The 121,896-nt window shown below is 39.9% G+C and overlaps 2 protein-coding genes across 4 annotated transcripts; both read left to right on the forward strand.

Moving 5' to 3' along the window:
- The first annotated feature begins 19,339 nt into the window (after positions 1 to 19,339).
- On the forward strand, positions 19,340 to 24,856 carry HRH1 (histamine receptor H1). Its single transcript, XM_062620231.1, has 2 exons — positions 19,340 to 19,409; positions 21,751 to 24,856. The coding sequence occupies exon 2, from the start codon at positions 21,873 to 21,875 to the stop codon at positions 23,280 to 23,282; it is 1,410 nt and encodes a 469-aa protein (XP_062476215.1). The 5' UTR covers positions 19,340 to 19,409; positions 21,751 to 21,872; the 3' UTR covers positions 23,283 to 24,856.
- Positions 24,857 to 30,580: 5,724 nt separating this feature from the next.
- Positions 30,581 to 121,580, forward strand: ATG7 (autophagy related 7). Of its 3 annotated transcripts, none has more exons than XM_062620253.1 (19): positions 30,581 to 30,711; positions 33,270 to 33,480; positions 33,703 to 33,757; positions 34,927 to 35,044; positions 37,043 to 37,120; positions 37,683 to 37,799; positions 38,901 to 39,050; positions 39,309 to 39,397; positions 40,045 to 40,166; positions 41,235 to 41,325; positions 43,159 to 43,303; positions 43,871 to 44,029; positions 49,271 to 49,465; positions 52,377 to 52,580; positions 52,811 to 52,926; positions 53,647 to 53,722; positions 56,055 to 56,135; positions 67,795 to 67,917; positions 121,246 to 121,580. In XM_062620253.1, exons 2-19 carry the CDS (start codon positions 33,303 to 33,305, stop codon positions 121,276 to 121,278), a joined length of 2,130 nt encoding a protein of 709 aa, XP_062476237.1. In that variant the 5' UTR covers positions 30,581 to 30,711; positions 33,270 to 33,302; the 3' UTR covers positions 121,279 to 121,580. The 3 variants fall into 3 exon arrangements, 2 of the variants coding, with proteins under 2 accessions (XP_062476237.1, XP_062476229.1); XM_062620245.1 differs by lacking the exon at positions 30,581 to 30,711 and adding an exon at positions 31,378 to 31,557; XR_009965162.1 differs by lacking the exons at positions 30,581 to 30,711; positions 56,055 to 56,135; positions 67,795 to 67,917; positions 121,246 to 121,580 and adding an exon at positions 31,377 to 31,557 and having other exon boundaries at positions 52,377 to 52,603.
- Positions 121,581 to 121,896: the final 316 nt, after the last annotated feature.

Genomic DNA, 121,896 nt, shown 5'->3' on the forward strand with positions numbered 1-121,896 from the left:
TGACTTGTCAAGGTGACCACAGTAGATCACAGTGCCCTTCCTCAGTACCTAACCACTGGAAACAGGGGCTCTGAGAAATTGTGGAATCACCATTCCTGGAGTTATTCAGCACATAACTCCTCAAGACACTGAGCAACCTGATCCATGTTGGTCCTGCAGTGAGTGGGACTGTTCTTTAGTAAGAGGATCGCCAAAGGTTTCCTCCAGCCAAAGTTATCCTATGGTTCAAATCTGTAAGTGCTCGTGGGCAGGCATAAGAAGGCAACAAAAAGTATTGTACACATTCTACAAAGCCCAAACATGAAAAATGCAAACAAAATTTCCCTTGCAAATTGGTAACTGATAACTTACTGAAAGGATAAAAAGGTTACTTTGGTCGCAAGCTATGCTAAGGACTGGGTTTGCCTCTAAATTTTACTCAGTAGTGTACAGAAATAGCCTGCAAAAAAGAATTAGTAAAAAACCCCAACCCAACCCAAAACCAATCAATAGCTCACAATCTAGTAAAAGCTCTGATCTTCTGCTCTCACTGTGTGATTCTGCCACCAGGAACCACTTCCAACTTTAAGACTTGTTCCCCAGCCTACTACTGCCTAAAACCACTCCATAAATGATGTGGAACTCATACATCTGCAAAAGCACATGTTAAAACCACTATTCATTTTCACAGGTTTTCTGTATCTGTGTGAGAATGGGATAAAAGTGAAAATACAATTAGGAGTCAATAATCAAGAGCATGAAGAATAAGTGAGACAAGTCACTATAGGCAAATAATTAAATACATTGAGCAGAAATGTGAGCCATGTTTACTATTTGCAATCACAATTTCATATACATAAGAGTTGCTTATTATTCTGCATACTGAACTTAGGAAGAAATTGAAGCAAGATAAATAGGATACCATGGAGGGAAAAAACAGTGGAAGAATGACTACACCATTGATTAAAATGCATGCAGAAATAAAAGCATGATTACATTCCTCTGACATGCAGCACTGTGTGCAGTTCTGGTGTCCTCAACATAAGAAGGACATAGAGCTTTTGGAGCAAGTCCAGAGGAGGCCATGAGGATGATCGGGGGTGGAACATCTCCTGTATGGAGACAGGCTGAGAACATTGGGGCTGTTCAGCCTGGAGAAGAGAAGCTGTGTGGAGACCTCAGAGCAGTTTCCAGTGTCTGAAGGGGGCCACAAGGATGCTGGGGAGGGACTCTTTATTAGGGACTGTAGTGATAGGACAAGGGGTGACGGGTTCAGACTGAAACAGGGGAAGTTCAGGTTAGATATAAGGAAGAAGTTCTTTCCTGTGAGGGTGGCGAGGTGCTAGCACAGGTTGCCCAAAGAAGGTAAATGCTCCATCCCTGGCAGTGTTCAAGGCCAGGGTGGACAGAGCCTTGGGTGACATGGTCTAGTGTGAGGTGTCCCTGTTCTAGATGGCTACTTTCATGCACATGAAACCAGAGGCGGCATCCTTTTTGTATGCACCACATCATTGCCCTGAAGCAATATTGTACCTGTTAGGTGGCAATTTAAACATAGGCCCTCCTTGAATCCATAGGTAAGGAATGGATTCACACTCTCTAGCATAGACAGTGCAGGAAGTTAGCAAGCAAAGTCTACCTAATTTGTTGCCAGTGAGCTTTTTGCCTGAAAGAGTCAAGGGCACCACCATCATCTGATAGAGCTCTTCCCATAGCATCACCCCACTAGCCCCTTCACTTTTTATTCCACACACATCACAGCATGTGATTTTGTAACTTCCCCTCTGTTATTCTGTGATAGCAGAGACAGAATTTCATTACACCATCTATATTCAATCAGGAAAGCAGAGTAAAGTGCTTTAAATACGAGAGAGAAAGTGGTTCCTCAACACACACAAGCAAAACAGCTTAGGAATTTTATTTCCCTCAGAGTACTAGCTCCAGTATCCCATGAAGGAATGCTCTGAGGCTTTGGGGGATTATCCTGCAGGAAATACAACCAACCCCTGTCCCTCCCTACTGAAAACTGCTAGGAGAGTGTGCAGACATCATAAATAAGTGAGCTCTCCTATCAGGTCTATATAATTCACTACATATTCATTCCTGAAGATATAATTCAGAATTAATGTGTGTACATGTATATATAATCTCATACTGTTCTCACACACGTGTCCGTTACATGCTGAATTTCCTGAAGTAAGGGCTATCTTGCAGCATCCAAGATGACAAGCTTTGCAGAAACTTCTTCACAAAGAAAAGTGGGGAGGTGGAGGAAGCAACCACATGGTCCTTTCATCCCTAAAACTCTTATCTTCTTTGAGAAAACAATTCAGTTTCTCTTACTGAACTCAGTGAACAAAACTGGACTCAAGTTTCACCTCCTCCAAGTTCCTTCAGGAACTAAACTAATTTCCTTTCCTCTTAATACTGGCATCCTGCTAGTGAAAACAGTTGGATTTTCCTCTGCTGTGGTTTAACCCCAGCCGGAAACTAAAGTACCAGGCAGCTGCCTGCTCACCCCCAACACACCCCCTGGGATGGGGGAGATAATTGGGAAGCAGGTAAATCCTGTGGGCTGAGATAAGAACAATTTAATAACTGAATTGAGATAATCGTAATATAACTGTAATGAAAACAGGAACACCATTTTGTGGTCTGGAATACCCTCTGGCCAGTTCAGGTCACTTTGGCTCTGCTCCCTCCCAGCTCCTTGTGCCCCTCCTCACTAGCAGGGCAGTGACGAGTCCTTGGTTAGTCCATTGTTGCTGAGCAACAATGCAAACATCAGTGTGTTACCAGCATTATTCCCAAACTAAACCCAAACCACTGCACTGTACCAGCTACTAGCAGGAAAATTGACTCTATCCCAGTTGAAACCAGGACAATCGGCTAGCTCATATCCATCCACAGAGACAAGTGTGCCAGCAGCATGTGTTGGTAAAATTAATGGAGAGTTACCTACATTAAGAGTTACGGTGTACAGGGAATAAATAACTTTTCTGTGGCCAATTATGCTAACATAAAGCCAATGTTCAGTTGATACGCATCAGAAATAAAGAAATACAGGAGGAAACAGCATTCTGAAGCACAGCGTTTCTGGAAATGTGTTTCCAGCAGAGCCAAGTGTTAAAAGCTCCGAAGCGGAGATGCAGAGGACTTCCTGCCAGTCTGTTGGATCAGCTCTTCCCAGAAGCATTATTAAGAATAATCTGTTTTTATGGGTGGCCGAACATCAAGCAAACAACCCAGCAACCCACCCCTCCACTTGTTTACAGTCTTTACAAAAACTACAACAAGAAATATATTGGATCGTCACAGATGGAAAGAATAAAGTTTGGTGGAAGTTTAGCTTTCTCCTTTGGAAGCTTCCACAATGCGTCCACGGTTTGGAAACTGATTTTTCTTGCATCTTCTGACACAGCCTGAAAAAACCCTACCCTCATCCCTGTTGCTGAAAACAGAGCACATAACCTGTATGTGCATCTCTACCTACATGTATGGGAAAATGGAGATATTTTCACTAGGAAATGACTTGCCATCAATGAGATAGGGTCTTTTAGTTTCGGGTGATGTTCCTTCACAACAGAAAAGGGTCTGGAAGAAAGAGGCTCAGTCCCTCCACTTCCTATCCTCAAGTGTTCCACGTGGCAAAGTTCAGAATGACTTGAAAGATACCAAAGACACTAATGACAATGAAATTTTGTTCCAGCTTCCCGAACAGGCTTGTTCTGTGAGTCCAATCGCATGTCAGACACCATCATCATTTGTAAGTCAACAGCGTTTCCTGGCTCCCAGCTACCCCCAAACTATGCAGAGAGGTTTAAGACACTGCTTGAAACAGGGAGTCCATGAAAGTATGGTTCTGAGCACCATATTTTAATACTTAGCCACATAATAAGACAACCTCACACACAAATATTTTTAGCTTTCTGTTTCTCTCCGTTCAATTTGGATTTACTGAAACTGCTTTGTTTTCTGAACAGGACTTATTGCCTGCTCACCAGGAAAAAAAATTGGTGCTACTCAAGTTATCCTTTCACTTTAATAGCTTATTTGTTGTCATGGATTCCAGTATTTCTTTTCCCACCTAAGAAGCAGTGACCTTGAACAAGCATTTTACCAGAATTCTTTATTTATTGATTGATTTTCACCAAATATTCACCACTTCCCATTGAATGCATTCTACAACAGCTGATGTGTGGACTTCAGCTTATCATAGTCTTTCAAAGAAAATTTATGAGGTGCTTGTATTAAGGTTTTGACCTCAACATACAGAATGGGATCAGTTTCCAAATGTCATGATAATATTACAGTAGCTTTTGCTTAAAACTGAGAGTCCAACTTTTCTTACACAAACGTGATGAAGACAAACTATGATGGATCTGCAAAGGGCCTCTGAATTAATCTAACATTGTTTGAGTATGACTTTATTCCAATTGAAAAAATTAATCTTTTCATATTTAAATTTAATTGTATTATAACCCTTTTTAGCATCTTGCACCATAATCTCTTTTTGTTAAGTACCTGAACATTTGGTTTCTTCACAAAGCTCCCACTAGGAGAGATGTGCAACACCTGAGCAACCTGCCCAGAGAGGTGGAATCTCTGTCCCTGGAACAAGACTTCCAAGCCTTGGCTAAGCAAGGCCATGGCAGACCAGATCCAGGAATGGCATTAGTCCCACTGGGACAGGAGACTGGACTAGATGGCCTCTAGAGGGTCCTTCTAACCTACATTTCTATGAGTTTCCTTTGCCCCAGCTGTATAGGGCACAGAAAGCAAATACATTTCTGATTCTGGTACAGAGAGACTAGGGTGTGATAGCTCAGTTAAACTGACATCTACTACCCACTGGGAGGTGGATGACCAAGTACAGGGAATGGGTAGACTTTTCAGCCTCTCACAGGCTTGGAATGTCTGTGAGCCTTCTTGCTGAATGAATACAAAACCTCTGCCCTTCAGCAAAGTGCTTCCTCCCTTCTCTAGACCCCAAGGAGCTTTAAAATGTCCATACTCCCTTTCATCTTCTGGTTTTCCTCCCCTGGTTATGGCTGACACATATTCAACCCTCATAGCACGATACAGCCCTTTTGAGGACTAGAAGCCTGTTTCTTATCTAGATTGTTTTATCTTTACTGCTCAGTTTCTCTAACAGCTTTGCTTTATCCTGTTCCAGAATAAATCATCCACTCTAAGCATAAAGGAACACTGAGCATGTTTATAAAATAGAATTCATTTCCCTCTTTACCGTAAGTGCCTGTCACAATCTGCAAGACAAAAATCAGGCAGTTTCGTGGTCACAGCAGCCAGTTTCTCAAGTGTTTGGTGATGATGCCTATTTTGGGATTTCCAGGGAAATCTTCCCAAAGCACAGCCCTTTGAGACTGTAAGTGAAGTTTCTGACAGCATTCTTAGACATTTCAAGTTAAACTTCCTGATGCAAATGTGCTTGGCCTAAAGCTGAAAACCTGACCACCCAAAGGGACAGGGAGGATAATGGCTTACACTTCCAAAAAAGATACCCCGTATGTACCCAGCACGTTGAAACCATAATGGGAACTGTGTTTCTATCCCAGTGCTCTCTTTTGCAGAACCCAGCACTCTGAGACTGTCCAAAAATAGATAAATCTTAATTACAGCGTGATTAGCAAAGAGAATAGTCTCAGTTCTAGCTATATCTTTTATATTTTATTCCCCTGTTACTCAAGAGAATACTAGAGCCCCAACTGCACCATTCAGAAATCAAGCCATAGACGTAACAGTACATATTCCTTGGGCCACTCAGTGTTCTAAAACTAAGAGTGGTCCTTCACAGGCAAAGCTGGTTGTTACCCTTGCATAAGGGCAAACTACAGGATACATTACACCTATATTAACTGTCCACACAGGCAATAAGTGAAAAACTGCCCTGTATTAAACACTCCACATCTATATAACAATTTCATTTTTAGTTATTTCCTCCTTTGCATATGTGGAGAAAGATATGCACAGATCAGCTGGGTATTCTGTACACAGTGGTGATACATAGCACTGCTGAGAATGAAAAGCCACCTCATGGTCGTTCCACTTCATGTGACTGGAACACGGTGGATCTCCTCCACACTTCTTCAACTTACTTCACAACAGTCAAGTTAAAATCAGCATGTCTGGTGTTGAATTTCAGAAGGGGAAACTTCACATTGTCTAAACCAGAGGTGAAGAGGTACAACGGGTACCTCAACTACACAACAGGTCCTAAATTTTATTCCTTGCTCATGCAGTAGGTTTTTATTAAGACATTATTAGCTCGTTGAAAGCTACATGCATCAGTAACTACTAACATAATAGCAAGGAGTTAGTGACAAAGTGTAGACCACCTTTGCATAATATCCTTTTAACTATCAGAATGATAGTTGTCATTATCCAAACGAGAAGAAACCCTCACTATTACCACAGGTACTTCTGGTAGCAACTCAGAGTTATGAATAAAAAATGTTCTGATTTAATATCACTTAGAACATTTCTGAATTGTGACAAGATCATTTACACTGCATATGTGCACAAGGTATGCAAAATAAGATTACAATAAAATAAGTAGCAGCAAAAGCATGAGGGATAATAGAAAGCTTCTGACATTTTGCAGAAGGAAAGAGAGCTATTCCTGCAACACAGACAGCATTTAATGGGAAAACAAACCTTGACATATTACTGGATTTGCCAGAATGATATTCAAATCTGTGGTGGTACAGGGGATACTGTCATCTCTAAAGATACTCTGTGAGCACTACTGGGAAGCAACAGGTTTTAAGCAGAGAATAGGTTACTACTTTCAATATTACCTGCTAAACTGTTAATGTTCTTCTGAATGTATTTTGTTCTCTTAACAAAGATCAAATTCTCTGTAGCATCACTGTTCTCTTGTTAATGATAAAGTTCTAAAACCCAAGAAGAGGTGCGCAGGAGCTCAAAGCATGTGACAACCAGTGTTCCCAGTACATGACGCTGTTGGTGGAGGGTAAGGTTCTCCTGCAAGGTAAACTGAGTGAGATCAGAACTGGAGAGGGGGAATGGCTCTGATCACACACACCTGAGTCTTGAAAACGGCCCAGAGAACTGTTCTCTTAGAGTTTTATACTGCCATAGCTGTCCTGCACTTCTTATTCCACAGAGCTCACTATCCTTGTTCTCAGTTTAAGTACCTTGTTAGCTCAACCTTTATTTATGTGAAGTATAACCCTAGTAAAGACATTTTCCTACATGAGCAAATTGAGTTCATTCTTTCCAGGGAAGCATTGAGCCAAATTACCATGAAATATAATCATGAAATACAATAAAATACAATGAAATACAGTGACTGTGTTCCAGCCAAATTACCATGAAATGCAATCATGAGATAACTCCCCAGATATGAGGCCAGTGGAAAAATAAGAGAATCCTGAATTTCCCTGAGAAGCAGGTCAAAAGATAAAGTATCAAACCTGGAAGTAAGTCCATTCAGAGGCCAAGTATTTCCAGAATACTGGGGGGGGTGAGAGGGAGTCGTGCAAGGAGATGAATATTTGCTGTATTCTCTGCCAGTTTTATAGACAACAGGGTTACTAAGTGCCCAACAATGCTGTTTGTAAAAACATCATGGCATGAATACTTTATGACTCATGTAAGATACAACAAAATATTCTGTTTGAATCTGCAGAGTTTTGTGCAGCGTATTTCTAGACATTTAAAAAAAAGGGGGGGGAAGGGAAAGCACGACTTTAAATAAAGGAGTCAAAATTGGTAAGTTAGTTGCTTTCCTTTATAAAACCTCAACCCCTGATTGCATGTTAAACACAAAGTAGATGTACTGGACCTACAGAAGTTACAAATAAACAGTTTGGCTAAGATAGGCCAAGATGAGATTGCAATGATGATTCATTGTAGACCTCAAATCTACATGTGAGATTTGCCAGGTCTTCAACTAGTTTTGCAAGACGGCTCCACTACAAAAAACGGCCCCATACCAAGCTACTTCAGAGCACATGCTCGTTCGCAGAGCCAGAGTGATGCCCCTGCGGCTAAAGCAAGTGCTGGGGCGATCGCGGGCTGGGATTTGACTTCTGTTCTTCCGCAGCCTCCGGGTATTACCTCGGATAACACCGCTCCGGCGCTCAGGGCAGCGGCACCACTGCCGTCTCTGCTACCATAGGTAGTCACTGCGCCGGGTCAAGCGCCGAGCCGAGCAGCAGCAGAAGAGGAGCGGCTGCTGCCGCGACGTGCGGGGATGTGGTGGGTCGGAACGGGGCGGGACAGCCCCGCCCGGGACAGCCCCGGGACCCGATTGCCAACTGGAGGCATCCAGCTGAAGGCGTGAAGCTGAGGAGCCCTGAGGAGCCCTGAGGACCACGGCTGCCGCTGTCCCGAGCGGTCCCTACAGCGCTGCCCTCCCATCAGCCCGGGCTGCCCGAGCCCACCGGAGCCCCTGGAAGCCGGTCGCCGCCCTCCTCCTCGCTTTGCCGGTGAGTGAACGAGAGCCGCGGTGGCGGGCGGGGAACGGGGAGCGAGCGGCCGGTCCGACGGCTCCGCACCCGACTCGCCCCAGCTGCTGACAGCTGGAAACGCTGCCTGCTCCCGCGGCACCACCGCGCTGCACAGGGACCGGGGCTCCGCACCGAGCACAGCCCGGCCGCACAAAGCCCACTACGTTTTGCTCTAGCTCAGAGGTGCAGCAGCACCGTGCAGCCAGCCCCCGCCTGCAGCCGCGGCCGAGAGCTGAGGTGATGCTCGGATGCAACAGGAAGGGATACAGATGGATAAAGTCCAGATTCTGCATTATACTTAATGGTCACACTGACCACTTGACTAAAGGAGGTTAGGGTGAATTTCTGTCTACCAAATGGCAAAATGCTTCTGCACTTACTTTAAGCATCCTTCTTTTAACAATTTATAAGTAGCCATAAAAGAGTATGTGGCTGAGGAAAGGAGGGAGGCCAGGGTCATTCTTTGTTCGAAGGAAGAAACAGTGACTTCACTGAAGAAGAGGAAGATTTGTTTGAACATTAACCCTTATTCCTTTCTGAAGGCAGCTGTACTTTGCAGGTGGGGAGAAATCCCAGCTGCATTCACTCCCATACAGGAATTGGACTTTCATTTATTTAAGAAAAGCCACACCACATCCTGAGGGGGTCAATGGCAGTGGGGGCTACAGCAGCGACATAACATGCTCTAAACCCATACCATGGGCAATTCTTGAAGTAGCCTTCCCAGCCTTTCCCTCAGATAGTGAGCAGGGATGATGGAGAGGAACCAGGCTTCCTAGATAAACTGCTTCTAAACTGTTCACTTCAAGGCACCAGCCTTGAGCTGTAAGAGACCTTGTGCTGCCCCAGTTCGTCTTAACCTTCTGTTTAATTCAACGAGCAACATTAACACTGCCTGGAGAAAGATAGGAGGTTGCTTAAGTTGGAGATGGATAGATGGATGGATGGATAGATAGATAGATTAAAAGGGAAGACTTTGGACATCCAATGGGTTATTGCTAAAAGATGAAGGAGCTCATCATATTTCTACAGAAAGGCTGCCAGATGTTTGCAGAGACAGATAACTCAATCTGTATTCCAAATTAGAGACAAAAACCAATGGTCTGCACATTAACATATCTGGTTGCAGCAAGTGAGCTGCAACCAAACAGGGTTTACTTTTATTAAGTAGGCAGCAAGTCCTCACAAATCACAAGGATTTCTAAATCTGTGCATTTTTGTGGTGAAGTCTTTTGTATAGATTAAAAGCATGTTAAATTCAGTTGGGTTGAAATTCAAGTTCATTTTGGTAAATCCCTGAAGAAACTTTGTATTAATCAGCACTTCAGTAACTTTTGGGGGGTGGGAGGGAAGAAGATTCACAATATTAATCTGATTTTGTTTGACCCTAAAGGATTCAATCTGGTTTGTAAAATGTTTAAGACACTACTCTGTGGTCTTTTCTCTCTGATCCCCCCCCCCTTTTTTTTAATAGTTCCTAATACATATTACAAAGACATTTCCTATTATAAATTGCAATATTAGTATGATCATGAACTACTTTGTGCTTATCAGACCATGCTAATTCTGAGGTAAGGGGAGTCCTAGGATTTTTTCCCTTCTTTAGAAGAATAGCAATATTGGATTCTTCAACACATACACTAAGGGCTAAAGAAAGAGAACATCTTAAAGGATGTGAATCTGAGCTTGAGAAATCCATTTTTGATAAAGTTCAATGACCTCTGTTGTAAGGTCAGAAGTTTTCTGGAAGTTCTCTCCACATCTAGCATTGCCTCTGAATTCAAAGAAGTTATCCATAGGTGCGTTCATCAGGCTTCCCAAGTGGTTAACTTACTCTCTATCAGACAGCGAAGCTCCCTTTATCATAAAATCATAGAATCACAGAATGGTTTAGGTCAGAAAGGACATTAAGTTCACCCAGTTCCAACCCCCTGCCATGGGCAGGGGCACCTCACACTAAACCATGTCATCCAAGGCTGCGTCCAGCCTGGCCTTGAACACTCCCAGGGATGGAGCATTTACCACTTCCTTGGGCAACCTGTTCCAGTGCCTCACCACTCTCACAGTAAAGAACTTCTCCCTTATATCTAACCTGAACTTCCCCTGTTTCAGTTTGAACCCATCACCCCTTGTCCTATTGCTACAGTCCCTCTATTGGAAACTGTTAAACTGCATAGCAGATACAGCTTGGGGTTTGCAACCTCAACATTTAAAGGACTGAAAACTCTTGCTTATGAACATTATTCTGTGGTTAGTGATTCTCCAGTATGACTCACCAAGTCACTTGGGAAGAAACAGACTGATCTCCATATTCAAATGACGGGTTGAGTTATATTTTTAAATGCATTTCTGATGCACAAAGATTACAAGCAGCTAGTTTTAGAGTTCAACAAGTGTTGGACTAAGTAGTAACACAAAGTGGAATCCAAAAAACCCTAATGATGTTTTGCTATCCCTGTATGAAATATGTCCTTGTTTAGAGAGCTGAATTAATGGGTTCCAATAACAAAATAGATCCCCAGTGAAAAAGCACCACTGCAGCTACTCAGCTTTAAAGGCACCACAACACTGGAAAATTCCCCACATTTGTAACAGATTTTACACCTAGTGGCTTTGATTATTACATCGAAGTAAAAAGGTGTTTTCATCTATGAGAGCAGTTATTTAATGCCTATAGTGAAAGTCTCTCTTTACAAATAGTAATGGAGCAGAGAAGGTAAGACTTCTGCAGCACTGCACCATGCAGTGACAATAGCACTTAAGTACTGGTTTGTTAAGAGATCACACTGCTAATGAACTAGGTGATGCTGCTGATGTTTAGGATAGCAGGGAAAATTAATATCATCTCTGGGAGCCTTAGGATTTGAGTCCTGATGGGTTCCGCACCATCAAAATGGCCGGGGGGGGGGGGGGGAATAATCCAGATGGAAATACTACTACCACAGGAACAAGACTGAGGTTTTTGTCATGGAAAACCTGACATTCAGTACAACTTAGAGCAGAAAACTGAGCCGCTGGAAGAAGAGTTTAACAGAAGTCTGAGCTTACATTTTGAAGGCAAGAACAGTCTTTGGAACGTGTCCATCTTTTGTTAGCTCTTTTGGGTTTAATGCTCAAATACAGACCCAGTGTTTAAGACAGTTGTTCAAAAATGCCAGCCAGAGGTAAAAAAAAACAACCCAACCATATCTATGTCATGATAATGCTAAGACACAGGCTTAAAAAATAATGTATTTCTTCAGAAAAAAAAGTACATAATTGTCATAGTACAATCGTATTTAGAAAATGGTTTAAAATTGTTTAATAAGTACTTGATTATACTGCTGAACACATGTATACATCAACAACAACTTCAATTTAGGAAGGTTCAGTATTAGTATATAGAAATTGGCGATCAGAAGACAACGGCATCATACAGCTGCGGAGGTCGGACGGGACAGGACACCAGTATAAAATAGAAACACCCAGCAGACAATAGGTTTCCAAGTCTCATTTCACACATCCACCACTTGAAAGATACACTTTCAGGCACTCCTAGTTCAGGTGAAACAACTGGTAGTTCAAACTTGGTATTTCAGATCTCTGCCTACTAATACTGACTCTACTTAGGACACTGAATATAAAACCACTCTCTGGTCCAGGTCTGTATTCCTCAGCATTAGAGCTGTCAATGATGCACATTCAGTAAAACTTTAACTTAAAAAAATATGGAAAAAAACCCAAAACCATAAACTTTCAGGGACTGCACAGTTTTGCTGAGGATTCTTCAGGTAGGCTTCATTTTAAACTTTAATACACCAAAGAGAAAAGTTTACCTACTTGCTTCGGATTAGGAGATTCCAGTAGAAATCTAAGTGCATACAGCTACTTTCCCAAATTGTTTTCAGAGTTTTCCTAAAGAAACAAGAAACAGCAAGGAAGTTACTGCATCCACTAGTTCTGCTGACAGTGAGCCTGCAAGTGTATTCCCGTAAATTAAGGCTCTTGAGATTATGAATCATGTGCAGACATTCTTCTCTTCTTAAATAAGAAGTAGTGTTTCCCTAGCCAAGATTCTGTCTGCAGCTGAATGCCAGGGGATAATTAATAATTTTTCATAACTATTCCTGTATTTTCTATATTAATCATACAGGCCAGCTATTAAGCTTCCCTCCCCCCAGAAGAAAGGGCCAAGGAGGGATCAGGAAAGACCTGGTAAAGCTCAGGGAAGTTTCAGGGGCTGAAAAAACAGAACATCATGGCTTTGCCACAAAGCAGGACATATTGAAATGCACGGGAAAATACACCTTCTAATGGTATCCTTTGTTTTCCATGCCTGCTCTCAACTCTTGATTTATGTCTCAAGGAGTTACAAAACATGGTTGAATATGCATCAGTACTGCAACAATGGAAATTCAAATAAGCAGAATGTGATTTGGAGTATGCAAACTCCAGAGCAAAAATACCAAAGCCATAGACACTCTGTCCTTAGTTGTGCATGGAAAAAATGATGCTCTCAAAAGAGTCAATTCTCAGCCTAAAAAAAATAACATTAAGAATCCAGAACAATGTCACGGATTAGTAGATACTGTGTGAGCTTGCAGAACTTTGTCATTCACTTAGGCTTTCAACACTACCTGTGAGCTCTAAAGAGAAGAGCAGAAAAGAGATGACATGCAGTGAAATCAACACCATAAATACAGCAGGGAAAAGCAATTTCTAAGGGACTTTTGCATAAACAGCATGTAAAATCTGAGAGTATTAATGATAAGCTGTTTATAGGTAAAGACATACCTAGAGTAAGGCTGCATGGCACAAATGGTCATCATTTCTTAAGAAGAAAACAGTACTAAAAACATCTTTGCCCTTCACTACTACCCAGTAGCCTTTGAATACTTCTCTATGTTTTAGGAGAGTGGTCTGGCTCCTAACCCCTCTACACCAAATCAAGCTTCACAGGACTGTATTCGGTTTTCATAGAATCATAGAATAGTTAGGGTTGGAAAGGACCTTAAGATCATCCAGTTCCAACCCCCTGCTGTGGGCAGGGACACCTTACGCTAAATCATATCACCCAAGGCCTCGTCCAATCTGGTCTTGAACACTGCCAGGGATGGAGCATTCACAACCTCCCTGTGCAACCCATTCCAGTGCCTCACCATCCTAACAGGAAAGAATTTCCTCCTTATAGCCAATCTAAACTTCCCCTGTTTAAGTTTCAACCTGTTACCCCTTGTCCTATCACTACAGTCCCTAATGAAGAGTCCCTCCCCAGCATCCCTATAGGCCCCCTGGTGTTTAGCTTCCCAGCTTGGCATGGCCCCTTCATGTTTCAAATACTATTTGGCATGAAGCTGTTTCTCATCTCTGCAAATTAACTGGGACATGCATGCCTATACAAGTCAGTGCTACTACTGCCACTATGTTCTGTTCACACAAGGATTTCACTACACAGGAAAGCATTTTGAATGCACATTAAGATTCATTTCTTGAGTATATACCTTTTCTGAGCAGGTATTTGATATTTTGCTGTCTATTGCAAATTACTAGTAATGTGAACATGTCCTTAGACTAAAATATTGGTATTTTGGATTCAAATCTGGCTTTGACAGACTGGCACTGCTCCGATCATCATTTTCAGCAAAAGTGATGCTCTGATACCCCTTTGGATCAGCTCCTCCTTAGGTTTTGTAGGATTTTTTTGTATATTGTAAACAATACCTACTACATACCTCTGGGTTCATACATACTCAGCATCATATATGAACCATATAGTAAAAGCTGTATTTGTTGTCATCTGAGATGATCAGATAATCAGCTTTATAACAACAACAAAAAAGCAGAACACAGAGGAACATAAGGCAAACACCAAATCCAGAATGGAGTTCACAGGACAGACTGCCCTGTCTCAAGGAAAGGAGCTTTGACTGCACTCTGGTTACACTACTGAGAGCAAGAACCTCACAGGAGTATTTCTATGATCCATCTTTGCTTGAGAACCAGTCCTTACAGTGCGAGTCTAAGTTTTGAAACCGACCTCATGTTTGGCAGTGCCCAAGAACAGAAACGTAATAACAGGTGGACAGATGCAAAGTCACTATCAGCTTCAGCTCAATAACAGGGTTGGATTAGATTTGTTTCAGAATGTTTATTTTACAAGGCATTTCTCCATACAGACAAGTCATAAGCATCTTAATCAAGATTTGAGCTTAGACAGTGCAGTGAGACTCAGGTTCAAGCACTCAATTTCCTCACAAAGTTCAGTGCTTGTTATTAAAAGGTAAGGACTCAGGATAGATGGACGCAAATAAGGAGAGCATGAATGGATATAATGCTTTGTGTTATTCATACTCAAACTTTAGACCTCCACAGCCTTCTGAAATAAACCTTTTGCTGGCAGAGAGCTAAAACTGTAGATCTTTTCATCCCCACTAAAGCCAGGACCCCAGCCAAATAAAAGCACAAAGATCAGGAAAATCTGTGCTGACAGCAGCATGTAGCCTGCCAATGTGACTGATGCATGTGGCTGTAGAAGCCACTGCTGCAACTCTGTAAAAACTAAGCCCTGAAAATATCCAGCATAATCACATCAAGCACTATCTACAAGCCCCAAGCAGAACTTTCACTTACATCTGAAAATCTTTCAGCCTGTCCAAACATTTGTTTTATTTGAATTAAGCTTCATTTACAAAACCAGATCTAACATTTCCTCAGATAAATAAAACCAGAAGTATTTATCTGCAGTCCTGACAGCCTATGCACTAATATCCAACAACATAAATAAAAAATAGCAATAGCACAGTAGAATCGCTGACTGAAAATATCCTTAAATAAGCAAGCTTCAAATTCTGTATACCATATAGTTTTAATAATACTTTTTTTTCTCCTTGAAAGACTTCACAATGTTACTTAAAATCTTCAAGTTCCCTTCATAATAGGCTCTGCATTCTACCATAGAATCATAGAATAGTTAGGGTTGGAAAGGACCTCAACATCATCTAGTTCCAGCTCCCCTGCCATGGGCAGGGGCACCTCCCAAGGCTCTGTCCGACACCTTGAACACTGCCAGGGATGGAGCATTCACGACCTCCCTGGGCAACCCATTCCAGTGCCTCAGCACCCTTACAGGAAAGAATTTCCTCCTTATATCCAATCTAAACTTCCCCTGTTTAAGTTTTAACCCATTACCCCTTGTCCTGTCACTACAGTCCCTAATGAAGAGTCCCTCCCCAGCATCCTTGTAGGCCTCCTTCAGATACTGGAAGGCTGCTATGAGGTCTCCATGCAGCCTTCTCTTCTCCAGGCTGAACAGCCCCAACTTTCTCAGCCTATCTTCATACAGGAGGTGCTCCAGTCCCCTGATCATCCTCGTGGCCTCCTCTGGACTTGTTCCAACAGTTCCTAAGCATTAGAAGACCACTCACAGTGTCCTGTCCATTCAAAACAAGGATTTCTAGGGGCCTTCAGTTAAATTACTTTAAAATTAGTTACTGTTTGCATTCCCAGAGATAATTGAACAAATATGTCTTAGGAATGAGGATGTAACCACTTTAGTCCTTCCATTCTGCTTTGTTCTTGCTCTGAAACTATACAGCCTGTTCACCACACTGTTAGGATAAGTGACTGAACAGGAGGAGAAAAAGAAATGCAGTAATTGTAGGACTGGACCATACACTCTTTTTGGAAGTGAAAGTGTGGAGAAGGATTCAGAAACAAGCTGCCTGCTTTCACTCTCCCCAGAACAGTACCTTTGCCAATCACTACTGGCACACTGGAGACCTGAACTGTTTCCCAGGGCACCCAGCTCCTGCAATTAGTATGCAGATCACCACTCCAACAACTCAGACAGCAATTTTCTCTCTGCAGACTGGTCTGTGAAGTCGATTTCAGCACATCTGCAGTAGTGTCTATCTGCTACATTAGTTCTGACCTCATTTTTCCTCAAGACAGCGTTTACATCAAGAACCACTAAAAATTCTCTAACATCAAATGCATGCAATACAAGTTCATGCAAAACTAGACAGCCAGATGTCTAAATCTGCTGGTTAAGAGTTTCTTCTCACAAAGGAAAAATCATCATGGAAACAAGGAATAAAAGTATTTATAAGTCAGGATGTTCACTATGTTCACATAGTAAAAGGTTCATTTAGAACTCTCACTGCCCTTAAAATAGGTATGTGAGTGGAAGAGGGCAATTCAGTAGGATTGTCAAAATTTGATAGGCCAGACACAAAAACTTCAGATTATGTAATTTAATAGGTTTCTTAAGTGCAACGCAGTCAACAGAGGTCATCTGAAATCAAATCCTACCTTCTGTGTTGAACTTAGTCTGATGAACAAGAAGTCTGTTCTAGCTTTGCCTTTGCCTGTTGTAGCTGTGGTTTCTTTAAAACTTACCCATCAGAGATATACCAGCATCTGTTTCTAGAGACTTAACTCCCACTTAGTCAGGGCTTAATAGGTTGCACCTGCACTAATGGGTCAGGAAGGCATCCGCTTGGCATCTCTCAGGAGATTCTTGTTCCTGGGAGGAATTCTCACTGTGATACAATAACAAACAAGTCTTGATTGCTGATCTTCCTTGTAGAAAAAGCTCTTTACAGACAGTAAAAATTAAAGAAGACATTTTCTGGTGAGCTCAGGTTTTAGAAATTCCAAAGAGCTACCCAAGTTCTTAACACTGATTGTTTTCTTAAAAAGCTGCTCTGTATTAGCGAGCTTTGGTTCAATGAAATGAGAGTGAAATTGTCCAAATGTTACAACACATTTATTCAGTATTACTGCAGTTCCTCTGCTGGGAACTGGGTTTCAGATAAGGAGTTAAACCAGTAGCTTTTGAACTGGGGTACATATACCACAGCCTACAGCCACTACAAAATGGTGTGTGCCTCAACAAAGAGCAAGAAGCTGCTATTGCAAATGACAGTGCTCTCAGGATGACTAAATGCTGCTGATACTTTGTACCATCAACTACTAATGATGATGGTAGGAAGTTTAAGAAAAAAACCCTGTGGATTATAATCTTTCCTAAAGCACAGAAGAGGTGATCAGTGAATTCCATGATATGGAGCAAGGCTTATTATTTTCTAGTTATCTTCCTGTGGACAAAGTTGTGGCAAAATGTGCTAATTCTACCAAAGAGTGGCAGTGGTGTAACATTCAGCATAAGTTTAGTGGGCAAGACTGTGACAGAAGGGCCAAAGCTCCAAATACAGAGCAGTATTAGAGGGCACTGACCAATAATGTAACATTTCTGCAACTAAATCAAACTTCTCTGCATGCTCTTTTGTGTGCTGTCACTCTTACTTCTTAGGAGAAGCTTACTGTTTTCTCTTGTACCATGCTGCAGGCATGGAGACCCTTTTCACTTAAGAGTGGCTTCTTTTCTCATGAACATACTACAAAACATAAATTACTCAGAGCTTAACAAAACTGTATTTGGTGGGAGAATAATTATAAAGTCATCGTTGCAAAAGATCATATGTGAAAACCACAAAACTTTCAGCAGAGAAAATTTAGTGTTACTGTAAAGCTTCAGTATCCTAATCTGGTCTCAAGATCTACTCACTCTAGACAAGAACAAATGGCTCTTGCCAGCCCATTCCAGTGATTAATATTGTAGATCATAGAATCACAGAATGGTTGGGTTGGAAAGGACCTTAAGAGCATCCAGTTCCAACCCTGTGCCATGGGCAGGGACACCTCACAATAGACTATGTCACCCAAGGCTCTGTCCAGCCTGGCCTTGAACACTGCCAGGGATGGGGCATTCACAACTTCCTTGGGCAACCTGTGCACCACCTCACTGTCCTCACAGTAAAGAACTTCTGCCTTAATTCTAATCTGAACTTCCTCTGTTTCAGTCTAAACCATCACCCCTTGTCCTGTCGCTACAGCCCCTGATGAAGAGTCCCACTCTGGCATCTCTGTAGGCCCCCCCTCAGATATTGGAAAGCTGCTATGAGATCACTGTTTTCCTTAATTTCACTTTAAAATCTAATAGTACAGGTCCAGCTCTCTACAAAACAGAGAAGATAAAATTCATCAGGGCTATGAACTGCTCAAATGACACTGTGATGAAAATTACATTAAATGACAGAATTATTATAAATACGGTGTACCTGTTAGCATTACCTTTAAAACAGCAAATGCAATACCCTCAATTTTTTCTTGCTCTTAGCTTTCTCAAAAGATTTGCATCTGCTGACATCATTCTTGGATTGTTATAGCATGTACAAACTCTTCCAAACAGAAACATAACCAAGCTTTGTCATTTAATAAAGGACATTTTAATAAAAGTGGAGCATGAGTTGAAAAACTAGACCTTTGTGCCTCCTTTGGAGCAGAAGTACTTCAGATCAAGTTCTGCAGGCTGCCTCCTAAATCATACCCTATCTCACTGCAGCAGTGCTAAAAGAAAGTTTGGGAAGCAGTCAGCATCACTTATTTTATCCTATTCCATGTTTTATTCCATATACAGTTCACAGACAACCAAGAAGGGCTGTCTAATCTGCTGCCTTGCTTCACTGCTATTCTTCCTGTTGAAGACTCAGTTAAAGTTGCCTTCTCTCCCTTTATTTATAAATTTAAATGAAAATATGTGGGGGTGAAAATCAGTCATTTCTTTATGAGATCCCTGAAGTAATTAACATCAACTTCTTGCCTTGACTATATACTTAAGACCAGCAGAGAGGTTACAGCGTGTAGCTGTGGAAAGACAATGTCAGACTGGCTGACTCTCAGTCACCAGACGCGATACTTCTCATGATCAGACATGCTGGTTTAAGATCCATGGAGTAATTTCTGTTCTTGTTCTCAAAGGGGAGATGCTTGAGGCTCTCTGATCTTCTCACATCTGTGACTAGCTGTCAGTCACTGAAGAATTTCACGAGAGAACCCGAAGGCTGTACAGAACACAGCGTTACAGAATACAGCTCTGGAGTTCATACCCACAGTGTACGTATTCCCTCTGTCTATGGATGTTACTGCTACCAAGCACACTTCCTTCTTTCATAAGACCAGGCATTGTAATTAAGGTGTAAGGAAGGAGGAATTTGACCTCATGGAAGAAAGCACACAAATATTCTAGCTTTAACCTTGATTACTGTAATAAGAAAGAGATAAAGTTACCGTAAAATCTTGAATTATTTAATTTCAGTATGAAATATTGAAATTTGAATAATTTATTGCATTGAATAATTTTGATTATGTTTAGAATAACAAGCATGAGAAATTGCGTATCTCAGCTTTAGTTGTGTAAATACTCTGAGGTGCTATGTCTAAGGTCTCAGTTTCCTTTCTTATTGCTTTAACAGATTTACCAGAACATGAACTCAGACAAGCATCATAAGAGAAAATCAGCAGAAAATATGTGTCACCCTCACAGACATTTTTCTTATATACCCTGGAGATAGAATTGTCAACATATCAAAAGCTCCAAAATTTAAAATATTATTAATCCTTTTTTGGACTTTAGATCAGCTCATGAAGTTTGCAGTCGGGAAGCAGAAGACACCAAAGGCATAGGGAATTTCTAGAAATGGAATAGCATAACTACTCAACACTGAAAAGGGGCTTCCCTCACCTCTACATTCTCTCCCTTTTCCCTTTTATTGCAAATACTTGAGTTACTCTGCTTTTGTTAGAAAATGGAAAACATAACACGTTTTACTATTAAGGCCTATGATCTTGATACATAACCTCCATACATAAGTGAAGGATGCACCTACAGTTCATTGATACACATCAAGTCACCATAAAGCTACAAACCACTGTGCCTGTGCAAATGACATCTCCCACTGCTTGACAGCACCTGCAAAATAGGAGGGAGAGATGAATGCGACTAGAAAACACTGTAAAATAGGTTTTGTACATGTCATGGTGGGTGTTTAGTAGGTTAACCTTTTGCTTTTTTAGCTGCAGTGCATGTACTGAAATTTGGGCACTCTAATCATGGGGATACAGAAGATATTAAAGAATTCCATTCTTAAGGCTTTACATGTGGCTTATGCCAAAGTTCTAAGCAAATAAAGATAGCTCATCTATTAAGGATTAAGTATTAAAATAATTTCTTAGGCATAAAGGAAGGGTTTGCTGTGTTTAGTCCCAACTCCTCTTATTTCCAGTTTACTTCCCACTTTAATACAGCAAGCAGCAACAGCAGGCTTGTGGGAGTGACACAGCCTCTGACAGCTATGGGAGGACATTTCTTGCATATGTTTCTTGGGCAGCTGAACAACTAGCAGACTTCAGCCTAAAAGACCCTATATTTATATGCATTTGAGAGGTTGCAAGATGCATACTAATCCTGAAAAATCCTATTGTTTTCTCTGAACTTTTATTAGTTTGTATTTGAAATAAAATAGGGCTGCCATCTTTAAATGTTTGAAATGTGTGGGTAGGAAGAGATCACTCATTATATGTAATTTGAACAACTGCCTACCAGTGAAAACACAGTCACTGCCTGTGACCTTAGGAGTTGTTTGAGACTTTGTATCAGCTAAAGGTGTGTACTGGCTGGAGTCTTTATTGCTTGGAATGCATTGTCACTGGACGTATTTGATCCTACGATATGGTACCCTATTATGGGTGGATAATTAAACCCAACTGCTCTATGCTCAGCCTATTAGATGCAATCTGTAAATAATCACTGGTTTGTTGAAAACCATTTAATATAAAACATGTTAATTTGCTTTATATCAACATTTTAAATTGGTTTGCCAATATGTACTTTATGTTATGGTTCATGATAGCTATTTGATCACTGAATCACAGACTGGTTTGGAGGGACCTTAAAGCTCATCCAGTTACAACCCCTGCCACGGGCAGGGACCCCTTCCACTAGAGCAGCTTGCTCCAAGCCCCTGTGTCCAACCTGGCCTTGAACACTGCCAGGGATGGGGCAGCCACAGCTTCTCTGGGCACCCTGTGCCAGCGCCTCAGCACCCTCACAGGGAAGAGCTTCTGCCTAAGAGCGCATCTCAATCTCCCTTCTGGCAGGTTAAAGCCATTGCCACTTTAATGACATATAAAAAGGTAAAACACTGAGAACAGAAATTCCTTCTCCAGATTCTGTGGTAGAATTATATGAAGCCCCATGAAACACCTCTGCAAACCATTGTGGATTGGTTCATGGAGCCTGCTCCAGTGCTTTTCATAGAACACAAATTAAAATGTTGTAAAACCATGTTATCTGGGAGAGCCCTAAAAGGGGCAGTGCTGAGCATAAGCACAGATTAGTTTTATTATTTTATTTTAGTACTACAGTGATTGAGCACATTTCTTTTCTTTTTTACAGTTGTGGAAATAAAAATCACAAAGCAATCCAGCACTCATTTTCATCCAGAAGAGTAAACCAAGACTGAATTTCCAAGGCCTGGACGTCTTCTCTGATTTTCATTCTGTGTTCCTGTGCAAAAGATGTCAAAAAACACTGCAGACAACTCAACTATCAGTCAACCAGCTGTTCTAGGTGTGTTCCTGGGAAGCATTTCACTCATCACTGTTGTTATGAATATATTAGTACTATGTGCTGTGAAAACTGAAAAGAAGCTGCAAACCGTTGGCAATTTATACATTGTCAGCCTCTCTATTGCAGATCTGATTGTTGGTTCAGCTGTTATGCCCCTGAACATTGTTTATCTCCTCAATTCTCAGTGGATTCTAGGCTTACCAGCCTGTTTGTTCTGGCTGTCAATGGATTATGTGGCCAGTACTGCATCCATTTTCAATCTCTTCATATTGTGCATTGATCGTTATTGTTCAGTTCAGCAACCATTGAAATATCTCAGGTATAGAACAAAAAGGAGAGCCTCGGTAATGATTTTGGGGGTTTGGTTGCTCTCTTTCATGTGGGTCATTCCAATCCTAGGATGGCATGTTTTTGCTAATGATGGGAAAAGGAAAGTAACCAAAACCAAGTGTGAAACTGAATTCTCTGAAGTCACCTGGTTTAAAGTGTTGACAGCCATTGTGAACTTCTACATACCCTCTATCATGATGTTGTGGTTCTACTATAAAATATTCAGAGCTGTTAGAAAACACTGTCAACACCGAGAGCTCATCAATGGATCACATCAGTCTGTTTCAGAAAAAAACTCCAAACATCAACGTAAGATGAAGGACAAGCAAAACATCTGCCTCCAAAATCAAGTCTTAGATGAGAACAGCCCTCCTAAACACAAACAAAGTTCCCCTCAGCCTGAAAATATGGAGGCAGAGCTTCAGTTCAGTAATCCTGACAAGTCTTCAAAGGCATTCGTTGGCAAGAGTAATAGGAAAGTCCTTAAATGGGGCTGTTTCCCTCTTACCACTGCCCAGTCTGAGCCAGGCCAGGACAAAGCAGGAAAGAAGCATGTGTGTGTAACAGAAGAGAACGAAACTGAAGACAGTGACTTAAGTGATGCATCGGACAGCCAGACTTTCAGTGACGAGGTACCTAATGGAGAAGGCTCCAATCCTAACCCTGAAAGAGCTGGCAGTCCTCAGGAAAAGCCGGAGAACAGGGATTTCAAAGGACTGTCTTACCTGAGGAAAACCTGGCAAAGTCTGTATGCCCATTCCAAAACACACACTCAAGGACTGCATGTGAACAGGGAGAGGAAAGCAGCTAAGCAGTTAGGGGTCATAATGGCAGCCTTTATGCTGTGCTGGATTCCCTATTTTGTATTGTTTATGGTAATAGCTTTCCATGGGCATGAAAGATTTTCACAGTTCCACATGTTCACTATATGGCTTGGCTATGTGAACTCCACCTTGAATCCATTCTTGTATCCTCTTTGTAACCAGAATTTCAAGAAGACATTCAAAAAGATCTTTCACATTCACTGATATTGGTCTGATTTTTGTCAGCTTAAAAGCAGCTCAAGATTTCAACCAACCAAAATGTTCCAGTTTCAAAGACAAACACAATGGGGAACGTACACGACTTTGGAAAACCGTAATTGATAAACAAGTGTTAGTAAAAGTGCGAAGCGTGCATTTAACAGCTTTACACATTTGAAGAGGAACTAATTCACATCAGGAATATGAAAAACTCAGGGGCAATCTCAGAACTGATACACTGCTTACAACTTGATATTACCTCTTCCGTCATGTAGAACAAAAACGAGATACAAATAGAGATCTTCAGTGACTATAAATTATTCAGCTACAGCAAAAGAAGAGATAATGTTTCTGCAATTGGCCAAATATCGTTTCTCTTTAAACTTACTTAAACACGGGAACATCGCTTGTGAAGTGAAATCTGCATGTAGAGGTACTTTGCATAGTCACAGAAAGAAGCTTCAGCTGTTTAAAAAATCTATTTATTTACAGCTTCGATCAAATCATAAACTTTTTTGAAATGTCGTCATCCTGTAACCTACAGCACCTCTGATACTGTGCTTGCTTCATTTAGACCTGTACATGTTAACTTCACTGAAAACAAAAACAAACGGGGTTTATGTCCTAGAAATTTCGCTAAGGCTTTCCAACTCAACCCCGTCTCACTGTTTATTCAGGAAGGGTATGCTGCTGTTTCTAGACTCACAGAATATAGCTGATTATAGACAACATGTATTTTCTTCTTCCTACAAGCTGGCAATTAACCTAAGTGTGCAATGGCACTACTAATCCATATACCCTTATCTTGTAGTAGGATATCTCTTCTTATTATAATGAGGCAAACTCATGAGCAACAACTCAAGCTTGCAAAACCGAAAATAAAACACACGAACTGTGTTTACCTTTTCTATCCTTTATATTTAATTGCATTTTATGAATCATGCTATAAATGCTGCAACATTTCAGGAGAAACTCACAAAACCAGAATACGTTGGAAGTGATCTCAGGAAGACATGTAAGTACAACCTACAGCTCAAAGCTGGGTGGGCTTTGACATTATGTCGTGTTGCTCAGGTCCACAACTTGAACAACAAGCATCTGTAAAACCAGCTTCATCTGGAAAAGCTGAGCTCAATGTAGAAACAATGTCCTCACGCTCATTTTGTTGTTCTGATGAATTCACCACTATTTTGCTTCTGAAATTGCTCAGTTAGCTTAACAACAAAGTCCTGATGTAACTGGGACTCCTTCAACTGAGTACTGTCAAGATTTCGGTGGGGTGGGTTGAAGGGATGTTCTATGTAGTATCTTCATTCTCACAAATTTTGGCTATAACACACTAAGTAAATGCAAAGTATTATCCTCTATCAATTTTGTCTGAAATTAAACACCCGAATGTTGATAGTTGTATTTAAAGTATTAAATGTTAAATGGAGCCCTAATATGTTTGCATTTCCATAATTGGAAACGTGCTAAAGGAAGAAACTGCAGTCCTTTTTAACGTATCATACAAGGTTCCGAGATTAGCTGACTTTGGTTTCAAGTACCATGTAGGAAAAACTGCAATTAGGGAACTCAAATCTAGGAGGTAAAAATACATAGACAGAATATAGAGGCAGCAAAATTCATTCCAGAATTCAGACAACTTTGCTACTACAAAAGCTGCATCTGCTCAAATAGTAAAATACCCCTTCTTTTGGACTACAAAGCAGCATCTTTTGAAACGTATGCTCTAATCCAATGGCCTTTCACAAGCAATTGCTCAGATTCACAGCCATTACCATCTTTTTTTTTCTACTGTGATAGCAACAGCAACTCCAGCCACAATGCATGGTAATTTAGGTGATCCCAGAGGAAATAAGTCAGCTCCAGTTATTAGTGTAGACTGACAAAACAATCTCACCCATGGGCTACCAAGGTTATCAAGAAGTCTTATCTTTTCTGACTTTAACATGTATTAATACATGAAACAGCAACTTAAACAACATCAGTGAAAACTGGTCTAAAAATTATGATGATTATAACAAAGACTACCTCTGGTACAGCTGAAACACAGAACAGCTAAATATGGGCAAATAAAGCTGCCTGATTATTTTGTAATTTCCCTTCACTTTTATCCATAATCATAATCTGTGTTAATACTAAAGACAGAGTAAGTTGTGATCATGGACTTCTCTGATGTGATATTTATAATAATAAAATAGGAAAATGGGATACTGCCTATTTTAAATTTTCAATTGAACAACATTAAGGTACATAACAGGGTTTATCAGTTTATTTTACTGAATAGGCAATTCAAATGGCTCTGGATGTAAGAGAAGCAGAGGAAAGCAAATTAGGGTAAAGTATGGAGAACACTACTACCATGTGAGGCCAAGCCTCCTGACAATACTCCAGGCGTGGTTTCCTGTAAAATATTTCCAGTGTTTGCCAGTGAACAAACAAGGTCACAGGACACACACATTTAAGAGAACATAATAAATTCCTTGAAATTTCTTGGACTGGAGTTCCACTTTGAATAAGGTGTGGTGAGAACAACCAACTGTTCTGGAGTTCAAGGATTCCGGGTTGAGAGAAACGCAACACAATAAAGAATAACTAGTTTATTAATACAGGGAAAATATAGAGGTAACAAAAGATACAGCAAAGGATATCGCTGATGTTTGGCTATCTTACCAACCCCAAGGACCTTGTAATGATGATCAGGAAACCAGCTCCGAGAAACATCATCACAGTGCAAGGTGGCAGGCTCAACCTCAGTGGGCATTCCCATGGAGGCAATGTTGACCTAAGTGGCATGAGGTTTACCTCTCCACAACTCATGAGGCTCAGGCTTTTATGCTAACAAAAATGCACATTCATTCTGACACAGGGGGCCAGCCTACATCGGAAGAAGTGGCTAGCAATATCTAGAAAGGTCTCCAAGGGTTGGGACTTTTCCGTGAAGTTCTAAAGCAGAACTTTCCGGGGAGGAACCAAAGCTGGATTTTCCGGGGAGCAGCCAAAGCAGGACTCTCCAAAGGAGGAGCCAAAGCAGACAAACAGTACTTTTCTGTCGTTGTGTGTTTCACCACGGACCATTATCTAGTGTCCCTGACACACCAACCTAGCATTTGAGAGGCAGAACACATTCTCACTTAATTTTTTGTGTCAGTGGTGACATCTAGTGGGTAATGACAAGAATTCTGAGCTTCTGCATCAAATACCATGTATTACGGAGGTCTATTAAATGAGCAGTGCAATTAGCAAATACATTCCACTATCTAATCCATGTTTCTTTTCCCACATCATTTTCAGGAAATGCAGCACTCGATAAAGGAAACATTAGTGTAGGTGCACATTTTGGCTTCATTTCATCATCTAAACTCCATTACATTCTCTGTGAGACCACTCTGTGATGCACTTTGTGATAGCACAATAAATGAAAATGGCTGAAAGATTCACTTTAAAAATGTATTTCTAATCTTAAAATATTAATATAGAAGCACCACAAACACGAGTGAAAAGTTCTAGAGAAGGTCCTACATTCTGCAGATTGCTGTTATCTTCCCACTGCTTATCAGGCATGCTGGAGTATGAGCCTTCTAACTTAGCTGGGGTGGCTTAAGTTCCCAAAAATAAGGAGTAAGAATATACCTGAAAGTTTCAGTACATGCGTTCCACCAGAATGAGAATTACTTCATTTGGAAATGCCACGTTAATACTACGCATACATATTCATTTCTTATTTATTCATGAAGTAAAATGACAAAATGATTTATTTTCATCAAATTATTTGTATATTGAAGATTAGAAGATAAAAAGAACTATTAATGTTAACACTTTGTGAGAAATAGCTCATAAGAACAGTTTACATGCCTGATACCAAGTTCCCAATTAGCTTTAAAAATCATACGTACCTGACACCGAAATAAGGCGTCTCTACATGGTCATTTTACAATCTGAAATAGGAAAAAAAAGAGTCAAATGTGAGATGTACACCCTACACATGCGCAGACACACGAGCACACACACCAGGCTGCTACAAAACTGTGATCTGAGATCTCCAGCAGTTAAAAAGTGTAAGGAGTTCCCACTGAAACACATGTATGGTTGTGTATGCTCATGGCTTAAAACCACATTGATACATGGTTAAGTCTAACCATGTTTCCATTTTTAACAATATCTATATCCATTATGATTTTATGCTGTCTACCTAAATATCTTGGCTTTAAACTTGGGTATGTTTCAACTAAACTATTCCTTACAAGAAACACACAGTACCCACTGCTGCACATGTCATTAAAATGAATGCCTCCTGTGTAATTAAATTGAATGCCTTGAGTAAAGTCAAATGCCTTTTGTTGTGATCTGGCATAACTCATTTTTCCAAACCAACACAGACCTAGGACCTGACCTCAGGTCTCCTGCCTGGCAACCTAATTTCCTCCTCACCACACATGCATTTTACTTCAACTCTGTTCTTCGAAGGGTAATAACTGTTTCTCTGTATCATATCAAAGTGCTCAAAGGAGAGGCACTGTGCCAGAGAAATCAGTGATAACAGAACAGTTCTGCCAGGTTCTGCTTGTATCCTGTAGTCTTGTTCTCTGAGAACGGTGTGTAAAATTCACTTAAATCCTCAAAAGGAAAGCAATCTATAACCTAAATATTATTTTTATCAAACTTTTAATAGAAGCTAAATGAAATAGTTGAGAATTTATCTTCTCCAAAACATGTTCAGTCCATATTCCCTAAGAATGATTGAGTTTGAATCTGCTTCTATTTTATTCTAATCTTCAATTCCAGGATTATTATCCCTCTCTGTAAAATGTTGCTGTGGAATTATGTGCCAAAAACGCCCAACAGTATGTTTCTTGTTTTTAGAGAGCCTGCCTTCTAGTTGATTGCTATTCTCATGTTTATTACAGACACTTTTATTTGATTAAAGGAAGACGTCACAAGGTAAACCATACCTACAACAATCAAACAGTTCCAGCATAAATCTCAGTGCCCACTGGGCTTTGGTGGGCTTTGCTGGTGCCCATCAGGGCCCCTCCTTAGCTTTGTTACAGCCACTTTCCAGAGGATCTCAGGCACAGAGAGATCTTTGACTGGAACCGCCTCTTTCTCTGGTATCTTAAGACTTCACTGCAGTGTGCTCATATGTATACATCAGCAGTTTCATGTGTTAATCTCAAGGTCATTTCCCAGGTCAGCTAGTCTGTGTAAAAATGATAGTCCAGGACTGCAAGCCTATCAGATGTACCTCCCATACTCCCAAAGCTACAACTGTTGTGCAGAAATCTAGGTCTGATTTCAGGTATGACGTGTCTAGTTGAGATACTACACAGATGTGGGATCATAGAAGAGGGTCCCTCTGCCCTGTATTGGTATTTTTTCTCATAACCAATGATATGACTATGAATCTAAGCTAGGGTATAGTCCAGTGGAGACTGGGGTAACAACATTACAGCTATTTCGATGGGATTCCATCAGTGTTCCCTTTATATTTAATGTAAAAAGATACTAAAAGACTCTAAAAAGTGACATCATAAAATATTACCCAGCCTTGGGGAAATAAACTGCAGAACTGAGTTATGAAGTGTCTGAGAGCAAAGGTACTACCCATACTCATTAAGTGGCATGCAGCATGAGGAACTGCAGAATTTGAGTACACAATTCAGTTAGATTCAAGGCATAGCATCTGTAGAAAACTTCCCAAGTTTATTCCAGTTTATTTGTGAAATTCCTGGAAAGTCTATTTGGCTCATTCTCCACAGGAAGTCCTCTACCCAAACATCAGGTATAAATCCGTGTATTTAGTAGCATTGAGTATTTCCTCCAGTGCTGCCAGAACAGTTATATTTATATGACCTTACCCGTGCTCATCTGGCTGCTCATGGTGGCTCTTCCTCTGAGGCTTACTCCCAATTTTGCTGGCCCTCTCTGAAATCTGGGTGTTACTGCAGCCTTCTGTACTCCAAAACAAAGGCTGCTCTGGCAAATTTTTTTCCCCTGATTGGTAACTGGCATGAACCGCCTGAAGAGGCAATGCTTATTCTGTAGAAAATACACTTTGTATTCCGGATCTGTGAAAATGGATATGGACTCATCAAGACTTTCGGTTGGAAGGGGCCTCTGGATGCCATCTAGTCCAACCTCCAGCTCAGAGCACAGATAGCCTCAAAGCTGGATCATGTTGTTCAGAGGCTTGTGCGGTCAAGTCCCCAAGGATGGGTATTATGAAGTCTCTCTGGAAACTGATCCCTGTGCTTAAGCAGGCACATTAGGCAGATTGTTCTCCACATGCTCATTTGGAACTTTTCTAGTTTTGATATCCACCCTTTTCCTTCCTGTTTTTTGCTGTGCATCTCTGAGAACAATCTGCCTCTGTCTTCTCCACTTCAAGTTACTCAAGACTTCCATGAAACCCCCTTCACCCTTGATTTCTCCACACGACCCCAGCCTGGCTCTCCCAGCCCCTCATGCCGTACACTACAACCCCCAGACCGCCTTAGTGACCCTTGACTGGCCTCCACGAGTCTGTGCTCCTCTCTTTTACCAAGGAGGCTGAGGGAAGACACGGAACCGGGCACCTCGCTCCAGGAGCAGCTGCATGGCTGCTGAGGACGGGACACGGCCACAGCTGACCGGCCACCGGGTTCCCGCTCACAGCTCATCCTCACAGGGGATCCCTGAGCCCTCTCTCACTAGGACAGCCGTGCGGTACGCAGTGCACAGCTCCCCGCGCAGGGAAAGGCAGGTTTTAGTGCACACCACACCCCGCCCGCGTCCCTCACGGAGCGGCCCTCGCCCACTTGTCACACGCGGCTGCAGCCTGTGGAGACGGGCAGGGACGGGCTGAGGTAACGCTGAGGTAACATTGAGGTAACGCTGAGGTAACACTGAGGTAACGCTGAGGTAACGCTGAGGTAACGCTGAGGTAACATTGAGGTAATGCTGAGGTAACATTGAGGTAACGCTGAGGTAACACTGAGGTAACATTGAGGTAACGCTGAGGTAACATTGAAGTAACGCTGGCGAGTGTCGATGTGCAGACCCCTCTCCCACAGGACTCGGTCTCTGTGCTAAGATGGGTGAGTGCCTGGCCTGGGGGAAGGGGAAGGGGAAGGGGAAGGGGAAGGGGAAGGGGAAGGGGAAGGGGAGTGCTTGCCCTCCTCCTCCATCACGTGGCCGAGGCGGGGTGACGTCACTTCGCCGCGCCGCCGAGCAATGCCGGAAGTGTGGAGCGGGCAGGCGGTGAGCGGACCGTGAGGGCGCTGTGCCCGGCCTGGGCCCGCCCGCCCGCCCTCGGGCTCCCGGTTCACCCCCGCGCCCCTCCAGGTCGCTGTGTCCCGGGGGGCTTCGGGTCCCTGGGACCGTCCCCTGCGGGCTCCCGGGTGGGAGCTGCGGCTTCAGTCAGGAGCAAACGGGCGGGCTGGGGGCCGCGGCGGTGTGAGGGGTGAGAGGCGGCGGGGCTGCGCTGAGGCGGGGGCTCGCGGGGCGGGTCATCCCCGGAGCCGCTGGCGGCCTCTTTCTGTCAGTGTGGTTGTGAGAAATGGGGGAGGCTGCCCCGAAAAGGGGCTTGGTGACGGGCAGCAGCCAGGGAGCAGCTCAGTGGAGATGCAGGGGTACGAAATAGCACTTTACTTTGTCACCGAGATACAGAGGAGATCTTCAGAATGGTGAACACGGGACCACAGAGTAGAAGGTTCCTATAGAAAAACTGTAGGTTCTAGGGAATTACGTGAATTTGGTGTAAAACCCGTAACTTCACGACAGTTTTAAACGCTGTTAAACTGCTAATCCTACTTTTCACCACAGGTTAATTATGTCTGTCAAGGGGAAGACAAATATTCAAAGTCCTGGCATGTTTTCCATTCAACATGTTTCTCCATTAGATCAGTTTTAAGTGCTTGCATGCTTCTGAACAAGTGTTAGAATTTGGACAAGGGGTAGTGCAGTTCCGCCCTGGGTTATCTGCGCTGATCACATGTCTTAAGTGTGCTCCCAGTCAGAGAACAGAAGTGTCTGAGGCGTTCTGGTCGATCTGGTCGCTTCAGGCACTCAAAGCTGGGTCCTTCTGAAACTCGAGGTTTGTTCCACATATGAAATGTTGGTGGTTTTGTTTTTTCTTTTAGTCTTTATTATTGTATCCTCCTAATGACCATTATTACTGCTTGAGGCTGAATGGGTTCCTTCGTGCAAGTTCTACAACATGTATACGTTTCATCTTCAGGATTCTAAATTTTACTGCACCAATTTACCTTAGCTTACTGATCTTGCATTAAGAAAGCATGTAAGTGAGTATTAACATTAGAGAATCTTCTCAAAAGTGCTAGCACATCAGAGGTGATTTTCTGTGCTTCTCTGCATGTGTATAGCATAGTGAGGCCCCCTGGTTTCATTTTCTCCAGTTTTACAATAACTCTTTAGGTGCACTATTAATGAAAATAACAGGGTGTTAAAATTCATTCCCAGTGGATGCTTTTAGGCATGTATTTTCGGTGTATGTTATGTAGGTGCTGTCAGCTGGCTGCTTGCTATGTAAAGTTTTTGACAATACACATAAGTATTGGGTATGTCATGTACTTATTTAGGGCCAGGGGAGAAGCAAAATGAAGGCTTTACCTACTTGAAAAGTTGAAAAAAAGACTTGAAGAAAATTTAAAATGAATAAGCTTTCAGTTTAGAGCTTGTCTTGGCAAGGAAACTAACAACTTTGTGTTCCTTTTTGTTACTAATTTTCTTAATAAGTCTTAAATAATACCTTCCCAAGCTTCTGATAAAAAGGGGAGAGGGATGTTAATGGATTAATGTTGAGTAGGCAGCTACTGAACCTTCCAATAGAAATTTCAGTGTGAAAGCCTTGGTATCAAGTACCGTGTAGTCTGTTACTGGTATGATCTGTATGACAAACAATTGCTTGCCTGGTTTATGCTAAGCTTTCTGTGGCGTTCAGTGGCAAACAAAATTTTGTAAGGCTTAAGACCCATGTTGTAGTGACAGTTAAATGTTTACTACTTCTGCTACATCTTACACACAGAAAAGAGTTTAAAGTTCACATTACCACCCATTCCAGCAGCTCTTAAAAATTAAGAAAATAAAAAATAATGTGGGGAGACAACAAAATGCTGTATTTGCAACATGCCAGTTAAGGCAAGGCGTCATGAAAAAAACAAACCATTCCGCTTCCATTATGAAAAATACAGAAAACTTCAAACCTATGTCCAAAACTTCATATTCCATAACTTACCAGCAAGTAAGGAAAGCATTTACAGTAGAAGGAGGAGATGAGCTGTATAAACTGAACATAAAAGGCGTAGCTGGATTAGACTGAAGGCTTTAAGGAAAGTATTACTTGAGGAAAAGCATAACTGTCTCTTTCAGAGAAGAGCTGGCGATTTGGCAGTTATTAAGAAGTTCAGTGCACCTCTTGTTCCCTTCCTCATGTTCCAAAAAGCATGAAATAAAAGCATGTAAGCCTTGGTTTTGTTGCACAAGTTATTTCACAGGACAATAAAATTGAACTGTTCAAGCTTCAGAACAGTAAAACCGTAGTGCAATATTTAGTTTGCTCTTTGCTGGCTGTAAGACTTCTCTTGGGCTCAGTTTCCCTTTGCTAGCTTTGCATGTTAATTTGTGGAGACTTTAAGAGTGTTCGGTTCTCACCACAGGCTGAGAGTGATGACCTAGCAAAATGAAATGTTAGTATCCTAAATGATAGGAGAACTCATGGAATGTCTGTCAGGAAATCAAATCCTTCTATGCAGCTTGGCCAAACGGAACATGTACTTGCCTTTCATAATTTTACACGCAAGAAGTTGGAAGGACTTTGCTTCATCCCTTGAAATGACCTCTGATCAATCATTTTAAAAATTTAAGTTAGACATTCAGAGGAGTAAGGCTTTCTACACTTTAACCCAACAAAATGTATTAAAATGAAGCTTTGAGTAGTTGTGAGTATATAGTCAATTGAGTAATACTTACCAGGTGTGTCTCCTCTTACAGCACTCCGTTTAACAGTAGTCGTTAACTAAAATCATGGCAGCTGCCAGTAGTGAGGTGCACCAGCCTGTAGATCCTGAAATCTCAAAGCTGCAGTTTGTTCCCTTCAGTAGTGCTTTGGATGCAGGATTCTGGCATGAGCTAACCCAGAAGAAACTCAATGAGTACCGACTGGATGAGACTCCCAAAGTTATCAAAGGATACTACTACAATGGTAGGTAGAAATAGAACATCCTGCTTAGTTTCTTCTGTTGTTCTTCTAAGTATTTGATACTTTGCTTCTAAGTATTAGAGACTTTGCTGAAAGGTTAGAAAATACAGCTGGGTGAGCTGTGAATTCTGATGTGTCTGTGGGTAATTTATGACTTACTTTAACAAAAAGAGGGAAATTTAGGTATTTCAGTTTAAAAGAAGCATGTTACTGCTTTTTGTCTAGGTGATCCTTTGGGTTTGCCAGCTCGCTTGACACTGGAGTTTAGTGCCTTTGATATGTAAGTACGTACCATGGTTTACCTTAATTTGTACATGAAGACACCACCGTAACTAAGATAGGAACAGATATCTCTAGTTTGTGTCGCATTTGGCTTATACTGATGGATTCTAAAGATGTAAATCACTGAAATGACTTTCTCTGCCTTGCTTGGCAAGGATGCTGGGAGCCTAGAGAGGCTTTGTGCATTTTGGCATAATTTCTCAGGAGATACTCCATTAATTGTTATGTAAAAGCTTTTAGGTACAATATTAAAAGTGTATGCAGCAAAGAGATTGGAAGAAAGCTGTGACATTGGATCAGGAATTTCAGGTTAGGAGAAAATGGACGGTACCATGGTATGCTCTCAGATGTTGTGATGAACATCGAATTATGAAAGGTCAATTTATGTCATGTTTAATTACCCCTCCTGTGGCAATTTTCTGTGCTTCTGTTTCTGTACTTTTGGCAGTCACTTTAGACAATCATGAAGAGTTCCCTTTCAGCTTTCTGAAGTTTGTAAACTACATCAGGAGTATTTATTATTTATCTTTAACATTTGCTGTACTTGAGTTTTAGCAATGGTCAGAAATATATAGGTTTAGGAAAATGGTGTTAAGGGAGTCAATGAAATCAAATCAGATCTATAAATTAAGGGAATATCGCAGGGTTTTTACCTAATTTATATTCAAAAAAGGAGGGAAAATACATACTGTGTTTCCAAACAGCTTCTTCAGGTGATGATGTTACAAACTATAAAAGCTACTCAATCTTTTTTCTGGTTTATGCTTCCTTTAGTACGTTTTTTAACCATAAAATTTTTACTGAACAGCTCTTTATATGAATAAAATACACCTAAAGTTAAGTCTTGATTTGTTTTTTCGTAGTGAAAAATCCCATTTGTCATGCAGAGTTTATATTTGGTGAGAATTTAAAAATCTTCAATCTGTTAATGCCACCTTGCTTAGAGAAAATACAGGTGCCTGGTCTATTTTTGAAGTCATAATGTAGATGCGTATTTGCATGGGTTATTATACCAAACCATGTTCAATAAAGCATATGGTCATTAAAATGTTTTCATTAGAACTGCTGTTTATTTTGCTACTGTGCCTCATTATTTGATAATTTCAGGGCAACTTTACACTGTGAAGTAGCTACTACCACTGATAGTGTTTTTTTTCTTTTATTCAGGAATGCTTCAACACCAGCACGTTGCTGTACTGCTTTAGGAACATTGTATAACACCAATACTTTTGAGACTTTCAAATCCTGTGATAAGAAGTTACTTCTGGAAAAAGAAGCAAATGAGGTAAGATTAAAACTCAAATAAACTGGTAAAAAGGACTTGGAAATAAGCAGTGAAGTGCTTTATAGTCTCTGCCCCAAATATTGGAGATACTGTCCATACTCACACATACAGTAGCCTCAGGATTTAATTTATTCTGGAGGGAATAGTTTAATGTTTGCTTTTCACTGATCTTTTACAAGAGAGTAGAAAGTATTTAATTATTCCTGTAGGCTTCATTCAGTGTTCTACTAGGCCACATTTTAAGCTAAACAGTGCCATTTGAATTCTGAAGAGCATGTTTTTAGCATTTGTTTTGACACCCAGAAACCAGCAAATGCTTAGTTTAAACTTTACTGCAGTACATCTGTGTAACAAAGTGATGGGGAAGCTCCAGAAAAGCAGGAAGACTGAGCTAAAGCAAGGAAAAGGTGGCTGTCAAAGGAAGGGACTAGCGTGCTTGCATTGTGACCAAATTAAATGTCATGGCTTGGTGAGACATGAAAGTCAAACTAAGGCAACATTTTTTCATTCTGAGACACTTTGCTTTGACCATCGTGGGATTGAGTGTGCCCTCAGCAAGTTTGCCGATGACACCAAGCTGTGTGGTTCGGTTGATACGCTGGAGGGAAGGAATGCCATCCAGAGGGACCTTGACATGCTTGTGAGGTGGGCTGATGCCAGCCTCATGGAGTTTAACCATGCCAAGGGCAAGGTCCTACACCTGGGTTGGAGCAATCCCAGGCACAGCTACAGGTTGGGCAGAGAAGAGATTCAGAGCAGCCCTGCAGAGAAGGACTTGGGGGTGTTGGTTGACGAGAAAATGAACATGAGCCGGCTTCAGTGTGCGCTTGCAGCCCAGAAAGCAACCATATTCTGGGCTGCATCAAAAGGAGCGTGACCAGCAGGTCGAAGGAGTTGATCCTGCCCCTCTACTCTGCTCCTGTGAGACCTCACCTGGAGCATTGTGTGCAGTTCTGGTGTGCTCAACATAAAAAGGACATGGAACTGTTGGAACAAGTCCAGAGGAGGCCATGAGGGTGATGAGGGGACTGGAGCACTCCCCATATGAAGACAGGCTGAGGAAGTTGGGGCTGTTCAGCCTGGAAAAGAGAAGGCTGCATGGAGACTTCATAGCAGCCTTGCAGTATCTGAAGGGGCCCTATAGGGATGCTGGGGAGGGACTCTTCATTAGGGACTGTAGGGACAGGACAAGGGGTAATGGGTTCAAACTTAAACAGGGGAAGTTTAGATTGGATATAAGAAGGAAATTCTTTCCTGTGAGGGTGGTGAGGCACTGGAATGGGTTGCCCAGGGAGGTTGTGAATGCTGAATCCCTGGCAGTGTTCAAGACCAGGTTGGACGAGCCCTTAGGTGGCATGGTTTAGTGTGAGGTGCCCCTGCCCATGTCAGGGGGGGTTGGAACTAGATGATCTTAAGGTCCTTTCCAACCCTAACTATTCTATGACCAGTCCTTGATTCCTTTGATTCGATTAGATAACTTCTTGTCTCTCCAAGGTAAAATGTACTGCCTTCCTCCAAGTCTTCATTTTTTGGTTGAGTTTCCTAGGACCTTATTCAAATTTCTAGTATCTATAGATCCCATGAATGAAAAAGATGAAAGCACCATAAAAGGCTATTTTAATGCCACAGTATATCCTCCAGGTGCTAGTGTTAGTATCTCATATCTGTGCGGGACTGTTCCTGATGAGGTTGGATTTGTTTTGTTGATGTTCCATGCTTGATACATGAACTAATGCGCCTTTTGTTCCCTAGCTGCCATATTTTTTTGTGTTGCAAAGTTCATGTTTGTGTCTTACTTTAGAATCCTTCTAGCATAGTTAACAGCATGGCCGAGATCCATTAGGGGAAGATCAGGGTGTGTTACAAGGAATGTCAATTCAGTGTTTTAAAGGCAGCTGGAAGAGTTAAAGATTTCAAGATTTCAGCAGCTGTTCTTATCCTACTTCTGTTTTGTTTCTCTGCCCTTTTTCTTCTGTCTTGTCCCTGCAATCACTACAGATATGGGAATCAATAAAATCTGGAGCTGCTCTGGAAAACCCTATGCTCTTGAACAGGTTCCTGCTGCTGACATTCGCAGTGAGTAAAGAGTGTTGTAGTGGAAATGATGAAGTAGGTTTTTCTGAAATGCTCTGTTAGTATTAGCATATTGATGTTATCAGGATCATTCTCAGACATCTTAAAATGTCTGAAAACATTTAAAAAACCCTAAAAAGCCATTCTTATCTACAGATACAAAATATTTTAGGATGAGTCCTTTAAAAAATGCTGGTGCTATCTCATTGTTTCCTACAAATGTATAAGATTATCTGATGACCTTGGAGTTGTTAGTAAAAATAGAACAGCTGTTTTATGTTTAACAACTTGAAAGTTTCAGTCAGTAATGCTCCAGGTGACAAAACTTCAGGTGGTTTATGCACATTATCTGTTTAAGTCTGAAATAAAAACATAGAGAAGGGGAAGTCTTCTAGTATTTTTTTTTTTTTATTGCTTTCTAAAGTCTTATGAAGTGTGGAGAACTGTGGTTAATATGGTTAGTGTCATCAACTATCAGTGTTATGATCAGTATTTGGAACCAGTATTTACTTTTATTGATGTCTTTATTGTCTAATTTTCCCATTTTTTTATTTTATTTTTCTAGGATTTAAAAAAGTACCACTTTTATTATTGGTTTTGCTACCCTGCTCTCTGCTTCCCTGATGGAATCCATATAGTTCAGAAACCAGTGTGTCTTGGTAACAGATTCCCATTAAATCAGGTAATCAAAATACTAGATGGTGTGAGTCTGTAACACTAAGCAGTTTTCTGGGCTGTAAAACTTAATATTTTTGTTAGCAAACTTGAGAATCTAATGTCTTTAAAAATCTTCACTTTCTTTAATTTCCATGTAGTATTTTTATTCACCTATTTTTACATTATTATATAAAATCTCTCAGTTTAAAATCCCTTCAGCTATTGATTTATGTCAAACAAATTCTTGAAGAGGTGGTTTTGTATATTCTCATTTTTATATGCAGCTTATTGAATAGATGGGGTTTGAAATCCATCTTTTTAAGAAACTTTATTAAAAGTGCATCCCCTGGCAGAGCTACATCATGAGCAATTACAAGCAATTATTGTTCATAAAACACATGGTTGCACAGGAAAAAGAAGTGGATAAGGAGTATTACTTTTTTCTAGGAGAAAAGTTAGCAAATTTTGCTATTTCTTTCATATTACAGTGCAAAAGGATGAAAAGAAAAAGGCAAATGTTTGCTCACATATGCCTTTTTGCTTTGCATAACCTGGAATGTCTTTTTAATGGCATAATAATCAGTAAGAAACAGTTTGGGATTTCTCAATGAAAAATACTTAGTTCCCTTCTCAGAAGACCCTCATTAATTCTGTAGTAATAAGTAGTGCAAAAATACCTGGCATGATCTAAAGAGAGTTTCAACTAAACACTGAAAATACATATAATAAATCGAGTGAGTCTCAGTCCCTGGGCTAATAATAGAGGGTGAGATTTACCCTCTTATAAAGCTACTGTGGTTATCAGAATAAGATTTTTACCTTAGTACAATTTGTATTGGTAGATCAGTTCGCAGCAGTGATAATGCTCTGGTTTAAATTTGCATTGACATACGCTCTTTTAGCAGCTGAATTTTTGAGCTCGGGTATTGTGGTCATAATGGGCTTTACGGCTTCTGTATCAGCTGTGTTCTAAGATTGAGTGAGCTACCAGATCACAGAATCCTTGGATGGTCAGGGTTGGAAGGGACCTTAAGGATCATCCGGTTCCTTCCACTGCTAAAACACTCTCTGTGGTTCTGTATAAGATGGTTAAAACTGTTGATTACAGTTGGCTTTTTGCTTTTAGATTCAAGCACTTCAGAAAGCCTATGATGAACTTTGCCAGAAAGAGGGGGTTACAGCCTTGCCTTATTTTTTAATCAAGTATCATGACAATTCTGTTGAGATATCTCTACTGAAAAACTGGAATGGTTTCTTCCAAGACCAAGGGGAAAAGGTAATGAGAATTTTGTGTCCTTTTATAACCTAAAAATGTGTAATTTACAAATGGTTTGAAAAATGTTTGAAAAAGCTGTGGCAAACACTTGGCTGAAATCTAGTGTCACAATGTATTAAACATTTGCAAATACATAAAAGATGTGTGTGGGCCCTCTCTGTCCAGCAGTTTGATATTAAAAAGGCCAGATAAGTTGTACTGTGAGCTGAATATCAGTATGGATAGATGAATTCTCATTTAGAGCATTTTTATTTGCAGGTGACAGTTGGAGTTTATGATCCATGTAACTTATCCCAATATCCAGGATGGCCACTGAGAAACTTCCTGATCCTGGCAGCCCACAAATGGTATCTATTTAATTTTTTTTACAAATGGTATCTATTTAATTTTTTTCCCACAAAGATTGTTTATGGTTGGCATCAAATTAGCATTGCTCCCCCACCCCCCCATGGTACTTTACTGGTATCACCCACCTGAGATTTAACTTTCAACATTTTAACTTACCTTTGCATATTAATTCTGTTTTTTACTTCTGACATTCACAAGTTCCTGTTATTCCTAATCCTGATGATCATGCATTTACCTGGAAATGTTTCAGACCCTGCAGTCCCTTATACCTGTTTCAAAAAATGGCACAATATCAAGAATGAGAAGGATCTTGCTTGTGTCGTGGCAGAGTACATCATGTCACTTGATGTGTGCTCTAGTGCTTCAATGCTTTTGATTCCCCTAAATGCTGTTTGTTTGGCAGTGTTGTATAAATGATAGAGGGCAGTCAGTGACATTTCTGTAGAGCTTTCACAACAAGCTAGTCATTTTCACATCCTAAGCAATTGTTTTCTCAATTCCTGATAAGAAAATCAGTGTTCCAGTGCTAACAGAAAATTCTTATTCAGAATCTGCACTGAGACTCTGTGAAATAGTGAAAAAGAAGTCCCTTTCCTATGAAAGAAGTTGCATGCATCTCTCTCTCTCTTTTCTTTTTTAATGGTAGGGGCAGCCTTCTCCAGTCATTTGAAGTGCTCTGCTTCAGAGATAGGACCATGCAAGGGGTGAGAGACATAACACACAGCATTATCTTTGAAATAAAACTTCCAGAGAGAGCCGTTGGCCCAGGTAAGCCATTTAAAAAATTCTTTCAATTGTTTTTTCTCTCTCCTCAATCACTGTGAAGATGGAAAAAATAAATGAATACTAAGTCATTGCTTATGCGGAGGTATTTCAAATGGATTTGAAATGGTTTGAATTTCTGTTAAGTATCTATAAAGGGAATAATTTATTCCTAAAAACACCCCCACCATATTGTAGTAATATTTCCTCCTTCAGTTGTGTTCCTAATTTACAAAAGAAGTAAAGACCTTCCGGTGTCAAATGAAACACAAACTCAGGCCATTAGCAAGTAGTTTCTTGTCAAATTGGTACATGTCCCTCAACTAGAGAAAGTGCATATGCTAGTGAATTTGTGTTGCAAACTTTCTGTACGTGTCTGAAATGGTAGAAGCCTGCTATAGCATGGAATTGTTAGTTCAATCCCGTAGTGATGTAGGCAGATGTATTTTAAAGCAATGAACTTGTAACATTAGAAAATGATCTCAAACTTTATTTATGGATACAGGGCAGCATCACAAAACTCCTCTGCCTCATCCAAGAAGTTGTGAATGCTTTACATTATTTAATTATTATAGAATTATTATACAATTAAATAATTATTATAGAATTAGGGTATATAATTCTATACTGAATTTACAGATGGGGCTTAGGGAACATGAAGATGATTGAACTTGACAAAATTCATGAGGTTCTGAATGCTGATCTTCCTTAGTTTTAAACATAGCAGTGTGTTTGACATTAAACATCCAGAGGCTTGATGAGGAATGATGCCATCTCTCTCCAAGGTTTGAATCAAGCTGGACAAGCAAAAGTAGCACATCAGGCACCTGAGCATAAAGCACTTACCCAAGAAGCAGTGCTCTCAACTGATACAAAGCAGCAAAATATATATTGTAACATATACTAGATGTTAAGATACGGATTATTTACTTACAGGTTCAGAATTTGTGGAATTTTTTTCCAACAGATTTAATCAAAGAACAAAATCTTTTTTTTTTTTCTATCCTGTGATATTAATGTTTCAATTTTTTCTTCTTTCCCCCTTTTTTTTTAAAAAAAAATATGTCAAATTAGATTGTCCAAAAGCTGTTGGATGGGAGAAAAACCAGAAGGGAGGGATGGGTCCAAGGATGGTGAATCTCAGTGAATGCATGGATCCAAAAAGGTTTGTTCATTATCTTTTATATTTCTGTAGTTTTCCTTACTTGGGTTTAAGCCATTAGCAAGTTTAAATGTGAAATGCAAGGACTATCTGTCTCTGTTAGATAATAATCTACAGGAGCACATAAACTGTCTATTATTTTGATAGTCCTATTGGGGAAAAAAGCTTTAATAGAGCAGTGTGCTCTGAATGCAGCAGAAATGTGTGCAGTTTTTGACTCTAGCTCAAAATTTCAAGTGCATTATATTTAAAATGGAGTGGATATAGGTCACAGTGTTACAGGACTGTGTGTTTCATTGAATTCTATAACCTGCAGATTATTAATCAAAATAAGCATGGAGAAAAGTTCAGCCTTTGTCAGAGTGTAACAGGAAAGAGCTTGGGAAACATGACAGTAATTTTTATCATCCTGCACATAACCTAGGGAAAATGGCTTGAAAAGTCTAAGCTATACAGCCTCTTGGCTCATCTGCTTTCACTGACTTTGAAAAACTGCAGGAGCATGGTGATCTAATGATTTAGGTTACCATAGTTCACCTATCAAGGTCAGCCATTTTTGTCTTGCAGTTGTGGCAATTCATAGTTTGTTCATAGACATTAGAGAAGGTTCATATGAGGGCTCTTAATTCTTTTAAGTAAATGTAATGTGACCTTTATTTCTGTGTATGCTCCCTTCTCTTAATTCCCATGGAGACATGTTGGTAATATGCCAAACTTGGCAATTGCAATCTTAAATCCTTGTTAAACAAACAATTTACTGCACACTGCAGATTTCCTTTATGATATATGAAGGAAAGAAACCATGAAGAATCTAAGAACTGTGATGACCTGACTTGAGAGTTCTAACACCCTGTGTTCTGATGAATATAAAAACCTGACACTAGGTTGAGCATGGATTTCCTACCTCCTTTTCCTTCTAAATTTTCCCCATGGAAGCTTGCCCACATTTTTTAGGGGTTAGTGTAGTATTTAACGTTAAGGACAGATGTAACTGAATACAGAAACCAGATAATTTAAAAAACAAACAGAAGTTTATGGACAAATGGTTTGTGTCACTCAGCTTGACAGGAATCTGGGCCAAGGTGCTATTTTATTTTCATGCTTCCATCAATTTTGTCACCAAAATTTGAGTTTTGGATTGTTACATTTTTGAGAAGCCCTTACAAACATGTTCGGATTCCTAAGGAAGTACATGGCTTTAGTAGACTTCTACACCAAGTCCAGGGTGGCCAGCTGGCACACTCCTATGTGCCCTAGCTTGTGAAAGAGAATGTTTTCTTAGCAGAATTTCCTGGTTAATAACCATCTTGTCAAATATCTACAGACTGGTTGGATGGTTTGTTTGCTTTTAAGCTTCTGCTGTCTTTCTACTCGTTTCAGTAGTGATTTACTCTTCTGTTTTAAAGCAGTATAGTCACAGCTTTTATAAGCAAAGTTCATTAGCAGTGTTCAGCCAACACCTTGTTTACAAGGCACCATTTGTGTATTTACATAGAATTGACTTCTGACATCTTCTCTTTGCATGTTTTTCCTGTTTAGCTGATAGCCAGAATGGTTAAACTTTTATGGGTAGGACCCTCATGAACGTACTGCATGTGTCACAAGAACAAGCAGTGTAAAAAGTGCCTTTTCCTCATCTCCTATACATATACCTTATTATTAAGTGGGAGTATGCTTCTGGGACTTTGCTTTTTCATATTACCTATATACTGAATTGTTGAATTCTTTCCTTAAAAAAAAGAAAGTATTGAACTTCTTGAGATGGAATAGAAGTAATTGCTTTGTTGCAGAAAGACAAGAACATTCAGAAGTGTGTTGCTCTTTTTCATGGTATAGGTTAGCAGAATCATCAGTGGATCTGAATTTGAAATTGATGTGCTGGAGGTTGGTGCCTACTCTAGATTTGGAGAAAATTGTGTCTGCCAAGTGTCTGCTGCTAGGAGCTGGTACACTAGGGTGTAGTGTTGCAAGGACCTTGATGGTAAGTCCTGAGTTAAAACTAATCTGCTGTTTCTCATAAATTCTGTATGATTTTGGGGTTTTTTTTGAGCAGCTGCCATGGAACGTAAGAGAAAAGTTGAATTCCTTTGTATTAAAATAGACAAAATTTGTATTAGTCGATACTACTAATTGCAGGGAAGAGGCAAGATCTGTAGCCAATAGAAATAAGTTCTGCTAATATTAGAATAGTAGATAGTAAGAGAACCTTAACAGAATAGTAATCTGTTTTAAATTTACATGAAAAAGATTGAACAAGAAATTCTGGAACAAATTAATGAGCAAATTCACAGTGAAGCACTTGTAAATAACAGCACAGTTACTACTTTTCTATAGGGTTTTGAAGGATTACTGTCAAATAACATATTCATACAGACCAAATTTTCTGTTCTGTTATTTCAGTGCAACAACAAGGTTGCTGCTGTGAGTAGATTCAAAAGCTTTTGTAGCTTGATCTTTCTAGGAAAATTGTCCAAAACTCTTCTCGAGTTCCTGGCATTACTCAAAAGCACATCATACTTATTGTCATTTAAATTACTTTCTTGTTTAGGGCTGGGGAGTCAGGAAGATTACATTTGTGGACAATGCAAAGATCTCTTATTCCAACCCAGTACGACAGCCACTGTATGAGTTCGAAGATTGTCTTAGTGGAGGGAAGGCCAAGGCACTTGCAGCAGCAGACAGACTACAGAAAATCTTCCCAGGAGTGGTAAGATTAGTACTTAAAATGTGTTAACATCTTTGGAAGAGAACCAGTGACTTTAAATGGCTACTCCAAGTTCTAGTAATTAAGCATTATTATGAGTGGAAAAATACCTGTTAGATGTTATTGAGACAATGTTGTAACAGTGGAATATAATCAAGGATCATCTGAGTAATCTTGTAGCTTGCAGATGGTGAAGTAAACTTTTCCCTGTCTGGTATGTCCTAAGGAACTTTCAGTAATGGCAGCTTTTAATGCCGTGCTCTCCCTTTCTGCTCTTAAATGTTGAGTTTAGACCCATTAGTTGTCTATTATGGGAGCAGAAGGTCTCAAGGGCAGTAATAATGGTTGAGATTTCCTTTTATCTTTTACACTCAATATTTGCATTCTTGTTGGAGTTTCTGTTCTGCATTAGAGGTAAATATCTTTAACTTTCAGAAAAGGGAAATGGTTTGTAGCAGCAAAGTACTCCTCTTTTGGGGAGTAATAACTTACTATCAAAATGAAGTAGCTGAAAGGGAACAAGACAAGGTGTTTTAGAATCCTTATGATGAAAGACCCATCAATGGCAGCCTTTGTCCTCCTTGACTCCAGGGTTGTGCATCATATGAACATTAGTCAGTGTGCATGTTCAAGCACACCTGGTTTTCAGTGCTGAAACAAAGTAGATTAAAAAAGCCCTACCTTGTAAATATTTGCAGTTCTCTACATTTCAGTCTTTGTTTGGGGAAAGAATTGATCTGGCCTGCAATTTCTCTATCATGAAGAAAATTTGTTATGTTCATTTGACATACATGTGACAGAAGTAATTCAGTGGTTTATAGCTTGAGGCTTGGAACTGGTAGCTATAGTTGCTCAGCTGGCAAACCGTATCTTAACCACTCAGTGTAGTAAGAATGAGTTATGTATACTTACAGTGCAACTTTGTAAGTAAGAGTTATGAACAGTGGAATATAGATTATGTTGTTGATGATGATCAGTGCTGTGAACAGCTTCACAGAATATCATTTCTAAACAATTTCGGGTTCATTTAGTTTGACCCAAGGATTGTTCTGTGCTTTTGTTCTGTTTTCTTCTGTTGATCTTATGATTGTCATTATTTATTGAAACAGTGTTAGTACTAAGTAGTAATTCAATGAATATTTGAGTATCAGTGATCCCTGGTACATAAAAATACTAAACATTTCACCTTCAGAACTGTATACAAAGAAATCAGAAGAGGCTCTCCAAAAGTTTCTTTAATTGTATTTACCCTTACTGCACTGTAGAGTTTCTGTCACTTGGAAATTATTAGCTATAGAAATACTAAATAGCAGAACAAGTACAGAAAAGAAAGCATCTGTGTGGTATCACCCAGAGCACTAATATGATGTGAACTAGGATTTATCACATGATTTCTTGCTTTTTGAGCCTGAGAAAATGCAAACAGGACTATTAAGAAAGAGTAGTTTTAATTGAAAGAAATAAAAGCTGTTCGTGAAATCCTGCAAGCTTAGTTTTGCATGTGTAAAGATCAGAAATTGGTCTCAGGAGTTCTCTTGTTAGAAACAATCAAGGCAGCAAAAGACCAGGCTGTGCTCTGGAATCTTGAGATTGGGATGAAGCTTAAAACAGTAGTTAGATATAACCTGCAGAAGAGTTTCCAGAGATAAGGGGAACCAGTAACAATGGTTTAGTGAGCCTGTATCAATTAGTGTTAGGGCATTTGGTATACCTAGGAAAAAAAAACAATGTTACTGTTCAATAATAGCATATACAACATGCAACCCCCACTGTGTATAAAGGATTTTTCCTCTACCATACACCTCAAATATTCTGCATCTACTACTGCTCTCTTAGCACAGTGTTATGCATTCTGTTACTTTCTCATGCCATGCATGGGTCACGTCTGATCAGCCTTCAGTGGTACTTAAACTTAGTTTCATAGCTTTGTGCACAAATGAGGAGAAAGCACAGACCCCGTGTACTCTTATGATAGAGTGTTTCTAAAGAATTTTCAGTGAAAGTCATTTCTGCAGTAATCCATGGAGAAGAGGTCTCATGTTTGACCATCAGTAAATATACAGAGAAAGAACATCTTGGCATTAACAACAATTAATGGGGCTTAACAGTAAAAACTGCTTCAGGCAGTTAATATTATGCTGACAGCATGCGAGAGGGGTGAGATTAAGGCAGCAGGCCAAGCGTAGGGACTGACAGTCTCTGATTAGCCTGGGTAAAGTCTTACTGCTTTGGGACCATTTGAACAGTGAAGCTGCTGTAACTGGAAATCCTTATAACCCAGCTGACTTTGCTAGACTTCTCAAACTGCAGCTATGTCTGCACTGCAGACTGCACTACTGCTCCTTACCAAACCCTGTACTCAGCAGTGGAAATGCCTTTGAATAAAATGATCAGTTGTCCTGCATTTTGAACCTGCTTCTTTCTCTTGTACTGAAGAAGTAGCCAAAGCTGTCTCTTGCTGTTTGGAAACCCACACAGTCCTTTAAGCCTCTGGGAATCCAAGCAGCAGTGCTGGTTCTGAAGGTGTTTCTGAGGGTTTGCATTTCTGTGCAATTCACTGGCAGTCTAATTTCCTTACTCTGATTTCAGTGTGAGTAGTATTTTGCACACAGAATGCAGTTTCTCCTAGTTGACTTTGAAATGCTTGGCTGCTTGATGTGAATTCTTCTTTATTGTTTTTAATTTTACATCCTTTCTAGTTGGAAGAGCAATCCTTTGGCAAGGAGCTCTGATTTGTTTCTTTCCACTTCTAAGACTATGATTAGCTGTAGCTTAGAGTTTTACAATAAAAAAGTAGGGAGGACTTGGAAATAGCAGAATTCATGGATTTGCAGCCTTTCACTGCAAGTAGGTAATGCACAGACTAATTTGAGTAGCTGCTGTGGAATTTAACTTTATTGTGTCACTTACATGATCATTTCTTGAAGTATTCAGACAGGGAACTCCAGTGTATTCAGCATTTTATCCTTTGTTCTGTACTGCATTATGGGCACTTTGTGTAGCTGTTTCCAGTGGAACAATTTACTGATGGCAGCATCTTCATTTTCTGTGCACCTACTGCCCATGGCACAAATGCGACCAGGTTCATATATTAAAGCCGTTGAGCAGAGGTACCCTCAAAGTGATGTGAGCCATGGTTTAACCAAAAATGCAGAAAGTGAATAGAAACGTGAATAAAAATGAGAGCGATGGCAGCACCATAAATTGCAGTATCTTGATGTCTGTTTGCTTTAAACAAAAACACTGGAGTTTGGAGCACAGCTTTGGTCAGCTGTCAGTCAAGTCAAAAGCTCATCATCTTTTATGAGTTTGCTCATGTCAACATACAGTCCCTTTTTTAATAGAAACATGATTCTAATACTTTATGGGGTGATAACTAAGTATTTTGGTTTGGGTAATTTAAAATCATTTATTAATATGAAGGTTCTGGTTGTAAAAGTGTACCTCAGCTCCTTTTGGTAGTGAGTGGTGTCTTTTTTTCATGAGACAGTTATTGGAATAAAATGGAAGCCATTAACGTTACTAGATGTGTGTATTCCTGCAGCTACAGACACTGGATAGTTTTGTTCTGAATTCTGGGAAGATGTTAGTATTTTACATACCTTGTTATCATATTTCCATGCAAACGGTGTTCAACTTACTTGTTTACTTGTTATTTTGTGGAACAAAAGTCCCCAACAGTGTCAGTTATACTGATCTGATCAGTCAGCACTTGTTTGCAGTACAGGAGCTTGATAAGTTTATCCATAAATACACTTCTCAAATACAGCATGGATTATGTTTCGTGTTTTTGCCACAGGTTTTTGGAGGAGATGATGACAATGAAGGTAAAACCTCCCCCAGCAATTACCCAGTGTCTGTGCTGCTGACACAGAGCTGTCCACAGTGGGAAACAGTGGAGCTGTCTTGTTAACAGCATACTAGATCACTGTGGGCTTCATGTTCTTCCCCTTGGAGGTGGGAGGAAGGAAAGGGGGGAAAAAAAGATGCATCCTTTGGTATGGTTAGTGCAGACCTTACTCAGATTTATTTCTCCAAGCTGCTCTATGTGTCTGTTTCTCTTTGTCATCAGGGATATTTATGATGTTCAGAATGTATACTTTACCCTTGTGGTTATTGGGCTCACCTGGATTTAGGAGTTGTGCATGTAATTGGTCAATTCAAAAGCACATTCCACCAATCCTCCTTTCCTCTCTTCCCATGTAATTTTATGTGTGGTTCACCTAGCTTTTAAATTTTGGCATTTAAATTCTTAGTTGCTCCCTGCACAGTGAGAAGCAGGGAGACTTTGGCAAGGCCTGTGCTTCTGTGACATACATGAAAGATCCATTATTCTCTTATAGCAGATGGCTGACAGATTGTGTTAACGTATTTCCAAATGAGCGAGTCGATTGGTTTGTATGTGCATTGTGTATGTGCTTATTTGGCTCTTCAGCCATTTTCTGCTCAGTGTGCCTTGACCGAATACAGAGTTAGGAGAAGCATATGTTTCTGCAACAGGAGCAAGCTCTTTCAGCATCTGCATAGTGCAGGCCTCCAGACATCCAAGCACTGGAGTAACAAGTCTCATAAGTGGTTTTCTCCTAAATCAAATTCACATATGGTGGGTCAAATTACATGAAGATAATTCCAGACTGTTGTTGTTCTCATAAACAATTTAAAACAAAGAGGAGAATGTGTGATACTTCTCATCTGTCTCACGGTAATTGAATGAATATGCAATATCAGAAATGTTAACAGGCTGTAGTTTATATTGTGTGTGAAGTGGCTACATAGATTAGTCCAGGACAAAGGTTTTAGGTAAGTTTAATAGCATGATCTTAATAATATGTAAGGTCCTTGCTTTTGTAATTGTAGTGGCGTTTGTGAGCTCTGGGGTTAGGAGCAGTCAGCTATCTCCTTGGGATTTGCCAGACCTAATAAGCCCTTCTGAGAGCCTGGGCTTGTTAATTCAGGCACCAAGCCACCCAAACATGGTTAATCTGCTCTCATGGCCCAGGTTAGTGTGTTTACATTGAGCTGCTCTGTTCTGGATAAATAGATCTGAGAGCGACGCTTCCGCAGAAACTTTAGCACTGTGCTTTAATGCACAGCACTGATCTGGAGGTGTGAAGAATAAATGTACCATTCTGCCAAACACCAGTTTAGTCTGTACTCCCCAGTTTTGTATGGAACATTACAATAATTCTGTTCAGTCCCAAGGTTATGTTTTTAATGTGATGTTTTCTGTCTGTCTCTGTCTAGATTTCAGAAGGCTACAACATGAGCATCCCTATGCCCGGCCACCCAGTGAATTTTTCTGAAGTAACAATGGCACAGGCTCGGAAGGATGTGGCTAAACTTGAAGAGCTTATTGATGCTCATGATGTTGTTTTCCTACTAATGGACACTAGAGAGAGTCGATGGCTTCCTGCTGTCATTGCAGCCAGCAAGAGGAAGGTATTGTACTATACCTTGCTAATATCCTTGTCAATGTGTTTTAACTCGTACATATCAACTGGCTGTGCCTACCTAAAAGAACTTAATGGGGTATTAAAATATTTGGTCAATCTTTTGTGATTGTGCTGAATGTTTTTCTTGTTTTCTGTAGCCTCAGAGACTCTGTAGATGACAAAAAGAGAGTGTTGGAAAAGAGAAAATAGAAACTTTTGTATTGCAGAATGATACGGGTTGCAAGAGACCTCTGGAGGAGATACGGTCCTATTCCCTGTTCAAAATAGGGCCAATTTACAGCATGTTGCCTAGGGTCTTGTCTAGTCAGTGTCTTTTGAGCATCTCTGAGGGTACATGTTTCACAGTAATATTAAGAGAAATATTTTCATAGTAAGAGAATCATACTAAGGAGGTCTAAAGACATTAATGGTTGACTGATAGGGGATGTAAGTTGTAGAAACTTATGTGAAACCATGTTTTCAAGTTAGATCCCAAAAATGTAAAATGGGAAAGCAAATTCTGAACTTTCAAAGTATGCTAACACCTTTCCTGGTTCAAAGTTAACTGTTGGTTTTTTCTCATTACTTTATTGGAAATCAGTGTTGTGCTGAGCCAATGCATCGAAACTCTGGCCATGACTCTTGCCCAGGTAGTGTTGAATGCTTCGTACTTCAGAAGTTGTATTCTCATGTTGCAAACAAAGAAAAATGGAGAGAGCTACAGCACATCAAATTGAGATTGTGAATTCTTATATTAAAAGAAGTGTGTAAAGCTTTATGGCTCATACCCTGTGTAGGAGATCGGTGAGACTGTATGCATAAATGCTTCTGTAGTCAAAATGTTTAAAAGACCTTTTGTGGTCATTACATAGACCTGGTCATATGAACCAGATTGAGAAATAAAGCTTAAGATGAACAAAACTTTTCCAGGAGAGTAACAAAAACATATGGGAGATTTTGGGGCTTTTTTCCCTTGTTCTGCAGATCTTACTGAGGATTAGATATGAATAACAGAGCCTTGACTTCTGTGTGAATGCTGTTCTTGAAGACAGCGTGGCGTCCAGACTTTTCCTGTGAAAAGAATGTTGTGAATCACACAGGATTCTGGAGGCATCATCTTTCTTCGAACGAATGCAGTGTTGACAATATTCTTATGCTGAAGTATCCAAATAAATTATCCTGATCACTTAATTCCCTTGCTACCAGGGTCTAGATCTTAGCAAAACGCCTCAAGTAATCCTGATATTTCTTAATTGGAGTTGTGCAGTTTCATGTTTGCTCAGTTAAAATAGCATAAAATCAGAAAATGCAAGTATTAAGCTTTTAACATGTTGACTTAACCACAGTGCACATCCTGTGTTTTGGGACAGAAATGTAATGGTGTCCATGGCAATTTATTAAGTTATGAACTTAATATGAGAGTAAAAGACAACCTACACGTGACAGCTGGTCAGTGTTGTTACTAGATCTTTGCATTTCCTGACTTCTCTGATATTTCAGCTATGGCAACTATCATTTCCTAATAGTTGTTAGCTGGTTGTGGTTTCTTTTGCTTGTGTTTATTTCCAAAACGGTCATACAGTGGAAAGGGGAGGGAATGCAGATTTGTGGTATTTGCAAACTAGTTTTGCCTTAAACATTCCCAGTATGCTCCCCTTTCTCATGAAGTTTATGTACAGATGAACTTAATTAAATTTCCTCTTACAGTCCTTTCAGACCCAAACTGTTCTATGATTCTACGGTTCTACTTTAGGGCAGAGGAAAGAATAGACTACAAGGTTGAAAATGACTATCCAGAAATTATTTGAGATGCCAAGAATGATGATGAAACTCACAGGCTTACTTGTCAACATGGCTAATTCTTGACAGCTTCCCTCAGATTCCCTCTTTTCAAGAACTCCTGGCTGTAAGAATGAAAAATGACAAACTTGCTGGGCTAGAATTTCCATTCAAAGTATCTGCATACGAAGCAGTATCATACCTTCCTTCATGTTGGAACATCACTAATATGTAATTGATTTTGTGTTTTCCTGTATTTAAAGCCTTGCCTGTATACATAATTTAAGTTTAAATCTTAGTTAAAATCTCTTAGTGTAAGTACTGGTTCATGATGTTATGGTCAGAAACTTCAGATTACTCTAAGCACTTGTCACAAACTGCAGAGAAAGGGAGAAATGACAGTGTAATTGTTCACTGCAGCTGCTTCTGCTGCCCATGTGACTAGACAGATGCCTGTGAAGACCGTAAGTAATCATTAATCGCTTTCCTCACTGAGCAGAGGTTTTCTGGGATAACAGACTTGGATTTCATTGCTTTGTCACGCAGGAGTGTTTAATCAGTTATAGTTCAGATTACAGTGAACTGAAAAGACTACATATAGAGTTGTTATTGATAGCCACTGTTGTACTTAAATGCCACCTAGAATATCTGAGCACTTAAGAGAATCATGTAAGTGATGATACAGAATATGCAGCACCTTGAAAATAAATTCTGACCTGGAATTGGAAGAGGTTTTTTCCAATAATGATATTAATCATTATATGAACATTTGGCCAAATTTGAATATATGGATGTTAGCAGCTTCAGTAGTTTCCCTGAGACACTGGGTGTGAGTTGATTTGAACCCCGCTTCAGATGTAAACCGTGCATAGGTTTGTGTAACAATTAGGAGAAGTTGTTGGTTTGTATCGTTTCCCTGACAGACACAGTCCTTCTAAATGCTTGACAGATGGAATTTTGCACCTCTTGGCCAATCTGTTGGTCATGGCTAGGGTGGTAGCTAGGCACCTAAGAGGTTGTTCAACCATCTACAGCACGTGGGTTTTTTTTTGATGTTTACAGTGAAGAAAATGTCGAGGCCTTTTTTCCCTCCCCATTTTAGCTCACTTAAAATCTGTTCTCTTTCTTTTCGTTTGCAGTTGGTCATCAATGCAGCATTGGGATTTGACACATTTGTTGTTATGAGACACGGACTAAAGAAACCAAAACAGTCAGAACCTGGTGATGCATGTTTCAACAACACCGCTGGTTCTTCCGATCTGTTGGGGTCATCACTCTTTTCAAATATCCCTGGCTATAAACTGGGCTGCTACTTCTGCAATGATGTTGTGGCACCAGGGGATGTGAGTAGAACCGTATGCAAATGGTGATTATATATCTCTCTTGTTGTGACTTGGGTTTTTTTTATCACCTTTAAAGGCTTTGGTGTATGTTGATGTACACAGGATTAAGAAATAGCTCATCTTTTATTTGGAAGATCAAAGGCACATAACTAAAGGTGTTTTGTGTAGCAGGGTGGCTGGTTACTTTTGAGTTACTTTTTTCTCTCCTTTAGAGCTGTCTGTCTTTGTAGTCCACCAGGGATCGGACATTGGACCAGCAGTGCACAGTCAGTCGGCCTGGGTTAGCCATGGTAGCTGGAGCGCTTGCAGTAGAATTAATGGTCTCTGTTTTGCAGCATCCAGAAGGGTGAGTCCTTTCCTATTGGTGTTCAAAAGGTGTTCTCTGAGAAATAACATCTATTTAATAAACCTCTTTTGGGAGAAGGAGGAAGTACATATGGAGTAGAACAATTCTGTAAGGTGTAATGTTGCCTGCAAGTCATTGTATCTGCTGTATTAGTGTAACTTAGCAGTGTTTGGGAGGACTGATTCATCAAATTTTAAGTTCTTATCTTGGAAATTGGTAGTTTTCTCTAAGTTTAAAAATAGGAAAGTTCTGTAACTGTTTCAAAAGAAGAAAGTATTCCTGTAGGTGGATCTTGGCATTCCTTTGCTCAAGAGAGTGTTTGAGTGTAATGAGGAGCTACCCAAACTCCGCATGTCACTCCGAAGGGCTTCAAGATAATCCTAATATTGTGAAATTTTATTTAAAATTAAGTGGGTGTGATACAGAAATTACTCTGAAATTGTGCAACCTGAAATTTAGGCTTGTTTTCTGTCTTTAAAAATCTGAAAAAGAAAGGTGAGTTAGGAATTGGTTATGAGTATGTTACAAGTGTCTGAGACTAAGTCTGAAAGGGGGTTTTATATTCCCGTGCTGAATCTTAGTTACTATGAAACAGACTTTCCAGATAGGTTCCTTTCCAGATTCTAAACTGTAAGCTGTAAAAAAATGTCTTGAAGCTTACTGGAAATTCTGGCTGAGTATGTTGTCTTGTTCTAATTTTCCTTCTTGGATTTCTGGCAGTGGTTATGCTGTGGCCAGCAGTAGTGATGATAGAATGAATGAGCCGCCTACTTCTCTTGGACTTGTTCCTCATCAGGTAAATAATCTGAGAGTAAATCCTTTTGTTTAAAAGCTGGGAACTGATATATAGCAAACATCACAGATTTTGCCTCCTTAACAGAAACATACTGTATGCTGCTTCCATTCCCCAAAGGACTGACTTTCCATATTCATTACAAAATATAGATACAAAAAAGAAATCAATCAATCAATCACACAGGGTAGTTGTGTTCCTGTTGTTGTCTCTCTTATCTGTGGGCACACAATTCCTGCTGCCTACTTAGCAGGAATTAGTTTGGAGCGGGCAGCATGTGAATAAAGCAGCCTCATGCTTGTCTGTTCCTCCTCAGAACTGACAATATATACATCTCCAGGTTACTTTTGCTCACTTTTTAAATCCCCTCTGACTGAAAAAAAACAAAAATGAACTCCAGCCAGGTCGCAATTATTACAGTTGTCCAAAATACTCACTATTTCTTTTGCTATACAGCAGCCTATATTCTTCTACTCAAGCCAAACTCTAGTTACAAATATGGTAAGGATACAGTTTTTCAAATTGCTGGATAGACTTGGGTTTATTTGTTACATTGGTACAGGCCTTCAAAAAACTGCCTGCTCATCTTATCCCTGTAATCCTGTCTCCTGTGATGCTATCGGTCAAAGTATTTTGTGCATCTTTCTTTGTGTGGCTGAGTGACTCTGCTTGGATGGTGCCATTGTATAAATAAGTAATTTGTTGGTTTCTCTGTGATATTTTTATATTCCATTGGTTTTGTAGTGTTGGGGTTGGTTTTATTTTTGCACTAAGAATAAATCCCGATTCAGAAAAAGATAAAGCTACCAGTATGTTTTCTTTGCAACATCCAGGTAATCACAGGCTCTGGTCTACATAAAATTAGTCTAATTGTGTTTATAATGTTATGTAGTAACTAGTGTTTACACAAAGCTCATCTGATGCAGTGGGGTCCCCCTGGGTTTTCTCGCTCTCCAGTAATTCTGGAGTGTCTCCAGTTCTTTCTTAGGTGTGTGTCTCGATCCCCTGCAAGTTTTTCTTCTTGTTACTGTGGGCATTGTCAGCTGCAGGATTGGCTGGGAATATCCAGTTCTTGAGTAGCTTGTTGAGATACCCTCAGTGTGAGGCTTTTGTCCTTGTTGGCACTCACAGTTTGCTCACCTGGAAGATTCTTGACTCTTCCCATCTTTGTTACTCATTGATAACTTTAGTAACGACTGACGGGTTACTTAGTTATAGTAAAAAGTGAACTCCCTTATCCTATAGGTTTATCTGTTATTTATTACTTATCTCTTTATTATTCGTTAAAATGCTAACGCTGCTGTGAGCCAGGCCCAACCTTTGCCAACTGCTGCAGCGTATCTGAGGGAGATTTTTTTGACCTTTCATAATAGGAAGAAAAAGCCAGCTCTAAATCTTGTTCATTTGCTTTGTTTCAAAATGGTGACTGTGCTCCAGACCTATGTAAAACAGATCTGTAATCTGAACTTTCTCTTAAAAAGTGATAGTGAAGAAGTTACTCCCCACCCCCCCCCCCCCCAAACTAGAAATATTACATTAGCTAGGAATATTTTTAGTTAAAAAAAAATCTCAGTAGAAACAACAACAAAAAAACCCCAATAACTTTAGAGTTTACTGTTTCTACTGAAAAAATAATGATCTCATCATCAGGACGTACCTGAACTCTGAGAATGTTAACTGTCCAGTCAGGCCTGTCTGGTTTGTTTTATACCCCCATAATATTCTACCTGCATTACTATTCTGGTTTGGGCTATGCTTTACAATATGATCCATATCAAATATGTATTTTAATCAGAAAACTTTTCATAGAAGAATGACTCCTGTCAAGCCTGTCTCCATTTTCACATATACATTTAGTGACTCTTATCAATATCTTCTCTTTTAGATATTCTTAAGACAAATATGGATGAAAATAGATATTTTTCTTTTTCAAATACTGTGAGACCTAATCCTTTTATAAAAGGGTTAGATGTCACAGTTTTGCTGGTTTCTCCTAGGAATCACTGCTGTGTTTAACTTTACACCATGGCTTTTGATTTTGATTGAACTTTGCAATCAGAAAAGTCAAACTCCAGGTGGTGCTGTGCCTCTATTAATGTTTAAATAACATCGCATTTAGCTAGTTGGGCCATTGTTTGTATCCAGAAAAACAGCAATATATGTTGAGTATAACTTGACTGCAGGAGTTACTTGAAGTCACTGTCAGAACAGCATTACCCCTGTTATAGATGTCCCTGTTGAAAGATGTCTGTTGAAAGTATGTCTCCAGTTCATGTCAAATTTTGGACATGTTTTTTATGGTGGTAAAAAGATTGTAATTTGTTTCATCTTCCAGATCCGTGGTTTTTTATCAAGGTTTGATAATGTTCTTCCTGTCAGCCTGGCCTTTGATAAGTGCACAGCCTGTTCAACAAAAGTAAGTCTGAGCTTGCACTTTATTTATACGTATACTGAATGGTGTTGCTCTAGGTCAGTCATAGGGTGCTGAGGACTACTTTGTATTTGACATTTTCTCCTCCTTAAGGCTTGGAATATGTGTTCTCACTTCAGCTGAAGTTCTTTTGCCCTCATACCCTTCTCTTTTAGCTGTCTTCTGAATTTCTTTGGTATCACCTATTAGCATGCTATATCCACATAATAATTAGTCAGCTGAAGAAAGCAAGCAGAGCTTAGGACCAGCACATTTTGAGAAGTGTATCACATAAATACAATCAATATCTTGTAGCTTTGTAGGAAGGAATGAAATCAGTATCATTTCTAGTTGGTTAAGAAAAGATGTCTGTTGTCCAGTGTATAAATATATCCTTTTTCGTACCATTACAAATATGTGAAGTTATATAAATTTCTGGTTTATGAGACAAGCACATAAAGAGCACTTCAGAAAAATAAATTACTTCCATAACATTTCTTTATTGAAAAGCCTGTTTCATTTTGACGCTAGTGTTGACAGTCCTGAGTCACCTAATAGCTTTACAGCTGTTGCCTGGATCTGAGCTGTCCTGCCAGAACACTGGGGACTTGGAGACCCATAGCCCACTAATGGGTCTGTGTGAGGCCTCTTCAGTCTTGGATTGTTTTCCTGTACTGTGGCTTTGAAAAGTTTTTTTTCTGGCAAATTTTCTCTGCAGTGAGAGTTCAAGAAGTTTTGACTGGGATCGCTCAGTGTGGAGATGCAGAGGATTTGACTCATGATTTGGACTGCTTGGGAGTGCCATTGGTTTAGTTCATTTTGATGTACCTTGAGACTTACTGCGAGATGTTCTTTCAGTTCCTTTCACTGCACTTGTCCTTTCAGAGAGCTACAAAAAGCTCTTGAGGCACTAGAATTAGTTCTTTTGAGGACTTGCACTGCTTCTTTTCCTGCAGAATTGCTTTGATTTCTCTGGGCCATCTGGGTACATTTGACAAGTTTTGAAGGGCTATTAACGTCCATTTTCTCCTCAAAAGTTGAAGCACTAGACTTAAAATTGCTGTTATTTTTAGAAACATGTATTTATCCTCTTGAATAGCTGGAAGCTCAGCAGTAGCTAAAACTTTCTGATGATGGAGCCTGAGAAGTTAAACTGCTAGAATAAGCTTTTTTTTATCATCTCTAATAAGGATGTACTGATATATAAAATCAGTAAAACCATACGTCTATGTAGACAAATTCAGTGCAGGTATCAATTCTTTGTGAGCAAATCATTTCCTCTTGGAGGTCATTTTCCAGAGAGCCCTGGTTTACATAAACAGACTTGATGATTTAATAAAAACTGCCTTGGATTTTAGCAGCTGTGTTATTCCCAGAGAGATCACTTTTCATGTGGTTTTGGTATTCAATTACTTCTGTGCTGAAAACGTTGCTTCATCAGTGCACATATTTCCTTACAGTAGAAACACGGCCTCTGTTTACTTTGCTAACTTTCTCTTTATTAGCATAAGAGTTTGTCACCCTGTATTATCTGCAAATCTGATGCTAATACTTTGAAATGACAAATCCAATTACAGTTTAATTGTAGTCTTTATGTTGGTTGTTTCGTTGCTGCTGTTGGTTTTATTTTGAATGCATTGATTTAACATAATTTCATCCTGATCTGTGTCAGATTTACTGTAGATCTAAACTTTTAGCATAGAATTGTCTTTTCTGACATGATTGAATTTGCTGGTACCTTATCTATTTTCCTCTTTCTTTTGTCAGCATTCTCCTTCTTGTCACTATAACTCTTGAAATAGGGAATTAGGAATTTAACAAGAATCCTGTACATCCTTACACCATCCAGTTGGTATAAGCTGGATGACTTGAGAGAAGCTGCTAATGATCTGCATGTTTAGAGAATAGATTCCATTTCATTTTGACTCACAGTCGTGACTTCATTTCTCTGTTTTTGAAGCTGAAGAGCCCAGACGTCCAAGCAGGCAGCTATTCCTTACCCAGAATTGTCCTAAACAGGCTGCATGCCAAAGAAGCTTCCTGCAGGCAGTTGTTCAGGAATTTTGGGATGGTCGCAGCAGTAGGAAACCAGTCTATTTTTGTTCTGGGCCTGATTTTCTTTGTATGATTTCCCCCTCTGTCTTATTCTGGTTCTGCACAAGCACATGCTAGAATGGAAAGTATCTCTTTTTAGAGCAAACAGCACTGCACTGCCCTGGCAGTTGAGTAGTGAGTTTTAGGAGCAGTGTAAGCTCTTCTGATGGGAGAGTCCAAGTTCTATAGTATAGATATTTATTTGTAGTAACTGTTTTCCTTACAAGAATCTGTTAATTAAGCTATCTGAGTGGTTCTGATCCTCTGCTACCTAATCCTTGCAGGCAACTGGCTAAAGCCCTAAAACATGAATATTAAAGTATGTATCTATCTTAATGCAAAACTGCCAGTGTTTAGATTTTAGTGAGGGTAATGGAAATTTTCCTATTATTGCTTCTCCATCCTCTTTGTGTGTCATGGCATGAACCAGGAGACCTCATAGGTTCAGAGTTTAATGTCTGAAAAAGATCACTGCTGCTAAGCACTTGGCTATGCAGCTGCCCATTCTGTTTCTGCATGTTGCTCACAGACTGTTTCCTCCAGAGGCCAGATTTATTGTCCATGTGCTAGAAGATAACTTGTTTGCCTCAAAGAGATTTCTCTCCTTCCCCTACTAAATTTGTTCTGATGTGTAATTATCTCCACTATCAAAACAATAAAGCAGGAGACACTATGATCAGGAATGGCATTCTAGGCACTATGTTACGGTTTCTGTTTTCAGTCAGGATATTTCCCTACCCTTGCAGATGTTTTCCCTTTTTAACATCCCAGGAATACATTAAACACTTTTGCTGTGACGTTTACTAAGTGCCTGTGTTGCGTAAGTTATTCATGACTATTTCAGTTTGGAAATCTATCGTCATGTAGACATAACAGTGCTTTTATTGTTCTCATCTGCTAACTGCTTTGCATGCATTTTTGCTTTAAATGGCTCCAATCAGTTCTGATAGTAGCCTGCACTGTTCAGTAACTTCTTTTAGTTGGGATAACTTTTATTCCAGCAAGACCCTTTGTCTTTGCCCTACCTGCATTGTGGAAGGACTTCATAAGTTACATTCTCCCAGTAACAGCATATTACACCATCTGTCAAGGAAATTCTTTAATCTTTTTACATTATACACTTCTCAGTTCAAGCATGTGTTGATGTTAGAGAGGTGTGAATCATGGGGGTGAGAGGAAAGCCTTAGTCTTTCCTGTGCTAAACCAAGTGAACTCTTGCACAGCTTGCAGAAAAGATGGAGGAAATGGGGTAAATGTTTGTCCTTCAGGAATGAACGCTGCAAAAATGTAAAAGAATGTTTAAAAAGAGTTATTTATGTAGCTGTGCTGTAACGTTCAGTCTGTGTAATTGAGTTGGCTTACAACTTCCCTTATTTCCTGAATTTGCATATGTTAAAATTAGACACCTCTATGTACAGTGCAGCCTCTGTATTAATATTGGATAGATTCATTCAGACTTAAAGAATGCATCATTAATATCCTGAGGCATATTTTCAGCATACTGAGCTAAATATAATGCTTTTCTTAGGGTGGCAGAGAAATTTGTTTTATAAGTGACTTACAGAATGTATCACTTTTGGTTTTCCTCTTTGAAGAAAAATGCCCTGTTAGGTGGGGTAGCAGAAGGGGGCAGTATCTCACCCATGACTTTGTCAATCTCAGGCAGACTTCTCTGGATATAAATTTTAATTCAGTGAGAGGAGTTAAATAACATTTTCAAAATGAGTTATGGTGAAGGTGGTTTTACTGCTGGCTGCCTGAAAGATAGAACCATAGAATCACAGAATGATTTCTGTTGGAAAGGACCTTAAGATCATCCAGTTCCAACCCCCTGCCATGGGCAGGGACACCTCACCCTAGACCATGTCGCCCAGGGCTCTGTCCAGCCTGGCACTGAACACTGTCCCCTCTCCTCCCCATGGCAGGGGATTGGAACAGAATGATCATAAGGTCCTTTCCAATGCAAACTGTTCTATGATTCTAAGTAAAAGGATGCTAAACGAAGGAAGCTGTGATATGTACTAAGAATGCCACATCACACCCTAAGAAATGGTGACCATGGTAATGTGACCATTGTGCTGGAATTTTGTTCCCTTAGAGGAGGGCAAATATCATCAAGGGCCCTAGGAATCTTAAAAGTATCATTAACTTTAAACATCACTCTGTTTTGTGAACAGAGGGAAGGCTGTGGGATCAGCAGTGTAGTCAGCTTGGTGTGTTGGAGAAGGTGTGGAGGTGTCTGTACAGAACCCCACTGATTAAATGCTTAAGAAGATTTCTTGAGAGAAGGAGGGAAGGAGAAAAAATAACAAAGGACATACAACACCCTGAAACTTGGTTTATTCCCACTTCCCTTTGCTCTAGAAAATCAGCAGTCCTGTTGTCACTACTTTTGGTTTTGGAACAGTAAAGCTGCTGAACTAAGAATCCCTTTCTAGCAGTAAGTAACACACTTCTGCCCTTCAGAGAAGAAAACAAATGATTTTGTTATTCTGTATTTCTGTCATGTGGTGAATTTAAGTGTTCCCTCATGTTTAAATGAAATTGCATGGTGGTGTGCACTGATGTGGCAGCGCACCATGTTAGATGGTAGAGCTAAGGCTATGTTGCAGAGAATCCAGAATTCAGTCCAAGAAGCAGCTGCTGTGGCTAACTGGTCCATGGTATTGACTAGTTTCCTTATCTCCAAGTTAAACATTATTAAAAGAGGTAAAAATGCGTTAACAGTGGTTGTTCAGTGATCTTAAATGTGTGCGAGATGCTATTCTAAGCAGTTGTAAGTGGAAGAAAGAATGGTTAACGAAGTCCATCCTGAATAGAACTATTGTCTGCACTAAAAGTGAAAAGACACATATAGTATAGTTTCTGTACCATCAGTAAAATGAATTTTCACATTTTTAAGTGTAAAATACTGGGTTTGAGGGGAAGATTAAACCTGCCATTGTTAAAAACGGTGACTGATGTTTCTGACGGGTTGTATTTCTGTACCATTTAAATTCTGTGGGTCTTGGAGGTTTTTTGGTTTTGTTTCCCAGTATTTCTTCTTCCTTCAATTTTAACTACAGTTAATTAATTTTAACTACAGTTTAGTAAATGACTATCAATCAGTAAGAGATGGCATCACCACAAGTTTCTGGTATTGACATGGTCAATATCTGACTTTGTCTAGAATACCATTTTTACTTCTTCTAATGGCAGCCTTATGCTACCTTGTCATCTCTCTGTGCAGCTGTTGCAGAATTCGTTCTGTGTCAGTAAAAACAAACCCAAACTAAAACACTCCGACTTAAAATTAACTGCTGGCAGACTCTCACATAAGACTTGCAAAGCCAAAGGTGGTGAATACTGAAGTGGATAAAAGTAGGAGCATTACAGTATGCGGTGATGGTGTGGTGATGATGTTCATCCTCCCACTGCTGAGTGTAGGACCAATTCAGATCTCATCCTGGAGGTTTCTTTCTGGAACTCCAAAGGCCAGTTGTTGAGATGAGTAGTTTGTAATTGTTCTTTTTACTCTCATAAGGTTTTTTGCATACTTGCAACCTGAGCCCTTCTATTCCCTTATTTATTGTTCAGCTATTCCAAGGATTCAGTGTATATTCCTCACAGAACACACGAACACAGTGTGCTTCATGTCTGCCTTGTATGCTTCGAGATTTTTATTTGGAAGCTGAGGAATCACTTTAAGTGTCCAGCTGGAACTTCTCCTATTCTTTAATATTAGTGACCAGGAAAAGAGTTGTTTAATATGTTGATGTATTTAGTGCAATAATTGAGAAAAAAGTGTTTGTTCTTATCACTTCCATGCAAAGAAGGTTAATGGTCTGAGTGTATGTAAGAAAAACTTGAACCAATGTGAAAAATCAAGTCTCAATCACATGAATACGAATTTTCAGGCCAGAATATGGTCCAAAACACTCATTTGTCAAAATCATCAGTGCAAATAAGTACTTCACATTGATACAGTGCAGCACTGTGTGCAGTTCGCAGTTTCAGCCACAATTCTATCTCTGCACGTTAAAAAGGAATGCCAACATGCAACAGTGAGAAATTAGAACTCCATCCATATTCTGCTCTTCGATGGCCAGGTCTTGTAAGAGTTATCTCATGGAACTGGGTGAGGATGTGGGAGTCTCATTATTCCGCCCCCTCCCCAAATAGATTTTGCTTTATTATAATCTCATATTTAAATCCTGCTAAAATGTTAAATTGTGGTATTTAGATGATATATAGTTTACTTGGGTTTGAATTACCCTTTTAATCTCATTACTCCCATCTCAGGGATGGCTACTACATATTTTCTCAGATATTTTTTTTAGTGCCTTCCTATTTTTAACTGTAGCAGTTTTTCTTTGGGTGCTCTTCTGCATTCTTCTCATTGCAGTCTTTGACAGCAGTCTGTCTATATGTATTCCTCTTTTATTTGATTAAACTTAACAAATTTTCAGCCTTACTTTATTGGGCAACTGTTCTTTGGTTTGCAAATGCCCATGTAGGCATTTTTGGAGAGTGTAAGTTTAACCTTTATTCAGTCTTTCCACATTTTTACAGTATTGCCTGTACCTGTGTCTTTGCAGAAGTACTTCTGGTTATGAAATTGGAAAAAAAAAATTGAAGGAAATGGAGTTAAAGATGGTAAAATGACTGAAACTGATGAAATCCATTAAATACGAGTGGTTTGGGGAAAATGCTGCTTTTCTTCCAGTGCTGTTTTGCATAGGTATTGTAGCATAATAAAAACCTCTCTTTCAAATAGTCTACAAAATCTGGATTTTTGAGCTAGAGATCTGGATTTAGGAGCTACTGAGCAGCTGCGATTTGTGTTGAAGGCAGTAATGGGTTTGGGTGCTTAGTGTCTGGCAGATCTTGCCTTATTGTTGAAGCACTGATGGCAGGGGACAGCTGATGGCAGGTTGGAATAAATGACTTCCTATGTATTACCCAGTCATTACTGGCTTTTTGCTTGCTGAAGTCAACACATCAGAGATGGCCCACTCCAGGCTTTGTAGATCAACCTGTGGAGACAGCCAAAATGGTACTGAGTGTGAGGCAGCTGCTTTTCTGTGAGAACTTCAGGGAGTGGGGAAGTGACCTTGCTTCACTCCCAGCACTGGGGGTTGTCTGCGGAAAAGGGTGCTGTTTCTGACTGCTACTTCAAGGCAAAACTGAGCGTTCAGCACATGGGGAACAAACATGATCCAGCCACAACTTGTCAGTAACCTTCAGTGTGACTGGGGACAAAGCATGGCTTTCTGCAATTGCTGTACAATAGAGAGTGACTAATGCCAGGATGAACTGGAGCCAAGAATGTTGTAACTGCCGATGAGCTAATCAGCATAAATTTTGGACAGGAAGCAGAATGGGGATAAATAAAGTTGTAAATATCTGTCCAGTGTAAAATGTGGAGCGAGCAAGGGATGGCTGTGAGGTGACTGAAGGATGTACCCATGTATGGAGAGGTCAGGACAGATGATCTAATGATGTTGTCTGCTTGAAACTCTCTTGTTCCTGCATTCCCAGTATCCACTCTCCCTCTCCCTTGCCTTAACTTGTGTTTACTAATGCTTTGAGGTGGGGAATGCTTTAAACTTGTACACCATCCAGTAGAAAGCTCTTATATTGACTGTAGTCTGAAGATGTTATTTTGTTTAAAATTAGTTGGGAGAAATATTTTAGAAAGGGAAGAGTGGCAAAAATGAAGCTCTCGGTTTTGTCTGTAGTGTTTGTCTATCACATCAGGAAAAATGGTTACTTGTGTGCACAGCACATCAAGGTTCTTGCAGGAGAGCACAGGATGCATGCCTGAGAAGACCATGCTTAAATTTACATCTCTTAAATTTCCAAGAGCTCTTCTTTCCTCCTTTTCATTAGTCAAAAAAAGAAACTGGAAAGACCTAAGCTAAAAAAATCTTGTCAAGTCCTTTCAGGGCCTCTTCTTCAGTAAGTTAATAATCCGTTTTCTGTCCATTGCAACTCAGAATCAGTGTAAGTAATGGCAACAAACAAAGCACATCTGTATCACTGCATTCCTGCTCTAAATTAAACCAGTAGTCTGTTTTGTTTCTTAAATGAATTTTCAGCTTTTTGCACTGGGATTACTGAGGGGTTTATACTGATTTGCTTTAATTTTAATGCTGATTACGGGAAGGCTTGGAGACAGTTGTGTCTGCAGAGGGTGTTTTAATTATTTGGATATGAGCCAAAAATTTGGACAAGGCCTTTCTTGGCTTGTGTTTTGTAACCTTGCAGCGTTTTCTGAATAGCCTTCTTCAGCATGCACCTGCAAGACAGCTTGCCTCACACCTTTGCTTTATGGTCTTGTTCTCTATCATGTCCGAATGCCCAATTCTGAATGGCCATTTGTAGACACGTTTTAGATAGTTGGAGTATTGTCAAAAGATGAAGTGTCTTAAAAGTCATCTTTGTGCTCATGTAGCATTGTCGGACTTCTCCGTGCCAGTGTCATGAACTGAGTCCCTGGGAAATCAGTGCTCTTCAGGAAAGTTCAGTTTTGTCGCATGCTTTTGCATAAGTGTATTACAGGATCACCTTATTAGGCTTTTCTTTACAACTTTTTAGGACCAAATGGTCATAAAAATCAAGAAATGAATGAAAAGACAAGAGTCTAGGAGCTGAGGGTCTTCTTAAGGAAACCAGAGTTACGAGTCTCATGACAAAATTGGGAACATGAGCAGTGCTGCCTGTGCAGCTGCCTACACCTAAGATCCCAATGGCTCATGTGCCTCATCATGTTCTCGCTTAGAAGGATTCTTCACAGTGTTGTAGTCTTTCACTAAACTTCCTGTTTTAATAGCAGATACATTGAGCTTTGAAGGTTGAACTGGCAAGACTTTTACATGTCTTCCTTTGTTTCCAAGCAGCTGTTGAAACTGAAATGGTTCTTTCCAACATGCTAACACCCACAGTAGTCTGTTCATTGTGCAATGCCTGTGATAACTGGATAGTTAGCAGTGTGCAGTAACATATCTAGGCATGTAAAATTCCTGACTAGAATATTGAATTTGGTGGAGTTTCTGACTCTCCAATGTTTAGTGAAGGTCTGTCCCCTTAGGGGGAAGCTAGGGTAGGGAAGGCAAGTGAGCTGTCCTTCTGGAGTGGAAAGAGCTTAAAGCCAGGAGGCATAAAACACAGCAGCCTCGTTGTTCTGGCGGCAGGCTATACCCGTATGTCTTCTTGAGTGTAATCAATAAATGTGGTAGCAGTAATTTCTTATTTTCCTGGAAAGTAAATGCCACTGTTTGGAGCTCTGCAGATGCTAACTGCTTAGAAAACAAAAAACACTAACTCAAATGGAAGTACTGGGAAAAGATTAAAAACTCTGTGACAGAAATGAGGCATAAAATGTGAGCCAGTTTCACATCAGTGCCCAGGTTCTCGGGATTTGGAGTTTGAGGTTTGTATATTGACTTAACCAGAAACTAACTTTTATGCTATAAAGCAATCCTGGAGCCAGAGTCTTTTTCTGAATGTCTTTCTACCCAGCAATTGAGACTTCTTTGTGCAGAATGCTGTTAAAAAGGGATGTAACACCAAGGCTGCACATCTGTTTCTTGTTTCAAAACGAGTTCTTTTACTCTAAGCCTCTATTTTATTTTTCCTCCTACCATGAGACTTGTTTTATTTTCCTTCAGTAAACAGACAAGAATAAAGATTGGTAATAAAATGAGTTACTGTGTATCACTTACACGAAGAGCTTTAGCAATACATTAATTTGTCCCTGGTGTGACTATTTGATAGGCATCTCATCTGTAGTAAGGTTGTACTCTGTTCCCTGCTCTCTTCATAACATTTGCATATCCCATATTTTTTACCTCTGGGAAGAGAGGTTAAATTCTTGTCCCTGCTTTTCTTTGATATGCTGCAGTACTTTAGAATAAGACTACAGTTTCAGTATACTGTGAACGACAATGTAGCTGCATCACTCCAGAGATGTCTCATAAGCTCCCTAATGTGGTTCCAACAAATGAAAGCAATAGCAACACGTTTGCTAATGCCGATAGCTTTGAGGATTATATACAAGAAGAGCTGTGAACATCATCCAGGTTTGTCAGTTGATGTCTGAATGCAGTGTTTCAGAGGGAGCCAGATGCGAGGGACTTCTGCACATCTGGTTGCTTTATTAGAGTTTTGGAGCAGTATAGTCATTAAATGTATGTGTGTATACACAGTGCAGTTTCACTACATAATGGAATGGAGGACTTACCTCGGGTGGAATGCTGAAGTTGTCCAGTTCTCTACATTGCACTGTGAGCAGTCAGATGAGCTTGTCTTGGTGTGTTTATCTCGGGAAGAAAAACCCAAAGATATGCTCTTGTGTGGGTTTTAAGTCTTTTTTTTTTCCTTTCCTTTTTTTCTCTTTTAATTTCTGATGAGGTGCGTGGGTCACTGGACAAATCCACAAAACCCCATGTATTGCAAAATAAGTGAGCCTGGTGGTAGCCGAGCAGGATATAAATGGCCAGTGGTAGAACTGGGGACAAAAAGAGGAAAACAGTGGATATTGAGTGCATTGCTCAATCATACGTTCCTTCTACTTTCTTGCTACCTGCTTTCACAGAACTTGCAGAGTCGTCTTTGACATTTTTCTCTTTCCTCAATCTCCATCACACTTGATTGAAATCTAATGTTAATGTTTGATCGAAATGGGCAATGGATTCAGCCTTAAGCAGGTGAAGTTCAGGTTAGATACAAGGAAGAAGTTCTTCACTGTGAGGGTGGTGAGGCACTGAAACAGGCTGTCCAAAGAAGTGGTAAATGCTCCATCCCTGACAGCATTCAAGGACAGTTTGAACAGAGCCCTGGGTGACATGGTCTAGTGTGAGGTGTCCCTGCCCATGGCAAGGGGTTTGGAACTGGATGATCTTAAAGTCCTTTCCAGCCCAAACCATTGTATGATTTTATGAAATCAGCCTGTGAAATAGTCATTTAAGCTATGTCTATATGAAATAAAATTTGTCATGGTTAGGGGTTTGAGAGGAGCATAAGTTAAAACCTTCCTCACAATTCTTGTGCAAGTCTGTAAGATTCTCACAACAGAAGATAAATAGGGAAAATCAGAGTAGGAAAATAAAAAGGCCTTTGAGATACAGTGGTCTCAGACCCATGAATCTCTGGAGACTGGGAGGATGTTGGACTTGGACACTTACTCGGAGAACTTTTCGTCTGTCCCAGCATGGTTCTTTCCCTTAACTGATGCATTGGAACAGTCTTTTACTGTGTTTTGTGTAACTCGAATGCTCCTTTCATGACTTTGCAGCTAAGTTTTTCTACTTGCCGTGTTGTCTGTCTTGTTACTAGCTTAAAAATATGTTTAAACCAGAAAATCTTAAACCTCACGTCTCTCATGCCTCTCATACCTCTTCCTTTCCGCGCCTTCAAAATTGAGCTGGGAGAAGTGGTGGTTCTTGTCTCCATAATTTTTACCTGTTTACAATATAAAGTCATTTTCTGAGTGTTCAGAAAGATTGCACTTCTATTTTGTAAGCAAAATACGATGATGATGAATCACATTCAGGACATTAAAACCCTTTTCTGTTTGTTTCTTTGACAGGTCCTTGACCAGTATGAACGAGAAGGGTTTAATTTCCTAGCTAAAGTTTTTAATTCTTCACATTCCTTCTTAGAAGACTTGACGGGTCTGACTTTATTACACCAGGAGACACAGGCTGCTGAGGTAAGAAATGCAATTAGGATAATAAGAATAAAGAGATGGTAGTAAAGTGCACTTGGTTTTATGCTCAGCTGTATAACCATGTGATTAAATGAATCACTGATAGCATCAGCAGTGGTGCTTGATTTACAGGATGATTTACACAAGCCACATGGATAATCTATCCAGTAAGATAAGATGTGTCCTTTTAATGTTACAGAATAAGAAATACTGTTGGATGTGAGAGATCATTCTTTTTGTAAGAACAGATGATGTGATGCAGGTTGGCAGCCAGTTAGAAATGTGCAGCACTATTGTTATTATTCATTTTATTGTTGTCCCATTTTGTGAAATACAGAAATATTTAAGTAACAGTTGTTGCTTGACAGTTCTGAGTGTGTTATCACGAGAGCTCCTGTCTGTTAGGCTGTTCCTGTGGCAGTGTAAACTGCAGTTTGTGCAAGCATTACAAGTGTACAGGTGCTGACTGTAGGTAGCCACAGTCTTTACACAGGTTCCTACATAGGTTAGATATTATCTTCACTTGCTTTAACTTCTTATGTCTGAGTTGTTAAGAATTGCTTTTAAGTAAACCAAGTGAACCTATGTTATGTGTTGTAAGGAAGTCAGGGATCTTTTTAGTTCAATCTGAAATGTTATTATTATACTGCCTGATGGATTATTATGTGGGGAAAGCAATGCTGTTTATTTCTCTACTTACAGAAGTTGTAATGTGGAATGAAATTGGGGTATGTTTTGCTCTCATGGGTGATAACCCTGTCTAAAGACTTGTGATACTGAGTTTGTTCCATAAAAAATGAAACAGCTATCTGCCTTACTATTGTATTTGAGCAGTAATGTGTAATCCTTCCTCCGTCTGCAAATGTCTGTGCTGTTCTACATCTGTAATTGAATTTGGTGGAGTCATATCACGTAGATGTTTCTAAAGTTGGCTTTGAACTCTTTTTAACTCTCCTGTTGCGTTCTGCCACTGCTGACTCTGAAAGAGGTGGTTTTGTTGTCTTCCACTCTGCATGATCTGGGGCAGTTCTTAAAACTTTGAGGTGCATAAGAGAGTGCTTTCAGTTATTTTCTGCTGAATTATTCCTGTCTTTTGAGCTCATTTTTCTCATGCAGGGCAGATTGTGTCATTTATATTGCTGAGTTTTAAAACTGTGAAATGGTTTTTCAGGTTTCTGGCTGCTTTTGAGCTGCTGTTGGCAGAATATATTCTCTAAAATGGAGACATTAGATTTATGAAGAGCAGTGCTCTTGGGATTGGTTTAGGATATTCTTGATTCTTGGATTTCTAAAAACAGCAACAAAAGTAGTGAGAGAGGTTTCATAAGACAGGTATGGCCCATGTGTGATCATTCTGTTGAGAAGTTACTTGCCTCTCTGCACTCAGACTCTTCAAAGAGATTTTGTGGATAATTGCTGGGTTTGGTGACCATCAAAATAACTCCTAATAACTGAAGATTTTCCTTTCCTCCTAGCTAGGAAAATTTGACCAGTGCTGTTGCTCCACTGTAAAGAAAATGGACTTGTAAAATTACATGTCACCCAACCTTAAGTTTGCTACAGCAGCAGCATAATTATATCACAATTCTGCGTATGAAATAAGTGATATTAAGTACCTGATAGGGAAATCTGGTCTGAAACTACTCAATCTTCTTTTAAAGGGATCACTCCTAAAATGTCGATTCATTGAGAGTGTTTAACAGCATGCTTTGCATAGAATATTTTGTTGTTGTCAGAAGAGCAGGAGGTTTTGTCATACTGGTCTTATGCTTCAGCATATTGCATGTTAAGTTAAATCACACACTTACCCTTCCTGGTTTTTTTAATTCACCTAACAAATGCTTAGCTGCCTTCATGATGTGTGTACAAAAGGGCTTTAATGAGCTAAATACTAAACTAATTCTATAAAATAGCTTCTGAGTTGCTTAAAAGAGAATCTGGGTAAGTCATGCATGTTCTGGAGGAGTGGCTTGACTACATTAAATAGAATGGGTTTGGATGGCCTGAAGCTTCCATGAAAACCTTCCCTCTCTGCATGCTTTGTGCTTGCCCGGATCATAGCAATACAATTTGCAGTAAGATATGGAAGACTTTCCACTTACTGATTATCCTTTTTGCTTGCATTGTTCAGTTTCCTGTTCCAGTCCTGAGCTGTTAACCTAAGTGTTAATGCCATCTTGACATCCTTGACCTCAGCTTTTTAAAATGACTGATAAGAATAGAATCATAATTCAGTGTGCCACTGGAACAGGAATCATAACACTGATTTAGTTTGTGGTTGAAATTTCATTCCAATTACAGAGCTTTAGTCAATAGAGCACCTATTTCTTTACCATGCGATGCATCAGGAAATTACAAATGTTCTACGTGACTTACTTAGCATGGCAATTTACTTAGTAAATAATAAAATTAGCAAGTGCTTCTATTCAGCCTTGAAATGACAGTAAATTTCAGGCATCTGCTTTTTCCACATCTGGCTTTAATTTAGGTTCTATTCTTGGGTTTTTTTAATACCAGTTAGATACTTACATACAGCTTTAGCAAGAGGCTCTGGTGACATGCATGGCTGTGAAGGCCAATAGGAGCTGTGGGAAACTCCCAGGTCAGCACTTAGACCTTGTTTCCACTGGATGCAGTTCACATTGGGATCTGGCAAAGCTCACATAAAAGCTGCACTCTTGTTTTCCAGATAGCTTTGTCTCCTTATTCCTAACTAAAACTTTTTCACTTTATGGTAGTCTGTACTAGTGCTGGTGAAACAAGTATTCCACAAGAAACTAAAATATTCTGATGTTTGTAGATGTGGCGCGTAAGGACATGGGTTAGTGGTGGACTTGGCAGTGCTGGGTTAACACTTGGACTTGATGATCTTAAGGGTCTTTTCCAGCCTAAATGATTCTATGATTCTGTGATACTTGTTCACTGTGTAGTCGAGTTTAACAGCGGGGCTTAAAATAGAGAAAGCCTATGGATCTCATGAATTTTTAGTCAGAAACTGGAGGCACTGATTTGGAGGCAGAACAACAACTGCATTGCTACCAGCTCAGAACTTGTCTGGGCTGCCCAGAAACAGGTACATATCATAGTGCATCTCTAAAACCAAGTGGTTTGCTTGTCACATACACCAGGTTTGCTGGTTTGGAGAGCTCTTTTTATTTAACCTAGTCTAAAGTTACAGGTTTCCTTGACTGCTCTGTGTTAAAGATTGGTTTGTACCAGTGAGGCATGCTTCTGGAAGTGAAAGTTGACACATTAGTAAAACCCATGGTCAAGATGATTCCACAGTTGTGGAAGAACCACTCTCATTTGTAAGATTTTCTGAGAACCTCACTTCTTTAAGGATACTCATTTTATGGTCACCCTTTTTCTTAGAAACAATTGACACTGTTCTTCCAGGCCCAGTTAAGCAAATAACTGAGCTTATCCTTATTTGAACATACGTAAGTACTCTTGAAAACACTGGGAGTGAAGCATCTATTGACAGGTATTGATAGAAGGAGCAATAACAACAGCGAAGAGAGATTTTTACATGAGTTTGCTGTAGTGTGTGTAATTGAATTTCTATGCAAGACATTTTCATAAACAAACATAATTTCTCTCTTTTCTCAAGAAGACCCAAGTATAAATGTACTTTCTTACTTATTCCTAAATTACTTGATGCTTTAGGCAGCTTTACTGTATTTTATGCTTTGTTGGGATGAAAGAAAACTGTAAAATGCACAAATACATGCTTTGTGACTGATTAAAACACAAGAAGTGGCAGAACTTTTGCAATCGTAAGAGGATCATAAAGAATTTTGCAAAATAATCAAATCCAGACCAGAGTTCATGTTTCTGAGTGTGATTATAAGGTCAGATAGCTGTGATTGTAGAGTCTGAATGGGATTATAAAGGTCAGGAGGTCATGATGCCTATGTTATTTCTCTTTAGTAACTTTATACTTAAAGTTCTTTTGTTTCTTACAAAGTATCTCTAGTTTATGACAAGTTCTTGTGGTCAGAGAATGAACCCTGCTTGGTATTTGCAGAATCCCCTTGCTGTGCTGGTGTTCTCTATCCCAAATGGTGCAGATTAGAATTCCTGTCCTATGGAAGGGTAGGATTAATTTTTAAAACAACACGAAAGCAAACCCTAAATCATGCCACGATAATCCTTTGAGCTCTTTGAATAAGAGAAAATGTAGAAAACCCTTTTTTATTCTGATTCTGCTCTGGAAGTTTGTGCCTGACCATTTGTACAGCCATTTCTTGGGGAACAGAATATAGCTGTATAATAGGCAGCTGGTATTAAAAGTGCACTTTGTGCTTCTCCAAATTGGGAAGAAAATTCAGGGTTTCCAATGTGCTTTGCTCTGAAAAATAACCTTATTTCTGATTGTGCATGATATTGTGCAGCGCATTTGCTTCTGAAACAATAACATACAAAATCAATGCAAAAATAAACCCCCTAAACAAAACAGGAAATCCCCACTTCAGCAGCGCTAGAACAGTCAATTCTGTAACTCCAGCGTTTGTTTCTGTTAGTGGGCCAAGCAGGATGCAGGATTGAAATTTGCTTGATGTTACGAAAGCTTCCTACAAACCCCACCACTGATGGGTAGACCCGAATTAGTATTTGAGATTTTGCTGTGTCTTTGAGCATTTTTGTTTTCCTTCATGTTCTTAATCTGGTGTGTTTCAGGAGAAATTCACTTTGACATATTCAGGCCTGCCCTGGAATCTCTTTCCTAAGAGCTTAAGAGATTAATCTGGTTTCTTTCAGGAGCTGGGTTCTTTCTTTTTTTTTTTGAGTTTTCTCATGATATCCATTAGTGTCATCATTTTCCTTCATTCATCAAACAATATTTCCCAGAGCCTCAAATAATGGGAATTTTTTTCTGCAAATGAATTACTGTTGAACATGGTCCAGATGAGAAACGAGTCTCTGTTATGGTAGATTTTTTAATGTATGTAAATTTCAATGCTTTCTGGTTATTATGCTTTGCTGTTACGTGCCTAAAATAGATTGAGTATGTCAGTCCTTCATGCGGTGCTTAGCTGAATCTGTGGTATTTCTGCTCTTGAACTCTTGCCAAGGAGAGGTAATTGCTACATCAACACAAAACAGTTCAAACTGAGTTTTATAGCCTTTGAACACACGCAGGAGTGGTCTTTTTACTGATACCTTATGCTGCTCTTTGAAGCATGTAGAAATATCTGTGAAGTGTTTCCTCTGTTTTCATGGAATCATGGAATCCCAGACTGGTTTGGGTTGGAAGAGACCTTAAAGCTCATCCAGCTCCAACCCCCTGTCACGGGCAGGGACCCCTTCCACTGGAGCAGCTTGCTCCAAGCCCGTGTCCAACCTGACCTTGAACACTGCCAGGGATGGGGCAGCCACAGCTTCTCTGGGCACCCTGTGCCAGTGCCTCAGCGCCCTCGTATTTTGTACCATAACATGATCTCCTTGTCTTTCCTTAGATAACTTTACTGATGACTTCACTTAGTATTGCTAATAATGCTGTTCCCAGGACTTAACATCATCAGCCTGTGTGCTCAAATACATGTGTTTCATGTTGGTTTTGATTAAATACGTATTTGTCCCTTCAGGACAGCAGGGGCCTTTTGCAGTCATTCTGCTTGAAGCCAAGGGAAAGGAGGAAGGACAGGTAATGGTAGGGTTGTACAGAATGGAAAGGTTTCTTCGTGTACAGGAATGCTTCAAGGCAGGTCTCAAGGATGAGAGCCTCCCAGTCTTCTGAGCTGAGAGTCCTGTAGGACCAGAGTGTGGCCTGTTGTAGTTCCAAACATATTGGCATCAGTCAACCCTCGTTAATGTTTGAACTCCAAAGAGAGATTTGAAAAGTGGGGACAGCAATAGAAACACTACCCATATCGCTTCAAATGATTAAATCTGTGTTGTCACAACATGCTGTGTCAGCTTGTCTCAAAAGTAGGAAACAACTTGATAAATTACTTTTACTACAAGTTTTGACATGGAAATGCTGGCTGTAAAAGGTGCTTCTGATTAGCTGTGTAAGTTGATAGATACATTAAACTTACGTAGTTATTAGTAAAATGAAATTAAACTCTTCAAATTCAAATGTAAGAATACTTGGGACAGAGAAAATAATGACTATTCAGTGTAAATATATATAAAATAGATATATCTAAAATATAAAAATAAAATATATATAAGTATATATTAATATTTTATTTAAGCTGCTGGGGGGTTTTATTTGAAAAATAAAGCTAGGGGTTTTTATTTGAAATTTCAAATATATAGGAAAAATTTTAGCCTAAAATCCCTGCAAGAAGTGGAATGATGGCATTTGGGTGAGCAACAGGGCATTTTTTTTTCATGTGTTAAACTGTGAATTACTGTGACAGTGCCAAAACATTGATAGAGTTTAAATCTATCTCTATATAAAATTGCACAGTAAATCTTGCATAACTGTAAAATGGAAAGGCCTGCTGTGAATAAATAAATTGGGTTTTATGCGAAGGGAAAATGCTATGCAACAAATAGCTGTAAGAAAATCAGTTTTAGGACTGTAGCGCCTTTCCAGGTGCTATGAAACTGCTGTAACACTTGTATTTAGTCTGTGTTCTTCAGAGCGCCTGTGCAGCTTCTGAGTGCTGGCTTGTGTAGGTAATCACTGTGGAGTGTTTGTCCTCTTCACTTGTTTACTTGTACTGATCAGTGGAGGTTAGTGCTGTTCAACAGCAGACATTCTCTACCAAGAGGGCTCAAAGTGTCCATGCTTTCTCATATCTCCTGTCTTAACAATACCAGCACCTGAAGTACAGCTGCAAAGGTACACTAGTTTTCCATTTTATTCTAATTGCTCTCATGAGATCAGTATCTAAAGGAGGTGAAAGCAGTGTTTTGTTTTGTGTCATGATAGTAAATGATATTAAATTGTACTTGAAGGTTTTAGAATGTTTTAATGATGAACACAGCACCCAGAGTTTTCAAGTGAACTGCTGTACTGAAGCTGTAGAGTCTGAAACATGGATTTGTTGATGCCTGTAGAAACTTACCATGCCTCTAAGGCATTTAGTATTCTTAATTACATTTTTTACTATTGCCTTCTATGGGGCAGAAGGAGACGTACCCCTGTTTTTTCTCGTCACAGTGAATTAGTGTTAATATGCCTGAACAGGTTCAATATTCTGGCCTAATTTCTTTGCCAGTATCTGACATTACAAGGTGAAGAAGTTACAAATGACTTCTGTGGCTGAAGTGCCTGATCTAGTGAATAGGGACTTGGTACATCTAAAGCATCTCAGCTGTCTGGGGGTAACCTGCTATGGCACTGAGGACTTCAGCAGTTTGAAGGTTGTGAAGGGTTCAGAGAAACGATTAACAATGCTTACTAAGCAGTTAATGAGGAAGCAGTGAGGACCCAGCTGTCACATGGACTGAAACCCACTGAGACAGAAGTGCTGCACAATTGCTTGCATTATGTCTTGGTGTAATTCTCCGTGTTTCTGTTTCACCTGCCCTGTGTATAGGTAGGGAAATACTGCTCCATCAGTCAAAACACTGTACTAATCTACTGATCCAGGCACAAAATGTAATCCTGTATGATCTAAAGAAAGGTGATCAAACGAGTTAAAAAAACCAGCTAAGTTGAACACGGGGGTAGTTTGCAAAGTGCTTTTCTTCCTTCTGCGTAACAGTTATCCAGAGTTTTAAGGGAAATGCTGAATGACCATGCCTAAAAACTGGCGCAGGATTACTGCAGTGGTGTGTCCCTTCAAAACAGTGCAGTCATGAACATTTAATTTCCTGTGAATTCTGGCCTGATCTTCTAGGAGTCTCACACCTTGAAATTCATAGGGACTTACACACTGAGATCCTGAAATCTTTCTTCATAATTGGATCTCAGTTTGGGGGCCTTGTGGTCTGTTCTCTCCTTGTGCTTTATTTCGACTTCTCTGTGTCTACAACACTAACCATTCGTTTGAGAGGTATTTGTTATGTGGCTAGTAAGAGCCCCTGCTGACAGTCTTTTGGGCTAGCCCCCAGTTTCAAATGAGATGTATCATTATTAAAACAATATTTGGCAAATTGGGATTATAACCTACATTCTCTCTTTTTCTTCTTTTTTGGGGGGAGAGGAGCAATTCTCTTCTAGAAACATTTTCAAACCATGTTGGCTCCTTTTTCTCTAAAGGAAAAATCTCCAGTAAAGAAGGGAGAAGAAAATAATTTAGGGATTAAATCTCCCCCATTCCAACCAACCTATTTTGTTTCAATGAAGAACGAATAGACTGTTCAAGATGCATTCTGTTATTCTCATGTGAAGAATTAGACATAACCCAGCCAAACATGCTGATAAACTTTGTTTTGTAATTAAGAACATAAATTACACCATGTACATCCTGGTGCAAGTGAACAGTTGCAGAGTATGTGGGCCCTTGTAGATCATTCAAGTAAAAAAAGAAACCAAGTTTGCTGCTGGACAAATTACTACCAGCTGCAGATTTCAATAAACACATACTGCTGCAGCCTTACCCAAAGGTGCTATGAATTCCTTGAGGCAAGTCTGCCTCTGCATTCACTAAACTGCTGAATGTTTGACTGTTAATTGAGTTGCTGTATTATGTATGAAGACATTCTATCTCCCACCCCTCCTCCAGTTGTTAATGTACTCTCTTCATCCTGTAGACCATTAAATGTTGTTTGCAGGAGTATGCAGCTGTTAACGGTGTTTGCATTCTTCTGGCAATCAGTATTTCCTCTGGAAATGCCTCTCGAACTCCTCGTCTTAGAGTTGTGCAAGATAAGCTTGTGCTGTCACTTACCACATACCCCAAGCACACTGGTATTTCATTATTGCCAGCATGTCATTTTGACTACAAGACTTTCTATGCAAATAGCAGTAGCTTTTTTGTCCAGCTTTGTTGGTTTTCCTGTAAACATAGGTGGAACTAGTAAGTGGTAAAGAATGAAGTTGGTAACAATGCAAAGAATTGTCCAAAAGTCATGCAGGTTTACCACAGCTTCTCTTTAATGCCAGTGATTGCTAATCCACAGTCAAAATCGGGGTAAGTAAGCATTGCAAATTTTAATAACAAAACATCAATGTTAGGACCTGTTCCTATCCTCTGTGGAAACCTGTCATCAAGACCCCTTGGTAAACTACTTCTCAGCTTAGGTTTTCACAATGTTTTAGGGTTTCTTTTTTTCTGATGTATGGAATAATTTTACCAGCATGATTGCTTAAGATTTACGTTCATATTACTACTGTAATGCAAATGTTGTTGTCTATAGTTGATGCTAATTTTGCAAAGGTTCATAAACCAGGGAAATTTGAAGCCTTTAAAGTTAGCACCAACCTAGCTCTTACTGGCCTGAGTTTTCTTTCTGTTTGATTCTGGCTATTTCGCTGGCATTTCTGCTTCAGTGAACATCTCTATGAAGTGCTGGTATTTCCTTTGCTTTACTTAAGTTCAGGTTCTCCTGAAGTTCCCTTTTTACAGCATCTTTTTCTTGAACACTTCACAACTTCGCTTTTAGCTGAAATCTGCTGTGCAGCAGTCTTGGTTTTATGGAATTGGCTGGAGTCCTGGAAAGACCACCTGCCAGCTTGGGAGTGATAAAAATTAATGGCCAATTCCATAGTTAAAACCCAGATTTGATTCCAAGATGGGCCTGTTTGTTTCTGAGAAGATAAGGATTGGTTATCTTATCACTTCAGTGATATCTTATCACTTCCTTAGCAGTGACATCCCTTAGTTGATATAAGGACAAACTGATGGAAAGTCATCTCCTTGTAATTGAAAGATGTCTGACCTGATAAGAGACATCAAAATAGTCTGTAGCATTATGCATACCAAAAAATGTTACCTGTAGAAAAACAATTTTAAAGTTTGAGAACATAATATTTTGGTATTTAGAGGAAAAATGCTTTAGGATAAATTTCTGTTTTCTTGAGCTTTCAGCCTTTAGAAGCCTCACTCTATTCATTAAATACTCCAAATGAGTGAGGAGTTGTCGCATACTCTAGGTATTGAGTCTGGAGCACTGGACCTGTACTTCACATGTGACACTTCATGAAGCAAGAGCAGCTTGTGAGTTACTGAGTTTATTTTTAAATACAGGAAAACTTCTGTCTTACTGAGGGGTGCTGGTGATTTCTAAAGTGTTTCAATTGTTATACAGCAGCCTTAAAATAATGCAGTTTTAGTGGGTAAATAGTAATGGCATTGATAAGAGGTCCTTGACATCCAAGAACGTACTCTTAAAAATTAGGTTGAGTTGCAAGCCTTAGTAAGAAGTGAAAGTCCTGTCTAAAACATGAGTAAGAATGTGTATGAAGCAAATATTACTAGTTTTGTCTTTAACTTACTCAAGCCATTAGCACTTTGTCACTGAAGGCAGGAAGGCTCATATGGGCTCTCTATAAGTACTTACTATACATGAATAAACTTCTGTCATTTTACAGCACAGAATCAAACCTACCTGGCAATGAATTTCGTGCCCTGCAAGTTAAGTGTGAAATTACAGAATCAAGTTGTAAAAGACCTTTAAAGGTCATCAGGTCCAGCTGTCAATCTGACACTGCCAAGTCCACCACTAAACCATGTCCCACATCTGCATGTGAAGAGAAAGTCAGTCATGACACCTGCCTACTGATTGACTTGACTTGACTGAGGGTCAAGTTTAATCTCTTTATCAATGAGGGAGGAGCCAGGGGAAGCTTGACAGCAGAGTGAGGTCCCAAAAACATGACATGAATGAATGCTGCTCGCTGTGCCAAGCACAGTGCTATTTTCTGGATTACACAAGGAATACATAGTTAAGGAAAAGATACAATCTGTGATTTAGGTGGAGCTAAGTACTAAGATGCTTATTTATTTTGTTGTAACTAAAGTAGAAAGAAAAGTCACACAGATAGAGAAAGGGTGCACAAGGAAACCTGTAAAGAATTAACTAATTACTTTTTAAGCTCTCCAGGGAATAGGGGTTAAGAGATACAGTTTTAAAAGTGTTTTTGTTGTTGAAAAGTTTATTTATCTAGTGTCTGCTGAGACAGTGTGCCAACAACAGCAAACTCAAATGCAAGTTAAAAAGAAAAAGAGAAATCTACTACTGGAAGAGAATCTGAAGGCATAACAAAGCTATTTAAAATCATTACAGTGCCACAGCTGGTTTTGCTAATGGTTCTTGGCTATTTTAGAAAAAGAATGGTCTGAGTTTTAACTCCCTTTGTCTTCTCGCTTTGAGTAACTGTAGTATATGAAATCTGCCCTCCTATGACTCATTCTTCCCACAGATGCTATTTCTTTGAATAGCCCTTGTAAAAACATGCATTTCATATTAGTTGTCTTAGTTGACAGTTGTGTAGACTTTTTTCTTCCTGGGTGAGTGATTTATATGTCCTAATCTCTGGATCTGCTTCTGCTACACATGGTGCATACCAAAACAGTGGTAATTCTGTACCTATGATCACTGTGCTCGCACGTTCGAAAGAGCAGAGCTGGCTGGTAGAGTATATCAGTCTCTTTCTCCATAGGCAGTGGCCTTGCATCTAATAAATGCTGGTATCTTGTGTGTGTTTTCAGGGATAGATAGTCATGAAGTTGAGGCTTGATTTTAATTCTTAGTAGAATTTTAAAAGATAACAGACAAAGAAGGGACAAATGCAAACTAAGATGTTATTTCTAGCCTCCAAAAGAAGCCTCTGCATGAGTTTGGCTCACTGCAAGAAATACTAGAAAGAAATATGGAAGCTAAATGACTGAAGATCATTCAGATAAAGAATTAAAGAGCATCTGTTGTGGCTTTCATATGTGAATGACTGCTGGGTGGTCTATTGTAATGTTATCATTATAGGCAGCCCTGGCAGTATTCTAAAGACAAGCCACGGTTGTAGGCTTTCTTGCTGCTTTCACAGCAGTACTTCACATTTTCTCAGGTGGCACAATGGGACAGGCAAGCTCCTGTGGAAGAATTCCATACTGAATTACATATACTCTGTGGGTTTGTCCAACTGTGCTGGCCTGCATTTGTGACACGCGTGGATATCAATATGGTCCGCATCCTCTCCAGCTGTCTTTGGTTCCCCACGGAGGGGTGAATTAACTGAGGATAGCTTTGGATTGAGTCCAGACTGTAAACCCTGTGTCTTTAGATGGGTAATGAGATACTTGAAATGCTGCCATTCTTGGAATTACGGGGTTTGTGTTGGTTGGGACTACTTTATTGAGATTTCTGCTTTCTGGATTTAATCTGGAGTTTAGTGTTTGGATCAAATTGCTTAATGCATTTAATATGTAATTTAATATTGGTTAATGTGTGTTTAATATATAGATTTATGCTTACCGATTATATTTGGATTACTTAACAAAGTAAAATCTTGGTTAGAGCTGAAACATGTTGATGAAGTTCAATGAGCTGACTGAATTTTCTTGTAATACAGTGGAAATTGGAGATTTGGGAGAAGGATGTAATCCTTGCTGTTAAATATGCTTTTAGTTAAATTGGGGCATAAAGCTCACAAACATGGTATTTCCATCAACTGAGCTTAAACTCAATCAAGGTTGGTCATAAAAAAAGAAAAAAGAAAAAATCTTACTTTTTATAATGTACCATTAATAACGTCCTTATAAGTAATAGCTGGTGGAGGGTGCTGTGTGAGTTTTCAGGATAATACTGGGAAAAGGTCAGTCTCTTTGGAAAACCATGCTAGGCTTTAGGCTCACTTCTGAAAGAGAAAACTTTGTTTTCATAAAGAAATTTCTGCGCTGAAGAATGACTTTGTGATCATTGAGTCTTTTGCTTTCAAAGGAGAATGGTGTTCCTAGCTCTAGCATCAAATCTGCTCTCTTCCATTCTAAAATGGGATTTTTCTTTATTCTCTTTGGTTTAAAAGCAAAAGGAAAGAACTTGTGGCACAAAAAAACTGCATATAGAATGAACTGCCTATTTAGAAATGTTTTTTCAATGCAAAAGAATGAGGTAATGGAGTAAAACATAACCAGAAATCTGCAATGTTTGGTATCAAAACCGACTTCATAGTCTTGATCTTTATCGCACTTCCTTTAAAATGGTTGAGGGGCTCTGGTTAGCATATCTGTTTCAGGAAGAGTATCAAGAGTACTCTGATTTCATATTTAAATATGGGATCTGATTAATACTTCAGGCATTCAAGAGAGCTATAACATTAAGACTGTTGTTACTATAGTGAGATGCTACTACAGACATCACAAGACCTGTTGTGCAGAGAAACATGATTACTTTGGATTAAAGAAGTTGCCACGAGGCTTGAAGGATTTATAGGTGCTGCTGCTTTGAGTTATATGTAACTTCATTATTTTGTTGAAAATGTTTAGATCTAGAATTAATGAAGTGCAGTACATGTTGATGAAATGAATCAGCAGGTTTGACAGCGTTTATCTGGTGCTGAGTGAATGAAGAGTTTTGTTGTAGTATTCTTTAAGTCTCCAAATTGCTAGATAATTTACAGAAAGTAATGTGCACATAGAAATGAAACTAATATACTTTCTAACTGGAGCAACATACATCAGCATTGACGCTATCCACGCATCAATTTAAGCGTATTTCTTAAATGAATTATTGTATGTATGCATGTGAGAGAGGAAATGGCCCCTTTGTCTGTGAGGTTTTTTCTGTGTTTGTGCAGGAGGTGTTGGTGTGCTGGATGTTTGGGGCAAAGCTTGGTGAGAACAGTGAGTGTCAGCAAAGAGGACAGGAGGAGGCACAAGGATGAGTGACAACAATGCCAGTGCACTGGTCCTGTGTGTCGGAGCAAGGCGAGAAGCCAGTGCCATTGGAAATCTGGGCTGTGGTGTCCTGCGGACAAAGGGTTGGCAGCTGTTATAGTTTGAAAGAGATCTGGAGCTTGTTGAAGTGCTGGGTAGGCTGAGTGAGATAGTTTTAGATGTTCTGAGGTTACGAGGGGCATAGAGTTGTTCAGAAGAACGGAGATTAAAAGCCTCAGGCAAAGAGGAAGTGGGGAAATGCGGCTTTAGAAACAGAGGACTTAAAATTTGCCTTTTTTCTGCAGCATCCTCAACATTCAGTCACAGTGTAATTAGGAGGGATGAGGAGATCTAAATTGATAACGGCACTGGGGTGTACTGCAGTGTCTCTTTTTTATGCGAATTAAGAGTTCAGTGAATGCATATCATGTCAATTTGATTGTTCCATTAATCTCGGCTATATAAAATTGGCTGCAATGAAACATTGGCTTCATTAACCCAGCTCAGAGACTATTGTGACATCCCATTACTCTAGACAGCTGCATTCCATTCCGTTCTGTGGAGTCTGTAGTGCTGCAGAGATGTTTCAAAACCATTATTATTTTAGCAGCTGGTTAATTACAAATTATTTATTGGGTTGTTAGAGTTAGCTGAGCAGTCACCATTTGCTCTTGTTACCATGATGCAGAGTTAGTGTTATGTATATTAATGTGTTAATAAATCTGAATGAGAAATGTGCAATAACCAAAGATGAAAGGCTTTTAAGTTTTGAAACAGCCTTACAACACTTGTTTCTTACAAGCAATGCTATAAAAAGAAAATATGTAATGGCAGAAATTGGTTTTGAGTTGCATTTGACTCTCCCTCTATAATGTGACTCAGGAATTTAGTTATGTAAAAATATGACTAAGTCGCTTTTGCCTTTGAGGTAAAAACCTGGGTGGAATCCAGGATGAGATTGGATTTCAGTAAACTGGAAAAGTTCTTTCTCAGTCTTTTTAACTTTGAATCTGGGACAAAGCTACATCAAAAGCTGGAATAGGCTCCTCATCTCAGTATTCCATGATCAGGTGTTTGTTTTTTTTCTCATCACATGGTGTTGAATTGCTAGATTAAGCTGTCAGCATTAATAAATCATTCCCCTGCAGATTAAAATCTATAATTTTTCATCTGTGTTGTTTTGTACCTTTTGAAGTATAGCTTTTAAGGCTGTGGAGTGAATCCCTGGGTAAATAGAGCAAAGAGAGGGTAAAACAGCACCCAGGTGCACGCTGTGTGATCTGTTAAAGTGACATGCTTAACATATGCCAGAGCATTTGAAAGCGATGTACGAACTCCTGTTAACAATACGCTATTTGGGCTATTTCTTTTACATAATGAGAAGTCACGTGTGGTTCCTGTCACAGCCTCCTCGCATGAGTGGTTTATTTCAGCAGCCTGATACCGTGTGCAGTGCAGGAGGTTTGAGGCACACCAGCACAGTGCCTGCCTGCGCTCACAGGAGGTGTGAGCAGGTAGGGAAGCACAAAGGAGGATCCTGCAGAGCTGGGGTGAGCGCTGTCTCACAACCAGACGAACCCACTGACCAGCTTGGTGTTGGAAGTGCGTACGCCTTGCCAGTTAGAGAGTGTGGAAGGTGTTGTCTGCTCTCAAGTGCCACTTGTTGACTTGCAAAGCCTGTGTTCCAAAATGCATTGGAATGTGTCAGCTTTTAATGTCTTGTTCCATGCTGCACAAGGCATTCCAGAATCAAAATCTTCAACTGCCAACAGCCCATTGGTTCTCTGTGTCTTCAGAGTTTGAGGACAGAAGGGAAGAACAGAAATGATCTCCTACCGGGATTATATGTTAATATAGGCAATTAGGGAAAATCTGTTAGGCCGCACAATGCAACAGCTGGAATTCATCTTGTCTTGCAAGCTTTCAGCTGGGTTTCCCACTGTATCCCACCCAAAGGTATTTTAAAACTGTTTGGAGGAAGACAGCTCTTACTCTCTCCCTTGTGCTTATGCTGACTTAGTCACAGATGTCATTACTATGTAAACCGCTATTATTACTCATTTCTCTTCAATGCTTTCCTGGTTTCTCTTTTGCTGTGATGACTGTTTCGTTGTTGGGAGATGGAACTATTTCATTCATGGGCCACAAATGTTTTCTTTTAAGTACTCAAAACATCCTTCTACTGTGTTTTTCCAGTTTACTATAAAATGCTCCAGCCCTATTCCGATGAAGTTTTGTTTAAACCTTCAATTCCCACTATTTTTAACATTTTCCCAGTATTGCTGTAGTTTTCCAGATAGTTTTCTACTATCACCATCATTTTCGTGATGAAGTTCTGCTTTCTCATTCACTTCAATCCAGTCTGCCCTTGAGTGTGTGTATAACGATAACCTATTACTTCTTCTCTCACTTCCGAGGTCATCCATAACGTCTCTGTTTGATTCACACCTCTTCGCCTTAGCTTTGAATGTCTGCTTTGTGTCATCTGCATGTTTTATTCATGTGCATCTGCATGATTTATGTTTTCAGATTTACAGATTTTCTGTCACAGTAATCTGAGTACATCAGTGACGTGCCATTTATCTGTGCAAACACTTCCATTTTCAACAACTACTAGACTGCTTCACTGAATTGCATTAGGAATACTGTGAAGCCATTAACTGGTTTATATCATCTATTTTGGTTTCTCTTTAGGTACTTAAATTTGTTCTTTACAAAGACCAGTATGTAAGGTCGGGGTCAGGTACTGCATTGGTGTGTCATTTGTTTCTTTTGGTTACTCTGTGTGTAAATGGCATGTGTGCTGTTGTCTGCATGCACGCAGCAGAATTGCCGTGCCTTCCTGTTAATCCTTTTTTACCTATGAAATCAATGTAGTCGTCTGGTTGATTGCCCATTCTTCTTGTCCAGACAGGCATCTTCCAATAGTCATATTCCATTGAGCAATAAGAAATTGTCCATACCTGTTTTTCTTGACTGTTAAGTGTCAGGTATAATTTAACAGTCGTTTGGGGGAAATACTCTTTCAGTCCATTGCCCCTTGTCAGCAACTTCTTCAGCTGTGGGACAGTGTGTGCCTAGAGTGCTGTTCCAATACACAGCTGGGCCAGCTCCTGTTACTTCCCAGATTTGACAGTTAAACATCAAAGATACATTTGAAACACAAACATTTATATAGAAAAATGCTTCTTTTTTTTTTTAATTTGTTTTTGCTCCTTCCTGCCCAAAGCTGGTATTTGTTCTAATGTAATTTTGTGGATTCCTAAGGGAACTTAAGGCTATCTGCATATCGATACCTTATATATACCTTACCAGATCTGCCTAAAATGCAGAGCAACCTCTGTCTTTTTTCTTTTTGATGTTTTTATGCATTTTCAAAAATAGGTGTCTGCCTTCACTCATAGCGAGGTCAGGCAGAAGTCAGTCCATCTAATTCTGGTCCATGCACTTTCTGACAAGATTTGGTATTAGGGCTTACTATATTACTAATTGAAGTTTGGTGGTGGTGGTTATTTTCTTTCTTTTGGGTTGTTTTTGTTGTTGTTGGTTTTGTGGTGTTTTGTTGTTTTTTTTTTTCAATTTTATCTTTTGTGTGAATCTCCTAAACAATTCTATTATTTCACCAGAATTCCATGAAATGAGTGGAGCACATAAAAAAGCTAGACTAAATGCAGTCTTACTGCTGTTTTCCAGTGCCTTTAGGGGCCAACACGAAACCTGGAGAGGGGCTTTGGACAAGGGCCTGTAGGGCCAGGCCAAGGGGAACGGCTTTAACCTGCCCGAGGGGAGACTGAGATGAGCTCTTAGGCAGAAGCTCTTCCCTGTGAGGGTGCTGAGGCGCTGGCACAGGGTGCCCAGAGAAGCTGTGGCTGCCCCATCCCTGGCAGCGTTCAAGGCCAGGCTGGACACAGGGGCTTGGAGCAAGCTGCTCTAGTGGAAGGGGTCCGTGCCCGTGGCAGGGGTTGGAGCTGGATGAGCTTTAAGGTCCCTTCCAACCCAAACCATCCTGTGATTCTGTTATAAATCTGTTGTTATGCCATTATGAAGTCTTTTGTTGTAAAAGTGTTGTCAGTGTCTTTGGTTGCATGCGGTGTTGTTCGTTACAAGCTGGAGCATGTTGATATGACTGCCGATTCCTATCTACATTTTTACCCCCACCCAAACAGGAGAAGAAGCCCCTTCTCTTTCAGACTGTTTGTATGTTCAACTTGGGTCTGTATCTTCATACCCTCAACAGAACAGCCAAGCAACTGACATACTGGGGAGAAGTTTGCAGTATTATTCTCATCCAAGTGTAGTTTTTATCTCTGGCAGTTGAGTATCTCTTCACAGAAAAATACTGGAAGTTCTTGGAATTACAGAGCTATCACATTGCTAGCCAAATTTTCCCTGGCTAAGCTGCCAGTTGATCTGAGTTTTATGTGGTGTTTTTTCTGCTGAGAACTACTGTTTGCTCTGAGATCCTCAAGATCTTCCTTGTTTCAATCAGGAATCAGCATTACGTTGTTTGCAGAGTTAGAACGTGAATTCTCAGTTATGGAAGTCTGATCAGCTCATTGCTGGTTGCTCATCTTGAAATCTTGCAATTTAATTCAATTAAATGCCATATTAGTAATTTTAGCAGAATGTTCTAACCCAAAATGAAAATCAGATGTTATTCAAGGAAATAGGGAAGTCCAGACAATGGGTATTGTATTTAGGTTACCAGACTTGTGTTCTTTAGCTTTTCTAATTTTCATTGTTTACATTGTAGGCAAGTCTTTGCTCATTTTAAGGAACAAAACTATTAGTTTAAAACATTTTTATTACTTTTTTTAACTTGTATCCAAAAATATTTCTCTTGAGTTGTATAAAAAATCGGGTCCTCTGGAAATTCATTGCCCCCATGAATGGACTCCTGGTGAGCGAGGAATTTTTATGACTCCCTTAAAAAACAATTGCAAGCATTCCACAAATAAACAATGCATTGATTTGGGGGCCATTTTTATGAGTATTTTATAATAATTTGTTCTCCAGTGTTTATTTCAGTATGGTATTTTGTAATTCTTAACTCAATTATACCACGAATTCTCTTGTAGCAGCAGAGAGAGTAGAGCTTTGGAGCATGAGGCAATGTGGTTCCAATTAGCAAGTGCAGATGCGGGACCAAGTATGACATTACTGCATGGTTTTCCATGGCTCTGGAGGAAGAGCCAAAACAGTGCAGTTACACAGACCAGCTGCTGTCTTCTTTCTGCATTTTGCAATTATTTTGGCAATTTTGATCTTTTTTTCCTCAGCTAGTTTTTCCCATTAATATATTTCACATGTGATTTTGGTTTTGTTTTCTTGCTTCTTTCAGGGCTGGTTTTGATGAATAATCAATCATCATAATAGTTAATGAGTACTGGCTTTTTCTGCCCTGTATATAAACTGTGGCAAGTGATAGTTCCTTTTGCTGGGACAATAAACCAGTGCACCATTAACATGACAGCAGCAGCTTGTGGTGCAGCAGAAATCCTAATGTTGCTGATACTGCAAAAGAGTTTTGCTTGAAAACTTGGGGGTAAACGGGAATCGGCATGATCGGATTGTTCATTGCCCCAAGGGAATGCTGCATGCCCAAGGAAGCTGTCCTTGTTGCTTTTGGACAAGATTTACTTTCTACTGCTCCATCTGCAGATAGTCCGGGAGATCCCGTTATCACCAGAAGTGCAATGTTTAATTCAGATCATGTTTGGTTGTTGCAGTATCTTTTCTGATGTTGATTCACGTCAGTAATACTTAGTTCACCCTGAGTGAGCTGTAACATGTAGAAATTGAAGCATGTTCTGCAGCCAGTAGGAACGTGCTGCCTGGGCTTTCAGGCTGATGTTTCAGCCTTAGTTTCCACTCCTCTGTCAAACCTGTGTACATCAGTCCTGTTTTTCTCAATGTCTGTAATGTGTTGGGTAGAATTGAAAACTACAGAAATGTTACAGTGCTGCGCTGCCCTGAGCATGCAAGTAGACTGTGTTCTGTGGCTGGGAGCAGGAGCTGGGTTAACAGAGATAACTAAAGCTGCCTTCTGTATCGGCACATGAGTAACAGAAGTGTAAAGCATAAATATGGACATCAGTACAGAGCCCTAGACTGATCACATTTTGTAGGATCTTTTTCATTTAAGGGAGCCTGGCAGACTTTCAAAGGTTACTGCTGTCAGCAAATTAGAAAATGGAGAAATACAAATCAGAGATAGAGTGATCTCCTTCCAACTAAAACTATCTTAACCAAGAGCAAAAAGTCACTCTGTCAAAAAACAGATTGTGTCTTGGTTGTGCAGAACAGCACAGGGATAGCATCAGAGTGCAGATAGGGCAGATCATGCTCTGGAGCTCCCAGGGCTGAGGAAGGGTTCAGGATGCAGCACCACTCTCTAGACACTGGGATTTGCTCACTGTCAGTGTTACAAAGATCCTCACAAGGATTCCTTGTTGTTTGGTCTGAATCAGTACTCCTAACCTGTAACTGTGCCAGTGATTTATGTCATGGTTCAGTACTGACTTGGCCTCAGCAAAAAAATCAAAGCAGTGAGGGTGTAAGCATCAGAGTAAGAGCAAGTAGGTGTACAAAATGGGTTCTTGTTGCGTGTTTCGGAGAGGGTAAAACATTGCTGGTTTTGTGTAAGTTCTGGCTTGACTAGAGTCTGTGATTTCTACTGCATCCACAAATTTTACAGAGGTTTTATTTCATCAGCATAAAACTTTCCAAAAGGTAAAAGTTTTTAGTATAGAGGAGCAGTGAGATCATCTTCATTGTGTACTTCTCCACTCTGGTGTTTGAATAAAACTCACGGGGGCAGAAAGGGGGTCATTAAAGACCAAAACCTCTTACTGCTATATTGCTCTACTAAAAATGATATTTTTAAGTTTTAGTTGCTAAAGTATAACTATAGTTGCAGAGATTTAGAAATACCCTCCTATTTACTGGCTAGAAATGCCCTTGATCTCAGATGATGCTGCTCTGACTCAGCAGATGCAAAGCTGTCAGGGCCGTACAGTAAGCAGCCTGTTGGCACCCACCAGTGACACATCTGTAATGATGAACAGTCCCTTCATAGTGGGCTTTATGCACAATAGGAGATCTCACATCCTCTCTGCTGACTGGGAGAGGCATCAGGGAAAGCTAGTTTTACTAAGTAGGGTGTCAGCAGTTCCAAGTGAACTAAGGGAGAGGAGAGCAAATTGAAACTTGGAGGTAATCTCGATTAGTAATACAATACTGAAACCAAGGGCCTTTTCACATTTCTGTTGCAGCAGCTGTAGTTTATTTAGCTGTATCTTAAAACTGTGCGTATACTGATCTGAACTAGTTTGCAATTCATTTTGCAAACCCCTTTAAAATATTTCTCCCATAACTCTCCATATATTTTCCCAATTAAACACTGGCAAATAGATTTCTTGCTGCTAAACTGTTGGGCACTTACGTCGAAAAGCAAGTGAGTAAGTGAATTATCTCAAGAGAAAGCAACATGCTCATGTTGTGTTTCCCTCAAAGCTCTTCACCATACAAAGTGAACGTGCAACCTCTGTTTGAAATAATTAGCAGTGGTTTACTGGGGGAATTTTGGTACTTTCATGTTGCACTAGCTTTTGATCAAAATTTCCCTGCACTGCCTTGTTTAATTCTGGCCATCTGGATTAAAAGGTTCTCTTAATCTTAAATACAGATTGTAACTCTTTCTTTTGGAGTGCGCTGCCATAAAATTGTGGCAGCTTTCCAGCTTTCTTCATTAAAGCTCTCTTTATTATGGTTTTTGGGCCATTAAATGATTGTTATGCACAATGGGTACTCGATTATAATTTGCTGAAGCTGGGAATCGGTTACAGCAGTAATCTAGTTCTGTAATTAAAAGAGGGCATGTTTATACCTGCGAGGATCTTCTGCAAGCTGTGAAAGGGAGAGAAAAAACAGAGTTGAAAGGCAGCAGTTTCTGCTAATAAGGCATTTAAGCATTCTGATCTGGCAGTGTTTTGTGCTGTATTGTGGAAGTGTGACTTTCTGCATAATAACTGCATCTGAACCAGAAGCCGAGGTGGTGACAGAGATAAAAGGAAGCTTCATTTGTAGTAAATCTTCTCCCATGTTTTATTTTTGTTTTCAGTTTAGACAGGAATGTGCATTTCTGGCAGAAAAGGAGCAGTCGGGATCCTTGGATCCTATCCAGGTGTTGGTTCTGCTCATGCGTGTTTTTTGTTGGGGAGTTTAATAGCAATTATATTGGTTTTTCACCTGTAAAGTTTTGAAAAAATACTAGGTGAAATGTTTTTTAAAGTGAGTTTGGTGGTTTTTTTTTTTTGGACGGGGAGAAGGTGATTTGTGTTTTGGCTGTTGTGGAGTTGACAGAAATGTCAGCTTGTCTTAGCTGCATGGTGGAACTGGTAGGGACAAGAAATAGCATAAAATTGCTGCTGATGAGTCTGATTGAATCTGATTCTTAGCAGTCCCTTATTGATAATTAGAACTATACATGTGATAACTATAAGAAACTTTAGAAACCAGTGAAGTTCTGTGGCAGCTTTGCAACACTTTTCTCCCCTGACTTGTGTGCACCCCATCACCGAGCACTTGGGTGACATGGTCTAGTGTGACGTGTCCCTGGCCATGGCAGGGGGCTGGAACTGGATGATCTTGAAGTCTTTTCCAACCCAAACCATTCTGTGATTCTCTCTGCACCTGGAAAACTTCTCTGGGAACTGAATCTGTGGAAGTTTGGTGAGATGGAGCTGCTTAATGAAATAATTTCATTTAAAACTTTACAGGTGCGTATTTGGCTGAGAGCAATTTTCTACCACAGCTGAGAACTAGAGGCATGCAAACAGTGTGTGCAACAAATTCCTGTCTTGAAACTAACTATTGGTCTGCAGTGTGTCAGAACTTTGCTTCTAATACATTCTTTCTCTTGCTCTCTCACATTAAGGAAAGACAATGTGCCTTATGGGCTGAAATAGATTATGTTGTAGGCTATGGACTAAGCAAGATGGAATAAAAAGTAATGAAAGCTGCAGAATTAAAGTGCTCTTCCCACAAAATCTAATCAGAGTTGTTGGTGATGTAATCAGGAGTTTTAGTCTTGCTAAACAAGCGGGGAATACAGACTGGAATGCAAACAGTACTTCATGATGTTCTGTCTTCACTCAGTGTAGTGAATCCCAGTGTTCCAGCGACTAAGGCAAGTGAACTGTGCAAGTCTTTTGAGGGTAATTTAAGTACCTTGGAAATTCAGAGTTACCTGAAGAATCCCTTGTCCTTTCAGACAAAGCTTTTCCTTTTTATGATTTTTTTTTTTTTTTTAATGCATGTGTTGATTTTGGAGAAGGTAAAAGACGTTTCCTGTGAATCTCATTTTGTCAATGGCAAGCCCTTGCGCTTCCCTTGCCAACAGCTTGTTTCATATGTATTCCGTCCAGTTTTCTTCTCACATATGTGAAATAACAGTTTGGCAAGTGGTAAACAGGATTTATACAGCAAAAAGAAAAAGACCTGTGTCTGGTGTTGTTTTTTTTTTCCTTAAAGAATTATTTTTGTATGAAATAATCCTTTCATTGAAGTAAATAATTAAAACTAAAATAAATAAGATCTTAGAAGAGATTGCACAGTAATTATGTAACTTTTAAGAAACAAGAGTTCATGGTAATGAAGTATTTTCATTTTACTAGGTTTTTCTTGGAAAAGTCTAGCATCATGTGATGATATACCACAGTGTGTGAGAGCAGCTTGCTGGTACGAAATCCAAACAACACAAAGTCATTTCCAAAGACCAGATGTTTATCAGTTCCCCCTTATGGAAAGGAGCAGAAAAGGTTCTTACGTGAAGTTTGTCAACTCGACCTCCGGTGTAACTTCACAGTAGGCTTTCAAATGGAGTGACTGAGCATTCGTGTATGACCCAGAAGGGATTTCCTTTTGAAGAAAGAAAATTGCTTGTATGGCTGCAGAGTCAATAACCAGAGCATTACCCATTATAGCTGTGAGAAAAACTAGCTAGAGGTATTTCTGTTTCAGTAAATATTTGCTATGGCTTTGGTTCACTATGGCCCACCCATACAAAGCTTCTTTAGTCTTGTACATTGAGATTTAGTGCACCGTTGGTGTTTAGAGTAATGCTGAGCAGATTTCCTCTTTCTTTCCTAACCCTCTTCTCTTTGCTGTGTTTTTAAGAGGTATTAGGGGTATAGAACAGAGGGAGATTCCTTTTGTTTAAGGCAGTAGTTAAAGTATACAGTAAAGGCACGTGAATTAAGTTTTGCCAAGAAGAGTGTAGTTAGTGGGCCAGTGCTTATGTCTCTGTATTGTGACACTGGTTTCTCAGGTCTGCCTAATTTTTGTCTCTGTCTCTCTTTGTTAAGTTCTCTGGAGCAGCTGCTGTGTTTCAGTTCATTATTGTTCTGTACAATAGTCTTTCTGAAACAAGACATAGGATATAGCCAAACTGATTAAAAACAAAAATCCGAAATCTCTTCCTAATATATATTCCCTAGAGTTCAACCTCTTAAGAAGAGAAAGATCTTGGAGAATGACAAGGATATCTGTTGCTAGGGGGTTTGGAACTAGATGAACTTTAAGGTCCCTTCTAACCCAAACCAGTCTGTGATTCTACGATTCTATGTATGTTGCTTCAACACTGCCGGGGATGGGGCGGCCACAGCTTCTCTGGGCACCCTGTGCCAGGGCCTTTCCACCCTTCACAGGGAAGAATAATTACCCTGTTGAATTTCGAACTCATGGAAGTTAGCCACGAGAAAGGAAGAAAGCAAAAGCTAGTTTACAAAAAGAAAAGAAAGGCAGAACTGAAGCTGATGTTTATTTCTTCTCTGATAGCTCTAGTAATAAACCAGAAAACTTCTGACATTGAAAGTGCATGTTCTTAGCTGAGCATGCATTCTTTCACCATTTATTTTTGTAGTCCAGCAAAAAGAGACGTATTTTTCCAGTGAGTTTATTTAGCATATATTGCAGCTTTGCTCTGTTTTCAGTGCCTGATTATAAATGCATATGTACTTGATTTGACATGGGCAGTTACATTCTGACAATAACATAACCAAAAAAAATCATGGTAAATTAAAGGGTATTTTGGTTCATTTTAGTTCTGAAATGTAGATGTCAATGTATAATTTTAGCAAGTAGCAGAAGTCTTTTCATACTGAGGCACAGGATCTTGTTGCTAATAGAATGATGTTAAGGTCATTCCTGTGCAAATATTATGTGTTTTTGGGAGGGTCTTGTGCGCAAAGGCTTCTGCCACCAGCCCTTTTCTCTGACTAGAGATGACAGAGGGACTGTGGCTATCTGAAGATTGTTCATTTGAGCTTCACTGTCGTGGTGCATTGACAATGAAGGCAGGGGTTTGGCATGGTCTTCTCTTGATTGCAACTTTAAAATGCTGATTTTTATTCCTGCAGTTCTTTCCATAGTGCAGACAGGTTTTCCCTGTTCCTGTTATTTGTATTTAATTTAGGTATTTGTGTTAACATTAAATGCTGAAATTAGAATTCAGCAGTATTTAGTGGTATTCCTCTTTGATGTCGTAAGTTACAGTTAGTGTCATTACTGTGCAATTATTGTCCCATTTTAAGGGCTATGTTTTAGCAGTTTAAACCAATACACATTTTTTGTAGATATCTTTACAAACTACAGCCCTGTATGATTTGGTCTGTTGAAGTGTTGAGGGACTTAGAGTAGATTACACTTGAAGTGTTTCTGTGATGCTTACAGTACTGCTGTGTGTTTTGGAGATGAAGGATTCATTGGAGAAGTGAACCCTCTGGGCTATTTCTCAATATCTCTCAGAATTTTCACATGCAGTGATCTTCTCTGAGATCTTAAACTCCTTGAAGTTACCAAATGCTAGTGAACGACTTTGGGTTATAAATCAGTTCATAATGAACATAGCAGAATCTTGACAGAAATTCACATATTCAGTTCCTGAAAGCTCTTGCTTGGGTAGCCGATTTCCCCAGATATCCTTAGGAATTTCTCTTGGGAAAATAAGAGGAATTCAAATTTGATAAACAAGTATGCGAGTATTACAAAGTTTGATTCCTAATTATGTAGCCTTTCACTTCACATTTCATCAGTTACCACGTCCCAAGTGTAATGGGTTTCGCAGTGTTCTCATTCACCTCTGCATGGGCAGAGGAAGAAATCATTTAAAAAAGAGCAAATGGGCCCCCTCTATTGCCACTTCTCCTTTAGGCCACCAGTTGATGCTGCTCCTTGTGGAGCTCTGTCACATTTAGCTGACTAGCAGAGAAAAGAAGAAGCGTAAGCAATGAAGATGTAGGTAATAAATCAACTTCTTATTTATGCTTTGTTGTGTTTTGTTGCTAAGGAAGGAATTGAAAAGATCACAATATGAAAGTTGTATTGGAAGTGGCTTGCATCTGTTTTTTCTCTGTTCAGAAGTCAAATTTCATTCAAATGTATCAAAATACTCATCTTCAGATATTTTGAATAGTGGGATAAAAATAACACTAAGTGCAGATTTGGACAGTGGCTTCTGTACACACTTCGCTCCCAAGCTATGCTAATGTGTAGGGCTGTGTCTGACATTTTTTGCTGCTGTTACTTGAAGGGAGGTTTTGTTTTTAATACTTCAGCCAAACTGATAGGGCTTCATGTTTGTGGAGTGTTGTATCATGGTTTAAACAATGTATTGTGAGTCTTCAGAAATGTTAGGCAAATAAACCGAACCTGGAAGAAGCAGGTTATCTTGCCCTCTGAGTTGATACAAGAGACTTAGCATTTTCTTAGTGCTGGTGTTGTTATTCATCAAATATTTGAGTAAGAGAGAAAAGGGGGAGGGATTTGGCTTGCCCTCACAGATGTCTTCCAGCTTTTCAACATAACAGTAGCCCTTGCTTGTCTTTGTTTCCATGGGTGCGTAAGAGTCATAAGAAAGCAATTTAAAAAAATCAACCAAGTATGGACATGGAACTGGAAAGTAAACTCACTTGTGAGACTTGCAATGGAGTGATGAGGAATCTTCATAGCTGTATCTGGCTAGTGTCCCCGGAGCAGCCATAGTGTTGGATCCGCGCTTCCCTCCTTCCCTGCTTTCCTTTCCACTGCAGGCTTCTGGGTGTGTGCATTTAGGCTGCTGGGATGCCATCAAGGCTGGTTCTGGGTTGGCTTGGCTTTTTAGTTAGCTGGCTACCACGCTATGGACCAGAATTGTAGCTGTGGCAGGATGGTCCTTGAGAATGTGCTACAAAGATGGAATTCTTTGTTGGAGGGGTCATTTCTCTTTTGCATCCAGGCAGCTGTAGAGGTACTTCTCTGGCTGTGTGCAGATACAAACCTCTGACTTATATAAAATGCTGCCCAAAATCTAGCATATTAGAGTGTATTTGCACGTGAAAACTCAAGTGTCTGGTGTATTTTGTGTTTCGAAAATGAAGAGGTAAAACTTTCTTTGAAAGGTTCAGTAAGTGCTGGGTTTGAGAAATGTTTATGCTTTCTTCCTTTGTTTTATTGGTCTTAAATAGAAAACTATTTAGCAATCAGGTAATTTACTGTATGCAATTTACTGTGTGCAAGCTGTCTTCTGGGAGATTTTCCCAGTTAAAAATGTTGGGTATTTTAATATTTGGAGCAGAAAGAATCAAGTGTCTTTTGACTTTAAAGATAGGCTTTTCCTGCTTGGAGGAAAATAACCTTAAATTGAGAGTATGTCTTGGCTTGTTTGGACTTGTGAGTCTCAAGTAATAAAACAAGCTCTTAACTGTTTGTTTTGCCTGAACTTTTCCTCCTAGTCAAAAAAGTAAGATCATACCTGTCCATTGTTTCATTTACTGTAGTATTGTCATGGGATTGTTTATAGGGAAGTCACGTCTTTGAATAGGTATTGAAACCTGGTTTCTAATTAAGATCAAGGTTAACTTAAAGGAAAGGGGCCCTCTGCAAAGCAGCTCTGATTCTAAGCGATAAGATTGGTTTGTATGAAGCTAGACAAACCCCGTTTTGCTGTTGTGGAGAAAAAGCCTTTAGTGACAAATGTTTGTAATTTGGCGAAGCAATAGCCTTGACTGTTGTCTGCTCAACAAGAACGAGGTGAGGTGTCCAGATTCTTCCCTTAAATTAGCAATGCAAACAGAGGTCTGGATACTGGGAGAGTTTTTCAGAGAATCCTGAGGAGTAGGATTGGTTTTGAGTGATTACAGTTGTCACCTAGGAGATACTGGATGCTTGTATGCAAGAGGTGGGTGTTCATGGGTTTAGCCTTGATTTCTGTCTGGATGTGTCAGAAGAAGCTGCAGAGCTTGTAACTGGTTCCTTATCTGGTGTGAGTAATTCCTGAGGGTGAGAACAGTGACCTTAGTCCAGACTGAGGAGAAGGATTAAGGTGGGATGATTTCCCTTTACAGTTATGTGCAAACTGGTTTTGCAACACTGAATAAATAAGACCCCAAAAGAGCATCTTATATTTCTGCAGGCACCCACAAATGACTGCTCAGGAGGTGCAGAGTTGGTTGGGGTTGACCCAAGGAGAGCCAGTTTTCTCTGCTTGGTTACTCTGGCAGATCTGCCTGTCTTTACATCAGACATTGCCATACTTCAGCAGCCATCTGCCTCTATCTCGGTGCATGTTCCTTAGTAGGGTGTGGGGGGGCCATAGTTTTCAGGATCTTCTTGCCCTCTTCAGGTACCTGAGGGGTACAAAATAATGGAGCCAGATTGTTCCTGGAAGCACGTAGTGGCAGGACAGTTGTAGCATGGGAAAGTCTGCTTTGATATAAGGAAAAAGGTTGTGTGGTTTGTTTTATATTACTTTTATCATGACTGTGGTCAAATACTGGACCAGGCACAGAAGAGGTTGTGGGATCTTCATTCTTGGAGATACTTGAAACTGAACTGGGCAAGACCTGAGCCTGGTTTCCCTCACCTTGCTTAGTGTGGGCATTGCAGTAAATGACCTCCAGGTGCCCCAACTTAGTTTTTTCTATAATTCTAAGCAAATGTATAATAATTCTTGGAGAAGAGCAAGTATCGTGCTTAAAGCTGTCATTTTGCTCAGGTCTTGCACCTTGCCAAGCCTACACTTCTGAAAGCTGCAGTCACAGCATTTGGACTGCGCTTGTTCCTATTGACCTTACGTGTTCAGCCATGCTGCTTAGTTAGCAGAAATTAGAGTTGCTCTTGATTGTATTGCTTGATTATTTTTTTAATATCATTTATATAAAAAACATTAGAAAACCTTTTCATTCATGGATCTCAGTTGAGTTGATGGCATGGAAGGGTAAATGGGTTTGCTGCAGTAGAAAACAAGAGCTAATTGTGTAGGTGGCTAAACATTCAGAGACTTTCCACCTTGCTTGGCTTTAAACGCGGTGTTAGGAGACAAGTACTGTTATTATCCACATCAGTTATTCATGAATACTGCTTCTGAAATTGAGCACTGTGTTGACACATGAGAAAAAGGTCACTTTTTGCTAAGCTTCAGCTTGATAATTACGAGAGCTTTCTATGGCCTGACAGACCTGCTGTTTTCCCCTGTAGCAAGGCTGCTCTTTCTGTTTTGTCAGGACACGCAGTTTGGGGTAGTAATTGCTGTTCCAAATTTAAAAGAAGTCCTGCTGGACAACATTGTTCCAATATCTTTGAATTTGGAGGAATAACTCATGCTCCTCCTCGTGGTTTCCACTGCTAGGAAAAGACCAAAAATGGTTTTGATTCTTGCATTTGCTCATTAGTAGAATATATTCTCTGTCAGACTGAGACTTCTGTTTGGGCATGATAGGACTGCCCTGTGCAGTCTGTGGGAGCAGAGCTGGCCATAACCATTCTGTTCAGGCTTGTCATCAATGTAAGTTAATAACTATGGCCCATAAACCTAGGTTTTGCAAAGATCTGCCTTAAAAATGGTTGTGCTAGACCACATTATCATTGAATTTAGACAGCTTATTCCCACATTGCTGCTTTTTGTCCAGAGACACAATGTAGCTTGTAACTGTGTTGAACAAGTCTAAACGGTGTTGAGACTGTGTTTAGTAACAAACATACAAAACCAGTTTTGAACAAGTCAAAAATCTTCCAAGGGAGCCAAAGGCAGTTTTGCTCTTGATTTACCTATAAAGTACGTGGGTTCAAGCCTTCCTTGATCCTTTTCAAAGCTGACTCAGCCTTTGTGATTTGAAGATAAACCGAGAAGAGTATCTTGACTGAATGGTGGCAGTTTTGGTGAGCTCAGTAGTTGCATAAATTCACAAGCTCTGCTGTGATCCATGCAACCAGTGTTTCATACAAATCGTGTGCCAGGGAAGTCATCCACTTCAAACCAGGTATTAGGCTGTGCTGAGAAACTGCTAAAAAGTTCATCATGTAATGTCTATAGCTGCAGTAAAAACTGCAGTGATTTGTTATCCACACGTGTGAATTCTGTGGTGTGGAAGCAGATTGTTCTAATGCCCTGTATCTTGTACAATACATTTCAAGCTGTGCACTTTTGAATTAACTGTACTTATTGGTGCACTGATTGAAAATGTGGCAGTATGCATTGACCCTCTAAGGGATTAATGCACAACATTGTTTGAAAGTTTAGTATGATGTTATGCAGTACTGAGCAGTCAATTCAATTGCATTATGATTTGGGAACATTTTCAAGTTTCCCTTTCAGAGTCTCACAACGTGAGTAAGTGAAAATTGGTTCTAGCTATGCCTGCTGGAAATAGAATATGAATTAGAATGCCCTCTAGATTAACTGGGAATGAAGCTTTAAAAAATGCAATTGGGTGTAAACTAGGCAAGACTTGTTTAAACTGTACTTTTTTTAATCACCCATGAAGCAGTGAAAAAAAGCAAGCATGGAAAATGTGGCCTAGCACATTAGTTTTTTATCAAATTTTTTTTGTATGAAATGGCTTTCAGTTTACTTGGAAGACTTGTATTTGATACTCAGTTTGTATATCTAAATGCAGAGCGTACGCATGCATTAATTTAAGTGTTGTAACTTCTTTGGAATCAAGAAGGATGGTGAAAGACTCCTAACTTTCTGAACTAGTTTTCACAGTGTTTTACAGTGTTGTGTCTTCTGCTCTAGAAATATGTAAATCTTAAAACCAGTGTTAAAATCCATTTTTTTGTGTTTTCTGTGGTCTTGCTTAACCTAGCAGTGAGTACACTGTTTTGTAGAAACAAATAGAATTGACTTCAGCTACTTCTAACTGTTTGCCTTTGGGCTACAAACTTAACTTTTCCATTCTCTGAATAGTTACCCTAACAAGATGTCCCTCTGTTTCCTGTCCTTAATTCTTGCCTGTCTGTGTGGATTGAACTGTGTGACTTCACATTAAAATGGAGTGGTGTGTGTTCCTTCCCAGTCACAAGACATATCGCTCTATTCCAGGAAACACCACCCACTATTGTTTCCAAAACTTAGCAGATCTTATGTACATTAGGTAATTTAATTGTGATACAGTAATGAAAACCACAAGTTCTTTTGCTCCCCACAAAAACTGCAATATGTTATTTATAATATATGTGCAAATTGACCCCCCCGAATTAAAATATTAATCTATTTATCGTTGTTAGAAGTAGACACAAAATACATTTCAGAATTCTATAGAAATTTGAACATTGATATCTCCATGTGGAATATTTGGTTATTCTTGCTGTGTGGCTGGCTGTTAAGGTACTCATAGACAGGATAAGCACACAGTTGTTACTTTAAGTTAGCAATTCCTTATTAACACAGCTATCTCTGTAGCTTTTCAGAACATTGCATGTTATTAATCACTGATTTCTTACTAACCATCAATCTAGAGATTGGGGGGCTTTTTGTTTTTTTTCAGACCATTTTACACCTCTCTATTGTTACATTTTTTTGGAAAGAATTAAATCTGTTTTTTTCCCCAAATAAAAACCCTTGTCATAATGGAAAAGAGATTTTAAGATGAATTAAATATTAAGAGTAGAGAATACGTGCTGCTCTTTGTGCCTGTAATGGAGAGAGCAAAATGTAGAAATGGATGTTACAGGATACTATGAGCTTCCAAAAGTGTAGAAATTGAAATTCTGGAGAATTTATGCATGTAATAATCTAGCAAGATATAAACAAGATTACAAGGAATGCTGGACTTTTATTAATCTTTTAAAAACATGTTCATGCAAGACTTCTAAGAACTAGGAAGTGGTTGCACTGTGGGTCTGCTTTCAGTTATCACGTATGCACGGTGCAATTGAGTCAAGTGGTGTATGTCTGAGGAATGGTTGCTGCCTTTTGTCTTCTTCCTGGAAGCCTTCAGATATCCTTACACCTCAACTTGTAATTCTATATGTGATTATAAACGTTTTGGAAATAGGAAATTATCGTAGTAGGTGTGTGCTAAAAATGTAGGAACATGATGATAACAAGTGACAGTGGAAAAAAGTCTTATTTTCCACTTTGATTGTTACTTCTTACTTTTAGAAAGTAGTGGTGGTAATAACCTCAACATTGGGTTGGGGGGTTTGGCTCCGTGATCTTCATTGAAGCAATAGAATTAATTTTTGAAAACTAAACATTCTAGCTTATCTTGAAAAGGATTCTTTTCTCAAGGGGAAAACCTTGGTAAGTTCGTGAACTTCTTCCAACAGGAGGATTAAGATCTTGATATGCCGCATTTATCAAAGGCATTATTCCATTAGTGAAGATGAGAAAGAAAATGTAAAGAGTGTTTCAGTGCTGCTAAGTCTTTACAAGCTCCTGATTCAGGTGCTTGCATTAACAAGAATATTGTATAATGAAATCTGTAGAACATGTTGCAGTGGTGTATTCCCTCTGCCAAGGAGCATCATTGTGCATTTCAGCTGAAAAGATATGCCAAATACTGAGATGAGTCTGAAAATAAGTATTTTGATTGGCCATGGCTTTGAAATGTGTTTCAATTGATTTTATTAAGACTGGCATTCTTCCAAAACTGCTGAACAAACACTTTGGGATCTGATCAGTCATCATTAAATACATGCCAAAATTCCAGTTGACTTCAAAGAGAGCAGAATTAAGATATTAGTCACCAAATGACATAGTCTGATTTTATCTCCTGAACAGGAGGGTCATGCATGATAGTTTGTTTGAAAGACACAAAAAAAGTACCTGAGGGATGTGGCAATTGGGTACGTGAGTCCTCTTCCTTCAAATCGGCACGGAAGGTGTATGTGTTAGTTTGCTCAGGGAAGGCAGCCTGATGTTAAGGATGTCCCTCATTAGGCATATTGTTAAACCATCAAGTACTACTAGCTTGAATGTAGCAAGTAAACTCCTTCAGTGTTCCAGTTGTCCAACTTGCCACTCACTTCTCTTTTTAAATCATTGTGGTGATTCACAGTCTCCACTTTGTGATGCGGGCAGTCAGCTTGTGGTCATGTAGCTCTGGCAGTCTAAGGCATAAGCACAGAAGGCTTTGTAGAGAACTAACGCAGTTGGAAAAGCAAAAGAATCTTTCGATGTAGAACATCTACATGCAAAGGAAAAGCTGCAAACTTTAGGCTGTCTGAATGGAGACCATAGAATGGTCAGGCCTCCATGAGGAATGTGAGCTCAGAGATGGTTTGATGTGATGGAGAGATATGGATGATTTTATGAAAATTGTTTTATTGGTGATAACTGGATGCTTATCATATTCCGGAGAGCTTTGGGTGCTTTTCATTTTTCTTGAGACTATTGACTGTAATACATTTTCTGGAAGATTTCAGATGAAAATAAGCTGCCTGAATATAGCTCTTTATTAACTTCCTCCTTCCAAATTCTCTGCATTTCCTATCCCTTCCTGTGTCTAACTTTCTCTTCTGAGTCAATGATGGCAGCTACACCATGCATTATTCCAAGCCACGCGCTGGGTTTTGTAATTGCACTGGTTTAGAAGATCACTGGTTTTGCTTCTTCGTGTTACTGGTCACAGCTTGGTTAGGGTATGGAATCTGTAAAAAATTATCCATTTAATAATCATGGCTTGGAGAAAAAAGTGCAGATAGTAGACACTTTATTGGTTGATACTGTATTCAAAATACTTTGAAGGCAGAGATGTACCAACAGATAGGCCAGAATATTCCATCTGCAGGAAGGCTATGGCCAAGAGGACAGCTGATACCAGCAGCGAGGCTTTGTAGGGTGCCCTGATTTCATCCAGAAGGCAGGGCACAGGCCTCAGCATCAGCTCAAGAAACAGATTTCTGGTTAGCTTGAATGTGTCTCAGCAAATGATGGCATCATGACAGCAGAGTCCTGGAGTGCTTCTGTGCCATAGTTATTTAATAGCAATAAGCACTAAAGAGAGTTACAAGTAACACCGGTTTTCATGGGTTTACTTTCTGCTGGCAGTTGTTTGATTACCTGATCATAGAATCCTCACTTGAGACCTCACGTGGAGCATTGTGTGCGATCCTGGTGTCCTCAACATAAAAAGGACATGGAACTGTTGGAACAAGTCCAGAGGAGGCCAGGAGGATGATCAGGGGGCTGGAGCACCTCCTGTATGAAGAGAGGCTGAGAAAGTTGGGGCTGTTCAGCCTGGAGAAGAGAAGGCTGCGTGGAGACCTCATAGCAGCCTTCCAGTATCTGAAGGGGGGCCTATAGGGATGCTGGGGAGGGACTCTTCATTATGGACTGTAGTGATAGGACAAGGGGTAATGGGTTAAAACTTAAACAGGGGAAGTTTAGATTGGCTATAAGGAAGAAGTTCTTTCCTGTGAGGGTGGTGAGGCACTGGAATGGGTTGCACAGGGAGGTTGTGAATGCTCCATCCCTGGCAGTGTTCAAGGCCAGGTTGGACAGAGCCGTGGGTGAGATGGTTTAGTGTGAGGTGTCCCTGCCCATGGCAGGGGGGGTTGGAACTGGATGATCTTAAGGTCCTTTCCAACCCAAATTATTCTATGATTCTATGAATCATACATTTGATATAGTGCAGTAGAGTAGGACAGTGTCTTTTGAAAACAGTGCAGCATTTGCACTAAGGTGTTACCTGAATCCGAGCCTGCAGTTTGCTATTAGGAGGAACTGATGAAGACTGCTAACTGGTGGCAATGTCTTACTGTGGCAAATGGTAGTCAGGGTATAAGAACATTCCTGGGGGTTGGTGTTCGGGTTTTGTTGTTACTTTTTGAGTTTTTATGTTGGTTTTTTTTTTTAATCCAGGAGCCTCGGTATGGATTATTGAAAACTATCCATGTAACAGATCTTAACTCCAGCAATTACCTCTTTTTAATACATGTTTAGGAGAAGGCCTCATATTAGTGAAGACAGTTGAGACGGACTCAATAATCTGTGCTAGACAAGCTTGTTTTCACGCATTTCAAAGTCAGACTATACAGATATCTGTGGGGAGAATGTTCTAGGAACATTCCAGCATCTGAAGGCCCTGATTACAGGTGAGGGTTTCTGCTTTTTGATGGCTGGTTTCTTTCTAGTTAAACAGACAAACAAAAAACTGTTTCCCTTTGAGCAAGAGAAGGGAATTTCATTCAGCTGTGAAGGCAGCTGATTTGCTTTGGGGCAAGATGCGTGGAGACACAGAGGTCCAAAAAAGGAGAAGCACTAGGGAATCAAATAATTGAAATTGCCAAATAAGAGTTTATAAGTAAAGAATGTGGAAACCTACTGTACTAAAATCAAATTTAAGACTACTGCATGCTCTGAAGTGTCCTCAAGGGCTCAGCAAGCTGACTTACTGCTTTTGGTTCAGTTTTATTCCAGGCATTGCACCGTGACAGAACATTTTTGCCGTGTTCCGTAAGTTACACACAGCCTGTGAGTCTGAAGTATAGAATTGTAAATCGAGGATGTTTGGGCTGGGTTTTTTAGACCATTTTCTGCTCATACAAAGTGAACGACAGCATGAGTCATAACAGTCAAAAATTCAAATTGACATTGGAGTGTTGTGAACTCCCGTTGAATGTTGCAAATGCCTGAAACACAATCTCGACTGATCTTTATGTTTCCAACTGTAAATATTTCTTCTTGGGTAGTGGAATAATTCTTCAAGATGACATAAGGAACTGTTTAGACTTTCTGTTCTGGCTCTTGGGGAACACTTGTGTCCATCTTGCGTATCATTTTAATTGTATATGTGACACGTCTGATTTGGCTGTAGTTGGATATTCTTAAGTACTGAGAATAGGCCACTACAGTCTGATTGGGTTGTATGCCTCTTGTCCCGAATTCAAATCTATATGCTGTCAAAAAGAAGTATTCTACTTCTGAAACCGAATATTTGTTCACGTTAACTTTGTGGGAGAAGAAAATCTCCTTACCTTATGTGCGTAGGTCAGCATAAAACATAGCATTTTGGGTTTGTCTCCAGAAATTCTTTTGTTTCCCTGTTGGTTGTTTCTTGTCACTGTTGCAAAAAGAAAAAAGAAGGAAGCGCTGATTAAGTAAGCATGTAAAGTATATCAAAGGCATAGAACTGTTCCCAGTGACATTTCTTCATCTCTGTGTAGCAAGAATAATTACAGTGAATTTGATTTATAATTACTGCCAGAGCAGCAATTCTGAGTCTAGTCAACATACAGAAGGTAAAAATACGGTGGGATAAGTCTGGGCTTTCACTGGAGAGTAAAGTTCTGTTCTTACTTGCCCAGTGTTAACTACAGAGCTTTTTCTCGTGCCCCCTTCCTATTATTGCTTCCTCCCCCCACTTCTGTAGCCATAAGCGCTTTGTCATGTTGACACTGGCAATCAAACTGTCTCGCTCTGAATATGAAAGAACTACTTTTATCATTTCTAATATGCAGCCTAGGGCCAAAACAGACAAAGCAATTTTAAAGGACTAGGTTCAGAAGGAGGCTGGAATTCCCGTTGTACAGCCCTTGAGAATATGACTTCAGTAACCAACTCTGAAGCGGTTATTTATCATAATGACAACTGTTTGTCTGTCCAGACTTAGTCAGCTGAGTTCCACACTCAGCTGTGTAACCAACTTGTTGCCATCAAGCCTTAAAAAACAAGTGATTTGTTATGATCAGGAGACATCTGTATTGGTTATTCAGGTTCTTAAACTTCAAAAATCGTTTTACTCCATATTTCTCAAGTTGGGCTGTACCCTTGTTTGGACACTTCCAAAGGAAACCCTTATTCTTCAGGCAAATGTAACCTTGATCCTGATGAAGCCTACTTTCTCCCAGGGAGTAATTTGGTGTGGCACTGATACCTTTTGACATCCAGGGTTTTGTCTTTTCCTGAGTCCCATCTGACACTGCCCCTACAGACCATGTCAGCTTTGCCTGGTGTTTTACCTTTGTTTTGTCTTAAGGAATTCTTTCCTTCTAGCACCTCCTTGTCCTTTATATTGTCAGTCACTGTAAGTTTTTTGATGTCTCCCCATCCAGGCATCTTGTGACCAGCTTGGCTTAAAAAGAATTTTACTTTATATTCATCTCCTTTTGAACTCTCATCACCCACCACTGCTGTCAGCATTCTGACACCTTTCTTCTACTGCAGAATGCTTCCAGTCTGTAGTGATATTAGAGCTCCAGTTAATACCTTTTTCATCTCAGTTTCCATGAAACACTTCTAAGAAGTCTCCTTTAACTTCTTTTTCATAAAGCCATCACCAGTAATCAGACAACTTAAATAGGTTTTTTCTTCATTCTCTCTGCTGCCCGATTTCTTCAGTTTAGGTGCTGCCCTTTCTTGAGATGCATCTAATTCACCTTTTCAGTATGGATCATAAATCAAGGTGACACCACCATTTTCTCAAAGTAACAAAGACTACCTGTGTTAATGTAAGCATACCATAGTGTGTGAATAACTGTACACCTAATAACTGTATCACTTCTGCGACACTGTCCTGCTCATCTAGTGTTCTTTGAGTCCAGTTCACAAGCAGAAGGAAGTGCAATAATTATCCCATTCCCCATTGGTTTTTAATAAACCTTGACTCACTGCATAATTTTCTGTCAGTTTTTATGGTACTTCTAATCTTTGTGCTTGAACTCCTGTAATTGGAATAACTTGGAATTTGTTCTGCCTTTTGAATGATCTGCTGGGGTTTGATTTCTTTCTTTTCGTTTGCAGCAATGGCATAATGTAAAAACAAATTCCCCCCAATGAAGTACTGTGAGGTGCCTGCCCTGCTTCATACGTGGTCTCCAGCTGAATTTCAGTTTTCCTTGGTGTGGGAAAAGTACTGGTCTAGAGATAAATCCCTTTGTGATTGCCTGCTCTAAGTAAAGCAAACAGCGATTGTTCTTAAACTTCTGTCATGGATGTTATCACTGCCCCAGATTAGAACTTGGCTGCAGCTTGGATTCTTCAAAGGAGGTACATCATTTCTTTCATTGAACCTGACCTTTTAGGGCTTTTTCCCTGTGAAAACCAAATCCTACTCAGTTATTTAATGGGACTTACAAGCCTAGACATGGTTTTCTGTTCTGAAGAGTTGAAATTTAAAATCAGTCTAAACTATTTATTAAATTTATTTGTATTTATTATTTCAGAATTTGTTAAAATACATATAAATATCATAAGCTACCACCTGATAGTGTACCTTTATCATCAGCAAGGCTGAAGATTTTCCAGAATGCAAAATTAAGGGGAAGGAAAGAGTATCTATTTCCATACAAATATAACATTTCGTCCTGGTTCCTCACTGGCCTTTCTCTATACTCAACAAAAGCAATATACCTCTGGGCTCAGGGAGCCATACCATACCCAAGATGAGACAGATCCAAACACAGGAAGATTTGTAGGCTAGCTGGTATGTGGTTTTGTTTAATATTTAGCTGGTTTTCTGGACCTTAACACAGTCTGGTGGAGCAAGATTGATCTACATGGAAAAGGTCATGGAGCTGCTCTTTACAGAACTGGCACTTCACATGTCATTTCATAATCCATGTATAGAAGCATCTTAAACATCTGCCTTCCAATAACGCAGTATAGGTGAAAGAGAAGGTATGTGTTGAAAATTGAGGTACTGCTGCCAAAGCAGGAAAACAGTGGCTGTTGCTAGAGCACAAAACCACACTTACCTCCTGCATAGCCAGTGTGCGTGAGATCCACCTCAGTGCGGTTTTAAAAACCTTCTTGTGGCATGCAACGTGTTCAGGAGGTGAATGGCTTTTGGCTGGTTTGGAACATGGATTAAAAAACTTGCTAGAGTATCTTAGAAAGAATCCTGTGTCGCCTGCCCCATCCTTTGAGAAATGAAGAAACAAATTGGAAGTCACCTACCCATTTCAGCTGCTGCCTCTTGTATTTGCCGTGCTGCGGTTCCCTCTCTGTTTTAAATATATTACTGTTATCCTCAGTGGGCACTGAAACTGGTTTTGAAATTTCACTGAGGCATACTTAGACTCTTACAAAATCCCTCCCAGACATTAATGCGTGTTGGCACTGCGTGTCTGCTGGGACTCCAGATTGTTTCTTTGATTGCTCACTTGTGAGCTCCTATTCAGAGATGACTTGTCTGCTAGCCAGGTGTGTGGCCAACCCGTGTAAAGGTGTCCATACGCCTCCTGTTCTGCCTGGATGAAAGTGCATTAAAAACAAGCTTCAAGAACTGATTGACCTATGTGGAAACAGACTGCAGAGATGTGTTGTAATATCCTTCCCACTTCAGCAGACATGACTAAACAGACTTTGTCTGCTCTGAACAATTAAGATGTTTGCCAGTGTGTGCAGGGCCCCATGCAAGTTCCAGCTTGTTCCCAACTAGTAGAGGAGTTTTTCAGTTTATGCAAAAATATTTTAGCTGCCCATGTTCTCTTCATTTTAGGGCTTACTCAAGAACTTTGCCTTTCCAAGGAACACCTTAGCCTTTGCCACTTCCAGTCTTTGGATTTTTCTAGTTTTTCTGATTCCGTGGAAGCAGTACTTACCATAGCCAAAAAAGCAAACCTTGCTTGATAGGAAAACAAAGGAAGAAAACCCAGTGATGTTTATTCCTGACCACAACAGTTTTCCTGTCATCATGACTTACAAAAAGAGTCTGAGAATCTCTGCTCAGAATGTTGCTTTAATGTGCTGGCTCTTGAATGTAAGCTTAGATTCTCAAGTGATGTCCCCAGGCTGCAAATGAACTGACGACTGATGTCAGGGGCAATTTCTTGCTGTTAAACAAGACAAGGAACGGGAAAGTCACTAATAACAGCTTAGAATCTACTGAGTTTAAAGCACCTCATGCTCCTCAGAGGAACCATCACAGGAAAGGAAGCATGCAGTTCAAACCTGAGATATGATTGTTAATGGGTTGGGGGGTTTTTTCAATCCCTCAGTATTGTTGGTTACTGGTATGGAGCTTTTTCTGTTGTTGAGATTTTAATTGAGCCCTGTTACAACAAAGACATAGGAATACAAAAGTTTCCATGAGGAGCTACTTCCTTACATCACCAAAGCCACCCGGAGCAACAGTGTTTAGAGATCAGATTAGCAGGAAATGACTACATCAGGCTATGACAGCTAATCTTTTCATCTTTCGGAGCTAGAGAACAGTTCCATGACTTTCAGCAGAATAATTCTAAAGCATGCATTTGTAAAAAGTGTAGATTATCTGTTCTGTATTAGAAGAATTAGACAGAATTTGGTTAAAACTTTGCTACCCAGGTGTTCTAGCTGGAAACGGAGCCTCACCATGGTGCATGCTGAGCAGCACATGAAAAAGAAGTGCTGTCCCCTCTCTTTCCCTTCGAGATCCCTCCTCCCATCCCAACAGCAAGCTTTTGAAGTAAGTAAGATTCAGTTAAGATGCTAAACCCGTTAGAGGATTTAATTCAAGTAATCCAAGTAACATAATAACGTTGATACAACTTGAATTATAACACCTAGCTACCAGTTATTTGCTATGTTGCAGTCATAGAGCGTGTGACTGAAAGGGAGCTCCAGAGGTCACCCCAGCCAGCTTTCTCCTAAGTGCAGGGTTGGACTTGTGAGCAGCTTGTCCCAGTGCTTAACCACCGTCATCGACAGTTCTTCCTGGTGGCCAGGCAGAATTTCTCTTGGTGCAGCTTGTGCCCATTGCCTTTTCTTCTTTCTGTATGTGCTACTCTGAGGAGTCTGTTACCTGGTTCCACAGGTGATTATTGCCTACAACAGAGAGTATCTAACACAGTGAACTTTGCATGCTGTTTACTCCCTGAATTTCTTGATAAACCTTTATTTTCAGTGCTAAAAGCTAGATTAAATCAAATTTGGGCAAAATAAATTTAAAAAAAATATTTTGATTAAGGGTTTTCTTCTGAACTTTCCTGTTGGATACAGTAACTGGATGGAGTTATCGAATTAATATTTTGTCTTAGAGAAAGAAGGAATTGCTTTTTGAAAGAAAATCATTCAGGTGAAATACATGTGAGTAGGAGGATTGTTGCTATCTCTTCAAAGCTTGGCTTATCTGAAGAGTGATTTATAAAAATCACCAATTCAGTGAGCTTATTCCATCAGTTGTAGCTATGTATATCTGAAATAATTTCTAAAGGCTGGCTATGCCTTTGTAGTTTTGTTAACTGTATAGTCTAACCAGCAGAAGAAAAAGCTCATGGCTTTGAAGACAAAGGAAAACTTTGCTTTCTCTTTACAATGAAACTAAACCATGGTCTGTTATATTAAATATTGAGTAGAAGGGCAATGAAGAAAATAGTTCCTGCTTTAAATATCCTCTTTTAATTCCCCCCAAAATGAAATTGCTGTCTTTAGCTTGAAGGTGTATTCACAAATTCTACTTCAACAGCAAAGTTTTACTGAAGCCTGACACTTGGTTCTTCTGTTTCCTGAATGTGATTAATTCTTTGATATTCCGCTTTCTGGAATATCAGAGAACAAGCTTCAACTTGTTATCATATGATTCTCATTACAGATTTATCCCCTGTGGATGGGTCAGTGTGGGAGAAAGCCCCATAGGAACTGATAAAATAAAGGAGTGGACAACAGAAGCTTCCCTTACTGGCAAAATAACATGCAATCTGTGACTTGAGATAGGAAGTGGCTTGAGCTGTACCATGAAATAACACCCAGTTAAAGAGTTTGTGATACAGGGAGTTGTATTGCCAGCAGACACACATGTGCAAAGATTTGTAGCTGGAATAACAGATCTAAGTAGTAGATCTGTGCTTTGAATGGGATTAATTTAATGAGCATGGTCTCAGAACATTGAGAAGACTGGGGGAATTCAAGGCATGAGGTGATGTGGGGCTTTAACAAGGGCCTCTGGACAAATAGGAGTATGTTAAAGAAAAGATTGTCTTGATGTGTAGCTCAAAGAAAGGCAGACTCTTAATATCCAGGATGGTTTGAATTACTGAGAGGAGAAAAAATGAGAGGATATCAAAGGCGGACATGACTGGTGCTTAGCTAACACTTCCCTGCTCACAGCTAGGAAGAAACCAGACATCATTTATGTCATTTGAAACTCATTTTCTTTAATGTTGGTATTTTTCTAGTGTCTTAGACCACAACCTAGGTACGATTCAGATTTAGCTCCTTAGGAAATGTTTTCTATTACCCATAATAAAAAACAAAATGGGGAAAAACATCCATCTCTGACGTGGAGGAAATCAAACCTTGGTTCTTATGAGGGAAAAGAACTGTTCCTATAGAGTAGCAATTCATTTGTTTATCACACTAGAAGAGAAATATTAGAATTACATAAGAGCTCTTAAATAGATTTTATTATAAAGTAGCAGGCACTTGAAAGGTTAATCTAAGAGAGGGGTTGGCCTTCAAGAAAACACAACATTGTACCACTTCCCTGAGCTCCCAGTGAGAATGCTTTGGAAGAATACTACTCCCAGAAAAACTGTACCTTGTGTTCCATGTTTTCCGGAGGCTTGTTTGGGATTTTTTGTTTGGGGTTTGGTTATTTTTAAGTCTTCTGCATTGCACACAGGTAAATGCAGCACTGGCATTTTGTAAGAATATTCCATGAAGCCAAAAAAAACATAACGAAACTTTGGTGTTAAGTCAGAAAGGATGAATAGGAGATGATTATATATGGAGTTGCAAGCCAGAATGCAGCTTGTCAGTGAGCAGCAGAAGCATACTGGTTTACACAATACACAATCCATATTTAGGCACCAGAATCATATGTTGCCAAAGTAAAGAGATGATCAAAATAGTTCTTGTAAGGTGTTTATTTTGGATAAAATCACTTGCCTGCCCAAGGCCCACACTGTAGTTATTCAGCACAATCTTATGTTTGTCAAATTTAGACCCAAGCATTTAAATTAATATTATGAGAGTGCTCCTTAGAGTATTTTTTTTTCCTAGTTTAAAAAGAGGAGTTGCAAACAATACATAAGTGTTTCATTTATGTATGGATACCTCCTGTGTTTTGGTTTATATCAAGGCTTCAGTTTTCCCCTATGCAATATTTATACCATAGAACCACAGAATGGTTTGGGCTGGAGGGGATCTTAAAGCTCATCCAGTTCCAACCCCTGCCACAGGCAGGGACACTTTCTGCTAGAGCAGCTTGCTCAAAGCCGCATCCAGCCTGGCCTTGAACCCTGTCACAGGCTCCTTTTAATTTCTGGTCATTATCCATTCTGTAAGGAGTTGAAGAGCTTTATAAACTGAGCGAGATGAATCATTTTATTCACTACTGAAAAGAAAACCATTTTTTGAAGTGTGACGTGATCCAGATTGTTTATAAATGAATGTGACTTCAGTTCTGAATACTGTCTGAGGCGGTGTCACTCATCTCATCTTGCCAAGCTGCTGCTTGCCCCTGCTCCTCCTGGCACAGGTTGATGAGCGCAGCCCAAGGATGTGGCTCCTGCAGCCTGCTGGAATCACAGCATGAGAGAATATCCCTCCTGGCCCTGCTGGATTGTCTGTCTGAATGAAAGCACCCAAGTGTTAATATTATATATTCCAGTTTGTTCTCTGGGGGGGAAGAGGAGGCGAGGAAGTGAAAGCAAATGATGTTTCAGATACTGTAAATTTAATGACATGAAGACGGAAAGTTTGTTTGCATAGTGCAGCAGATCCAGTGCTTGTTTTAAGATTATTAATTAATTTTATGAAGCATTCATTTTACAGCCTTGGTTTATATTCCCGTTTTGAAAACATACTAACTATATTTGCTGCCCTGCAGTCAGACTTTATAAAGTAGCTTCTCACTCTGTCGTTCACAGTTGGATTAACATGTTCTTTCCACGGTCCCCGTTGATCCCATAAACTCAGCGTAATTGCAATCATATAATAGGCAAAAAGATCAAAGTAATCCCACATGGGGGGGAAAGAGCATTCTGAGCCAAAACAAGCTGTTTGGCTTGTAAGCAATTGGAAGTCTTCTCTATAGCACATCTGCAACGTACTCTACATTCCAGAGCTCTCTAGCATGGCATGCTGCAGGCTTCGTGTGACTGTGATGCTGCAGGAATGCTGCAGCAGCGCTCTGCCAAGCTCTGCCAGACCAGATAGACTTGGAATTAAAAGATGGGGTTGTACCAGACAGATGACATCATCTGCATTGTGTTTCTTTCTCTCCTTTTCCAGAGCACCAGGTTACAAATAATGAAGTGCAACAGAGTGGGCTGGATTTTGAATTGGTGACCAAGGTGCTGTGCACTCAAAATAACAAACCATTCTGTGTGATCATGCCATCTTGTAACAGTTTTGTGTCATCAGGCTGCAATAAGGCTCACCTCCCATCAGGACCTTGTTGAAACATTGCTTTCCCACTGGAGTCTGGGAATGAAGAAAGCAACAGGAGAGGAAGTGGGTTTCCACTTTGTTAAAGCAGGCAGATAATGAAAGGGAAATGAGAGTTAAGGAGATTTGAGAGCTAGGGCACATATGAGTATTCACAAAAGATCTGTTATTCCAGCAGATGTTGAAATTATGTGGTCAGAAAATCAAAAGCTGTTTGGAAGAGGGTTATGGCATCCCAAGAGTCATGCAAGACCCTCCTAGCATGAAGCCTCTGCACAGTATCATGCGGATTCTTGTTTGTTCAGTTGTTTCTATATTGATGAAAGTTATAAATAGAAATCTGACACTTGTAGGAGTTTTCAGCTGAATTTGGATCAGACATGTAGTTTCAGAACTGTTTCCTGAGTCATTACATAGGTTTTGCAGTGAACTTGAGGCTCCCTCTATTATTTAGAAGGTTGTGTAATGTATGGGCATAGGGAATACTTCAGAAGTGGGGCAATGTGCTTGGAAACGTCTGTGCTTGCTGGGGCACCTTAAACTTCTTCATGTTCATTTTCTGCCCATTAGAAACAACAGTGGTTCAGTAGAACTAAACCATAAACCTGATCTGCCTGTTGTATTCCTAGAACATCTCTACCTTTAGTATCTAAACATTTTACTAGTTGTGCTTTTGTACCGAGGCTTGCAATTTTCTGGGTAATATATATTTTTGTTCTGTTTGATAAACATAATGGGAGAAGTGGCATGATGGATTTTAATAATAGTCATGGGGAAAACTGCATGTCAGATTTTAATACAAATGCACTTATCTTCTCTAAGCTGTTGAACTATAAAATATGAAATCTGATTATTGCAGTATCATTTATGTGTTTAATACTGGAAACCGTCTTCCTTTATTCATTTAGCTTCAGCTGGTGTCCTCAGAAGTGATTCTGGGTTTTAACTGTATGAAAAGCAATTTTTCCTGCATAAGAGGAGAGAAGAGAAGGTTTTCCATAACTTCTCGATGCCTCCTCCACAAACCAGAAATGTTGTGTACACACCACATGTATCTCCATGGAAGCAATGATGATATTAGTGAGGTCACTGGATAAAGCAAAATGTTAACGAATTAAGATTTTGATTGCTTTTCAAGTTTTCTGTCACTTATGTGCTATAGACGGAGCACTAGAGGAAATATGTTTGTACTAAGTTGTGCATGTAAGATGACATAACTGCACGTGGGAAATCTGTGTTATTTTTTCCTGCCAAGTATTATTTTCTGATAATGGGAATGAGCTCAAAAGGATCCATATTATGGATTTCAGCATTATTTCAGATAATGCATATTCCGTTTGTCTTTGCCAGCCATGCTTTGTGAAGATGTGGTTGATTAAACAAGAAAATACTGTAGGTGTAGGACTGAAATGTGACTGAGTTAGGTGACCTTCCAGTACTTTTTATTGTTGTGGGCGTCTGGCTCATTTGAAAATAGTCTCTGCACCTTCATCGTGCAGTCCAACTCAAGGGATTTCTGTGGACTTTCTTTAGTTACTTGTAGAAGTTGGGGGTGTGCTAACAACTGGGGGAGATTCTTCCAGTTCTGAAGGGTCTTTGTAACATTTGGCAGTCTCCCTTCCTGATACGACAAAGTCTTGGTTCCTTTTTCCACCCCAAACCTCTGTCTTTGCGAAGAGTGGTGAGACGTTTAGATCTTCACGTGGGCAGTCCGAATGCACATGTGTGTCTCCTGTCTGACCACCAGCTGGTTATGGGCTGTGTTTCTGTTGAATAAAAGGGTTACCTGGTATACCAGGTGAACAGTACTGTACCTTTATCACTTAACATCTTCAAGCTGTTGAAAAGACTGGCAGTAGGGTGTCCTGGCAGGTAGGTCTTGCTGTCACCCATGCATAAAAAAGCACTGTGAGGATGGTAATGACAGTGAGCCTATTTATGTTATGTGATGGGTAAGGGCTAGTTTGACAAAGATGTTCCTTGTTTCAAGAGATGATGTAATCTTATGTGTTTGGAGGTAAAGTAAAACACTTTTCATAGGCTGTGAAAGCTCAGAAATGCCCTGAGCAACCTGATCTTGTTGGCCCTGCTTGGAGTGAAGGACTGGACAAAATGATTTCCAGAGGTATCCTCCAGCTGAGATCTGTCTGTGATTCTGTGACCCTCTGTTAGAGCACCGAGTGTACCTTAAGTCTCATGTTTGATAATCTCTTCATTGTTTCTGAATTGTTTATCAGTTGAATAGCTTGTGTAGCTCAACTGGTGCTCTTTTTTTCATGAGTAACTGTGACAGGTTTGATTCTCTGTGACCCCAAAGCTAATGCACAGGTTAGACAGCAGTTCTGCATCACCTGTGAATTAAAAAGATGTAGTGGACCGTGGCAAGCTGTTCATTACAGCAAAACAAAGTCTGTGTGGTTGAGAGGGCATAGTCTCAAATGGTGATAATTATTCTGAGAGATCCATTTAGGTGCCTGATCCAAGTTTGCTGTACAAGGCTGTGAAACCTATGAAATAAATATGCATTTGCATCTACACTGTGATTTTTCTGCAGGACTTAGAAATGTAATAAATACAGACTTACGCATATCTTTATTTTTAATGTGAACTCTGGGCACATCAAAGGAGGAGGATGATACAAGGATTTGAATGTATAATTCATATACTGTGTTTTCATTTTCATTTCAGTCAAAGGGTTTCTATCAGATCTAGTCATTACTGTGACAGTATTTACGTTACCGTGGCTTCATTCAAACACTCCTGTTGAATAGTCACCTTTTGGCAGTAGCAAAATGAAGTTCAAAATCCTACACAAAACAGGATAACGGCAGTCATGGGGCCTGCTTGGTGGGGGGTGGTTGTTTTCACACTTGTTTGTTTTCAGTTTTTAAGAGCTTGAGGAAAAGACTTAATAGTAGAAACTCTCCTCTTTAGGTATGTGTCAGCCAGCAGCTCCACTGCTGTGCCCTGAAAAGTGGCCTTTTCAGTTCCAACCCTTTTGTGAGGGGGAGAGAAATTGCTTTTGTATTTGCTTGCTTCTCTGCTTTGTTTTTTTCCCCTCATAAAACAAGAAACAATGGAAGGAAATGTGTTGGAGGCATTCTTATACCAAAAAAAAACCCCTAGTATGCATTTTCTTTGTTTCTTTTATTGTATTGTTTCATTAACTTAGTCATGAAAAAAAAATAAATAAATCCTTTTTGAATGTTTTCATATAATATTCTGACAAATAGCTAGGAAAATGCTGTAAAACCAGAATGGCCTAATGACTTTCCAGTGCTACTATTTGTAGATTTGTTTGGAACTTCTTACTAGAGCATATTAAAAAGGCTTTCTCACTACTAAGTGTATAATGTAAACAAACATTTTCTGTATTCTTTACTTGGGTGGGATTTTTTTCTGGTTTTGTTCTTAAGTATATCTTTTGAAGTATTTGGAATAGAAAATGCTCTGGTTTCAGGTGTGTGAGCCAGCTAAGCTGACTTCGCGTGTTGACCAACTGGCGCAGTAATAGGTCAACTGTGGGTAGGACAAACAAAGTGTAAAACCCATCTTGGAAGAAGCCATCTTCAGAAAAGACTGTGATCCCTCTGTCCTGAACTCCTGGAACACTAGGTGCTGTAAAGAGGATACAAGAATTGAGTAAAGGGACAGAAAATCAAATTCAGGACACCTACAGCTTGATAAAATGGAGGACATCAGAGGAAGGAGGAAGAGATGTCCTGAAAGATCCTGGCAAGATTCTTAACCATACTGTGGTTGGCAAGATCAAAATCAGCAGCGTGATTTTGAGAGGGGGTGATGCTTGCATTTTGTATGAAAAGTGGGGCCATTCACGAGAAGTATTATATATTTATTCAAGAGAATGGCATACAAGAACTCTAAGAATAGCGCTTGCTGTTGGTTGAGATCAAAATGAGAATGCATCATGACCATAACCCTTTAGGCTGTGGTTGTGGGCTGAAAATACAGTTTTGGAAAGACTATAAAGAGAAAACAATCATTAGTAAAGGACACCATCACTGGGAAAAAAGGACAGAGTTGATGGATTTTATTGTAAGATAGTAAACCATTCAGACCAGAAAGGCTGTGAAGGCAAGGACAGAAAAAATGAACTTGTTGACGATCCTAGGGATGCCAGGAATTCATCAGCCATGCCAACTAGCTAGGGGAAGGCTATTGTGTACAGGGATCTGGAAGAATTACCCACAGTTTTCTCTACCTGCAGCTTAAAGCAGCTTGAAGAAAGAAATGCAGGTCTTGTAATCCTTGGCTTTAATTATTTATTTTTTTAAGGTTAATTTCTATCTGTGTGTGTTAAGTTTGTAACTTCTGTGTCAGGTAAGAGGTATCTGATAGTTAAGTCTTTAGATTATGTCCAAAACTGACTTTAGCTAAAGTTTAATTGCATACAGTGAGCAGCTGCTTTTGAAAGGAATTGCTGGGGGGGAACCACTGCAGACACTGTATGATAAGCTCTTGCCACTGGGAGCAAGAGTGGATCCTTGTTGAAGTGCATCACCCTGGTTTCTTAGAGAGCAAAGAAAATACTTCACCGCAGAGTGCACTGTGCAGGCTCTGACATGCAGCTCGATACAAATTATGAACAGTGTGCTCTTGGTGGTGTGGAATAGTGTTCTGTTGGTTGTTCATTTATGGCTTTTTTTTTTTCCTGTGGGAAAGGGGGATGGGGAAAGAATTGTTGCATATGCAAAATGCTTGAAGTGTTTTGGTTTCGGGAAGATGAAGGGTAGTGCTTGCTGTGCATCAAGTACCCAAGATGAAAGGAAGGTGCTGAACTTTGTAATTATCCCTCAGTCTATACCATGAAGACTGAAAACGTTGTGTGTTAGAACTTGCAGGGATTTAATGAATTTCAAGTTGCAGTTTCTTTTCTGTTTCCATTCCTGGAAGGTACAGCCAGTGGACCGAGAAGAATACTGAAATACAGAAGTCTGAAGTCGCACAAGGTGTATTAATGCAGCCTCCTATGTCCAGTTCATTTCTAGTACAAGTATATTTAGGCATACACGTTTTGTATTTGGGTTGCCAAAAGTTCTGATGTATTGTCTCAGGGGTAGAGCATAGTTTAAGCTAATGTTTAAGCTAATGTTTAAGCTAATAACCATCAAAAAGCTTACATTTTATAGCTATAACATAATTTGGTCACTTTAAACATATGCTTGAATGTATTCTTTTTTCCTCTTGTTTAGATTTCTAAAGTGTACGTTTCTAAATCAGACTAAGATGTGATATTTCCTAATAATAACTACATAATAATGTGGCTGCCCCATCCCTGGCAGTGTTCAAGGCCAGGTTGGACACAGGGGCTTGGAGCAAGCTGCTCTAGTGCAAGGGGTCCCTGCCCATGGCAGGGGCCTGGAACTGGATGAGCTTTAAGGTCCCTTCCAACACAAACCAGTCTGGGATCCTGTGATAAGCCTGAATTGATCAGGAAGCCGTGTATGCTCTTGGGATACTCAGCTGTGCCATTTCATGTATGTAATGTCTCACTTTCAGCCCTTTCCTCTGCCTGTGGAATTTTACTCTTCGCTTACTCTTCACCATATTTGGAGCATTTATAACATAGTGAATACTGTGGTTTGCAAAACAAAACTGTTCCAGGTTTTTCTAAGCAGAGTGTTTTGGTACCCATGTATGTAAATTTATCTCAGTTTTGTGTAGAAAATAGTATGTGTGGGGGTTGTTTGTTTGTTTGTTTTGTCTCTCTTAATGACGTTGCCCTTTTTGAGGCAAACCTTGTTAGATCTAGCTGGCAAGAAACTTCTAAGAACCCCCTAAGGATATATTGGATACATTGCAAGTTTATTTAGAAGATAAAACAGTAGTTATCTGTTTGAATTACGTATGTTAGTTCTAAGATGCAAAGCCACTACCAGCTTCAGGAGGTGAACATGATTTTGGAACCCTTCCCATGGAAGTTAAATGTCAGGTACCAGGTCTTACTGTTGTATGAAGGAAATGCAAAACTCCCTGTTCAGTAGGGTTGCTTGAATGTGCAGTGTGGAACTGTGCAAAATCAGTCAGTGGGAACTTGTGAGCGGTTAACACACAGGGCTTTTCTCCCTATTCTTCCTATTGTGTAAGAAAATAATAGTTGTACTTTCAAGAAAACAAGTGTGGGAATTCTTCTCTTATGCTGAGTAGACATAATTTGTATCTGGATTTTAAGAACCTCTGCAAAGAAGCATGTATTTGCAGATAAACTGTCAAGGTTTGTCCAGGCCAGGTTGGTTTTTACAGCTGGTTTATCTTCCTGGTTTATGACTGCTCTTGTCATTGCCTGAGCTGCATTTAGGTTTGTCCTACCCAGGTGTGCGACCGAACAGGAGAGAAGTGAAAGCAAATTCCCAATTCCCAGCTTGGCTTGGTTACCAGATTCTTGTTGTGGCATCATTTTAGGTATTGGCCTTCATGGCTTTCAGTATTTCATGATTTCTCCTCTTCGGAGTTTCACTGCTTTGAATATCCAAAATTTGGGTACTCATAGTCTGTGTAGTTGGAATGTTTTTCCATGAAGATGTGTATTCCTCTGAAGTAAGAGTATGATGTATCATGGTTTAGCAGTTGGTACTGACATTTAACGCAGCTTCTTTTACACAGTATCACAAAGCTTGTTTTCTTTAACATGTACTTCTTAGCTTTTGCATTGACTTGCTCCTGTTGTTTCATGTTCTCCTCTCCACTCTACATTTATTAAAGTACTACTGCCTTGTTCTTTATAAACCTTAGTAAGATTTGACACACAATGCTGTGCCCCATCCCTGGCAGTGTTCAAGGCCAGGTTGGACGGGGCTTGGATCAACCTGCTCTAGTGGAAGATGTGCCTGCCCATGGCAGGGGGTTGGAACTGGATCAGCTTTAAGGTCCCTTCCAACCCAAACCATTCTAGGATTCTGTGGGTGTGACTGATCATTAGATGAAGTGTAAGCTGTGTTATAAAACTGTCTGTTCTTCTGGAAATAAGATAATAGCGTTTAAAACATTTACAAGTAACTCTCCTCAATGCAGGATGTTTGCATAGTGGTTTAATAGATGGGAACCTCAGTTTCAGTTTTGTTGCGTGTATCTTTATGTTGAAAGCCTCCTAAAAAAGACCTAAGCTTTAGATAGGAGAGAATATAATAGTCATTCTCTGTCTTCACTTTCATCCCTTGCTAACAATGCTGTAATTCCTGAATGACCTTGTAGGTGCTGCTGCTAGTGTGTAATGGGCACAGGCTGGGAATCTCCACAATCCCTGGGGCCCTCCATGGCTGCCTGTCATAGAACCATAGAATACTTAGGGTTGGAAAGGACCTGAAGATCATCCAGTTCCAACCCCCCTGCCATGGGCAGGGACACCTCACACTAAACCATCTCACCCAAGGCTCTGTCCAACCTGGCCTTGAACACTGCCAGGGATGGAGCATTCACAACCTCCCTGGGCAACCCATTCCAGTGCCTCACCACCCTCACAGGAAAGAACTTCTTCCTTATATCCAATCTAAACTTCCCCTGTTTAAGTTTGAACCCATCACCCCTTGTCCTGTCACTACAGTCTCTAAAGAGTCCCTCCCCAGCATCCCTGTAGCCCCCTTCAGATACTGGAAGGCTGCTATGAGGTCTCCACGCAGCCTTCTCTTCTCCAGGCTAACAGCTCCAACATTCTCAGCCTGTCCTGGCTGTCAAGGCCACATGCAGGGAGCTGCTTTCTTCCCCTTAGGTTCAACAACCAGAAATGGCAGTGCCGTGGGAGCTGCAGTTTGTGTTGTGTGGGGTGTTAGGGTGATGCAAGCACTGCCCCTTAAAAGTGAAAGGCAAAAGGGCTCTCTGAGTACTACGGGAATTCTGGAGCAGCCAGCCTGGAAGCAGAGGAGCTGGGTGCGCTCCTGGTGTGTCTGTTCAGTGGATAAAGGAGGCACTTTCAGGGCTGCTGGTTGGCTTTTTTCATTTTTGCCTTTGAATCACCTCGTGGTGTATTTTTACAGGTATTTCTTGTGCTGCTTTGCCAGAGGTGTGTTTGTAAGCGCTACAAACTATGGGCTTCGCTTTCAACAGTGGGAGTGGGCTGGACAAAGAGGGGTTATTGGCCTCAACTTCTGATTTCTTGCTTTCTGCCAGCTTGAATCATACCATAAGCTCTATTTAAAGATTTTGGGGTTTGTATTTATTTTCCACATCCTTGACCCGCACTGGTGAGCTGGACTTGTTTGCCTTGGCAAGCTCCAAGCTGCTCATCTAGGGCAGGATGAAAACTTTTTTTTCCCCTTTTGTAAACAAACTGTTCCTTCAGTATTTTCCATGAGGATTTACACCATTTTGCAACGCTTCTAGGAACTGAGAAAACGTAACCATTCTGAGTTTTCCTCTTGCACAGTGTGTAGGACTGCACAGACATGTTTTACTTGAGATGTTCTCCCAGGTTGGATCTGAGGAGCTTTTTCCCGGAATGTTTTCAAATTCCAGAAATACACGTTGTCTGAAGGGGTTTATTAAAGCTATAGGTCAATAGTCCTTGTTGCCTGTCTAGAAGTGGGGTTGTTTGTGCTTATTTGTCTAACCAGTGCAAGTGTGAACGCTGCTGCAGTGTACGAGACGTGTAAAGTACTGCTTTGTGCCCAGAAGCATTTACAGTTGAAATAACCATTCACATTCTGTATTTCTTTGGATATGTTTTAGTGGTCAGGATGTGAAAAGAGAGGATAACTTAGTAGGCCATTCAATGCCAACACACAAATTATGCTCTGGAATAAATGAACTCAATGTCGTTCCCCACAGGGAAAAAGGACCGATGCCATCCCTGGCACTTCAGGAACAAACGCTGAAGTGTATGTTAAAAGATACCCCCAAATGAACGGTGTGTAGGTTGTTCACAAAAAAACACTGAATTTTATCTACAGCTCCACTGGTGCTAGTCAATAGTCCATGAAACGTTATTCATGCTTCCTTTGAAATAGTAATACTAATTTTCTAAAAGGGTATTTATAGCTTATTTAAACTCCAGAAATGAAAATGACAGTTCCTTTTTTGTTGCAGATCTGGGATATGAGCGATGATGAAACAGTCTGAGAATCAGCTGAATAAAATGGAAGATGACCTGCTTTGGACTGGAGCCTGCCTTTTATCTGTTACTTGACAAGCTAATGATTGCTTAACCATTCTGATGGCTACAGATAACAAACATCCACATTTTGACATTAATTCCTTCACCTTCAAAGCAGTCTGTTATGGATCTAAGTCTCCCCAGTTTTATTATGTAAATAACTAAAGCAATGTGGTTATGTTTAAACCTCATTGTCTTTTTTTTGTCTTTTTTTTTTCTTTTTAGCTTCTAAATACGGCTTACATATAAAATATGCTGCTTAAGCAAACTTTGGTGTTCTGCTTGTCCCAGTTTTCAGTTTTTGCTTCTCAATGGACATGTCCACGCAGCATGTCTAAATGTCTTTTCATCTTTCCCAGATTTGTGCCCTTTTAGTTGGAATTTATTGTTAAGAGATTAAGAATATTCTGCTATTTGGAGTTAAACTGCATCTTTAAGGACAGGAGGAGTAGGTGAGAGCCTCCACCTAAGACCTATACGACATTGCTTGCTGTTTCAAAGTACATATTTACAGTGCAATTGATTGTTCTTACCTTTGTCAATGGAGGTGTTATTCTCTGTAGAGATCTCACAATTTCATGCTA

Source organism: Pezoporus occidentalis, unplaced genomic scaffold, assembly GCF_034315485.1.
Source record: "Pezoporus occidentalis ecotype Australia unplaced genomic scaffold, CSIRO_AGI_Poc_V1 ctg106, whole genome shotgun sequence".
Taxonomy (NCBI): Eukaryota; Metazoa; Chordata; class Aves; order Psittaciformes; family Psittacidae; genus Pezoporus; species Pezoporus occidentalis.

What these genes read in the sequence shown, in the direction of transcription:
- ATG7 (XM_062620253.1), top strand. Translation starts at nt 33,303, where the DNA reads ATGGCAGCTGCCAGTAGTGAGGTGCACCAGCCTGTAGATCCTGAAATC. An exon ending in GAGTTTAGTGCCTTTGATAT is followed by an intron (nt 33,758 to 34,926) that starts GTAAGTACGTAC and finishes TCTTTTATTCAG; the next exon opens with GAATGCTTCAACACCAGCAC. An exon ending in TGGAAAAAGAAGCAAATGAG is followed by an intron (nt 35,045 to 37,042) that starts GTAAGATTAAAA and finishes CAATCACTACAG; the next exon opens with ATATGGGAATCAATAAAATC.
- HRH1 (XM_062620231.1), top strand. Translation starts at nt 21,873, where the DNA reads ATGTCAAAAAACACTGCAGACAACTCAACTATCAGTCAACCAGCTGTT.